General features: G+C 47.8%; 2 protein-coding genes and 1 long non-coding RNA gene across 4 annotated transcripts; 2 read left to right on the forward strand and 1 right to left on the reverse strand.

The window, feature by feature from the left end:
* The first annotated feature begins 7055 nt into the window (after window positions 1-7055).
* pgap6 (post-glycosylphosphatidylinositol attachment to proteins 6) lies at window positions 7056-44494 on the forward strand. Of its 2 annotated transcripts, none has more exons than XM_033041192.1 (13): window positions 7056-7233; window positions 14163-14340; window positions 15139-15346; window positions 20957-21090; window positions 21262-21530; window positions 23079-23401; window positions 26267-26363; window positions 28660-28783; window positions 33420-33562; window positions 34724-34902; window positions 37650-37796; window positions 40042-40158; window positions 41360-44494. In XM_033041192.1, exons 1-13 carry the CDS (start codon window positions 7149-7151, stop codon window positions 41654-41656), a joined length of 2301 nt encoding a protein of 766 aa, XP_032897083.1. In that variant the 5' UTR covers window positions 7056-7148; the 3' UTR covers window positions 41657-44494. The 2 variants fall into 2 exon arrangements, with proteins under 2 accessions (XP_032897083.1, XP_032897085.1); XM_033041194.1 differs by lacking the exon at window positions 7056-7233 and adding an exon at window positions 13555-13639.
* Window positions 44495-50380: 5886 nt separating this feature from the next.
* On the forward strand, window positions 50381-56149 carry LOC116986013. Its single transcript, XR_004415390.1, has 3 exons — window positions 50381-50594; window positions 53605-53669; window positions 56038-56149. It is a non-coding gene; the product is annotated as an uncharacterized LOC116986013 (long non-coding RNA).
* Window positions 56150-59869: 3720 nt separating this feature from the next.
* On the reverse strand, window positions 59870-110786 carry LOC116985455 (regulator of G-protein signaling 11-like). Its single transcript, XM_033040244.1, has 19 exons — window positions 110741-110786; window positions 107919-107969; window positions 96726-96832; window positions 93940-93991; window positions 92010-92068; window positions 90887-90963; window positions 85663-85744; window positions 81783-81848; window positions 79291-79295; window positions 75134-75161; window positions 73197-73258; window positions 72375-72488; window positions 71910-72025; window positions 71270-71357; window positions 68773-68911; window positions 67131-67213; window positions 66269-66365; window positions 63434-63606; window positions 59870-60342 (listed from the first exon to the last, which is right to left on the reverse strand). The coding sequence occupies exons 1-19, from the start codon at window positions 110784-110786 to the stop codon at window positions 60213-60215; spliced, it is 1575 nt and encodes a 524-aa protein (XP_032896135.1). The 3' UTR covers window positions 59870-60212.
* Window positions 110787-111483: the final 697 nt, after the last annotated feature.

The raw sequence follows: 111483 nt of genomic DNA on the forward strand, positions 1-111483 counted from the left end.
TGTCCCCCCCAGACCCCTCACCTGTCCATGTCCCCCCCCAGACCCCTCACCTGTCCATGTCCCCCCCAGACCCCTCACCTGTCCATGTCCCCCCCAGACCCCTCACCTGTCCATGTCCCCCCCCAGACCCCTCACCTGTCCATGTCCCCCCCCAGACCCCTCACCTGTCCATGTCTCCCCCAGACCCCTCACCTGTCCATGTCCCGCCCAGACCCCTCACCTGTCCATGTCCCCCCCCAGACCCCTCACCTGTCCATGTCCCCCCCCAGACCCCTCACCTGTCCATGTCCCCCCCAGACCCCTCACCTGTCCATGTCTCCCCCAGACCCCTCACCTGTCCATGTCTCCCCCAGACCCCTCACCTGTCCATGTCCCCCCCCAGACCCCTCACCTGTCCATGTCCCCCCCAGACCCCTCACCTGTCCATGTCTCCCCCAGACCCCTCACCTGTCCATGTCCCCCCCAGACCCCTCACCTGTCCATGTCTCCCCCAGACCCCTCACCTGTCCATGTCTCCCCCAGACCCCTCACCTGTCCATGTCCCCCCCAGACCCCTCACCTGCCCATGTCCTGCCCGCTGAGCTACTCCAGCAGGTTGTGTTTAGGCAGCAATGCCGCGGTGTTGGGGTGAGGGTTCGAGACGGCAGAGTGAGATATGACGAGACAAAGTGACAGGAGAGAGGATGAGAAGATCCACAAATAGTCGCCTCATTGGCCGGGGCATTGAGTGTAATGGTCAGGATATGATGTTGCTGCTTTACAGAGCTTGGGTCCGGCTGCGTTTGAAGTATTGCGTGCCGTTCTGGTCACTCATTACAGGAAGGATGTGGAGGTTTCAGAGAGGGTCCAGAGGAGGTTTACCAGAATGACGCTGGATTAGCTACAGGGGGAGGTGGGACAAATGTGGATTATTGTCTCTGGAGCTTTGGAAGCTGACAGATAGAAGTGTAGAGAGAGGCATTATTGCCCAGTGTACCGAGATAAAGTGAAAGCCTTTGCTCACATACTATCCAATCAAATCAGATAAAACTATAGGTAAATATATCCAGTACAAACTCCAGTCCAATAGGTTGAGCAAAGCAGAAGACACAGAATGCAGAATGTAGTTCTCATCATCGCAGAACTCCAGTCCCACACACAAAGGCCCAGCACAGGTGGACATTCGGACCAAAGATCAGCCATACACCAGTTCTATCCCACTCACTAGGGACAATTAACCTACAAACCTGTACTTCATTGCAGTGCGAGGGGAAACCGAAGCACACAGAGAAAAGCCTTGCGGTCACAGGGAGAACGTGCAAACTCCGTACAGACAGCACCCGCAGTCAGGATCAGATCCAGGTCACTGCGCTGTAAGGCAGCAACTCTACCGCTGCGCCACCGTGACGCCCTCCATTATTAGTCATAACAGAGTCCTATAGACATAGAAGACACAGAGTGCTGGAGTAACTCAGCGGGTCAGGCAGCATCTGTGGAGAACATGGATAGGTGACGTTTCACAGAGTGCTGGAGTAACTCAGCGGGTCAGGCAGCATCTGTGGAGCTAAGGAAATAGGCAACGTCTTGGGTCGAAACCCTTCCGGGTTTCGGCCCAAAACGTTGCCTATTTCCAGAAGGGTTTCAGCTCGAAACGTTGCCTATTTCCAGAAGGGTTTCAGCTCGAAACGTTGCCTATTTCCTTCACTCCATAGATGCTGCTGCACCATAACTCAGCGGGTCAGGCAGCATCTGTGGAGAACATGGAAAGGTGACGTTTCCGGTTAGAATCCTTCTTCAGAATAATTGGGGGGTAGCTGGAAGAGAGGAGGGGCAAGCTGAAGCCTGGCAGGTGATAGGCTGGCCCAGGTGAGGAGGGTAATTCAGTAGGAGATGACAACACAGATGGTGTGAGACAAAAGGATTGAAGAGTTGTTAACACAGACAGAGAGAAACAGGCCCTTCGGCCCACCTTGCCCATGCCGACCAAGTTGGTCTACTGGGCTGGTCCCATTGGCCAATTTCCTCTAAACCCCTCCTGTCCATAGATCTGTCTTGATGTACCCTGACGAGGGAAATAACCTTGACATTAATAAAAGTGACGGCTCTCAAAGTGCAAACATTTGAAGGAAAGTAAGTTCCAAGCTGCTTGGATTAATAGTCAGTGAATCACAACCACACGTATATCAACACACTGCAAGGCAGATGTTGCCATCTTGTGGACAAATTGAAGATTACAAAAATATTAAAAAATATATTTCATATTTTAAAAAACATGAAATGAGTATTGGTTAATTATTACCATGTTTATTACTGTCACATGATAGATTGGGCGCTATCCAGGTAAATCATATCGCATATGTGGACGTCACCTAGAGCAAAATATATAGATTGCAGAAGGTGGTGTTACAGCGAGAGGATTGGACACGCTAGAGGCAAGACACATGTTCCCCATGTTGGGGGAGTCCAGAACCAGGGGTCACGCAGTTTAAGAATAAGGGGTCGGCCATTTAGAACTGAGACGAGGAAAAACGTCTTCACCCAGAGAGTTGTGAATCTGTGGAATTCTCTGCCACAGAAGGCGGTGGGGGCCAAATCACTGAGAGAGTTCAATTAGGGGCTGACCCTAATCAGCCCATCCAAATGCCTGTATATCCTATCCCTCAGAATACTCTCTGGTAACTTTCCAACTACAGATGTTAAGCCTACCGGCCTATAGTTCCCAGCATTTCCCCTGCAGCCCTTCTTGAATAGAGGCGTAACATTTGCCACCCTCCACCCTCCACCCTCCATTTGGCCCATCACATTGATCCTGGCCATGAGAGGCTGCAGCAGAGACGTCCCCTTGATTTGCCACCTGCGACTGATTGAAGTCACCCAGCAGAATATTTGTTGCTCATGTAAGTAATTGCTCGGTCCGCTATAAGATCTTTGATTACAATGTAGTTCTTCAAGAGGAAGAGAAAATTAAATTGTGGATTTAGCATGAGTAATTACTTTGAAGACCTGCTCAACGAGTTCCAGCAGTCATGAATTATTTAATGAAACCATGGCTCCATCAAGTTGATTGTGTTTAGTATAGTGCCATGATTAAACATGAACAAAGGGTTGTGACGTGAATGAATCTTCCTGGGATTGCGTTCAGTCTTTGTTATTCAGTGCCCAGGAGTGAAGGAGAGTGGTGACCAAAGATCCTATAGCGGAGGAGTGCGGGGTCCAGGGCAGCGGGGAGAAGGAGTGCGGGGCAGCGGGCCGCTATAGGATCTTTGGTGGTGACCACTGCCCGGTCCATCATGGGTACTGACCCCCCCACCACTGATCTACAGGAGTCGCTGCCTCAATAAGGCAGCTAGCATCACCAGAGACCCACACCACCCTGACCCACACCACCCTGACCCACACCACCCTGGCCACGCTCTCATCTCGCTGCTACCACAGGGAAGAAGGTACAGGAGCCTGAAAACCGTGATCTCCAGGTTCAAGAACAGCTTCATCCCAACAACCGTCAGGCTGTTGAACACAGCACAACACTGACCCACTTGTGAGATTCAAAATCACAAATGCTCAGAGACAAAGTCAGAGAAACAAGTTTATCTCATTTATTACATTTCTGCGCAGAAAAGGGTGTCTCTCCTCTATCGCCCTCTAGAGACACACCGAGGATAGAGATGCTTCCTATTTTTATACATTTCATTTTACCATTGTCACACCCTCATCCCTCCCCTTTGGGCTTCTTCCAATCATAACATAAAGCTTACATTCCCACGAGAACGTCCTGAAACACCCCCCCAATGTCAAAGGTACCTCCTATGTCATGCATCGCATGTGCATTTAAATTAGGCATCTTGTCATAGTAGGTGTGTGTTCATATTCATGCAATCTCATTAGGCATGCGCATATGTGTTTCACCTTTTGCACTTTTCCACTCCGACTTACTTCCCTTAAAACTCCTGCTGAAGTCTTTCTATCTGCTACTTTTTATCTAGAATTTCTCTCTGTTCTGTATATCGTTACTTTCTATTCTACCAGCAGTCTGGCTTCTGCTGACACCTTATTTCTTTCTAAGTTAGATTTTTCAGAGTTCTAGTATAAATCAACCATCCCTATTAACCCTTTTCTCACACACTGAACTGTGATCTTCTACGGACCGTGTCTTTGGTTGCCCTACGAACTTGGGCTTTGCACTTATTATTTATTGTTTTATTGATTATTAATATTTATCTTACTATTGTGCAATTGAAGCTGTTGTGCTGCTGAATGAAAGAACCTCACGAGGTTGGGTGTGAGGAGGGTGGGTGGGTGGGCACAGTGGGTGAGGCATCCATCTATGACAACAGTAGGGGAGAACTACATTCACTAAAGAGGGCCAGGTGGGCTGAGGAATGGTTGATGGAATTGAATGCAGAAAAATGTGAGGTGTTACATTTTGGGACGTCTAACAAGGGCAGGACCTACACAGTGAATGGTCCGTCTCTGGGGAGTGTTGTAGAGCAGAGGGATCTACCACGCAGGTAGATTGGGTGGTCAAAAAGGCTTTTGTCACGTTGGCCTTCATCGGTCAGAGTATAGAGTGTAGAAGCTGGGAGGTGATGTTGCAGTTGTATAAGACGTTGGTAAGGCCGCATTTAGAGTATTATGTTCAGTTCTGGGCACCGTGTTATAGGAAAGATGTTGTCAAGCTGGAAAGGGTACAGATAGGATTTACGAGGATGTTGCCAGGACTAGAGGGTGTGAGCTATAGGGAGAGGTTGAGTAGGCTGGGACTTTACTCCTTGGAGCGCAGGAAGATGTGGGGCGATCTTATAGAGGTATATAAGATCATGAGCGGAATAGATCGGGTAGATGCCCAGAGTAGGTGAATTGAGGACCAGAAGACATAGGTTTAAGGTGAAGAGGAAAAGATTTAATAGGGATCTGAGGGGTAACTTTTTTTGCACAAAGGGTGGTGGGTGTATGGGACAACTACCTCCAGTTGAGGCTGGGACTATCCCAACATTTAAGAAACAGTTAGACATGTACTTGGATAGGACAGGTTTGGAGAGATATGGACCAAGCGCAGGCAGGTGTGACTAGTGTAGCTGGGGCATGTTGTCCATTGTGGGCAAGTTGGGCCGAAGAGTCTGTTTCCACACTGTATCATTCTATGACTATGACATCTCAGATGCTCATTCCGTGGACAAATGGGACTAGCTTCGATGGGGCATTTGGTCAGCATGGATTGGAAGGTTCACATGTTGTATGACTTTATGTTTCTCTCTGCTTATTTAAACGTAAGCTTTTGTGATCTTTGTTTATTGTGTTACATTCTTGTTGTTTACTGGTCAATATTAGTGCGTTATTGTAATAAAGCTACTCATTTTATTATTGTTTTAGTAATATGAGATTTTTGTGAGTTAATTTCACCCCACATTAATTATTATATTTGGGATTTATATGATGTTGTGCTAGAAGTCTGCTGGAGAACAGTGGAGACTGCACGCTGAGTTACCTGCTTCTGTGACTAAAGAAAAGTAAAGGAACAAAACTGGAGTAAATCAAAGGCTAAAATTAGGGTGACACATCCAGTTGAGTTTATTGTCACGTGTATCAAGGTACAGTGAAAAGCTCTTGTGTGCTAACCAGTCAGTGGAAAGACAATACTAGATTACAATCGAGTCGTCCACTGTGTGCAGATACAGGATAAAGGGAATAATGTTTACAGCAAGGTAAAGTCACAAGGTCATAAGTGATAGAAGAATTAGGCCATTCGGCCCATCAAGTCTACACCACCATTCAATCATGGCTGATCTATCTCTCCCTCCTAACCCCATTCTCCTGCCTTCTCCCCATAACCCCTGACACCCGTACTAATCAAGAATCTAAAAAAGACCAATTAAAGATAGTCATCCAATTACTGTCTTGAAGGTCTCCAATGAACGTAGACTGGACGATCGTTTCGCTGAACACCTTCGCTCAGTCCGCCTGAACCGACCGGATCTCCCGGTTGCCAAACACTTTAATTCTCCTTCCCATTCCCACTGACCTTTCTGTCATAGGTCTCCTCCATTGTCAGAGTGAGGAATTAAAAGCAAATTGAAGGAACAGCATCTCATATTTAGCTTGGGCAGCTTACTGCTCAGTGGTATGACTATTGATTTCTCTAACTTCAGGTAGACCCGGCGTTCCCTCTCTCTATCCCTCCCCCACCCAAGTCGTACGAGCTTCTTGTTTTCACCCAATGACCTGCTAAAAATAGCCTGTTTCCTTTGTCATCGTTACTTTTTGCATATCTTTCAATCATTTATCTCTCTACATCATCGTAGTTAGATTTAGCTCTTGGGGCTAGAGGAATCAAGGGATATGAGGAAAAAGCCGTAAACGGGTACTGATTTTGGATGATCAGCCATGATCATATTGAATAGAGATCCTGGCTCGAAGGGTCAAATGACCTACTCCTGCACCTATTTTCTATGTTTCTATGTCCATATCTCTCGTTTCCCTTCGTGAAGTAACTGTTGAAGTAACTCAGCGGGACTGGCGGCATCTTGGAGAGAAGGAATGGGTGACGTTTCGGTTCGACCCTTTTCTCGTTTCCCTTCTCCCCAACCAGTCTGAAGAAGGGTCTCGACCCGAAACGTCACCCATTCCTTCTCTCCAGAGATGCTGCCTGTCCCGCTGAGTTACTCCACCTTTTTAATGTCTACCTTCGGTTTAAACCAGCATCTGCAGTTCCTTCCTACACGGAGGTCAGGACTGCTCTCTAATCGGGGTAGGATGATTCAGTTGCCTGATAACAACTGGGAAGAACCTGTTCCTCCTTCCATTTCTCCTTGAGCCAGGGCTGAAGGGTTTGCATCAATGCTGTGGAGTATTTGAGCCTCAGCACTGTCCACCAAAGATCCTAGTGTCCACCTGGCTGCTGGAGGGGGGGGGCGACCACAGGTGAGGCCAGGATGTCCCTGCTCCACAGGTGAGGCACGCCTGTGCGTCAGGTGTGCGTCATGCGCCGGGCGGGCGGACGTTGACGTCACAGAGTGCTGACGTCAGGCGCCGGGCGGGTGGGCGGGCGTTGACGTCACAGAGCGCTGACGTCAGGCGCCGGGCGGGTGGGCGGGCGTTGACGTCACAGAGCGCTGACGTCAGGCGCCGGGCGGGCGGGCGGGCGGGGGAGGAAGCGGAGGCCCGGGCCCGCCATGGCAACGCACCGACCGCTCTGCCGCTTCCTCGCTCTCCTGGCGCTCGCGTTACAACTGCTCGGCGGCAGCGCCCGGCTGGCGGGTAAGTGTGGGGGCGGGGCGTAGCGGCGGCCGCTCGGCCCGGCCTGTGATCCGTGTCTCCCCCCCACCCCCCTGTACCTGCCCCCACCCCCACCGTCACCGTCAACCCCCCACCCCCCTGTACTTGTCCTCACCCTCACCCCCCCCCGTACCTGCCCTCCCCCCGTCCCCAACACCTGGCTCCACCCCCCCGTACCTGCCCTCACCCCCACCCCCACCCCTCACCGTCACCGTCACCCCCACACCCACCCTGTACCTGTCCTCGCCCCTCACCGTCACCCCCACCACCCCTGTACCTGTCCTCACCCCTCACCCCCCCCCCCCCCCCCCCCCCGTACCTGCCCGTCCCCAACACCTGGCTCCATCACCCTGTACCTGTCCTCACCCCCACACTCACCCCTCACCCCTCACCGTCACCCCCACACTCACCCTGTACCTGTCCTCACCCCTCACCCCCACCCCTGTACCTGTCCTCACCCCTGACCCCCCCCCGTACCTGCCCTCACCCCTCACCCCCCACCCCCCGTACCTGCCCTCCCCCCGTCCCCAACACCTGGCTCCACCCCCCTGTACCTGCCCTCACCCTCACCCCCACCCCCCACCCTCACCGTCACCGTCACCGTCAACCCCACACCCACCCTATACCTATCCTCCCCCCTCACCCCTCACCGTCACCCCTCACCGTCAACCCCCCACCACCCCTGTACCTGTCCTCACCCTCACCCCTCACCGTCACCCCCACCACCCCTGTACCTGTCCTCACCCCTCACCCCCCCCCCCCCCGTACCTGCCCTCCCCCCGTCCCCAACACCTGGCTCCATCACCCTGTACCTGCCCTCACCTGCACCCCTCACCCTCCACCTGTCCCCCTTCCTTCTTCAGACGTCTCGACCCGAAACGTCACCCATTCCTTCACTCCAGAGATGCTGCCTGTCCCGCTGAGTTACTCCAGCTTTCTGTGTCAACGATTTAAACCAGCACCTGCAGTTCCTTTCTACCCATCACCCTTGCCTCTCTCTGGTCCCCACCCTCATCAGCCTCACCCCCTTCTCGATCCTCACCACCTGCCCTGTGCCCCACGCCTGCCCCCGTCTCTGCTGCATCCCCCGCCCCATCCCCACCCCGTTACCATCCCCTGCCCTCCCCTGTCCCCATCCCCCTCACCCCGTCCCCACCCCCTAACATACCCCCCACACCTGCCCCCACTGTCACCAATCTCTGCTTCCATCCCCAGACCATCTCACCTCTACCCTCTATATTGTCTCCCTCCTCCCATACCTGTGCATTCCCTTCCCCCCCCCCCCCTGCACCCACCGCCCACACTTCACCCCATTCCCCCATCATCCCACTCCCTGTCCCCTATACCCCCACATCCCCTTCTTCCCATACCTGCACAACCCCTTCCTTATCCCCCCCCTTCTCTGCCCCATCCTCCCTGAGCCATCTCCTTGCTCTAACCCCCCCCCTCCCCATCCCTTTGAACCATCGCTCTACTCCCACCCGTACCCTGACCCACCCCCACACCCTGTTATACTGTTGACAGTGCACTGCCAGTCAGTGACTTACTCTGACCCCTGATGGGCCTCTGTACTTTATAACAATAGGTGATGTGATTTTATATCAGGAATATCAGGAAGGACATTATTGCCATAGAGTGCAGAGAAGGTTCACCAGACTGATTCCTGGGATGTCAGGACTGTCTTATGAAGAAAGACTGGATAGACTTGGTTTATACTCTCTAGAATTTAGGAGATTGAGAGGGGATCTTATAGAAACTTACAAAATTCTTAAGGGGTTGGACAGGCTAGATGCAGGAAGATTGCTCCCGATGTTGGGGAAGTCCAGGAGAAGGGGTCACAGCTTAAGGATAAGGGGAAATCCTTTAAAACCGAGATGAGAAGAACTTTTTTCACACAGAGAGTGGTGAATCTCTGGAACTCCCTGCCACAGAGGGTAGTCGAGGCCAGTTCATTGGCTATATTTAAGAGGGAGTTAGATGTGGCCCTTGTGGCTAAGGGGATCAGAGGGTATGGAGAGAAGGCAGGTACGGGATACTGAGTTGGATGATCAGCCATGATCATATTGAATGGCGGTGCAGGCTCGAAGGGCCGAATGGCCTACTCCTGCACCTAATTTCTATGTTTCTATGTTTCTATATGGGATGTGATTGCGGAGTTGGGTCTGCAGTACAGGTCGTTCACCTGTAAAGCATGCATCCATAACGTGACTTGAATGTTGCATTGGATGACTCATTGAACATTGTTTGGGCCCAAATCACTTATAACGTGATCTCGATCAGGAAGTAGAGAACCGCGTCAAGTTACTTTGGAAACTGACAAGCAGAAGAAAAGTTTTGTTAAATAAGAAAAACATGTCCTGGGGAAAAATGCTGTTTCCACGTAACTTCCCTGCAGTATTCAATCATCATCATCTCTAAAGATTCACGGAAGGGGGGTGGGAGGCATTGAAACCAACAGGCAGCCACTTCTATTGAAGATACACACAGAGTGCTGGAGTAACTCAGCGGGTCAGGCAGCATCTGTGGAGAACATGGATAGGTGACGTTTCACAGAGTGCTGGAGTAACTCAGCGGGTCAGGCAGAATTCTGTGGAGAACATGGATAGGTGACATTTTGGGGGAGGACCCTTCAGTGATTGTTGGGGCGGGAGGGGGTGGATCTGGAAGCAAGGGAAGAGCGGGACAAATCAGGGAATGGTAATAGATGTGCTCAGGCAGGGTGGTTCCATGATGGGCCAATAGTTGTCTCGGGGCGTTGTGATCCCAAGAAGGATTCATTGTTGGTATCCGTGGAACTGGTTAACCTTCTTTTCGTTGAGGAAGTGGGAGGGGAGGGGAGGGAATAACGGGAAGGGAGTGTATGAAGAAGTTACCTAACATTAGAGAATTCAACGCCCACTGTGTCACTTCTATCGACTTGTACCATAATACGCGACCAAACTGTCTTAAGTATTTTTAGCTTGCAGTAATAAAAATAAATATGGTTATTAAAAAGACATTTATTACCCAGTGGGAGAAAAAAAGATTGTTGTTGGTTTGAAACTCTAGCCTCTAACCTCTCTTTCCTTATTGACACAATTGTTTTTATAACGCAATGTTATATAATGTAAAAAAAACACAAAGTGCTGGAGCAACTCATCAGGTCAGCCAGCATCCGTGCAGGGAATGAACAGGTGATGCTTTGGCTCAGGACCCCCCCCCCCTCTCACTACAATCAGTCCCGTCATCTATGACGACTTGCCACTTGCCAGGCTTTGTCTTGCCCTCCTCTCTGCCAGCTCTTCCCTCCCAGAATCAGTCTGAGGAAGGGTATTGGTCCGATAACCTATCAATATTCTCCAGGAATGCTGCCTGACCCACTGAGTTACTCCAGCATGTTGGGTCTTTTTTTGTAAAGCGGCATCTGCTGTTCCTTGTTTTTCATTCTTCAGACTGATGGAGTAGGGAGACAACGCTGAAAAGGGGAGGTGGGGATGGGAGGCAAGTGATGGGTGGATGCAGGTGAGGGGAGGAGGTGGGCTGATGGGTGGAGTAAGTGCAAAGCCTGGAGGTGAAACGGAGACAAAAGGATGTTTTAGCAGATTCTCCTTTTGTTTTTCATGTATGGGGACTGCCAGATCCCCTTTGCATTGCAACATTTTGTGATCTCAGTGTTTAATTAATATTCCTTTTCCATTTCCTTCTCGAGTGGTTAACCTCATACTTCCTCATATTGTATTGCATCTGTAACTTGTTTCCAACTCACTCACCAGATCTGCAATGCATCTGAAAGCTTGGAGTGACACTCCTTGCTTGATATCTGTATCGGTAGCAAATTTGTCATCAGTTTACTTTTCCCCTTCGTCCATCATAGATTGTGAATAATTAAGGCCCCAACACTTTTGTCTCTTGGCACCCTGATTCCCAATCCAAAAATGACATTAATATTCTGACGGTAGACAAAAATGCTGGAGAAACTCAGCGGGTGAGGCAGCATCTAATTGAGCGAAGGAATAGGTGACGTCTCGGGTCGAGACCCTTCCGGAAAATCAGCGGGTGAGGCAGCATCTATGGAGCGAAGGAATAGGTGCCGTTTTCCAGCATCTGCAGTACTTTCCTTAATATTCTGACTCACCTGTATCCACCTATCACTAAGAACGGTCTCGACCCAAAATGCGACCCTGTCCTCTCCAGAGATGCTGCCTGTCCTGCTGAGTTACTCCAGCATTTTGTGTCCACCTATCACTTGCCAGGCTTTGTCCTGCCCTTCCTCTCCAACAGCTTTCTTCCCCCCAACCCAATCAGTCCGAGGCAGGATCCTGACTATATTACCCCCAAATTTACGTTCTATCATCCTGTTCAGTAACCTTTAATGTGGCTTCTTAATGAATGCCTTCTCTCTGAAGTGCAACAAAGTACAAAGAACACATTAGGAACCTTTTCCCCAAAAGAGGAATGTGTTTGGAGAGGTGTGTATGTTTGCACTTTGCTTTCTTATCTATTTCTCAACTTTGTTATCAATGAGCAAATATCAAACCTATGTCCATCTTTCCCACCAATCTAATCTGATTTCTGCCCCTTCCCTGACATTGGAACTTACTGCCTTAATGCAAGTCACAAGTAACATTTCTGTAGCCACGACCATTCCCAATTGTTCCTGCTCATTCCTGTATACTTTGACATTGTAGATCCAACCTTCCTCACCTGGTTCAACTCTTACCAGCATGGATTCTGCACCCCCTACTGCCTCTGATGTCAGAGTCCAGGGGCGATTGACCATGCCCTCAGCATGTCGACCTCAGGTCTGCCCTCTTGCTTCCTTACACCTCCATTGTATCGTTCACTCTTCCCCCAGTGGAACAGCATCTATACCTTTCATAGCTCCGTACTCAACAATCGCAATGATACCCCATCCCATCCCTCCCCTTCCATACCTCCTGCAGGCTCTAAAAGGTCGTGGCTTTTTTTGTTGCTCCTCAGTCTTCATGTGCCTTCAGAGATGCTTCTCTCCCCCTCGAGTTGTAAGGTGTTAAGGGTGAGGGTGTTAGTGGGGGTTAACTAGTTGAGTGTTCCAGGAGGAAGCAGAGGTCCCCAAGACCTTCCTGGATGGGGGGTAATACATAGAAACATAGAAAATAGGTGCAGGAGTAGGCCATTCGGCCCTTCGAGCCTGCACCGCCATTCAATATGATCATGGCTGATCATCCAACTCAGTATCCCATACCTGCCTTCTCTCCATACCCCCTGATCCTCTTAGCCACAAGGGCCACATCTAACTCCCTCTTAAATATAGCCAATGAACTGGCCTCAACTACCTTCTGTGGCAGAGAATTCCGGAGATTCACCACTCTCTGTGTGAAAAATGTGAAATACCTCAGCTTTCTATACTTCAAGCTGCAGGTTAGTGATGGGGGCCAGGGAATTGAAAGTTGTCAAAATGGTGGTGAGTACACGAGGCGTCCTTTATTGACCAAGATGAGCCAGGATAGAGTGAGGTTTGGTGGGCAGGTGACTCTCTGTAGCTAGCAGTCGCTGTTCTTCCTGCTCTCTCTGGACTTTATAAATAGACTTTGTTTTTGTTGAGTGGATAGATTTTGTTTACTGTACCATAAGCTGCTGAGAGGCACATGATCCACCTCCAGCCCACTGGCCAGCACAATACCTGCATTGTTGACAATCCATCCGTGTGTGTGAAGCATCGTATGCTGTGTGAAACAAAGCGCAGTTAAACTCGAGAGCCAGCGCCTCTTCTGTGGGCTCGACACTGTAGTTACACCTCCTCCAGACATACATACATTCAGGGCACTGCTGCACCAAACACTGCAGCCACTTGTGTCACCTTGTATCCTTTGGAGCCTCCCTCTGCCCACCCACAGTCTCCACCTCTCTCTGCAACTCACACCTTGCTTCATTTCCAATGAGAGGTGATCATAAGGTCATAAGTGATAGGAGTAGAGTTAGGCCATTCGGCCCCATCAAGTCTACTCCGTCATTCAATCATGGCTGATCTATCTCTCCCTCCTAACCCCATTCTCCTGCCTTCTCCCCATAACCTCTGACACCTGCACTAATCAGAATCTATCGAACTTTGCCTTAAATATATCCACAGACTTTGCCTCCAGTCTTCTTCTTACGTATGGCGTGCACAGCCTAAAGTTGTAGGACAACTTGTTCTTTTTGATCTTACTTGATTGTGCACACCGGGTTGATTGCATTCGTCGAAACGTGAAGGTTGCAATCTCCCACCCCTACAGCCTTCTGTGGCAAAGTATTCCACAGATGGTTGTGATGTTTGTCTGTTTGCCTCTCCACAGATGACGTGTGGCCTGTGTATCCCCAATGGTTTGGTCACCTGTGGGTGTTTTGGGGCTGATTATTTCTGCTTGGTGCAGCCCAGCTTCAGATGTGTGTTTGTGGTACCCAGTTAACACTGCGCTTTCTGTAAATGTAGAATGATCGCCTGCCAACCACAACCAGAGTTATATAGAATCTATGTCACAAGGTCAGAAGTGATAGGAGCAGAATTAGGCCATTCGGCCTATCGTCTACTCTTCCATTCAATCATGGCTGATCTATCTCTCCCTCCTAACCCCATTCTCCTGCCTTCTCCCCATAACCCCAGACACCCGTACTAACACGTACAAAATGTGTTTGCATGTTATTGTAATAATTAACTTGACAAAATCACAATAAATATGCAGAATATCATTTTCACAGTGTGAATATTTGCATGCTCTTTGTGATGAAAGACTGTAGTTTTAAATTGGGTTAGGAGGTTTCTTCACAACATCTGAAGCATTTTATCCCAATTTGATAGGAAACCATTAAAAAATGTCCTTTTCTGAAAGTCTTTGCTATTTTGTTTGCTATTGTGTAGATATTTTAAATTGTCCAGATCACATGCATATAAACTATTGTCCTTGTTCTGACAGGCCCTACCTATGTGTCTGAATATTACACCCAAGCTCCTCAGAAACTTTCTCTGTACCATTGGTATGGAAGTGCTCGTCTATTTGTCTTCCGCGTGCCGGAGAATACTGTGGTGATGAGATGGATTTTACAAACCTCCAAAGGAAAGGGAGCGCAATGCCAGAATATCAACATTACTGCGTACGTACGCTTTTGCACACTTGAGCGGAAAATAACGTTTCATAAGGTTGAAATTATTCAGTAACAACTAACTCTAACCAATAAATGTCCAAGGGCAAACAGGGAAATTCACAATATTAGCAATTAAAGTTGTATTTAAATGCAAGGTAATTCTTTCTCATTTTTTATCAATTCCTGCTTTATATATGTAGCTTCATAATTAGTCAAAATATATTGCCAAAATGTATCGACGGTAGACACAAAATGCTGGAGTAACTCAGCGGGACAGGCAGCATCTCTGGAGAGAAGGAATGGGTGACGTTTCGGGTCGAGACCCTTCTTCAGACGTCACCCATTCCTTCTCTCCAGAGATGCCGCCTGTCCCGCTGAGTTACTCCAGCTTTTTGTGTCTACGATTTAAACCAGCATCTACAGTTCTTTCCTACACATTTTGCCAAAATATATTCTGTGTTTAGGTTTAAGAAAGAACTGCAGATGCTGGAAAAATCGAAGGTAGACAAAAATGCTGGAGAAACTCAGTGGGTGAGGCAGCATCTATGGAGCGAAGGAATAGGCGACGTTTCGGGTCGAGACCCTTCTGGAAACTCAGTGGGTGAGGCAGCATCTATGGAGCGAAGGAATAGGCGACGTTTCAGGTCGAGACCCTTCTGGGTCTCGACCCGAAACGTCGCTTATTCCTTCGCTCCATAGATGCTGCTTCACCCGCTGAGTTTCTCCAGCATTTTTGTCTACCTTCTGTGGTTGGGTTGTTGCACAGTAGTTTTTGATCTAATTTACTTTGTTTTTTGTTTTAACCAGCCATTTCCGTGCAGGCGCCCCTCCAGTCATCAATCCTTTACACACCAAGTTTGGAACAAACACTGTTGCTCTCCCTTCATTTAACATCACCATACCCTTGCTGACCCGGGACCATACCAATGTTTTCTTAAACATCAGCAACCCTGTCCAGGGTGACTGGTTTGTGGCTGCACACCTCCCCGAAGATGACGGCAAGATTGAAGTCAAGGTAGACTTTGCCCTTCAGTTGCTCATAGAACTTGTTGCTCATAGAGTTTACCGTTCAGTTGATCTACTTATGACGCACATTAATAATCTTATAGTCTGAATTCTCTCTCAATGTTTACATGGAGCAGCGCCGCAGCTTGGCGCCAACCCGGAGCATGCGCCCTTTTTAGGGCGGGCACCTACGGATGTCGAACCGGATGGCATCACCTTGCTGCAGACTTCTGCTGACACAAACGCAAGCAGAGAAGAAGCTCATAGAACGATTCAGCATAAGCTACTCGTTGACAAATCTGTTCAAAGTATTCTCCACTCATCCTGTTTAAGAAGGAACTGCAGATGCTGGAAAATCGAAGGTAGACAAAAGTGCTGGAGAAACTCCACGGGTGTGGCCGCATCTATGGAGTGAAGGAAATAGGCAACGTTTCGGGACGAGACGGTCTGAAGAAGGGTTTCGGCCCCAAACGTTGACTATTTCCTTCGCTCCATAGATGCTGCCTCACCCGCTGAGTTTCTCCAGCACTTTTGTCTACCTCCACTCATGCTGTTGTGGCATTAACCTTGGTGAAACTGTTTATCGTTTCCACTTGTGGAGAGGAACTTTTTCTGCACAGTGACAAAGCAATGTTCTATTTAGTTTGATGATAATGATGGCTTTCCATGTTGAGTCACCAATTCAGACAGGCATGGTAGGGCATGTTCAGTAACCTGCCATTCTTTATTTCACTTTTGTGGCATTCGGCCTATTTTTGTGCTACTGCTTTTGTGTACTAACAGCGGACCTGGGGCACATTCCAAGCAGCAGAATGTAAGTTACAGTCTTCACCTGTCACAGGTGGGGAGGTGCAATTGAACACCACTCTTAGAAGTGAGACTAATATTCACTTAATTTTGGAATTCTTAGTACAGAATTTGAACAGCTTTTCCCAAATGTTATCCCATTCTCTCCACTCAACCTCCATTGCTGCTTCTCTCAGCTACTATCTTTATTCCTGATTGTCAGTGGTAGATTGTTGATCTTTTTCCAGAATCTTACACCCTCAGTAATGTTGTTGTAAGCAGACCTTACGGAAACCAAACATCTGGCAGCACGTTGGCGCAGCTGGTAGAGCCGATGTCTCACAGCACCAGAGACCCGGGTTTAAACTTGACATTGGTGCTATCTGTGTGGAGTTTGCATGATCCCTGCTCCGGTTTCCTCCCATATCCCAAAGTCTTTGGGGTTTGCAGGTTAATTGGCCTCTGTGAATTACCCCTTGTGTGTAGGGAGTGGGTGAAACAGAACTGGTGTGAACGGATGATCAAAGATCATTGTAGATTTGGTGGGTCGAAAGGCATGTTTCCGTGCTGTATCTTTCAATCAATCAATCTGTTTCTGCTGTGTGTGTCGTGGTCCAAATACTCTTAAACCGACAAAAACGCAAATAAAATATAATCTCTTTATTACGCCAGGCGGGTGTGGTAAAAACTATTTCTTCAGACCATACAGAGAAGTCCCACACAAAGTGACGTTGATTTCAGTACATGTATATATACCCCACAATTCGACGATTCAGCAATACGTTATCTATAAAGTTTAGTACAGGCTCTTGCTTCTTAAGATTGATAGATCCTTAAGATTGATAGCATCAGAAGATTGACAGGTTCTTCTGACAGAGGAAGGGGTAGCCATATATGGGTATACGAGTAGGTTATATTTCTGCAGACAAGCATTTTGTTTTTTTCTACTTAAGACGCACATTATAATCATATAGTCTGAATTCTCTCTCAATGTTTACATGGTGCTTGTTATCTTACTTATGTTATTAGAAAGGGAACATCAACAGTCTGCTAGTTTTGTTAATGTACTGAACGCCACTTTCCGGAAGTGGTGGCGCTGGTGAACGGCTGCGGCTCGCCTGCAGTCCGTTTGTCTTTACTTTTTTGGTTTTTAGGTTGTGTTTATGTGGGGGGGGGGGGGGGGGGGGGGGGGGGGGGGGGGGGTTTGAAACGGGGCTTGCTGTCTCTCCCTTCGGGGGAATGCGACTTTTTTGTCGTATCCCCCTTCTCTGCCTCCGTCTGCGCTGAGGCCTAATGGCGGAGCTGGCGACCTCGAGACTCCGGAGGCAGCCAGTCAGGACTCACCCTGGGCTCGCTCCAGTGAGGGCGGCCCAGCTCGGGGCTGGAACGGCGCTCCCGTGAGGGGCTGTGATGCTCCCGTGAGGGCGGCCTGGCGAGGGGCTGAGACTCTCCCGTGAGGGGCTGTGGCGCTCGCGGCCCAGCCCGAGGCGGAATGGCGCTCCCGTCGGAGTGGCGCAGCTCGAGGGAGGAACGGCACTCACGTGAGGGCGATCCGGCTCGGGGCTGGAACGGTGCTCCGGTGGCTGGGACGGCGTTCTGGCGGCGGTGACCTGAGTCCGGGGTTCAGCCGCGGGCCAGCGGCTGTGTCCGCTGGACTGGAGGGCGGCAGCATTGACCACCCCGGGCCGCGGTGTTTGAACCGGCCCGTTTGCGGGGTTCGGTGAGCCGCGGGACTGTTTGTGCCATCGCCCGGTGGGGAATCGCCTCAGCGCAGAGGAAGAAGAGGAGGGAAGAGACTGCAGCCTAAGATTTTTGCCTCCACCACAGTGAGGAGGTGCTTGGAGTATACACTGTGGTGGATGTTGATTTGTGTTTAGTGTTGTTTATTATTGTATGATTGTATGTATGACTGCAGGCACGAAATTTCGTTCAGACCGTAAGGTCTGAATGACAATAAAGGAATTCAATTCAATTCAATTCAATTCAATTCAATTCAATTCAATTCAAAGGTTAGTGCTTTTTTTGCTAGCTTTGCAATTTAATAGAAGACGGTGAAAGCCTGTCTTAGTTTCAGCAGAATCCATTTTGTATCTTTAAATCATTATTAACTTCCACATGTGTATTATTGTTACAACACTGTGTTACAACACATGTTACAACACTGTGATTGCAAGTGTTATTTTCTACGCTGTTGTCTGCTGGGGCAACAGCATTAGTGCAAAAAACAACAAGAAGCTGGTCAAACGAGCTAGCTCAGTGCTGGAGGGGAGAATAGACTCTGGGATGGATGTGCTTGAGAGGCGTATGAGGCACAAGGTGCAGGTCATCCTGAAAAACCCCGGGCATCCCCTCCATGTAATTCTGGAGAGTCAAAAGAGCACTCGGAACAACAACCGGCTCCTCTCCCTGCCCTGTAGAACGGAGTGGTTCAGGAGGTCCTTCACCCCTGCAGCCATTAGATTTTATAATTCGGACCGCTTGGCTGTAGGGGGATGCATTTTGCAATTTTTTATGTTTAATTGTTAATTATTGGTCTTTTTAAGTATTTATTGCTCTCAGGTAGTGTCCACATTGTATTCTATGTATTTTCTGTCTGCGTTCGTTTTGAATCTGTGGGTTTGTTGGTTGGGGGCTTCTGGACATCTGAATTTCCCTGAGGGGATCAATAAAGTATTTATTATTATTATTATTATTATTATTTTTATTATTATTATTGTCTTACACAACAAAGATCTGTTTCAACTGCGAATATTATTGCCCCCCTGTGATCCTGGAATAAAAAATACACCAACCCTCCCTCAGATAAGTTCAAACAATGCCTCCCTTATATTGTGGGTCTCAGACACAGGCCCTTGCTCCCCCCCCCCCCCCCCCCCCCCCCCCCCAGTCGCAACAGAGACAGAGTACCCCTGGTCCTTACCTTCCACCCCATTAGCCGTCGCATACAAACTCCTGGAAATTTCTGCCAATCTCCAACGGGATCCCACCACTAGCCACATTTTCCCATCTCCACCCCTTACCGAACTCTGCAGAGACCGTTCCCTGGTTCCCACCCAAACCACCTCCTCCCCGGGTACCTTCCCCTGCAACCGCAGAAGATGCAACACCTTTCGCTATTCCTCCTCCCTCGGCTCTGTCCAGGGACCCCGACAGTCCTTTCAGGTTAGGCCGAGGTTCACTTGCACCTTTTCCAACCTCATTTACTGTATCCGTTGTTCAAGATGTGGACTCTTATACATCAGCGAGACCAAACACAGATTGGGCGATCGTTTCACGGAACACCTTCATTCAGCCCGTGTGAACCAACCTGATCTCCCGGTTGCTGGACACTTTAATTCTCCTTCCCATTCCCACACAGACCTTTCTGTCCTCGGTCTCCTCCATTGTCAGTGAGGCTAAATGCAAATTGGAGGAACAGCATCTTATATTTCGCTTGGGCAGCTTACAGCCCAATGGTATCAATATTGATTTCTCTCACTTCAGGTAGCCCCGGCATTCCCTCTCTCTCTCTATTCTCCCCCCCACCCAAGTCGCACCAGCTTCTCATTTTCACTCTACAATCAGTTTACAATGGCCTGTTTCCTTTATCATCGTGACTTTTTTGCATATCTTCATTCATTCATGTGGAGAGATAAAGAGTTCTTTATCTCCACATTGCTGTCTATATCTCGTTTCCCCTATTCCTGACCAGTCTGAAGAAGGGTCTCGACCCGAAACGTCACCCATTCCTTCTCTCCACAGATGCTGCCTGACCCGCTGAGTTACTCCAGCACTCTGTGAAATGTCACCTATCCATGTTCTCCACAGATGCTGCCTGACCCGCTGAGTTACTCCAGCACTCTGTGAAACGTCACCTATCCATGTTCTCCACAGATGCTGCCTGACCCGCTGAGTTACTCCAGCACTCTGTGAAACGTCACCTATCCATGTTCTCCACAGATGCTGCCTGACCCGCTGAGTTACTCCAGCGTTTTGTGTCTATCCGCACTCTGTGCAGTCTGGCCCCACGGTCGCTGATTCTCCAGACTCCACATGTATCTACATTAGGATCCTCTTGGCACAACTCTGCTCTATTAATTTCTGTTTATAAATCTAATGTAAAGTTATTAAATATAATGAATGCAGCAATCTATCTGTCATGGGAGCTGTGATAAGATCCTGCAACATAACTAGGCGCATTACATCAAGATTCTCCTGCAGCCTCAAACCATTTTCTTAATATAGATTGTACTATAATGACAATGGTTGGAAAAGTATTGGTCCAATCTTTTTATAGGCAAGCTGACAGGGTAAATGTTATTACCTGACCTTGTTCTCAAAACTTATCTGGAAGACACACACAATTGCTGGGGAAACTCAGCGGGTGCAGCAGCATCTATGGAGCGAAGGAAATAGGCGACGTTTCGGGCCGAAACCCTTCTTCAGACTGATGGGGGGTGGGGAAAGAAAGAAGGAAAAGGGGAGGAGGAGGAGGGGCCCGAGGGCGGGCGGATGGGAGGGTGGGAGGAGACAGCTAGAGGGTTAAGGAAGGGGAGGAGTCAGCACGGGCTAGCCAAATCTGGAAGACTACTTTATAGTAATTTGTTTTGGCATCTCTGAAGGAAATGTTTGAAGTCAGTTTGCAATTATATTTTTACAGATTTTAATTTATCCAGAGTCTGATTTTTAAATTGCCGTTGTAGTTTGAACCAGTGTTCACGTCTTGCTAATCCCAGTTTTTGAATGAAGACTCTAGCATTTTAATCATGAAGCCCTCAAACCTGTAACAGTTTTGCATGATCAGTATTTGATTCCATCAGGTTGACAGGGTATTAACATTTGCTTCTCTCCACAGGGTTTCTCGGCCAAGTGCTCCTACATATTTCAGCCACAAATGTTTGTTCAGCGATTGCTCAACGTCCCTGTTCTTCAACCGAACACTTCACTTCGGATGAGTGTGTCTTTTATTTACCCTGTTACACACATGAGGTAAGCCACCATTAGCTTCTTTCAGCAGCAAGTTTTAAACCATCGTAACTAAACACAAATACATAGAAACATAGAAAATAGGTGCAGGAGGAGGCCATTCGGCCCTTCGAGCCAGCACCGCCATTCATTGTGATCACGGCTGATCACATTATCTGCTCTGATTCTTTTCAGAATTTTTATTCCTGAGAACACTGTACAACTTGCCATTCAGATAACAAACTGTGCTGTCAACAACCAGGTTGTGGAGGCTTGTCCTGTCACCCTGTTGATTGGATCAAACTCCTTGCCTAACTCTTACCTGAAGGTTGTAAATTGCAGTGAAAGTGTAAACTGCAAGAAAACGCTGGCCTCCCCACCGTGGATGAAATGGCTGCCGGTCACAGTGGAAAATAGCAACGCTGACTGGTCGGTTTCCTTCAACATTGCAGCTCAGTTGGCAGGTATGTTCAGCTTTGCCATCAGATTGTTTTGAGTTTAGAATCTTAAGGGCCTGTCGCACTTGGTGATTTTTTCGGCGCGTGCGGCAACATTGACTGACGTATCATTTCACCGAAAAATACGCGACGGGAGTTAGTTTGGGACAGTTGGCATTTACTTTATACTTTCTTCATAAAGACTTATAATGTCATATTGCTGCCTGTCCCGCTGAGTTACTCCAGCATTTTGTCTCAACCGGTGTAAACCAGCATCTGCAGTTATAATTGGTTTTGCCAAACGCCTGAAAGATTAGACAGGATGAGGTTATCAAACTGATGGGGCTTTTGGAGTTGAGGAATTGCAAATACAACAGAGAATGAGGAGGGAATGACAGAAGCCCAGTGCTGAATGGCAGTGTTATGCTGAGGGTGGAGATATGACAACATGAAGAACTCCAGCAGTGAGTGGGAGTGGCTGCAATATTGGTGAAGGTGGCAGAGATATAAGGAGCCAGTCGATGAATCGAAGCATGAGTTTGAGAGAGATACAACAAAGGCATTGGGCGTAAAGAACAATGTATAAATAAATGCCGGTTTAAACCCAAGATAGACACAAAATGCTGGAGTAACTCAGCGGGTCAGGCAGCATCTCTGGAGAGAAGGAATGGGTGACGTTTTGGGTCGAGACGCTTCTTCAGACTGAGAATATTCAAGTAGTTTGATATTCAAAGGTCTTTTATTGTCACAAGTACCAATTAAGATACAGTGTTATGCGAATTACCATACAGCCATCCGGAAAATAACAAGCAACAAGACACACAACTACATAGAAGTTAACATAAACATCCACCACAACGGATTCCTCACTGCGATGAAAGGCAAAAAAAGAGGCCAATCTTCTTCCTCTTTATTCTCCCGCGGTCGGTGTAGTTGAGCCATGCGTAGGTGCGGTCGAAGCTCCTGTGTCGGGGCGGTCGAAGCTCCCGTGTCGGTGCGGTCGAAGCTCCCGTGTCGGGGCGGTCGAAGCTCCCGTGTCGGGGCGGTCGAAGCTCCCGTGTCGGGGCGGTCGAAGCTCCCGTGTCGGGGCGGTCGAAGCTCCCGTGTCGGGGCGGTCGAAGCTCCTGTGTCGGGGCGGTCGAAGCTCCCGTGTCGGTGCGGTCGAAGCTCCCGTGTCGGGGCGGTCGAAGCTCCCGTGTCGGGTCGATCAAAACCCCCCCGTCAGCGATGTCGAAGCTTCTGTGGCTTGAAGTTCTCGAAGTCGGTCTCTGACCCGTGATATTAAGTCCACAAGCACCCACTGTTGGAGCTCCGAGGCCGATCCCTGGCAAAGGGATTGCGGGCTCTGTGATGTTAAAGTCCCGTAGGTTCCCCACGGTGGAGCTCTCATAGGTCGGTCTCCAGCAAAGGCCGCCAAATCCTCGATGTTAGGCCGCAGTGCTGACAGAGATACGATACGGTTCAATTGACAGCAATGGGAGGAGCAAGCAACTGGGTGAACTTTGACATATTTAATATTTGCATAACCTGTGTAATGTCCACAACTTGTCTAAATGTAAACTTTGTCTTTTGCAGTATGTACACCTACAGAGAGTGGATATCTTCCTATTCTATTTAAAAACTTAACTCTGTTTAGTAAAGATGTAACAATGAACAACGAGGAGATGTTTGCAGCCAGCATGAAGACAAATACTACTGAAGCAACAAATGTGCAGAGATCGTGTTTCCGTACTCAGCCTGTTCTGCGGGAAGCTTTGGATATTGCTTCTGTCAGGTTTTATGTTTTGAATGGACCGGAAGTGGCCGTCACGTCTGACTATCCCATCATTCTGTTACTGAACTTGAATACAGGACGAGACAGTGGTGGGACCATTATCTTAAATTTACGTTTAAATAAGGTATGGTTTTGATTTCTTCCCATAACGTTGCCACCAGCTGCTGCATCAGCCTATCTCAGAGTGCAAGTTTAATTTACACACTTCTGTAGTTGCAGGAGAGGTGTTTAATCATTTATCTCCACTTTGTTGTTCAATCTCCCCCTTTCCCCACCCTCACCTCGTTTTGTCAGAAAATGTCGGCAATATTCATTGGATTGACTGTGGTACAACGATGCCATTTATTCCTTTGAACTTCCACGTTGCTGAGCATAACTACCCACAGGGAGAGAGCAGGAACACCGTTCTATTGGAAGTTACTGGCACTTGCTTTAATTTATGTGCAAATGATACAGCAATTTCAGGTACTGTCAAAAGTGCATATAGACGCAGATGCTGGAATCTTCAGCCATCTCGCCTCTACTTCCTTCCACAGATGCTGCCTGACCCATTGAGTTACTCTAGCACTCTGTGAAACGTCACCTATCCATGTTCTCCACAGATGCTGCCTGACCCGCTGAGTTACTCCAGCACTCTGTGAAACGTCACCTATCCATGTTCTCCACAGATGCTGCCTGACCCGCTGAGTTGCCCCAGCAGTCTGTTCTTTAGGCCTGGACATTGTTGTTTGTTAGCCTCCCAGATATATCACCCTGCTGCCTGCCTCGCTCTTGAAGTACATTGAAATACAGTGGGTATAAACTAAATTTGCACAAGAAAGTTGAGTCCTATCCACTGCAGCAGCTGTAGCCTTTTTGCGATGTGATTGGAGTTAGTTTTGAGTCAGTCACCCTTTTTGTTACTACGATTTGATTCATATGTGGCATTTCATTCTTTAATCGTATCTGTCAATTTCAATAATTGTCAATGTTAATGTTATTATTAATTGTATCTGCCTGCTTTAAACTGAGCTTTTCCTTGGCTGTTTGTACATTCTGGGCCCAATTTGACATTCACTTCACATGTTCTAATTTGCATTTCCCTAAACTTGGAAACTCTCAAAGTGACCGATTTAGATGAAACAAATTGATTTCCCAGTTCACCAAGGTCTTCAGCTTTTCATCTCATTGCAACATTCAGTTGCCCTAATTAGTTCTTATAAACAGTTTACAGTTAAGTGGACCATTTATAGTCTAATGTTCAAAATGTTCTGATTTTGGCCCGCTGGCTTTGCAGTCTATGTGATGTCATGTGAGCTTGAAACATCCATTATTTAGCATTTCTCTGGTGATGTGATGGAACAAGGAACAGATCCTGACATATCTCTATTCCTGTTAAGGTTTACTTATTGTAACAATGGCAAATTAGATAAAGAGACAAAATATGTTGGGAACAGCCTAAAGAAGGGTCCCGACCCGAAACGTACCCATCCTTTTTCACCAGAGATGTTGCCTGACCACTGAGTTATTCTGGCATTTTGTTTCTATCTTTGGGAACAGTCAGCAGGTCGGCCAAGATCTCGGAGAAAACAGTGTTTCTGTTAAGTTGTGGACCTTTCACCAGAACATGTTGTATTTCTGCTTCAGATTACCAGCATGTGTGATTTTATGCTTCTTGCTGGTGAAAAAGACTGACTGTGGCAGAAGGGTTTCAATAGACAATAAGTGCAGGAGTAGGCCATTCGGCCCTTCGAGCCAGCACCTCCATTCAATGTGATCATGGCTGATCATCCCCAATCAGTACCCCGTTCCTGCCTTCTCCCCATATCCCCTGACTCCGTTATCTTCAACAGCCCTATCTAGCTCTCTCTTGAAAGTATCCAGAGAATTGGCCTCCACCGCCCTCTGAGGCAGAGAATTCCACAGACTTACAACTCTCTGGGTGAAATTTTTTTTCCTCATCTCTGTTCTAAATGGCCTATCCCTTATTCTTAAACTGTGGCCCCTGGTTCTGGACTCCCCAAACATCGGAAACATGTTTCCTGCCTCTAGAGTGTCCAATCCCTTAATAATCTTATGTTTCAATAAGATATCCTCTCATCCTTCTAAATTCCAGAGTATACAAGCCCAGCTGCTCCATTCTATCAACATATGACAGTCCCGACATCCCAGGAATTAACCTCGTGAACCTACGATGTACTCCCTCAATAGCAAGAATGTCCTTTCTCAAATTTGGAAACTAAAACTGCACGTAACACTCCAGGTGTGGTCTCACTAGGGCCCTGTACAACTGCAGAAGGACCTCTTTGCTCCTATACTCAACTCCTCTTGTTATGAAGGCCAACATGCCATTAGCTTTCTTTACTGCCTGCTGTATCTGCATGCTTATTTTCAGTGACTGATGAACAAGGACCCACAGATCTCATTGTACTTCCCCTTTCCCAACTTGACACCATTCAGATAATAATCTGCCTTCCTGTCATCTGATTAGTCTTGACAGAGACGGATAAAATGTTAATGATTTGATTCTATCAAAAGTATACATTTTAACCTTTCATAAGTCCCAGCATAAGTCCTTTCATAAAGTCCCAGCATAAGTTTGGAACTATGCATACAAAAGAAAAACCATGAAATGAAGGGAATGCAGAGTATTGAATTCACCGTATGAAAAAGGAAATGGGCTCAAAGTGCTTTTGGCCTCTTTGTATCTCCATCTTGCCAAGTACATTGGCTTCCACTAGCATGTAATCACAACGTGAATAGTTTCTATATTTCACCCTGTTTGCAAGAATAACTGCATTCACTTTTCTACACAGGTTTATCTTCTGTTTTCCTGTTACCTATTTAATTGCCTTTTCTACCAGCCGCACCGTTTATTGCCCATCTCCCTTCTAGACTTTTGTTCATCATTATGCTTCATCAGCTTGCTCTCAAACTGAAAAATCAAGAACACATTTCTAAACGGTTTATTATTAAGGGAAACGTAAGGAAATTGTTTTCAATCTTTTAGACGTCACTGTTGACTGAAAATGCAACGGTGTTTGCATGCCTGAGTCCCGGGTCTCCTGTGATAGCCATGGATGCCAACTCTATCAACTGTGGAGAAGGTATGTAACACTTCACAAATATCAATGTAGCTCCAATCATTTTGCTCCAATCATTTTGCTAGCCCTTGCTGTCTCCTCCCCTTCCTTAACCCTCTAGCTGTCTCCTCCCACCCTCCCATCCGCCCGCCCTCGGGATCCTCCTCCTCCTCCCCTTTTCCTTCTTTCTCCCCCCCCCCCACCCCCCATCAGTCTGAAGAAGGGTTTCGGCCCGAAACGTCGCCTATTTCCTTCGCTCCATAGATGCTGCTGCACCCGCTGAGTTTCCCCAGCAATTTTGTGTACCTAGCTCCAATCATTATCTCATTGATGCTTTCATTGAGCTTGAACTTGCTTTCTCGACATTATGGTGCATTTGACTCTGTTGAAAATCTATCTTGGTATTGAATACAGCTGTGTGGAGATTGTATCAATGGCAGGGTTTGTATGTGGCTTGAGGGATCTGCCGGTATTTGATTCCTTTGTGAATTTCACGGTTCTCTCTCCTTGGTGTGTGCTGCTCTGCTGACCTGGCATTTGCCTTGTCTTTTCAATTTCTTTATAATTTCCCTCGTGCTCTTTGTGCAGAAGACTAATCTGAAATATTTTTGTAAACAGAGCTTCCTTAGAGCTTATTATGCATTTATTCACTCAGAGGGTGGTGGGTGTATGGAACGCACTGCCAGAGGAGGTAGTTGAGGCTGGGACTGTAACAAATTGAAAAGACAATTGGACACATACATGGATAGGATGTGTTTAGAGATATGGGCCAAACACGGGCAACTGAGACTCCTTACATGGGGCGTCTAGGTGTGAATGGGGCGGGTGGAGCTGAAGTGCCTGTCTTCATGCTGGATGACTATGGCGGAAAAATGTGTAACTAAACAATGTGGGTAACATTGCATCTTCTGTTCTTCAAACTAATGTACAGAAACTTGTGGGAACATAGTTCATTGTTTCTGATGTCCATTCCCAGTGGGTAGAATCCTGCATTGGAAGAGTTCTAAACATTGGTCTTCAACTGCAGAAGATCTTTCTGAAAAACCGAATCCCTTTGATGGAACCAATCTCTCATTAGGAAGTGACATTGACCATAGAGTTTATCATTGGCTGAAGCAAATACCTTGGGGTTAGTAAAGAATTAGTCTAGCACCAGGACATAGAATACTATCTTTACATTCTGCAGGCTTCCATCACATGACATCTCTCCCAGGCTCTGGGATTGGAGTGCTCCCTGGGGGTGGAGTTGGATTCATGGGGGGTGGTCTTGGAGGGGAGGATGCTCCTCAAACTGCGGAGCATCCTGGACAACACAGCTCACACCCCCTCCGTGACACACTGGTCAACCTGAGGAGCACCTTCAGCAACAGACTGGTTCCACCAAGATGCAGCACAGAACGCCACAGGAGATCCTTCTTCCCTGTGGCTATCAAACTGTACAACTCCTCCCCCTTCTGTCGTGGGGTAGACTGAGACTGACTCCCCCCACCGCAATCTTTGCACCCCAAATCCTGGACTTTCCACTCGTCACTCTAATTTCATGTTTCATGCATCTTGTTGTGTTTTAATTTCCCTCCTGGGATAAATAAAGTTCTATCGTATCGTGTCATGGACCTTCCATATATCTGCTTTCATTGAAGCATTGCCTCTCTGGGGATCCCGAGTCTTTCTACCTTGGTGGAATTTTTGATGCGTTTATTTATTTCGTCAGGTTAAATGGAAGCTTCCAATTCTCTTGTTTGGAGTATGCAAGTCCACAAGTGAAGAGATGAGTTGAGGTTAGGAAGTAGCCTTAGCTTTATGAAATCTCTGCGCCAACAAAGCTCAGTCACATTCCTTTAAATCTGTTCTACATTCGACATGGTTGTTGCCAACTTTTTACAAGTTTCTACAATGATTCTATTGAAAACGTCGAGCCGAGCCCGTTCATGCTGTGACTACTTGTAATGGTTGGAATGATGTTACAAACGTTGATCCACATGGTGGCTGTGGGTGATCAGAGCTCATTGCTGCATTGTCTCAACTACTCTTGCATAAGGGTTTCGGCCCGAAACGTTGCCTATCTCCTTCGCTCCATAGATGCTGCTGCACCCGCTGAGTGTCTCCAGCATTTTTGTCTACCTTCGATTTTCCAGCATCTGCAGTTCCTTCTTAAATACTCTTGCATAACTCTGCATGTAGGGATCAAATCAAAGTGCTTCATGACACCATGGGTCTGCTCAGGACTTTGCATTGCTTAAGTATATGTTTAAGACAACATCGTTTCTGCTTTTGTTTTTATGCATTGTATGCATTATAATATATGTTTTTCTTTTCAAAGATTTATCTTTGGGATATCTACTTAAAATGAATACTTCGCTATTATCAACATACCTTCATGTTCCTTACCCAGAGACAGGCCGTTGGTATCTCACCTTGCAAATCCTGTGTCCCAATGATAAAGGGTGAGGCCACTGTTGATAATGAAATCGGTCATTCAAAATCAAATAGTCTTTCATTGACTTAGACTTAACTAGACCAACTCAGGTCATGGTATAATAACAATATAGTAACTGATTGGTTATTTCAATATGCTCAAATGTTCAAACGTAATTACAAAACATTTTAATCCTGCCAAGATCAAGCAGCATTACATTTCTGGAGCTGCTCCAATAAGCGAGTTCAGTATTCCAACTACTTCCGATTTAAGAATAAGGAGTAAGCCATTTAGAACGGAGACGAGGAAACACTTTTTCTCACAGAGAGTGGTGAGTCTGTGGAATTCTTTGCCTCGGAGGGCAGTGGAGGCAGGTTCTCTGGATGCTTTCAAGAGAGAGCTAGATAGGGCTCTTAAAAATAGCAGAGTCAGGGGATATGGGGAGAAGGCAGGAACGGGGTACTGATTGGGGATGATCAGCCATGATCACAATGAATGGCGGTGCTGGCTCGAAGGGCCAAATGGCCTACTCCTGCACCTATTGTCTATTGTCTATTGACTGCGCTTGCCCAGGCCTATGCAAAGCGCAGCAGCAGCAACAGCCTCCTCCTCACGCCGGCTCGACTAGTTCGGCCCGACACCTCCAGCCTCCCCCAGACAGGGACGAGATACCCGGGAGGGGTTGGGGATGGGGATGGGGACGGGGACGGGGACGGGGACGGGGACGGGGACGGGGAGGGGGAGGGGGACGGGACGGGGACGGGGAGGGGGAGGTGGAGGTGGAGGTGGATGGGGAGGGGGAGGGGGAGGTGGAGGGGGAGGGCCCAGCAGCAACTCAACAGGACCCGGGACCGACACCGACCATGGACGAGCACAATCGCGCTCACTCACCAAAGCATAATAAAGCAATAAAAACAACAAGATAATCTTAGCTTTTAACAAAGGAAAAATAAATACTACTATTCCGTAGTTTGAAAGCAGTATTTTCTTACCTAGAAGAATCAAAGCTGGGAAAAAACGGATGAAATAAAGGGCCACTGCTTCAGTGCTTTCCATCAATGTTTATGCATTGTGACCTTTGCCCTGGGCTTGCGCAGTCGGAATACCGAACTCGCTTACATCCTAAAGCATTTCACCATCACTAAATGCAAATATATGAAAGTGTGTCGGGTAATTTGTTCATGAAAGCAGTATTCCTCTGCTGATAACAACCGTGAGATAGACTTAAGAGAGATTCATCTGAGGAGTGAATGAATAATGCGATGTAAAGCGCCTTGAGTATTAGAAAGGCGCTATATAAATCCCATCCATTATTATTATTATTATTCATGACTTTTAACAACAGATCAATGACCAAACCAAACCATTCATAGTTCACATAAAGAAGGGTCTCGACCCGAAACGTCACCTACTTCTTCGCTACATAGATGCTGCCTCACCCGCTGAGTTTTTCCAGCATTTTTGTCTACTTAAAGTTCACATGAGATCTATTAAACTCACAGTAATGCAGTGAGTGCCACCCCAGATTATATTGCCATGTCTTCACATTGGCTTTTAATGTTTTTTTGTTTAGTTTAGAGATACAGGGTGGATACAGGCCCTTCGGCCCACCGAGTCCGTACTGACTAATGATCCCCCGCACACTAACACTCTCCTACACACACTAGGGATAATTTACATTTACACCAAGACAATTAATCTGCAATCCTCTATGCCTTTGGAGTGTGGGAGGAAACCGAAGCTACCAGAGAAAACCCACTTAGGTCACGGGGAGAACGTACAAACTCCGTACAGGCAGCACCCGTAGTCGGGATGGAAGCCGGGTCTGTGAGGCAGCGATGCTAGCGCTGCGCCACTGTGCTGCCCCCAGCTTGGTTAATCATGTACTGATGTGTTTGTGTGAACGGCCGCAATGAATCTAGGCTGACAGCCATCCAGGGTTTGTATGTAAGGAGTAAGGAATAAGGATAGAATTTGAATAAAGTTCATAAATAATGGGCCGAATGGACGTTGAAAGTTGAAAAACAAATGATTAGAATATTCTTCAAGCCTTATTTCTTTAGTGAAGTGCTTGCCAACTGATCAATCAAGTCTTGTTTATACATGAGCCCCTTGTATCATGACTGCAAAATATGCAATTCCAAGACGTTATGGCGGACAATAGAATTAGCTTCCGTGTCACTTAGTGTCCAGCGCAGCAATACTGTAGAAGGCTAGTTCATTTGTTCTAGAAACATAGAAACATAGAAAATAGGTGCAGGAGTAGGCCATTCGGCCCTTCGAGCCTGCACCGCCATTCAATATGATCATGGCTGATCACCCTAAATCAGTATCCTGTACCTGCCTTCTCTCCATACCCCCTGATCCCTTTAGCCACAAGGGCCATATCTAACTCCCTCTTAAATATAGCCAATGAACTGGCGTCAACTACCTTCTGTGGCAGAGAGTTCCAGAGATTCACCTGTGTGAATCTGTGTGAAAAATGTTTTTCTCATCTCGGTCCTAAAAGACTTCCCCCTTATCCTTAAACTGTGATCCCTTGTTCTGGAGATTGTTGTGAGAGAGGCTGATGATTCTTCAGGCTGGAAGGAATTAACTTCTGGATTCAGTTTAATTAATCTGAAGTAGCTGGGGCTTTGTGTTTACAAACCTTAACATAAGTGGAATGCATATCAATAATACTGAACACAAGTTGGGACAAGCCATAGCCCTGCCTATCACTGGAATTTAGAAGGATGAGAGGCTGTCTTATAGAAACATAAAATTATTAAGAGATTGGACTCGTTAGGTGCAGGAAATATGTTCCCGATGTTGGGGGAGTCCATAACCAGGGGTCACAGTCTAAGAATAAGGGGCAGACCATTTAGAACTGAGATGAGGAAAAACCTTTTCACCAGAGAGTTGTGAATCTGTGGAATTCTCTGCCTCAGAAGGCAGTAGAAGCTGATTTACTGGATGCATTCAAAAGAGAGTTAGATAGAGCTCTTCGGGCTAGCGGAATCAAGGAATATGGGGGGAAGGCAGGAACGGGGTACTGATTGTGGATGATCAGCCATGATCACATTGAAACGCGGTGCTGGCTCGAAGGGCCGAATGGCCTACTCCTGCATCTATTTTCTATGTATCTATAAGTAATCTCTTCAAATATAGTGTGCATTTGTCTGGCATAAGATTGGGAGAGAGGTAACGACCATATTTCTATGAACTAGTATCTCTGCATTATGGATATTTAGATTGATGTGTTATATACGTTATGGTGCAAGGCAGTATTTTTCATCTTGAATTAGTTGTATGTTTGGTTGTGCTGGAACGTAAGATTCAGCGGGAGGGGCCAGCTTTCCGGCACTCCCGTGCTGTTCACAACTAATATTTGGTGTATTGTGCAAGGAATTGTTGAAAGTCATCGTTGAGACTGGGTTACTCCAAAATGAGTGATGATGTGGTAAGGGCCGCACTGAAGCTTGGTGCAGGCACCCCACTGAGAGACCACAGTGTAGGTTTCATCTGCCACTCGACACTGACCCAACATTTCAAACCTACCACCAATTATAAGATTGTGAATTAAAAAACAAATGTAATTGAACACCGGGCCCAGTGAATGAAGACAAAGCAGTATCCTGCATGGTGTTGTGGTAATATTAGTGTGACCATGGGAGGCACACTGACCCTTCACAAGGTGGTGCTGACCCACAACTCCGCAATGGGGCTGTGCAGTCAAACCTAAACCAAAGGCTCTTTTTAATTTAATATATATCAGGTTCTAATCCATAAATAAGGAGGCTGAATAGTTGATTGCACAGCCATGTACGAGATATGGATCGGCCTCCAGGTGAAACATCATAAGCATGTGATAGGAGCAGAATTAGGCCATTCGGCCCATCAAGTCTACTCCGCCATTCAATCATGGCTGATCTATCTCTCATAACCCCATTCTCCTGCCTTCTCCCCATAACACCTGACCCATACTAATCAAGAATCTATCTAACTCTGCCTTAAATATATCCACTGACTTGGCCTCCACAGCCTTTCTGTAGCAAAGAATTCCACAGATTCACCACCCTCTGACTAAAGAAATTCCTCCTCATCTCCTTCCTAAAAGAACACCCTTTAATTCTGAGGCTGTGCCCTCTGGTCCTAGACTCTCCCTCTAGTGGAAACATCCTCTCCACATCCAGAGTTTAATTGTGGTAAAGCATCTTTCATGTGATACTTGAGGTAACATGCTGATATTTGATGCAATGTATCAGATGTGTACGCAGGTTGCAGTCAGCTATTTTACTGCTGCCCAAATGCATGAGTTCATATTTTGGAGGGTGATTTAACATTTCTTTTGGGATAATTGTGGAGGAGTTGTAGACTTCAGATTCTAAATTGAAGATACATTCTGAGACTTCAGCTTTTGTGTTGAAGATGCACATATTGTGTAGAAGGTCAACGGTACAGTTAATGGTTTGGGTGGGTTGAGATCAGCCTGGTGGAGTTGATGCTGTATAACTAGGACTACACGGTGTCACACATATCCCATCCTGCCTGATGCTCCTTCACCTCTGTGGAGGCCTTTGTACCGAAAACCAACTGTTCATTAATAAACATTCAGAGAGAGCACACACTGTCAATTATTGACGGATGTCATTGAGTATTAACGGGGGTTTTCTGTCTTTTAGTGGTGATGATTGTGGGAAGGAGACTGCTCGGGTTGGAGTATCGACCGTACTGAGTCCCTGTATTGGTGATTGTGGTGTGTACGGAGAATGCAGACTTCTTCGAGCTCATGGATATCTCTATGCTGCATGTGTTTGTAAAGCAGGTGGGTATAACGGTAGCTGATCGCCGATCCTCCCCGATCAATAATCACACCAGTCCATCCGAGGCTTGATTGACAAATTAACCAGTTAACTTCATTTCCAGGCAGTCAAAGCATTGCCCGTTTGTTTGCGATTTTACCAGCTAGCTCACTGGAATATCTAACATATATAAAAAACCTTCAAAGGCAAACTCTCTCTCTGTAGACACAAGGAACTGCAGACGCTCATTTAAAACAAACAGTGCTGGAGTAACCCTGCGGGTCAGGCTGCATCGCTGGATAACATGGATGGGGGAACATTGTGGGTCTGAAGCTATGAAGGGTCCCGACCTGTCACCTGTCCATGTCCACCATCGGTGTTGGCTGACATGCAGTGTTACCCCATCACTTAGTGTGTCTCTCGTTCTGTAGCCTGGATCATGTTCATCAAATTGTGCGTCTGGCTTATTAGTCAATAGGTGCAGGAGTAGGCCATTCGGCCCTTCGAGCCAGCACCGCCATTCAATGTGATCATGGCTGATCATCCCCAATCAATACCCAGTTCCTGCCTTCTCCCCATATCCCCAGACTCCGCTATTTTCAAGAGCCCTATCTAGCTCTCTCTTTAAAGCATCCAGTGAACCGGCCTCCACCGCCCTCTGAGGCAGAGAATTCCACAGACTCACAACTCACAAAAGTGTTTCCTCGTCTCCGTTCTAAATGTTTCCGTTCCTCCTTATTCTTAAACTGTGACCCCTGGTTCTGGACTCCCCCAACATCGGGAACATGTTTCCTGCCTCTAGTGTGTCCACACCCTTAATAATCATATGTTTCAATAAGATCTCCCCTCATCCTTCTAAACTCCAGAGTATACAAGCCCAGCCGCTCCATTCTATCAACATATGACATATTGCATTGGCATTATTAGTTTAATGTACCAAGGTACAAAAAGAATACAAAAAGCTGGGTTTCATGACTGATGGACAAAGGAACGTGTGTGAATTGTTCTAGATTTAATAGTGTTGAAGGATTATAGGATTTTTGAATATCAACCATAATGAAGTAACTTCAATAGAGGTGGTACTGTTGCATTTGACTATGCGAGTGTTGTTAGTGAACTCCCCATGCTTTGTGCTTGCTCCAAGTGGGAATATAACTGTGTCTCTTGTGTGTGTGATCCCTCAGGCTGGAGTGGATGGAGCTGTACAGATGACACCCACGCTCAGACATACCAAAAGCAATTGCTGGCAACTCTGCTGCTGACATTGAGTAATCTGGTCTTCATCCCCGCCATTGTGGTGGCTGTTCATCGCTATTACTTTGTGGAGGCTGCTGTGTATCTCTTCACTATGGTTTTCTCAACGGTAATCTTTACATCAGTAGACATACTTTTAACAATGTGTTCATTCCCATTTTGATCAAAATGATGATAAATCATTTTAAGGCTGTCCTTTTTACTGTGATAAACTGGGTCACACAGCATGGAAACAAGCCCTTCGGCCCAATTTTCCCATGTCAAACATGATGCCCCATCTACACTGGTCCCACCGACCCACATTTGGTCCATATCTCTCTCAACCTTTACAACCCATGTACCTGTCCAAATGTATTTTAAATGTTGTTGTACCTACAATTAGTTCTGGTATACGGTGCCCAGGAAAGTACATGGTCTGGTCCTTTATTGTACCGAGGTACAGTGATATTGATTTTTGTATACACGTCAGTACAAGTATCACTGTATATAAACGCTTAGATACATATTCGACCAGCATCTCAGATACAGCACACGTGTATAGCAGTCATACACCGAGACAGTTCAGTTTAGTTTATTGTCACGTGTACCGAGGTACAGTGAAAAGCTTTTGTTGCGTGCTATCCAGTCAGCAGAAAGACAATCATAGAAAGTAGGTGCGAGAGTAGACCACCAGGTCCGTCGAGCCCGCACCGCCATTCACTCATGGCTGAACACTAAACAGACACACTTACCCACAAACAGTAGACACAAGACACAGAACACAAGACACTACCCTCCCCTTTATACCGCTATCACCCCTCTCCACCCCAAGAACCGCGTGATCTCCTGGGGGAGGCAAAAAAACGGATAAAAACCCAGGTCCAATTCGGGAAAAAAATCCGGGAAATTCCTCTCCGACCCCAATCCAGGCGATCGACACTTGTCCAGGAGATCACTCAGGTCTACTATACTAACCATACCTAGGTCCATATCCCTGCCCTCTCCTCGTAGCCCCTTATCCCCTTGGCAGCTAAAAAACCATCTATTTTTGACTTAAACATATTTAACGTTTCTGCTTCCACTGCTCCCTGGGGCAGTGAATTCCACAAACTAACCACCCTCTGGGTGAAGAAGTTCTTCCTCATCTCAGTTTTAAAAGAGCCCCCCCTCACTCTGCAACTATGTCCCCTAGTTCTAGCCTCCCCGATCATTGGGAACATCCTCGGTGCATCCACCCGATCAAGGCCCCTCACGATCTTATACGTTTCAACGAGATCGCCTCTCATTCTTCTAAACTCCAAAGAGTAGAGTCCCAGCTTACTTAACCTTTCCTCATATGTCAATCCCCTCATTGCAGGAATTAATCTTGTAAACCTTCGCTGCACTGCCTCCAGGGCTAGTACATCCTTTCTTAAGTATGGACCCCAGAACTGTACACAGTATTCCAAATGTGGTCTCACTAATACCGTGTACAGCTGCAGCAAGACCTCCGTGTTTTTATACTCAATCCCCCTAGCAATAAAGGCCAAAACTCCATTGGCCTTCCTGATTGCTTGCTGCACCTGCATACTGACTTTTAGTGATTCATGTACTAATACCCCTAGATCCCTTTGCGTTGCATTACAACGCAGCTCCTCCTCATTTAGAAAATAACTTGCCCTATCATTTTTTTCCCCAAAGTGAATGACTTCACATTTATTAGTATTAAATTTCATCTGCCAAGTTGTTGCCCACTCACCTAGCTTATCTATATCCTTTTGCAGACTCTTCCTATCCTCCTCATCCCCTACTTTCCCTCCCATTTTCGTATCGTCCGCAAATTTTGATATATTACACTTGGTTCCCTCCTCCAAATCATTTATATAAATTGTGAACAACTGTGGTCCCAGCACCGACCCTTGCGGAACCCCGCTAGTTACCGGTTGCCATCCCGAGTATGAACCGTTTATCCCCACTCTCTGCTTCCTATTCGTTAGCCAATCCTCTACCCATGCTAATATATTACCCCCAATCCCACAATTTTTTATTTTTAGCAATAGTCTCTTATGTGGCACCTTGTCAAAAGCCTTTTGGAAGTCCAAGTATACCACATCCACCGGTTCCCCTTTATCCACTCGGCTTGTTACTTCCTCAAAGAATTCATGCTTACAATTGATCTATTTACAGTGTATAGGCACATGACATTTCTGCGAACCACATTTGCCCCCATTAGAAATTATACTCGGTTATAAGTACCTGGACCAAAATAATAACTAGGCCTTGTAATTTAAAAGATTATTTTCTGTGCCACCATTTCATTTTAGACTATCCTCTCCGTGCCCAGTTTAACGGGATTTAGGTCAAACTGGATTTGGCATGTGCTTTGATCTTATACACCTCTGTGATCACACCTCAGCCTCCTGCGCTCCAAAGAATAAAGTCCTAGCCTGCCCAACCTCTCCCTGTAGCTCTGGTCATCGACTCCTGGCGACTGCCACATGAATCTTCTCTGAACTCTTTACAGCTTTACGACATCCTCCCTTTAGCAGAGTGACCAGACACAATTCCCCAGTTGCTGCCACTACAAATGGTGCTGTAATACTCGGATTTAAGTTGGAGTAACTCGGTGGGTCAGACAGCATCTCTGGAGAAAAGGAACAGGTGACGTTTCGGGTCGACCTGAAATGCCACCTGTTCCTTTTCACCAGAGATGCTGCCTGTCCCGCTGAGTTACTCCGACTTGTGTGTGTGTGTGTGTGTGTGTGTGTGTGTGTATATATATATATTTACATATTGTGTGGTGCTGCAAATAAGAATGTCATTGTCCTATCTGGGACACTTGACAACAATAGCCTCTTGTCTATTGAAATGCCGATGTAACCAATGTACTCCTTGCAGTTTTACCACGCGTGTGACCAACCAGGGATTGCGGTTATGTGCATCATGGAGTACGACACACTGCAGTACTGTGACTTCCTGGGCTCAGTCCTGTCTGTCTGGGTCACTGTTCTCTGCATGGCCAGGTTGAAATCCCAGCTGAAGTATGTAAGTATCAACAACTATTCTTCAAGCGGTATTTGGGATTTTTTGATCATCTTTCCACTGGAATGTTTTGCATGTTGAGTTATAATATTTCAGTACTTATTGCGTTATTATTTCGGGAAAAAATGAACTGACCATCAGAGTATTTTCATCACTCATGGACTTTGATGCAATGGGCAATCTGTGAAGCAGGAAACAGGAGGCAATGGGAACTGCTTACGCTGGCTTACAAAAGTAGACACAAACTCAAACATAGTCCGAAGAAGGTTCTTGACCCAAAACGTCAACTATCCATGTTCTCCACAGATGCTGCCTGACCCGCTGAGTTACTCCAGCACTCTGAAACGTCACCTATCCATGTTCCCCACAGATGCTGCCTGACCCGCTGAGTTACTCCAGCACTCTGTGAAACGTCACCTATCCATGTTCTCCACAGATGCTGCCTGACCCGCTGAGTTACTCCAGCACTCTGTGAAACGTCACCTATCCATGTTCTCCACAGATGCTGCCTGACCCGCTGAGTTACTCCGGCACTCTGTGAAACGTCACCTATCCATGTTCTCCACAGATGCTGCCTGACCCGCTGAGTTACTCCAGCACTCTGTGAAACGTCACCTATCCATGTTCTCCACAGATGCTGCCTGACCCGCTGAGTTACTCCAGCACTTTTTTTTGCACACCAGCATCTGCAGTTCCCTTGGGTTTACATATCAGTTGCTGTCCGGTTGGTGGTTGGTTCTATGCACCTGGGTTTCCCTTTCTGGCTGTGAACAAATGAAAGAATTTGCCAAAGTAGTTGGATTGTAGATACAGGAAAGTTGTAAAAGCAGCGGAGTTTGTTGAGTGATGTGTTGAGGAGTTCCCTAATGCCCACACTGAACTAGAAGCAAGTTACTTAAGTCTAATGAATCGACCTAGTGGCTACAATGGATGTTGATGTGTCATCTCATTGCCCTGCTTTGAAGTTATTTCTGGATCACCTTGAATATGTGTGTTTGTCGTTGCTATTCACCATCACCACCCTCTGCTTCACCATCTGGCTGTGTCTTACGCCACAAGAATATTGCCGATATGGAAAGCAACTGGCATGAGTTTCCAATCCTGATCCCAAAGCAAACCTTTTCCATTGGATTTGGTTCCTGAGCCTCAGGGCTCTGAGCTAGCTGGCATAAAGTATAGCAGGTGGCCCCTTATAGAAATGGTTAATAGTGCAGAACTGGAGAATTATTTGTGGGGGTTACATTTGTACCTGCCAAGGTATTGAGATCCACGACAGGTCAATGGGCGTTGGATATTACTGGCTACATTCAACAAGGAAGAGCTTTGAGGGAGGACCTCATTGAAACGTACGGAATAGAGAAAGACTTGGATAAAGTGAATGTGGAGAGGATGTTTCCACTAGTCATAGAGTGATACACTGTGGAAACGCCCTGCGACCCAACTTGCCCACACCAGCCGACATGTCCCATCTACACTAGTCCCACCTGCCTGCGCTTGGTCCATATCCTTCCAAACTTATCCTATCCATGTACCTGTCTAACTGTTTCTTAAATGTTGGGATAGTCCCAGCCTCAACTACCTCCTCTTGCAGCTTGTTCCATACACCCACCACCCTCTGTGTGAAAAAGTTACCCCTATTAAATCTTTTCCCCTTCACCTTGAACCTATGTCCTCTGGTCCTCGATTCCCCTACTCTGGGCAAGAGATTCTGTGCATCTACCCAATCTATCCCTCTCATGATTTTATACACCTCTATAAGATCACCCCTCATCCTCCTGCGCTCCAAGGAATAGAGACCCAGCCTACTCAACCTCTCCCTGCAGCTCACACCCTCTAGTCCTGGCAACAGTCAAGGACTAGAGATCACAGCCTCAGAATTAAAAGATTCTTTTGGGAAAGAGACGAGGAGGAATTTCTTTAGTCAGAGGGCGGTGAATCAATAAAATACATTGCCACAGACGGTTGTGGAGGCCAAGTCAGTGGATATATTTAAGGCAGAGATAGATAGATTCTTGATTAGTACGGGTGTCAGAGGTTATGGGAGAAGGCAGGAGAATGGGGTTAGGAGGGAGAGATAGATCAGCCATGATCGAATGGCGGAGTAGACTTGATGGGCCGAATGGCCTAATTCTGCTCCTATCACTTATGGATCTTATGAGCAAAGGTCAATGCTTTAGATTAACATCTTAGTATCAATAACATTTGAAGAAAGTGATATATTTACACTGGACTGTTTTCTTTATTCAAGGTGCTTTTTATTCTGGGCTCCTTGTTGATTGCCATGTCAATGCAGTTAGATCGGCGTGGTCTCTGGAACCTACTGGGGCCCTGTCTCTTTGCCATCCTCGTCATGTTAGCTGCGTGGGTGAGTGGACACCCGCATTGTTAGTTGTAAAAATGTTTCAAACATGTTTGGGTTCACTTTAATTTTGATCAAAGTTGATGGATGGAAATAATATGAACTTTAAGGTGAGAAGGGAAGACTGAGAGGCAGATGTTTCACACAGATGGTGTATGGGGTATGTGTGAAAAACATCTTGGATTGACAACTGGTAAACTGCTTTGCTTTGGTGGTCTCCTCAACATCTGGGTTGTCTTGTTGTCTGAACTACTTGAAGAGTGTTTGACTACAACTTGCGATCCATATCGTTCACGCACCAGTGTTTGCGATTTAGCCTTGTGGGTGCTGGTGATAATTGTAGAAACATAGAACAATTGGTGCAGGAGGAGGCCATTCGGCCCTTTGAGCCAGCACCACCATTCAATATGATCATGGCTGATCATCCACAATCAGTACCCTGTTCCTGCCTACTCCCCATATCCCTTGATTCCGTTAGCCCTAAGAGCTAAATCTAACTCTCTCTTGAAAACATCCAGTGAATTGGCCTTTCACACAATTGTTTTTTCACACAGAGCTGTGAGTCTGTGGAATTCTCTGCCTCAGAGGGCAGTGGAGGCCAGTTCTCTGGATACTTTCAAGAGAGAGCTAGATAGGGCTCTTAAAGATAGGGGATAGGGGGAGAAGGCAGGATTAGGGTACTGATTGGGGATGATCAGCCATGATCACATTGAATGGCGGTGCTGGTTCGAAGGGCCGAATGGCCTCTACTCCTGCACCTATGTCTATTGTTTATTGGCCACTACTGCCTGCTGTGGCAGAGAATTCCACAGGTTCACAACTCTCTGGGTGAAGAAATGTTTCCTCATCTCAGTCCTAAATGGCCTAAACCTTATTCTTAAACTGTAACCCCTGGTTCTGGACTCCCCCAACATCGGGAACATTTTTCCTGCATCTAGCCTGTCCAATCCTTTAAGAATTGTATATGTTTCTATAAGATACCCTCTCATCCTTCTAAATTCCAGTGAATACAAGCCCAGTCGACCCACTAATGTATGTGGAGTCCATGATTGAGGTGAGTTTCATTCACTCACTGGTTCCAGTGTGACTGTGCTCGGATGAGACTTGTTCGTGAGGCAGATAGATAGATCCTTGCAGGTTTTTAATTGAAATGATATGTTGGTTACTAATAAGGCAGCAGGACTGATTTATTTTCATTGCCTTGCAGGTGTCACAGTGTGTGAGACGCCGCCATTGTTATCCTCCTACATGGAAGCGCTGGGTATTTTTCTTATTGCCAGGAATAGGTTCAGCAGTAATTGCCATCGCTGTGTATGGATTTCTGGAAACAAAGGAGAACTATTATTACACTCACAGCATTTGGCACATTCTTGTAGCTGGAAGTGTGGTATTTTTGTTACCGCCAGGTAAAAAACACCTCCACCTCTGGTTCTGGCCACGTAAGTTTACGTGCGGCTACCAGATTTGTTCTAATATAAAAGAAGACTTATACGTTGTTTGTTGAATAGACCAATTTAGATGCATTTGGTCAACCAGAGGAAACTGGTTATTTTTGTAACGGGACTGTCTGTATTCCTAAATTGTTTTCAGTTGTTCTGCCGTGGTGAAAGAAATAATGACCACAACATGTTTTAAACTTCTGTGAAAATGACAAGATCATTTCATTCACTTTTGACTTTTTTCTGCAATATGCCAGACATTTTTATACCTGAACATAAGAGGCATCTTTGAGCAGAGGGTAGTTGCATGGACTTGATTGGACTATAATAAGATTGGGCAGTACACTAGGTTACAAATTGATTCATTTCATTTTCTGTTTGAAACATAAAGTCTTCATTTTTAACTAACATCTGAGAATTGATCATATGTAATAAAGGAAAGATGCAGGTGAGTAGATCAGTAGCTGCTGGGTAATATTACTGTAGTCACTATTTTTCTTTAGACACTAAAGAACTGAAAGTTATGATTTTAAGCACATTTCTTAGCACTTTAAAAAAAAAACTTACGTGGTGATTTGTTATGTTGAATTTATCTATTAATTGGGGGTTGACATTGAAACTCATTTGCGTTTGCCCACCTCCCACTTTAATATTCGTCTGGCTAAATTGTGTATTTAGAATTGAAGTGTGTATTTCGAAGCTTCCTTAGTTTGGAGTATGTTGCATGAGTCGGTCCATGTTGCTCTGGCCTGTGTGTGAGCTCCCGGTAGCACGGTGTGTGTCACTGGGCTCTGCCTGCATCTTGGTCACTTGCTGGAGGGAGGGGCCTCTGCACCCATGCCAGTCTCAGAAGGTGCAAGCAAGCTGCAGGATGCACTGCTGTAGCCGTTACTCTATGCATGAAACGGTGCCATGTTGTGAACAAATCACTCAATGGTTCCCTGGGCAGGATTTCCATGCTATGGTTCAGTTTGCGAGTAAATGCAAGAACCACATAACCAATGATTCTAATATACAGAATCTTATTTCATTTTATCGACTGTAATGTGTGCTAAGTGTATAGATCATTCTGAGCTACACATGTTATACTACTGTAGGGTATGAGGCAGAAAGAGGGATGTTAGCAATTACATTTCATCTTCTCGCTGGGTGGACAGCAACCTTGCATTTTTAAGATTTTTCTTTGAATTCATGAATGGATGAGAGTGCCACTGACAAGGGAAGCGTTGGTGACTGGAGGGCAACCTGCCCCTGGGTTGCTGTGGACAAGGGTCGTGTCCGTGTGCTTGGGGCTGGGGACTCTCTGGATCCGTACGCTACGTTTGTGGTGAGGGCAGTTGGGACACGCTGCATCCAACATGGTGACAGCAGTCAATGTTTCATCTTACAGGAACTTCAACCAAACTTTTATCACCAAATATACTTGTGGCTTTTGCAAAAAGGCAGGCACCCAAGACAACTGCTGTGTAAATACGATATATATTTCCGACATTAATAAGTATACGGGACATTTTTCTTTTGGGCCTTTAGTATCTGATCTGATTTTGGGGGCAAATGTCATATTTCACCCATTGAAGGTTCTGTGCACTATCAGTATGGGAGTTGTTCTCCACTCTTGCAGCATTCTCATTATATTCAATTATCACCACATCCATATGGAATTTTATCACAATGCAAGTACTAAATCTTTACGTTAGAATATTATATTGTACAAACCAGAAGCTGTGAAGGAGGTTGCATCTAGTGCAAAGTAAACACAGTGTCAGATCTGTGGTTTGCACAGGCCATGATAGGTCTTTGGGAATGAAATACATGTGTCTGGAGTTGCAGAATTACAGAATCTATAATCACAACATTGCAATGCCTGTACAGCCACCTTTACTCACAAGGATATTGAACCATTGGTTTTGCCCGATTGCAATGACAACAGGTTCAGTCTTTCTCAACACTGAAGTCTTTCTCTGTGACCATGATGTAATTATTAGTGGATAAATACTTGACACTTCCTGAAAACAAAACTCAACATGGAAAGCACTTTACTCCGGTTACAATCTCCTTCTTGTGGTGTGCTGTTTGATTGGTAAAGATTCTAATTCCTGCACACATCTGTGACCAGTATAAATCTGCTGGCACATACTAATTATATCACAGTCTGGGTATTCATTTATGACCAACTGTGCTGTTTATATTTCATAAATATCCGGACAAGTTGCATTGACACACAACGTGTAGCAGTTGCAATTTGTAGCGATGCATTTTCTCTTTATTCTCCACAAACTATTGCCATCAGAGAATGTTTATCATGGTGCTCCTCATCTGCATGGTCTTGCTGTAGGGAATTGGATTTAGCAGCACCATCTACAAATGATACTTTACAAGACAACCTGAACATCAAATGCTGCTGTCAGTCGACTATGTGTTAGTTTTATCTGTGTCTGTAAATGTTTTAGTCATTACTGGTTAAATTAGACTACTTATATGCTGCATTCATTGTGAACCTGGACTGCAGAAGTGACTACTTTTTTTATAAAGATAATATTAAATGGAAGAGAACAGCTTTTATTCCAAAAAAACCTGAGCAGACTTGATACACTGTGTATGTTCTGCACGTTACTGATAGTTTCTTATATGTATATATGAGTAAAGATTCTATGTACTATAACTTGAAGGTGAGAAATAGAATTTTCCTATTAAACAGTTGCTTTTATTCTGATATAAACTATTTATTTTTATGTGACCATATTCATTCTGATGCATATTCTGCTGTGCACATTTAGATTGCCTTTAATGGGTATTTATATTTTGGGGAAATGTATTAAATCATAATGATGCAAGTGTTGTATCATGTCATTCATAATATGAAACACCAGCATACAATAAATTTTATTTTGAAACATTGCAAATCAATAACTGCCTGTAGTAAATGTTAAATCTGCTCTTGTTTTGAGGTGGATTAGGGGTAAAGGCAGCTCATGCGTCAGCATCCATGCAGAAAGCCCTATCCACACCGGGTAAGAACAAGTCAGGGTGGGAAGAGCCCTTCCTGGGAACTCTCTAGTCTTGTCAGAACAAAATATCCCTGAAGATCAGATGATTAAGATAAAGGTTGAGTATTGAAGATGTTAATGCTTTTAACTTTGCCCAATAGATTTGCAGTTATTAGAGAAGATTGGATTCAATTTGTCTAATGTCTTTCGTCTCCTTGGGCCTTTCCAAAGTGCTCCACAGGCGATGGTTTCACATCCACGCACTGTTCTGTCAATTGATGCACCAGGCTCCACAAACATGTGATTAGTTAGTGATGGGCGAGGGAATATTGCTGGCTACGTCAGCTGAAGGACAGCTCTCCACACATGCCATCAATTCACTGAAGCTGCCTGTTGGGACCTCTATACAACCAATTAATGTTGCTGATGAAGGAACTGCAGATGCTGGAAAATCAAAGGTAGACAAAAGTGCTGGAGAAACTCACCGGGTGCAGCAGCATCTATGGAGCGAAGGAAATAGGCAATGTTTGGGCTCGAAACCCTTCTGGAAATAGACAACGTTTCGGGCCGATACCCATTGAGGGTTACGTCCCGAAACGTTGCCTATTTCCTTCGCTCCATAGATGCTGCTGCACCCGCTGATTTTCTCCAGCACTTGTCTACCCTCTCATTCATGTTGCTACTGTGGTGTAATTGTGATGCAAGTGTAAGATGTGATGAAGACTCGCCGCTAATGTGTGTGTGAGGCCGCTTCAGTTGCCGGATCTCTGCTGGGAAGAAACTCCCTGAATGGTGCCTTTGTTTCCCAAATCCACCCGCTGTGAGTGGCTGCCTATGGGCCAGTGTGAATCATTTGGTGTGTGATCAGGATAGGCGGAGAGAGATTCACTGCTCTTGGGTTCCTAGATGGGAGTGAGTAAAGAACGTGCTGCATTTATCATTATTGTGCTTGGGTAATAATAATAATAATGGATGGGATTTATATAGCGCCTTTCTAATACTCAAGGCGCTTTACATCGCATTATTCATTCACTCCTCAGTCACACTCGGTGGTGGTAAGCTACTTCTGTAGCCACAGCTGCCCTGGGGCAGACTGACGGAAGCGTGGCTGCCATTCTGCGCCTACGGCCCCTCCGACCACCACCAATCACTCACATTCACACACAGGCAAAGGTGGGTGAAGTGTCTTGCCCAAGGTAGATGTCATACCGTGGAGAGCGTGGCCTTTTACTTTAGTACAAGGTCGAGTTGTGTACCAAAGTGAGCAGGTCAAGGGTCTACTTCTGTGGAATGAAGCAGTTCTTCTGCAGTTGTATAGGGCTCTGGTGAGACCACATCTGGAGTATTGTGTACAGTTTTGGGCTCCTAATTTGAGGAAGGACATCCTTGTGATTGAGGCAGTGCAGCGTAGGTTCACGAGATTGATCCCTGGGATGGCGGGACTGTCATATGAGGAAAGATTGAAAAGACTAGGCTTGTATTCACTGGAGTTTAGAAGGATGAGTGGGAATTCTTATAGAAACATAAAATTAATAAAAGGACTGGACAAGCTAGATGCAGGAAAAATGTTCCCAATGTTGGGCGAGTCCAGAACCAGGGACCACAGTCTTAGAATAAAGGGGAGGCCATTTAAGACTGAGGTGAGAAAAAACTTTTTCACCCAGAGAGTTGTGAATTTATGGAATTCACTGCCACAGAGAGCAGTGGAGGCCAAGTCACTGGATGGATTTAAGAGAGAGTTAGATAGAGCTCTAGGGACTAGTGGAATCAAGGGATATGGGGAGAAGGCAGGCACGGGTTATTGATAGGGGACGATCAGCCATGATCACAATGAATGGCGGTGCTGGCTCGAAGGGCCGAATGGCCTCCTCCTGCACCTATTTTCTATGTTTCTATGAAGCACCTGGTTACAACTGATAAGTTATGTGACTGGTTTTCCGTGTGAGGATTGGAATGCTGCCCATTGGAGCGGAGGTGAGAGGCATGAAGATCAGGGTCGGGCCATTACCAGGAGATCACCATGACCACCATTACAACCTCACGGCTCAGCTGTCCACGTGTGGGGCAGATTGAGATACATTGCTCGAGTACAAACACCCCTGGATCTCATGCAAGCTCTCAAACACACAGTGCATACGTTTAATTGGCCAATGCAGATATTCATTACATCAATAGAAGGAAGTATTGCCTGACAAATATTACACAAAGGCTGCATTCAGCCTCTTGTGTATGGCGTGCACAGCCTAAAGCTGTCGGTCAAATTGATGGATTGTATCAACTAGCTATTCAGCTCAGGACTTGCTGAAGTGTGTATAGTTCTATTAAGATTAGAGTTCTGATTCTAGCACGGTCTAGAATTCAGAAGATGGTGAGGAATTTATTACTAAATGTTTAAATGATGAAGTTCCTCGCTCCTGTCCCTTTGTTTGTTGTGATGTTGATGAATTAATCGTATCTCCTGCTGCCTTTCACCAACTCCGTGTCCCCAACAACTTTCCCATAAGCTCCTGCGCTGTTTATTCTGGGAAGTTGCCTGGTGAGTGTCCATAAGGTCATGTGATAGTAGAATTAGGCCATTCAGCCCATCAAGCCTACTCCGCCATTCAATCATGGATGATCTATCTCTCCCTCCTAACCCCATTCTCCCACCTTCACCCCATAACCTCTGACACTCGTACTAATCAATAAAATACTGTTCCTATCTTCCTTAAAAATATCCACTGACTTGGCCTCCACAGCCGTCTGTGGCAAAGAATTCCCCAGATTCACCACCCTCTGACTAAAGAAAATTCTCCTTCACTCCTTCCTAAAAAAAAGTCCTTTCATTTTGAGGCTGTGACCTAGACTCTCCCACTAGTGGAAACATCCTCTCCACATCCACTCTATCCAGGCCTTTCACTATTCTGTACGTTTCAATGAGGTCCCCCCCCCCCTCATTCTTCTAAACTCCAACGAGTACAGGCCCAGTGCCGACAAATGCTCATCAAAGGTTAATCCACTCATTCCTGGGATCATTCTTGTAAACCTCCTCTGGACCCTCTCCAGAGACGGCACATCCTCAGATATTGTGCCTAGAATTGCTCACAATATTCCAAATGCTGCCTTGCCAGTGCCTTGTCGAGCCTTAGCATTACATCCCTGTTTTTATATACAAGCCCTCTTGAAATAAATGCTAGCGTTGAGTTAGATTTCTTTACCACTGATAGTCACTTGACATTTTTTACTGTTCGGGTTGTGTGAGTCAGGGGTGAGGGTGGAGATGAGTGAAGCAGGCAGGCAGGCAGGCAGGAGGGCGGGCGGGCAGGCAGGAGGGCGGGCGGGCGGGCAGGCGGTACAAGCTCACAACCTCCGGGCTGTCATTTACAAATAATCACTGGATGGCAAACTCAACATAACTGTTCCGGCATTGCCCACGTACCACGTCTTTCACCTCAACTTCATGGTTTTTTTAATCTTTGTTTTTTTCTTGGTGATTTTTGTTAAAATATATTCTGGAGTTTCCACAAAATTAAGTTTACTTAAAAAATAACGAGTAATTCATCAGAGGTCTCTACTAGAATCGTATTATATCTAGTGTGATCACATTGAATGGCGGTGCTGGCTCGAAGGGCTGAATGGCCTACTCCTATTGTCTATTGTGCTGCTTAAGGTGCGACTTTAACTCAGTATTGGTTATTTATTGAATGTGTACGGAGATACAGTGAAAGTGTTTGCGTGCTGTGGGTTTGAATCATTCTGTACGTGAGTATACTCACACCTCACACAAGTACAACATGTGGTGCCAAGAGAAAGATAGCAGAGTGCAGAATACAGGGCTATAGTGGTGCAGCTGCAGAGGAAGTGCAGGTAAGTGCACAGAAAGAAAAGTACATGGGCCACAATGAGATAGGTTGGGAGATGGTGACAATACCCTTATCTTGTGAGGGGTGTGTCCAGTGGTCTACAGTAGTCTGATAGCACATCAGGGGCTCCATTTCCCAGGATGGAAGAAAAATCAAATACCAAAAGCTGTATCTTTTAAGGTGAGAGGGGCAAAGTTCAACAAAGATGTACAGGAGGTGGTGAGTACCTGGAACGTGCTGCTGGGGCTGTGGTGGAGGCAGGTACACCAGAGGCTGTCACAAGACTTGGACAGGCACATGGATGTGAAGGGATATTGGTTATGCACAGGCCGTTATGACTTGATCTTGGCATCATGTTCAGCATACACATTGTGGGTCGAATGGCCTGTTCTGTTCTATGTCGTGTGGCAGCAGGGAAGAAGCTGTTACTGAATCTGGTGGTACATGGTTTCAAGTTTTGGCATGTTATGCCTGATGGGAGAAGAGGAAATGACTGGGGTGAGTGGTCCTTGTTTATGTTGGCAACAAAGAGGAGGAGGACTGAACTCTGGTGCCTTCCCTCACAGTGGGGGACGTTGATTCCGCTGTGTGGGGATGTCCATGTTAAACTCTATCGTGTGTTGTGTTGTTCTTACATTGTGAATCAAATCTCACTGTACCGATTGGTGTATGTGACAATAAATGTAACTTGAACTTGAACGTGCTGTCCTAAGGCAGCGTGAAGTGTAGATGGAGTCGCTGGTTGGGTGGGGTGGGGGGCTAGTTTGTGTGATGGACTGGGCTACATCCACAACTCCCTGCGATGTATTGTGGTGCTGGGCAGAGTTGTTACCAAGCTAGGCTATTGTGCCTGCGTATGTGATGCTTTCTACGCTGCATCTGTGGAAATTGGTAAGATCCATTGTTGACATGACGAGTGTCCTGGGTCTTCTGGTGATGCCGGCGGCCTTTCTTGGTCGTAGCTCCAATCTATTGGACATTGCACTCTGTATCTTTCCCTTCACTCTGCCTGTTGTACAAACTTCATGGTGTTTATCTGATTGGCTGGTGTGCACACAATAGTTCTTCACAGTACCTCGGTACACGTGTCAATAATGGTGAGTCCCACCGCAAGTTGGAGGAGAGTTCGCTTGGGTAGTTTACACCCCAGCGGTATGAACATTGACTTCTCCAATTTCAGGTAGTCCTTGCTTTCTCCCTCCTTCCCCTCCCCTTCCCAGCTCTCCCACAGCCCACTGTCTCCGTCTCTTCCTTTCTTCTTCCCGCCCCCCCCCCCCCACCTCCACATCAGTCAGAAGAAGGGTCTCGACCCGAAATGTCACCTATTCCTTTGCTCCATAGATGCTGCCTCACCCGCTGAGTTTCTCCAGCAATTTTGTCTACCTTCAATAATAAACCAAATCAACAGCATTAACCACAAAGCAAGTCCCTGAACTCTTGCCTTTAATAGCAGGAGGGCCTATGACTCTCAGAGTGGTGGCCTTTGTACAACAGACACCAGGACTTCCACCAGTAACAGATGCTGAAGGGATGGCGGATGTTGAGTTGCACAAAGTCTAGAGTATCGCGGGGCTGAATCATTGGCAGATGTAGAAAGCAAACCCGGGGAATGATTGGCAGGATATCACGTCTGAGCTGGAAATATTTTCACACACACAGAGAAGGCACGGTGGTGCAGCGCTAGAGTTGCTGCCTCACGGCGCCAGAGACCCGGGTTCCATCCCGACTACAGGTGCTGTCTGTACGGAGTTTGTAGGTTCTCCCCGTGACCTGCGTGGGTTTTCTTCGAGATCTTGGGATTCTTCCCAGACTCTAAAGATGTGTAGGTTAATTGGCTTGGTGTAAGTATAAATTGTCCCTAGTGTGTGTAGGATAGTGTTAGTGTGCGGGGATCGCTGGTCAGTGTTGACTCGGTGAGCCGAAGGGCCTGTTTCCACCCTGTGTCTCTAAAACTCTGGTGATTAGAGTTGAGGCCAGTTATTGAGATGTAAGTACGATAAACTGCTTTAGGGATCAGTGCAAAATGATATATATTTATATTTAAAATTAAATATACATGTTATAGTGGGAGAGAAGAAAGAATTGTGTGCTAAATGTTGAATTCTTGTTTTAAGGACGGACTATGACAAAGTGGGTGACCACTGTAGCGGATAAGATGCTCCGAATCAAATTAAGTAAGTACCAACGTGAGACAGCAGGTGGAGCTGCTGCCTCCCAGTGCCAGAGACCCGGGTTCAATCCTGCCCACGCCACTGTCTGTAAGGAGTCCGCAAGTTCTCCGTCACAGCGAGTGGGTTGGTTAATTGTCCTCCGTAAATTGTCCCCAGAGTGTGCGGTAGATTCTGAGGGGAGTAGATGAGAATAAAATCTATTTTCAGAAAAGATTTACGAGGATGTTGCCAGGACTAGAGGGTGTGAGCTACAGGGAGAGGTTGTGTAGGCTGGGTCTCTATTCCATGGAGCGCAGGAGGATGAGGGGGAATCTTATAGATGTGTACAGAATCATGAGAGGAATAGATCGGGTAGACGCACACAGTCTTTTACCCAGAGTAGGGGAATCAAGGACCACAAGACATAGGTTCAAGGTGAAGGGGGAAAGTTAAAATTGTACAAGGCATTGGTGAGGCCAATTCTGGAGTATGGGGTACAATTTTGGTTGCCTAATTATAGGAAGGATGTCAACAAAATAGAGAGAGTACAGAGGAGATTTACTAGAATGTTGCCTGGGTTTCAGCAACTAAGTTACAGAGAAAGGTTGAACAAGTTAGGGCTTTATTCTTTGGAGTGCAGATGTTTAAGGGGGGACTTGATAGAGGTCTTTAAAATGATGAGAGGGATAGACAGAGTTGACGTGGATAAGCTTTTCCCACTGAGAGTAGGGAAGATTCAAACAAGGGGACATGACTTGTGAATTAAGGGACAGAAGTTTAGGGGTAACATGAGGGGGAACTTCTTTACTCAGAGAGTGGTGGCTGTGTGGAATGAGCTTCCAGTGAAGGTGGTGGAGGCAGGTTCGTTTTTATCATTTAAAAATAAATTGGATAGTTATATGGACGGGAAAGGAATGGAGGGTTATGGTCTGAGCGCAGGTATATGGGACTAGGGGAGAATACGTGTTCGGCACGGACTAGAAGGGTCGAGATGGCCTGTTTCCGTGCTGTAATTGTTATATGGTTATATGGTTATATAAGGGGGAAAGATTTAATAGGAATCCGAGAGGTAACTTCAGATAATGCTTCAAAATGTGTAGGAAGGAACTGCAGATTCCGGTTTACACCAAAGATAGACACTAAAAGCTGGAGTAACTCAGCGGGTCAGGCAGCATCTCTGGGCAAAAGGAAGAGATGACATTTCGGGTCGAGACCCTTCTTGTATGTTGGTTTAGTAATACTTCAGGCTTTTTCAAGGTGTTTGACCAACATGGCTCGATGGTTTATGGTGAGCAACTGCATTTGCCACTGAAGATAGACACAGAGTGCTGGAGTAACTCAGTGGGTCAGGCAGCATCTGTGGAGGACATGGATGGGTTTTATTTTGGATCGGGACCCTGGTTCACACAGTGTTGCAGCTGGTGTCCGGTCTCGGGCCGAGATACATAGAAAATAGGTGCAGGAGTAGGCCATTCGGCCCTTCGAGCCTGCACCGCCATTCAATATGATCATGGCTGATCATCCAACTCAGTATCCTGTACCTGCCTTCTCTTCATACCCCCTGATCCCTTTAGCCACAAGGGCCAAAATATAGCCAATGAACTGGCCTCAACTACCCTCTGTGGCAGAGAGTTCCAGAGATTCACCACTGAGCTCCTGGGTCAGAGCATGGCCATTCACCTGTACACCTGTCACTCAGGTGGAATGTCTGACTCTGGACTTGGAATGGAGAGTTGTGAGTCTGTGGAATTCTCTGCCTGTGGGCAGAGGAGGCCAGTTCTCTGAATTCTTTCAAGGGAGAGCTAGATAGGGCTCTTGGGGATATGGGGAGAAGGCAGGAACGGGGGTACTGATTGGGGATGATCAGCCATGATCACATTGAATGGCGGTGCTGGCTCGAAGGGTCGAATGGCCTACTCCTGCACCTGTTGTCTAATACTCCAGCAGGAGGAGGGCTCGTGAACCCCGCTCTCAATCCCTTCAGGAACATTCCCAAACGTAAACATAGGCACTGCTCACGGTTTTTAAATTCATTTAAAAAACAAAGTACTTGCTGAATAAACCACCTGAATTTTAACGTGAACTCAAACAAATCACCTTCTAAAGACATGAAGACATGTGGAACCAGGCCCTTCGGCCCAACTTGCCCACACCAACCAACATGTCCCATCTACACTAGTCCCACCTGCCTGCATTTGGTCCATATCCCTCTAAACCTGTCCCTGTGTCGGGGAGAAGGCAGGAGAATGGGGTTGAGAAGGGAAAAATAGATCAGCCATGATTGAATGGTGGAGCAGACTTGATGGGCCGAATGGCCTAATTCTGCTCCTATGTCTTTTGATCTAATGAACTCAACAGGTCAGGCAGCATCTGTGGATGCAATGGACAGACAATCCTTCTTCAGACTGGAGAAGGCTTCTGACCCAAAATGTTGTCCGTCCATTCCCTCCTCAGATGATGCCTAACCCGCTGAGTTCTTCCAGCTCAAGATTCCAGCATCTGCAGTTCCTTGTATCTCTCTTAAAAATACCAACACTTAATCCCTGTGGCCATTCGCTGACATTGAAATGGAGAAGTTTCAATGTATCCCCAACGTGAATGGTAGAGAATTGATTAAAGTTCAGCGAATGGTTGAGGAGTCACGATGACTATCTGTCATCAATGTTGGCTTCAGCATCAGAGGGCGGTGAATCTGTGGAACTCATTGCCACAGACGGCTGTGGAGGCCAAGTCAGTGGGTATTTTTAAGGCAGAGATAGATATAGTCTTGATGAGTACGGGTGTCAGGGGTTATGGGGAGAAGGATGGAGAATGGGGTTAGGAGGGAGAGACAGATCAGCCATGATTGAATGGCGGAGTAGACTTGATGGGCCGAATGGCCTAATTCTGCTCCTATCACGTATGACGTAATGAGATGCATGCATGGACCTCCCAGACTAGTGTTGGCGTTGTGTCCGTTTCACTGGTGTAATCTGCTCCATATTGTCCTGTCAATGTGATCCCTTTACAAATCTGCTGATTTATTTACAAACAGGAAAAATAGAACCTATCTGAAGAATTGTGTGGAAAACTGTGACAAATGAATTTCAAATTGGGAAAGTGAGTGTTTATTTACCTGAACCTTTAGGTGAATGGTTTTGAAGATTTACTGTGTTCTGAAATCTTTAATGAATGATCTACAAAATGCTGGAGTAACTCAGCGGGACAGGCAGCATCTCTGGAGAGAAGGAGTGGGTGATGTTTCGGGTCGAGACCCTTTTTCACCTCGGCAATCTTTTGTTCGTGAGGTGAAAAATAATTTAAAAATATATATTTTGTTCCATGGAACGAAAATAGGCATAATGTTTTAAAATACTTTGTTTAAGATTTATCTTTCCTTCATCAGTCTTTTCTATCTTGCTCGTTATTTCCTTTTATGGAGAGATTGTTTAAGAGTTTTATGGAGAGATTGTGACCATAAGGTCACAAGTGATGGGAGCAGAATGAGGCAATTTGGCCCATCAAGTCTATTCCGCCAATCAATCATGGCTGATCTATCTCTCCCTCCTAACCCCATTCTCCTGCCTTCTCCTCATAACCCCTGACACCCGCTCTGATCAAGAATCTATCTATCTCTGTCTTAAATATATCCACTGACTTGTGGCCTCCACAGCCGTCTGTGGCAAAGAATTCCACAGATTCACCGCACACAGACAAATAAATTACTCATCTCCTTCCTAAAAGAATGTCCTTTAATTCTGAGGCTGTGACCTCTGGTCCTAGACTCTCCCACTAGGGGAAACATCCTCTCCACATTCACTCTATCCAAGTCATTCACTATTCGGTACGTTTCAATGAGGTCCCCTCTCATTCTTCTAAACTCCAGCGAGTACAGGCCCAGTGCTGATAAACGCTCATCATAGGTTAACCAAGTTCATGTTATGTTTAAGAAAGAACTGCAGAAGCTGGAAAATAGAAGGTAAACAAAAATGCTGGAGAAACTCAGCGGGTGCAGCAGCATCTATGGTGCGAAGGAAATAGGCAACGTTTCGGTCCGAAACCCCTTGGGTTTCGGCCCGAAACGTTGCCTATTTCCCTTCAGGGTTTCGGCCTGAAACGTTGCCTATTTCCTTCGCTCCATAGATGCTGCTGCACCCAGCTGAGTTTCTCCAGCATGATTATCTACCTTCATGTTATGATGTTTCAGGTGCAGAGTTGACGCTGTGGAGAGGAGTGGTGAAGAGAGATCGGGAGATTAGTTAGCAGGGAGATAGTGGTGGATGGGTAAACATGTCTGATTGACAGCGTGACAAGTGCCGAGGTTTTCAAGGTTGTCCTGGTGATCTTCAGATCCTCATGAAATGTTTGACTTTAATGAAATTGACTGGAGATTAGATTCCCCCGCTCTCACCCACTTAAAACACTTGCAGACACTATCCAAAGACCAACAAAAGATTCACCTCACGTCATGAGCTCAATAGCCAGTCACCTCACTTTACATCAAGCAGCCAAAGCATTTCAATCGCTAACGTATCCATGTGGGGCTGGTCATAGACTCATGCAGCACGGAAACAGGCCCTTCGGCCCAACTTGCCTATGCTGACCAACATGCCCCATCGACATTAGTCCCACCAGCCCGTGTTTGGCCCACATCCCTCTACACCTGCCCTGTCCATGTACCAGTGGGTGGTCTTGGATAATGTATGCGACTGTTTTAATTGGGTGGGAGCAGCGTCAGCAAACGCAATGTGTAGGAAGGAAGTGCAGGTGCTGGTTTACACTGAAGATACTCCAGCATTTTGTGTCTACCATCAGCAAATCCAATCCTCAATCATTCCTGAGGGTCTGTGTACCTATAGAACAGCCAGCAATATGAGGCATGCTTAAGGGGCTGTCAAACTTGGGCGACCTAATCCACGCGTTCTGGCGAGTTTGGCCTCGACTCATACTCGCAGCACGGTCGACACGAGGTCCTAGGAGGTCTTCGTAACTCTCCTTCATGCTCGAGAGTGGTCCCCACGTACTCGAGGCCTCAGCTAGGTCGCGGCGTTTTTCTCAAGATGTTAAAAAATGCCCGCAAGTAAAAAAAAGTGGCCATGGAAAAAATTGATACTTTTTTTACTCGTAGGGTTAGTCGTAGTTGGTTGGCATGTTGGTAATCGAGGGTAGTCGAAGGTAGTCGTAGATAGTCTTCATCATAGTCGAAGGGAGGTCGAAGGAGGTCATCTTCACTCTCCACTATTTGGTGTCCAAATTTCCCAAAGTTAGTCGTAGCTAGTCTTCAACATAGTCGAAGGAGGGTGAAGGAGGTCTTCAACATGTCATTTTTTCAAACTCTTCTAAACTCGCCAATTAGGTCGCCCAAGTGGGACAGCCCCTTTAGCTGATCCACCCATTCATTGTTATATATTTGAGGAATGTACAATTGAAGTTTGAAACTAAGTTTTTAGATCTGATAGATGACGGTCGATGCATCTTGTGTTTCCAGATCTCCCTGTCCAAGTGAGGGACCAATCAAGTGTACCCACCCACCCATCCAAGGGGCAAGATCAATGAAAAATGATAGTTTATCTCAATGAATAGAAATAGTAACTGGATACATATATTAATCATTACAATAAATAATCAATATTTTTCCTTTTTTGTTCCAATTTGATAATCATGGCCTTGAGACTTATTTAATCTTTATTTTACTGGATCGACCCACACACACAATCAGGATTTGTTTTTCCGCATTTAATGTTGCTTTCCGTCCCATTCCGATCGGCAACAGTGAGGAAATCTGACAGGAAAATCCTTAACTATTCCAAGGAAAAGCTTCTAATTGTTTACCTATCCAAGTCCAGGTGGTGGAAAAGTTGCCATGGATTATTTTTAGATATACATATAATTATGTAATTAGGAATTACCATATTTTAAAATGTTATTTTTATTACACCAGGTATAACAGCAGTGGTCGGGGTCTTGCGTTTATCTGGTTTATAGTTAAAGCAGCAAAATTATTACATTTTTGAAAATAGATATTAACACAAATATTGCCAAAAATACCATCTTCCTGTGGCAGAGGAAGTTTCAGTAAATTATTGCTCGAATTGTCGGCTCTATTGAGTAACTGCTCTTTGCACAAACAGTGGATAAATATCTCTTGAATGTGTTGCAATTTCTATACAGTCATAGATCTGTCAGCACAGAAACAGGCCCTTCGGCCCACCTTGTCCATGCTGACATACTGGGCTAGTCCCATTTCCCTGCATTCTCTTCACCCTCTGCACGGAGCTGATCAAATGTCTTTTTAAAATTACGTCTGTTCTATGACATTACAGAACAGAATGACATCTGTTCTTACATCTGTCAGCATTTCTGTGCACAGAGGAATCTTAAAAAATGATTTTGAATTATACATTTGTATCTCCTACTCAGCAAAACAAACTTTGGGATCTTAAAGTTCGACTGTTTATTCTGCATGGATCTGAAACAGTCTCGGACTGAGTCATTTACAGGAATAAGTGTAAAGGGCGATGATTTTGCGCCTATTTATAATCAGCAGTCAGTGTACAGGGATGGGATACTGAGTTGGATGATCAGCCATGATCATATTGAATGGCGGTGCAGGCTCCAAGGGCCGAATGGCCTACTCCTGCACCTATTTTCTATGTTTCTATCCACTTGGGTGATTTGTCAACTTCCCACACATCAGTGTCACTGGGTTAAACATACATGTTCACATGTGGGTCAGGCAGCATCACTGGAGAGAAGGAATGGGTGACTTTTTCGATCGAGACCCTTCTTCAGACACGGAACGTCACCCATTCCTTTTCTCTAGAGATGCTGCCTGAGTTACTCCAGCATTTTGAGTCTTTGGTTTATGTCAGCATCTGCAGTTCCTTCCTACACAAGGTTAAATGACGACTAGTTAATGCTGGACATGTACTGCAGGCAAGATGCAGCTCACTTTACTGTGTTTGTCATGAGGCTCGCAGGTTGAAGCAAGTTCAAGTTCAAGTTCAAGTTTATTGTCATGTGTCCCTGATAGGACAATTAAATTCTTGCTTTGCTTCAGCACAACAGAACATAGTCGGCATTGACTACAAAACACATGAATAAATAAACTGATAAAGTGTAAATAACAGATAATGGGTTATTAATGTTCAGAGTTTTGTCCGAGCCAAGTTTAATAGCCTGATGGCTGTGGGGAAGTAGCTATTCCTGAACCTGGTTGTTGCAGTCTTCAGGCTCCTGTACCTTCTACCTGAAGGTAGCAGGGAGATGAGTGTGTGGTGGCCAGGATGGTGTGGGTCTTTGATGATACTGCCAGCCTTTTTGAGGCAGCGACTGCGATAAATCCCCTCGATGGAAGGAAGGTCAAAGCCGATGATGGACTGGACAGTGTTTACTACTTTTTGTAGTCTCTTCCTCTCCAGGGCGCTCAAGTTCCCGAACCAAGCCACGATGCAACCGGTCAGCATGCTCTCTACTGTGCACCTGTAGAAGTTAGAGAGAGTCCTCCTTGACAAACCGGCTCTCCGTAATCTTCTCAGGAAGTAGAGCCGCTGATGAGCTTTCTTGATAATTGCATCAGTGTTCTCGGACCAGGAAAGATCTTCAGAGATGTGCACCAGGAATTTGAAGCTCTTGACCCTTTCAACCATTGACCCGTTGATATAAACGGGACTGTGGGTCCCCATCCTACTCCTTATTATCTACAGTTTGTTTGTATATTTTCACCATGATTTCACTTGTTTATTGCAAATATCTCTGTGGCCACCGGACAGAGGTCACGCTGCATTACCCTTTAGAATTCATTCAATTGGTCAAAGAGTTTCCCTCAAGTTACAGCCATTTGTAAAAAGGAAATAGTTTTATCTGAAATATTTGACAGCAGCTTCACTTTGGGGGAAGTTTGTTCCACATTTACAGTGCCCTCCATAATGTTTGGGACAAAGACCCATCATTTATTTATTTGACACAATTTGAGATTTGTAATATTAAAAAATCCCATGTGGTTAAAGTGCACATTGTCAGATTTTAATAAAGGCCATTTTTATACATTTTGGTTTCACCGTGTAGAAATTACATCAGTGATTATACATAGTTCCCCCATATGTCCAGTAGTTGTAATATTGTATATGTAAGAGCGATGGTATGTATAAAGATATTGGTAACAAAATGTGTTCACTCATAATCATACTTTATTAGCCAAGTATATTTTGCAACATACGAGGAATTTCATTCGCCAAGTCAGTCATACAAATAAAAAGCAACGGAACACAAAACACATTTTAACATGAACATCCACCACAGTGACTCCTCCACATTCCTCACTGTGATGATGGAAGGTGGAAAAAAGTTCAATCTCTTCCCTTCTTTGCTCTCGTGCAGTCGGGGGCATCGAGCCCTCTGTTGACGGGACGATCTTGGCTCCCGTAGCCGGCAGCGTTTGGGCGCTCCGCGTCGAGGCGATCTGCTCCCGCATCAGGGGGATGTCAGCTCCCCCGCGCTGGCGATCAGACCCCGTGTCGGGGCTGGTCGAACCTTCCGCTACGTTGCAGCTCCCGACATCCACGGCCTCTCCTGAGACGGCGAGCTCCTGATGTAAAGTCCGCAGGGTTGGAGCGATCCCAAGCAAGGGATCGACTCCGATGCAAGTCCACGCCCTGCGGTGGTGCCCAAGGTCAGTCCAAGGAGGCCTCCAGCTCCATCGATGGTTGGCCGCAGAGTGACCGGAGATACGGCCCAGAAAACAATCGCAGCTCCGACAAGGTAAGAAACCCTCTCCCCCTCCCCCCACATATAACAAACCGGAGAACATTTACACAAACTTAATTTAATTTAACACACACTAAAAATAAAAAATAGACAAACAAACAGACTGTTGGCGGGGCTGCCAATCGTGCGGCGCCCCCTGGTGGTATAATTGAGTCGTACCACAGTGCTAGACAAAAGGAAGTTTATTGTCTGTTGTACAATCATTCCAATGTAGAATATCGTGATCTACGAGCAAAGGCTAAACATTACATTCCTGACATTGAACTGTGTGGGGATCAGTGACTGATCGCTGCACACAAGTGGAAGACTAATTGGAGCATTGTGTTTGCAGGTTAGCTACACCAAGGATATCTCCCCTCTCCCTACAACCCCCCCTCTCCCTACAACCCCTCCCTCTCCCTACAACCCCTCCTGGCCGTGCCAGCACCCCTCTCCCCACAACCCCTCCCTCTCCCCACAACCCCCTCTCCCTACAACCCCTCCCTCACCATACAACCCCCCCTCTCCCCACAACCCCCTCTCTCCCCACAACCCCCCCCCTCTCCACCCTCCACAGTACATTTTAACCAACATCGGACATTGGAGATGGATTTGAATGGACCCGTTGACATCTGGGGCAGTAAAAGGGAAGAGTTACAAGTGTAGTATATTTCAGTTTGACAATATACTTACACAAACCTCTTTCACAAATTAAATAACTTTAGAATGGTGGACCATGATGGTAATTAAGTGAATGTTCATCTAATATTTGTTATAAAAATTACTAAGATGAATTAAGGAAAATATTGCTGCCGTTTGAAATATACTCTAGAATAAAACTATAAAGTGCATCTTTTTATATAAATGAAGGCACTTTAGGTAAACCAGCCACTGTTTCTTGCAGTTGCGGGCATTTTGCTAAAACCTGGTATTCCATCCACACTCATCGAGCTGTGTGGTCGTCCCCCTGCTCTCCGCAGCGCTCACATCTTCCACCTGCACGAACCGCGGAGATTCCACACCGACCTCAGTCTCATTCACAGTCCCACTGGGAAAAGCAACAAAACACCGTTAGTTAGTATCTGGTGCATTCATTCAGAAAGATATTTCTATTTAATGCCCAAATCATTGTCTTGAACAAACTTTAATTCTCTATCCCTTTCTAGTAACGATTCTAAAATGGATAGCAGGTGGTGCAGAGATACCTCACCCCATCCTGACTACGGGTGCTGTCTGTGTGGAGTTTGTACGTTCTCCCCGTGACCAGCATGGAATCTCCTTCCACATTCCAAAGCTGTGCAGGTTTGTAGATCAATATGCTCCTGTAAATTATCCCTGAGTGTGTAGGATAGAACTAGTGTACAGCACAGACTCAGTGGGCCGAAGGGCCTGTTTCCACACCATATCTCTAAACTAAACTTGTGTGTACCAAGTTACAATCTTAAAAAAATCAATGGACCATGTCAAGTAGGATATGGGCCAAACTTGGGCAGATGGGACTAGTGTAGATGGGGTATCTTGGTCAGCAGGGGCAAGTTGGGCTGAAGGGCCTGTTTCCATGCTGTATCACTGTATAAGTGTTCTCGTGTTACACAGTTGCATTTGTGAATAACTTAAAGAATCCAGTAACAAAGGTATATAACCGTGTCTCCCGACTGAGGAGATGTGGCAGATAGCACAGGTCTAATTCAGTTGCTACCTACTCTCAGCTGAATATTCTACACCATCTTTCAGCTTCACAGTAACGAGTTAGGGAGGATTTTGATTCAACAAACATTTCTGCAATGCTTATTATTAACTTTATAGCTAAAGATAAACAGCTTCCACACGGCACCAGAATGAGTCGAATTGGTTTTATAATCAAGAGAGAGACGTTATACACTGCCTGACCTCTATGATTAGAGTTGATAATCAAGTATTGTATTTGGTCAAGATTAATATTTAGTTAATGTCACCCCACTGTGCAAAGAGCAGTTTAATATTTAAATATATATCCAAAATTATCATTGTGCCATCCACTGGAATAGTTTGTGGTTACAATGGTAATGTCACGTTGGTTCACAAAGTAATGTATGAGAATGACACAACTGCTCTGATATCTAAAATACTGCATCTTACACCCAGACTCATATACCTCTCATGATTTTACACACCTCTATAAGATCACCCCTCATCCTCCTGCACTCCAAGGAATATCGTCCCAGCCTACTCAACATCTCCCTGCAGCTCACACCCTCGAGCCCTGGCAACATCCTCGTAAATCTTCTCTGTTCCCTTTCCAGTTTCCTAATTGGACATTTATCCAACCTTCATTGGTGGATGTTGTGGTCATTTTTTTTCGTAGCTTCTTCAGCTGGAAGTTAATTCCATAAAACTATCGTCGTCACCAGGTTTGTTTAAGAAAGAACTGCAGATGCTGGGAAAATCGTAAGTAGACAACAATGCTGGAGGAACTCAGCGGGAGGTGAGGCAGCATCTATGGAGAGAAGGAATAGGTGACGTTTCGGGTCGAGACCCTTCTTCAGACTGATGTCCTTGCTTTCTCCCTCCTTCCGAGCTCTCCCACAAGCCTACTGTCTCTGCCTCTTCCTTTCTTTTTCCCGCCCCCTTTGACATTAGTCTGAAGAAGGGTCGCGACCCGAAACGTCACCTATTCTTCTCTCCTTAGATGCTGCCTCACAATACACAATAGGTGCAGGAGTAGAGGCCATTCAGCCCTTCAAGCCAGCATCACCATTCAATGTGATCATGGCTGATCATCCACAATCAGTACCCCGTTCCTGCCTTCTCCCCATATCCCCTGAGCACTATTTTTAAGAGCCCTGTCTAGCTCTTTCTTGAAAGCATCCAGAGAACCGGCCTCCACCGCTCTCTGAGGCAGATAATTCCACAGACTCACCACTTTCTGTGAGAAAAAGTGTTTCCTCGTCTCTGTTCTAAATGGCTTACTCCTTATTCTTAAACTCTGGCCCCTGGTTCTGGACTCCCCCAACATCTGGAACATGTTTCCTGCCACTAGTGTGTCCAAGCCCTTAACACATCTAATTTTGCAGCTGAAATTCCTCATTCCAGGAAGCAGTCTCTTAATTTTTGCTGAGTTTCTCCAGCATTTTGGTCTCATGTGACCAGACTTAGTCAGTTACTCATAGAAGGCACGTTGCAGTTGCTCTGTAGGGAGTGACAGTAAGTAACAGATTAAAGAATAAAACACTCACCTTTATCACACGATCCCATTCCCTGCAAGAATTGGTGATTAATCATTTCCGGGGCGTGATCGGATGATGCATGAGCTTCACTGATCAACATGTCATCGCTAAACTTCAGTCAATATTACAATCAGCCTGGATTCCCACAAATAAAAGCCACCTGCCAGTTTCAAAGTGTAAATATCCCACATCTTATAGGGGAAAAGAAAGTGCACTAACTTTGTCTGAATATTCCATGGAATCTGTGCTTTGCAGAAGTCACCTTATTCCTGACATTTAATTCTCAGTTAAAGATTCAACTCTTGGATTTCTAGATAACTCCAGCAATAGTGTTGTCTCACTCCCTCTCTGCTCACCATTAGTCTACGTACAGGCTTGAAGGGCCGAATAGACACATAGACAATAGGTGCAGGAGTAGGCCATTCGGCCCTTCGAGCCAGCACCGCCGTTCAATATGACCATGGCTGAGCATCTAAAATCAGTACCCCGTTCCTGCCTTCTCCCCATATCCCTTGATTCCTTTAGCCTAAAGAGCTAAATCTAACTCTCTCTTGAAAACATCCAGTGAATCGGCCTCCACTGCCTTCTGTGGCAGAGAATTCCACAGATTCACAACTCTCTGGGTGAAAACGTTTTTTCTCTCATTTCGGTCCTAAATGGCCGACCCCTTATTCTTAAACTGTGACCCCTGGTTCTGGACTCCCCCAACATGGGGAACATTTCTCCCGTATCTAGCCTACTAGCCTGAACGGCCCACTCCTGCACATATTTTATATGTTTACAGTATCTGCAACGGGGGAACCTTCAAGGGATCTTGGGAATGGCACGGTGCTAATCTTGCGTTAACTAGTGAAAGATGTTTGAGTTGAATAGAAGCACAACACAATATAATAATACTCTTATCACATGCTGAGACAGACAAAGAAACACAACCTCTGGGGGTCGACGGAACAGCAGGAGGGGGAGGAGGTTGCAGTCGGGAAGATTCCAGGATAAAAGGTGGGAAGACTGGACTGGGACCAGGAAGGTTCATCCTTGGAGAAATCTGGGATATTTGTTCCGGTGAACACTCCGAGATTGGCCAAAGGGTGGGAAAAGCGACACAGCTGTGGGGATAAAAGAAAGGAGAGGCGATGAGGTGCAGCAATGTCATAAGGAATTATTATACAGGTTGAAACTACGTCACAGTACAACAAAGCAGCCCACAACTACTGTCCTTTACCTGGTTCAAGCCCGCCCTGTGAGTAATAAGATATGATTTTGGGAAAAAAATATATGAGTTGAGTCTGATTTGCTCCACAGTTTTAAATGTTGCACAGAGAAAAAAAATTATTTTTACACAGACATCATTGTTTACAAATGAGAAGAACACTGAGCTGTGAGAAAGAACATTTATTTGAAGCAGCGTTTTATCTGCAGATTAACACAGATCACAAATGGGTGTTGTTAACAACAAGGGGAGTTTGCACATTGATACCTTCCCTGCTTCAGATGAGGATCAGATGTCAACAGATAGTATTGGGCCTAGACGTGGGGACACTGGTCATTAATAACGCGGTCACTGAGGATGTTAGATCACTCAGGGCATCTCCGCACCTTCCTCGAGATTTGAAACACACATTTATGGTTCTTATGCTTTTTTCCGTTTACGAGTGTCCGTTCACGGGGCTGAATCCAAAGTGGAAATCGTTACTCTAATGTGTAGGAAGGAACGGCAAATGCAGGTTTCATCCAAAGATAGACACAATATGCTGGAGTAACTCAGCGGGACAGGCAGCCTCTGGAGAGAAGGAATGGGTGACATTTTGGGTCAAGACCCTTCTTCAGGCCGGTTCCTTCTTTCCAGAGACGCTGCCTGTCCCGCTGAGTTACTCCAGCTTTTTGTGTCTACCTGTAGTTCCTTCCTAAACTAAGAACAAGGTTGCCATTTACACGTACACACACTGCCGTGAGCAGCTCAGTGATGACCACTACACAGTCACACTGGGGGCAGGAACATTAACTAGAGCTAGATCATCTGTCGTTAATGTACTGGAATCAAACATATCTCACAGCAAAGGTTGGTGAAAGGCAGTTTTTGCGGGCCAGTGTAATACACATTTCCACAATACCTGTTGGAGCGTCCACATGGCAAATGAGAGTTTACAACAGCCTTTGACAACCTGTCAATGCTGGACATTAGCAACAAGACAGAATATGCAGGAAACACTCAGCTGGTCAGGCAGCATCTGTGGAAAGTGAAACAATTAACCAGAACCCTGTTCTGAAACGTTAACCGTTTCTCTGCTGCCTCATGGCGCCATAGACCCGGGTGCTGTCTGTGTGGAGTTTGCATGTTCTCCCTGTGACCACATGGGTTTCCTCCGGGTGCTCCGGTTTCCTCCCACATATTAAAGACGTGCGGGTTTGTAGGTTAATCGGCCCTCTGTAAATTGTCCCTAGTGTGTAGGGAGTGGGTGGGAAAGTGGGAAACATAGACATTTGCTAGTGTTACTGTTAATCAATATACATTAATGATTGAGATGATGGGTTTAGAAGTAACACTAGCAAATTTGCAGATGACACAAAGCTGAGTGTGAACTGCGAAGAGGATGCTAGGAGATTGCAGGGTGACTTGGACAGGTTGAGTGAGTGGGCAGATGCACGGCAGATGCAGTATAATGTAGATAAATGTGAGGTTATCCACTTTGGTGGCAAAAACAAGAGGGCAGATTATTATCTCAATGGTGTCAGATTAGGAAATAGGGAAGTGCAACGAGACCTGGGTATCCTTGTACACCGGTCACTGAAAGTAAACATGCAGGTACAGAAGCAGTGAAGAAACCTAATGGCATGTTGGCCTTCATAACAAGAGGATTTAAGTATAAGAGTAAAGAGGTCCTTCTGCAGTTGTACAGGGCCCTGGCGAGACCACATTTGGAGTATTGCATGCAGTTTTGGTCTCCTAATTTGAGGAAGGACATCCTTGCTATTGAGGGAGTGCAGTGTAGGTTCACGAGGTTAATTCCTGGGATGGCGGGACTATCATATGATGAAAGATTAGAAAGACTGGGCTTTTGATCACTGAAATTTAGAGGGATGAGTGGGGATTTTATAGAAACATATAAAATTATAAAAGGACTGGAAAAGCTTGATGCAGGAAAAATGTTCCCAATGTTGGACGAGTCCAGAACCAGGGGCCACAGTCTAAGAATAAATGGGAGGCCATTTAAAACTGAGATGAGACAAAACTTTTTCACCCAGAGAGTTGTGAATTTGTGGCATTCCCTGCCACAGAGGGCAGTGGAGGCTAATTCACTGGATGAATTTAAAAGAGAGTTAGATAGAGCTCTAGGGGCTAGTGGAATCAAGGGATATGGGGAGAAGGCAGGCATGGGTTACTGATTGTAGACGATGATCACAATGAATGGCGGTGCTGGCACGAAGGGCCGAATGGCCTCCTCCTGCACCTATTGTCTATGTTTCTCTGCTTGTAGAACCGGTGTGAATGGGTGATCGATGGTCGGTGTGGACTTGGGCTTGTTACACTCACTGAATCGAGATGCTGCCTGACCCTCGAGGCATTTCCAGCATATTTTGTTTATAAGCGTTGCTTTTCAACAAATTGTTTATTCGCTGGAGTGAAGTTTGAGCTGCCGACACTGTGGTACAAAGTCGAGGTTGGCCAAGTACAGCGCGGTGCAAGATGTGGGAAACAATGAGTAACGAAGCCTGCGCTAGTGAGTGGCCACAGGCCCAGTGCTGACAATGACGCCGTTAGTTTTGAACCTGAGACACAGTAGAGGTCGCAGCCTTGTCCCTTCGGTCCAGTGTTGGGTGCCGGGACGTCAGGCCACTGGGGATCTGGCTGGTCAGTCGATGCCACCTGGTAAACGGAAACACACCATTCAGAACATAGACGAGGAGACACTTCTTCACACAGTGAGCTGTGAGTCTAGGAATTCTCTGCCGGTTCTGGAACGAGCTGCCAGAGGAAGCTGCAGATATGATAATGACTTTTAAACGATGTTGGGACAGATATATGGATAGGAAGGGTTTAGAGGGGATGGGCCAAATGGGACTTGGCCAGAATGATGCTTCTTCTTGCGTGTGGCGTGCACGGCCTAAAGTTGTTGGACAGCTTGTTCTATTTGATCTTATTTGATTGTGCACGCCAGGTTGATTGCATTCATCGAAACGGGGCGGATCATGTGAAGGTTGCAATCTCCCAACCCACCAGAGATGCTAATTGGGTTGATATGGACAAGATGGGCTGAATGTGTAAGAAGGAACTGCAGGTGCTGGTTTAAACCAAAGATAGACACAAGATGCTGGAGTAACTCAGCGGGACAGGCAGCATCTCTGGAGAGAAGGAATGGGTGACTTTTCGGGTCGAGACCCTTCTTCAGACTCAACCCGAAACGTCACCCATTCCTTCTCTCCAGAGATGCTGCCTGTCCTGCTGAGTACCTCCAGTATTTTGTTTCTATCTTAGATGGGCCGAATGGCCTGTTTCTGTACTGTACACCTCTATGATATTAATATTTATTGTAATAGATCTCTGAAGTACACCAGCATGGATTACCATGGACAGCTGTTAACAGCTCACCCCTCCCCCAGTTACTTGTGGTGACGGTGGATAACAACATACCTTTTCTTGCTTTCCTGAGCAACAGTGGCTGATGCCAGGAGATTCTTGTACATCTGCGATTTTAAATACCGTGGATAAGAATCCTGCAGGAGCAAGATCAACATTCAACCTGAGGAGCACCTTCAGCAACAGACTGGTTCCACCAAGATGCAGCACAGAACGCCACAGGAGATCCTTCTTCCCTGTGGCTATCAAACTGTACAACTCCCCCCCCTTCTGTCGTGGGGTAGACTGAGACCCCCCCCCCCCCCCCACTCTCCACCCCCCCCCAATCTTGCACATGTTTTCCAATCTTCACTTTAATTTCATGTTTCATGTATTCTGTTGTGTTTTATGAATTTGAGGAAGGACATTCTTGCTATTGAGGGAGTGCAGCGTAGGTTCACCAGGTTAATTGCCGGGATGGCGGGACTGTCATATGCTGAGAGAATGGAGCAGCTGGGCTTGTACACTCTGGAGTTTAGAAAGATGAGAGGGCATCTTATTGAAACATATAAGATTATTAAGAGTTTGGACACGCTAGAGGCAGGAAACATGTTCCCGATGTTGGGGGAGTCCAGAACCAGGGGCCACAGTTTAAGAATAAGGAGTAAGCCATTTAGAACGGAGATGAGGAAATATTTTTTTCACACAGAGTTGTGAGTCTGTGGAATTCTCTGCCTCAGAGGGCGGTGGAGGCAGGTTCTCTGGATACTTTCAAGAGAGAACTAGATAGGGCTTTTAAAGATAGCGGAGTCAGGGGATATGGGGAGAAGGCAGGAACGGGGTACTGATTGTGGATGATCAGCCATGATCACATTGAATGGCGGTGCTGGCTCGAAGGGCCGAATGGCCTCTACTCCTGCACATATTGTCTATTGTCTACTGGCAGATCGATTTCCCTCCTGGGATAAATAAACTTCTATCCTAAGGTAAAGGATGGTAACTTCACGCAGTAACACTCTGTACCCCACCCTCACCTTTAACCTGTTCACTGCCACCTCCGAGTGTTCTCAGGTCATGGCCAATAGTGACAATTAATTTGGCCGTGAACAGGTTAAATCAGAAAGCAAATAAAATAACTATTCACTGCACAAAATTGAACAAAGAATTAAAAAAGGTTAACAACATGTAGTTACTAGCACACGATGATTTAAATCACAAACTGTAATCTGCGATTCTAGGGGTGGGAGTAACCCGATTGAAGCTTCACCAACAGTTCTTTCTGTGTAGGAGTTTCAATTAGAAGATTTTATTTAAAGACAATTTTCCATGCCATTTACTAAGGTGAAGAAGCTGTTTATTCAGAATATAAATAGATCTATTAGATATGTGGGACATTGGAGTCGATTTGTGTGAGTTTCCCTCAGACTGGATGGGGTTAGTTTTCCCTAAGCATGGGTGCAGTGTGCAGCTGTTGACCATTGCATGGGTGCAGTGTGCAGCTACGGACCTGTGCATGGGTGCAGCTACGGACCTGTGCATGGGTGCAGTGTGCAGCTACGGACCTGTGCATGGGTGCAGTGTGCAGCTACGGACCTGTGCATGGGTGCAATATGCAGCTACGGACCTGTGCATGGGTGCAGTGTGCAGCTACGGACCTGTGCATGGGTGCAGTGTGCAGCTACGGACCTGTGCATGGGTGCAGTGTGCAGCTTCTGACCTTTTTCATCAGAGTGTAAACGTGCATCTGAGCATCTTCAAGGACAAAGCGATGAGGTGCATGTAAACCATCCAGTGTTTTCTCCATTGTTTTACTGTCCACATTCACCCACCTGCTGGCCCCGGCCGCAAGGAACTGCCTGTAAATGAAAGCTGGTGTCAATGATGCAAGCCGTCGCAAACACCCTGCCCAGGATTGAAGCTCATTGATGTTTTAACAAGTAAGCATGACACTCAGGGCGACCACGGTGGCCCAGCGGTAGAGTTGCTGCCGTACAGCGCTTACAGTGCCAGAGACCCAGGCTCCATCCCGACTACGGCTGCTGTCTGTACGGAGTTTGTACGTTCTCCCTGTGAGTTTTCTCCAATATAGAGTCACAGAGTGAAACAGCATGGAAACAGGCCCTTCGACCCAACTTGCCCACCCCGACCAACATGCCCCATCTACACTAGTCCCACCACGACCAACATGCCCCATCTACACTAGTCCCACCCCGACCAACATGCCCCATCTACACTAATCCCACCCCGACCAACATGCCCCACCTACACTAGTCCCACCCCGACCAACATGCCCCATCTACACTAGTCCCACCCCGACCAACATGCCCCATCTACACTAGTCCCACCCCGACCAACATGCCCCATCTACACTAGTCCCACCCCGACCAACATGCCCCATCTACACTAGTCCCACCCCGACCAACATGCCCCATCTACACTAGTCCCACCCCGACCAACATGCCCCATCCACACTAGTCCCACCCCGACCAACATGCCCCATCCACACTAGTCCCACCCCGACCGACATGCCCCATCTACACTAGTCCCACCCCTCGATATGCCCCATCTACACTAGTCCCACCCCGACCAACATGCCCCATGTACACTAGTCCCACCCCGACCAACATGCCCCATGTACACTAGTCCCACCCCGACCAACATGCCCCATGTACACTAGTCCCACCCCGACCAACATGCCCCATCTACACTAGTCCCACCCCGACCAACATGCCCCATCTACACTAGTCCCACCCCGACCAACATGCCCCATCTACACTAGTCCCACCCCGACCAACATGCCCCATCTACACTAGTCCTACCCCGACCAACATGCCCCATCTACACTAGTCCCACCCCGACCAACATGCCCCATCTACACTAGTCCCACCCCGACCGACATGCCCCATGTACACTAGTCCCACCCTGACCGACATGCCCCATGTACACAGTCCCACCCCGACCAACATGCCCCATGTACACTAGTCCCACCCCGACCAACATGCCCCATCTACACTAGTCCCACCCCGACCAACATGCCCCATCTACACTAGTCCCACCCCGACCAACATGCCCCATCTACACTAGTCCCACCCCGACCAACATGCCCCATGTACACTAGTCCCACCCCGACCAACATGCCCCATCTACACTAGTCCCATCCCGACCAACATGCCCCATGTACACTAGTCCCACCCCGACCAACATGCCCCATCTACACTAGTCCCACCCCGACCAACATGCCCCATCTACACTAGTCCCACCCCGACCAACATGCCCCATGTACACTAGTCCCACCCCGACCAACATGCCCCATCTACACTAGTCCCACCCCGACCAACATGCCCCATCTACACTAGTCCCACCCCGACCAACATGCCCCATCTACACTAGTCCCACCCCGACCAACATGCCCCATCTACACTAGTCCCACCCCGACCAACATGCCCCATGTACAGTCGTCCAACCCCGAACAACATGCCCCATCTACACTAGTCCCACCCCGACCAACATGCCTCATCTACACTAGTCCCACCCCGACCAACATGCCCCATGTACACTAGTCCCACCCCGACCAACATGCCCCATCTACACTAGTCCCACCCCGACCAACATGCCCCATGTACACTAGTCCCACCCCGACCAACATGCCCCATCTACACTAGTCCCACCCCGACCAACATGCCCCATCTACACTAGTCCCACCTCGACCAACATGCCCCATCTACACTAGTCCCACCCCGACCAACATGCCCCATGTACACTGGTCCCACCCCGACCAACATGCCCCATCTACACTAGTCCCACCCCGACCGACATGCCCCATGTACACTAGTCCCACCCCGACCAACATGCCCCATCTACACTAGTCCCACCCCGACCAACATGCCCCATCTACACTAGTCCCACCCCGACCAACATGCCCCATCTACACTAGTCCCACCCCGACCAACATGCCCCATGTACACTAGTCCCACCCCGACCAACATGCCCCATCTACACTAGTCCCACCCCGACCGACATGCCCCATGTACACTAGTCCCACCCCGACCAACATGCCCCATCTACACTAGTCCCACCCCGACCAACATGCCCCATCTACACTAGTCCCACCCCGACCAACATGCCCCATCTACACTAGTCCCACCTCTCCTTCAGATATCCCATCACTATTACGTTACTTACTGTGGCGTTCATTAATAAAGAAATAAACTTACTCGAAGATGCCCTCTACTTTTTCCTCGATCTTCGACTGCTCTCCATGGCAAACATCTTCACAGGCCTCATAGAAAATGAGGTTCTCAGCTAGAGGGGGAAATACAGAACGTCACTGCTGTATTAGCATTGCAATACAACAACACACACACTGTGGACAATCTCCAGAGACTGATCCGTGTCTGTGGGGCCCAACACTTGTTCAGGATTACACAATTCTCTTGTGTTTTCTGGTGACCACCAGACTCAGGAACAGCTTCTTCCCCTCTGTTATCCGGCTCCATAAGCTGAGGTACTGTCCGATTCACCTCCACCCCATTGCCGTTTCCTCCCACATCCCAAAGACGTGCGGGTTTATAGGTTACTCAGCCCTCTAGTGTGTAGGGAGTGGACGAGAAACTGGGATAACATGGAACTAGAGTGGACTCGATGGGCCGAAGGGCCTGAATCCACGCTGTATCTCTAAACTAAACAAACGAAACATTTCCAGCATCTAATGAACCTCGCCCCTCATCATTGGATGAAGGAAGCAACAAGCCAATGAAACAGTGCCTGTGGCCTGGAGCTGTGAAGCAGCAGCACTAACCGCTGCAGGTCAACCATTCACTAAACCACTGTGACTGGATCCTTGTGCTTACTTACCACTGATCTCCTTCTCCAGGAAGCGACGGAATTCTTGCCGACCCAGTGGATCCTGGAGCAACTCCGGGAAACTCAAAGCCCAGCGTTCCGCACGTAGCCTGGTGGGAACGGTCACCCTGTCCATGGGGAGAGGCCGTCAATGTCCACTCTGCCCCATCACTGACCACATCACTGACCGCATCACACACGCACACACACACACACGCACGCGCGCACACACACACACACGCGCGCACACACACAGGCACGCGCGCACACACACACACACACACACGCGCGCACACACACACGCGCGCACACACACACACGCGCGCACACACACACACGCACGCGCGCACACACACACGCGCGCACACACACACACACACACACACACATGCGCGCACACACACACACGCGCGCACACACACACACACACACGCACACGCACACGCAGACGCGCACACACACACACTGGTGACTTACAGGTCAGCGTTCATGGTCCAGTAGATGGTGCCGCTGCTGATCCAGGGGTTGCTGGGCAGGCAGCTGTTCATGATGGGGTCGTGGAGAAGGTACTGGTCACAGTGTTTGACGAAGCTGCAGTGGAATGACACGGGGTGTGAGGGTGACTGTCACGGACATGTGGAACCCCCCCACACCACGCCATACCCCCCCCTCCCCCCCCACACACGCCACACCCCGTACCCAGCCCCCACACCACGCCGTACCCCCCCCCCCCCCCCCACACACCATGCTATACCCAGCCCCCCCCACGCACCACACCGTACCCAGCCCCCCCCACACACCACGCCGTAGCCCCCCCCCCCACACACACCACCCCCCTGTGAGCTGCCAGTGCTACACCGCTAGTCCCTGCCGCTTGGCCACACGTAACAAGGGCTTTACACTGTACCTCGCTACACGTGACAAAAAACTCAAGTCCTTCTCACAGATGTTACTGTGTTCACATAATACAGTCTCAGGGGCGGCACGGTGGTGCAGCGGTAGAGTTGCTGCCTCACGGCGCCAGAGATCCGAGTTCGACCCTGACTACGGCTGCTGCCTGTACGGAGTTTGCACGTTCTCCCTGTGACCCGCGTGGGTTTTCTCCTGGTGCTCCGGTTTCCTCCCACACTCCAAAGACGTGCGGGTTTGTAGGTTAATTGGCTTCTGTTAACTGTCCCTGGTGTGTGTAGGATAGTGCTAGTGTACGGGGATCGCTGGTCGGCACGGGCAAGGTGGGACGAAGGGCCTGTTTCCGCGCTGTATCTCTAAACCAAACAAAGTCAATGAGAAGTTTCTTACCCTTCCAAAGAAATAGATGATTTGACTCTTGATCTGGTTAACGCATTGTTGTAATATTCAATCTGAAGGTCAAACGGATAAATGCAATGAAAATAAATAACCTGAATAGGGTTTTAATATTGTGTAGGAAGGAACTGCAGATGCTGGTTTAAATCGAAGGTAGACACAAAATGCCGGAGTAACTCAGCGGGACAGGCAGCATCTCTGGAGAGAAGGAATGGGCGACGTTTCGGGTCGAGACCCTTCTGGTTCAGCCACGCGCTAATGTGCTGGTGGCTACTGGGAGCAGAATGTGGCTAGTACTTGGTGCTGAGCTCAGTAGCCGGTCAGGGGCAGTTCTGGCCACTGAGTCCATGTGGAGAGACAACACAATCTGACCACAGGGGTCCAGGCCAGAGCTACAGGCCTGATGCACTGGAACATAGAACAGTACAGCACAGGCCCTTCGGCCCACAATGTCTGTGTCTGCACATGATCCATATCCCTGCATATCCATGTGCTATTCTTAAACACCACTATCGTATCTGCCTCCACCACCACCACCCCTGGCAGCCCGTTACACTTCCCCACCACCCACTGCCCTGCACCTGTCCTTTGAACTTGGCCCCTCTCATCTCATAGCTAATAATTCTGTTCAAGAATTATTACCTACGCAAAGAGTAGGAGTAAACGGGTCCTTTTCAGAATGGCAGGCAGTGACTAGTGGGGTACCGCAAGGCTCAGTGCTGGGACCCCAGCTATTTACAATATATATTAATGATCTGGATGAGGGAATTGAATGCAACATCGCCAAGTTTGCGGATGACATGAAGTTGTGGGGCAGTGTTAGCTGTGAGGAGGATGCTAAGAGGCTGCAAGGTGACTTGGATAGGCTGGGTGAGTGGGCAAATGCATGGCAGATGCAGTATAATGTGGATAAATGTGAGGTTATCCACTTTGGTGGCAAAAACAGGAAAGTAGACTATTATCTGAATGGTGGCCGATTAGGAAAAGGGGAGATGCAACGAGACCTGGGTGTCATGGTACACCAGTCAGTGAAAGTAGGCATGCAGGTGCAGCAGGCAGTGAAGAAAGCGAATGGTATGTTAGCATTCATAGCAAAAGGATTTGAGTATAGGAGCAGGGAGGTTCTACTGCAGTTGTACAGGGTCTTGGTGAGACCACACCTGGAGTATTGCGTACAGTTTTGGTCTCCTAATCTGAGGAAAGACATTCTTGCCATAGAGGGAGTACAGAGAAGGTTCACCAGACTGATTCCTGGGATGTCAGGACTTTCATATGAAGAAAGACTGGATAGACCCGGCTTGTACTCGCTAGAATTTAGAAGATTGAGGAGGGATCTTATAGAAACTTACAAAATTCTTAAGGGGTTGGACAGGCTAGATGCAGGAAGATTGTTCCCGATGTTGGGGAAGTCCAGAACATGAGGTCACAGTTTAAGGATAAGGGGGAAGAAGTCTTTTAGGACCGAGATGAGAAAAACATTTTTTTTCACACACAGAGAGTGGTGAATCTGTGGAATTCTCTGCCACAGAAGGTAGTTGAGGCCACAGTTCATTGGCTATATTTAAGAGGGAGTTAGATGTGGCCCTTGTGGCTAAAGGGATCAGGGGGTATGGGGAGAAGGCAGGTACGGGATACTGATTGTGGAAGATCAGCCATGATCATATTGAATGGCGGTGCAGGCTCGAAGGGCCGAATGGCCTACTCCTGCACCTATTGTCTATGTTTCTATGTTTCTAAGAACGTACCAATGACTAGGAAACAATTACATTTTGTATAATTACATTCTGAATGTGGGGGGGGGGGGAGAAGAATCCACATTCAGCAGTGGCATAATTACATTGATTACACATCACTCTAGTGACGAACAACAGTCCCTGAAACAGACTGCTGGACAATGCTGGCCGGCAGCCCCCCCCCCCCAGTGGTCTCACCTCTTTCTTGTAGTACGCACTATTCTTCCTGTTGACGAATACACAGCAAGTTAGTCTCTGTATCATCACCACTCTAAACAAAGTCCACTCGACACCCATTGTGTCCGGTCTCTGTGGAAGCAACAACGCACCATCCACCCTCATCAGCCACAAATTTGGCCCAAATCAAACTTCACACAGAGTGTGGTGAGTCTGTGGAATTCTCTGCCTCAGAGGGTGGTGGAGGCCAGTTCACTGGATACCTCAAGGGTCAAGTCAAGAGAGTTTATTGTCATGTGGTCCCAGATAGGACAATGCCATTCTTGCTTGCGGCAGCACAAAACAATATGTAAACATAGTACAGAACGGGAGGTAAAGTCCAGTGTTTCAAGAGAGCCGTCAAGAGAGAGCTAGGCAGAGCTAGACTTAAAGATAGCGGAGTCAGGGGATATGGGGAGAAGGCAGGAACGGGGTACTGATTGGGGATGATCAGCCATGATCACATTGAATGGTGGTGCTGGCTCGAAGGGCCTACTCCTGGATCTATTGTCTATTAATCACTGTCTGGTGATGATCTGTTCTCGAGTCCCCAGACCTGCATGTTTTCACCCAGTGAGGGGCTGGAGAGGGGAGGTGGGACCTGGCAGCCCACCACATAGTCGACTTGTGATGCTAAAACACAAACCATGACTTTACATAAGATCAAGATGATCACATTTTTAAAGAGAATGAACTCTCCAACCAACACTTATAGGAACATCTTTCAAGTTGATTAGGGATGTGACGGGTGGTGGATTTAGTTTGCCAGAGAGACAGTTTAGCGAAACCTCTGGAGTATGTGTGGAGGTTCCGTTACTATTATGGGTCATTTGTGCAACTTACGACTTACGATGCGATATGATATTTATTTACTTTATTTATCCCGGGAGGGAACTTGGGATAATTTAACCAAACTAAGACAAAACTAACTGTGGGACATCAGTGTAAACGGAAGCTGCCCGCAACTCAGGAAAAGCCTGGACAGAAAACCAGCAGTTCTTTCACAAATAAGATAACCATATAACCATATAACAATTACAGCACGGAAACAGGCCATCTCGGCCCTACAAGTCCGTGCCGAACAACTTTTTTCCCTTAGTCCCACCTGCCTGCACTCATACCATAACCCTCCATTCCCTTCTCTTCCATATGCCTATCCAATTGATTTTTAAATGATACCAACGAACCTGCCTCCACCACTTCCACTGGAAGCTCATTCCACACCTGCTACCACTCTCTGAGTAAAGAAGTTCCCCCTCATGTTACCCCTAAACTTCTGTCCCTTAATTCTGAAGTCATGTCCTCTTGTTTGAATCTTCCCTATTCTCAAAGGGAAAAGCTGATCCACATCAACTCTGTCTATCCCTCTCATCATTTTAAAGACCTCTATCAAGTCCCCCCTTAACCTTCTGCGCTCCAGAGAATAAAGACCTAACTTATTCAACCTTTCTCTGTAACTTAGTTGTTGAAACCCAGGCAACATTCTAGTAAATGTAAAGATGAAGCAAACATTCACCAAATAACCCAGCCCTCCGCTCTACTCCCTGCTATTATACTGTACATTTACCCATGGTATGAAGCGCTGTGAGAGAGGGTGATACTACATTAACTCAGTGGATTGTCACCTTGTCGTGGTGGAGAAGCTTGTGTGGTCCTGAGATCCTGAGAGCGATGCCGTCTGGAGCTAAGCTCCTGGTAGGGCCACCCATGGCGGTAAGGTCGAGGGGGAGGTCTCTGACAAAGATCAATCCAACCAAGACCTCAACGGTGGAACAGGCGGAGGACGATGGCTGACCTTAGTAGAGCGTCACAACGGCTGGGAAGGCGGATGAAGGCTGCGGCAGAAAAGGGTCTCTGGTCGTCTTGGGCTCCATGCCACTGGATCCTGACCCAGATCTGTCAAGGACCCCACGTGGGGTGGCTGTCTGTGCACCAGTCTCCCCACGTTAAACAAAGTCACGCACAGGCGACCTCCATGAGAGGACAGTCATACTCGTTTCGTGAGACCGTCGATGATGAGGATGACTATCTAAGTAACATGAACATTATTCCCTTTATCTTGTATCTGTACACTGTGGACGGCTCGATTGTACTCACGTATTGCTGACTGGTTAGCACGCAACAAAAAGCTTTTCACTCGGTACACGTGACACGTGATAATAAACTAAACTAATAAACTAAACTAATTAACATTGAGTTGTTACTTACTTGACAGGAAACGGTGCAGAGAATAAAAATCAGACATTAATTACAACCAGTACAGTTTACATTGACTAATCTATGCCAAACCGTTTGACTTGCCACAATGTTTACACTTGATTAGTCTAATCAATAAGAAAACAATGCAATCTAGAATTATTTATCAATTTGCTCCAGAAACGGCAAGAATGTCATGGAGGGTCCAGTACACGTGGCGATCAAACACTCGTGAACGGTCCTTCACTGGGGGAAGTAGACATGTGTTATATGTAGGGTCGCCAACTGTCCCGTATTAGCCGGGACATCCCGTATATTGGGCTAAATTGGTTTGTCCATATGTGACCACCCTTGTCCCGTATTTGACCGCTACTACTCGGGTCGAGGGGACTGTCGGGTCGGAGCGCCACGTCCGGCCCTGCCTCACCCGTCCCGACGTAGTGCAGCCCATGGAGTGCAGCAGCAGCAGCAGCAGCAGCAGCAGCAGCAGCAACGCCTCGCCCGTGGCCCCGTCGGTCGGTCGGCAGCCCGGCCAGCTGTCTGACCTTCAGACCTTCGCTGACCACCGACATCACCACCCCCCCTCCTTCTCACGGCCGATCATCGGTTCATGAGTTGGACGGGGCGCCGGACTTTGCCCGGGCCAAAACTACTCAGCTGGCCCGCCGGCTGGGCTTTGTGTACAGTCCAGCACCCGGGCCAACTCATCGTTCACCCAGCCAGCCACGGCCGAGTCGGTCAACGAATTGCCGTCGGGAATGTGTCCCTTATTTTGACCCTTTATCCCTTATTTGGGAGTGAGAACGTTGGCGACCTTCATTATATGGCATCTCTGAATTTGGCAAACATTCAGACTTATTACGGGGAAGGCAGGAGAATGGGGTTAGGAGGGGGAGATAGATCAGCTGTGATTCAATGGCAGGGTAGACTTGATGGGCCGAATGGCCTAATTCTGCTCCTATCACTTATGACCTTATAACCTTTGTTAAAGTGGCGTTTTTTGTAAACAGCATTTGTGGTTCCTTCTTTCTACCAATAAGAACTATTGTTAAGTAAACAATGTGCAGAAAACATACTCAGTGGGAAGTCTTGTAGCTGACCCTCGACTCTGAACTGTTCACTGCAGTTGGAGGGCGGTTCTCTGGATACTTTCAAGAGAGAGATAGACAGGGCTCTTAAAGATAGCGGAGTCAGGGGATATGGGGAGAAGGCAGGAACGGGGTACTGATTGGGGATGATCAGCCATGACCACATTGAATGGCGGTGCTGGTTCGAAGGGCCGAATGGCCTCCTCCTGCACCTATTGTCTATTATCTATTGTTGTCAGTCAGTGAACAGCGAGGCAGCTGGAACTGATGCTGCTTGGAGCTGCACTTCCTTTCAATGCAGCACAACAGATGGCATCTCTGGTCGACAAAAGTGCTGGAGAAACTCAGCGGGTGCAGCAGCATCTATGGAGCGAAGGAAATAGGCAATAGGAAATAGGCAACGTTTGGGGCCGAAACCCAAGGGTTTCGGCCCGAAACGTTGCCTATTTCCTTTGCTCCATAGATGTTGCTGCACCCGCTGAGTTTCTCCAGCACTTTTGTCTACCTTCGATTTTCCAGCATCTGCAGTTCCTTCTTAAACATATGGCATCTCTGGCTCAGAGCACCGGCTAACATCCAGCCTGCTGGGCGCAGTGTACCACAGTGACTGATCAGCATCTAGTATTCCCAATCTTCCCACGGTATTCCAGTTCAGGAGAGTAGGAAGAGGAGCTGGGTGTTTGGAGGGTCAGTGGGGGCTGGACTGGACCAGAGAGGATCATGAGGGGTCCCGCATGAGACTGTGGAGAATGTTAATGTCTCCTGGTGTGGTGGAGACATGGTGGATGACTTCATGGGGCATGGACATGGAGCATGATGTCTCCTACCATGGTGAATGTCTCCTGTGTGGTGGACATCTTCTGTGGAGACCTGGTGGGTGGTGGCCAGGGTGGGTGGTCCCCAGGGTGGGTGGTCTCCAGAGTGGGTGGTCCCCAGGGTGGGTGGTCCCCAGGGTGGGTGGTCTCCAGGGTGGGTGGTCTCCAGAGTGGGTGGTCCCCAGGGTGGGTGGTCCCCAGGGTGGGTGGTCTCCAGGGTGGGTGGTCCCCAGGGTGGGTGGTCTCCAGAGTGGGTGGTCCCCAGGGTGGGTGGTCCCCAGGGTGGGTGGTCTCCAGGGTGGGTGGTCTCCAGGGTGGGTGGTCCCCAGTGTGGGTGGTCTCCAGAATGGGTGGTCCCCAGGGTGGGTGGTCCCCAGGGTGGGTGGTCTCCAGGGTGGGTGGTCCCCAGGGTGGGTGGTCCCCAGGGTGGGTGGTCCCCAGGGTGGGTGGTCTCCAGGGTGGGTGGTCCCCAGGGTGGGTGGTCTCCAGGGTGGGTGGTCTCCAGGGTGGGTGGTCTCCAGGGTGGGTGGTCCCCAGGGTGGGTGGTCCCCAGGGTGGGTGGTGACACCTGCCATGAGAGAAACTAAACAAAGGGGCTCCATCTAAATGGGGTCACCCATTAGAGAAAGAGATGAGGCAACGTTTTTCTAATCTTTCCTCTTGAACTATCATCTGTAAAGGAAGTGGGGTCCCTTAACATTTGCAAGGTGGAGACCCCAGACGTCAGTGGTGCTGCCCAGTCAGAGCCAACTAGCTCCATCAGAGGGAACAAACAAAAACAAACCAATGTTTAAGAAGGAACTGCAGATGCTGGTAAAATCACAGGGAGATAAAAACGCTGGAGAAACTCAGCGGGTGAGGCAGCATCTATGGAGCGAAGGAATAGGTGACGTTTCGGGTCGAGTCCCTTCTTCAGACTTAATACTAAATCTCTGTACCTCAGTACACGTGACAATAACTAAACTAAACTACATTTGCAGCAAAACTATGAACGTTTTAGCAACATCCATCGGGACACAGAAGGTGCAGGAAAAGTAATAAAATCGACACTAATCTTTTCAATTTCAATTTTATTTCTACCATATTGTGGTTGTTGCCAAACGGAGCATTTGGATGGATTAAAGATATAAATAATCTGGTTTCAAAAGGTGACCTATAAATCATTAGGAGTAATGGAGGGATTTAAAAGTATTTAATTGTGGTTTAAATTATGAACTTGCCGTTTTAATAGCTGGAAAAGCAGGAAAAGCCGTGAAAAAGCAGGACTCACAGTCTTACAGCACGGAAACAGGCCCTTCAGCCCGACTCATCCATGCTGACCAAGATGCCCCATCTAAGCTAGTCCCATTTGCCCACGTTTGGTCCATATCCCTGGAAACCTTCCCTATGCCATTGTTAGCTTATTGTACTCGGGGTCAAGATGGAAGAGAGGTGTGGAGGGAGATGGGGAGAGGCAGGAACAGGGAGCTGAGGTCAGATTGAACGATGAAGCGGTCAATGTTGTCATGACCATGGGGCCGGAGTGGAGACCGATCTTTGTCCAGGAGCAGTGAGTGAAGGAGCCCAGTCTCTGATTTGGGAAAGGCATTTAATCCGGTACTTTCCAGAGATATAACTGGGTCCAAAGGGAATTTCTGGATTTGTCCATCTGCTCCTGGACTTGGCTCAGGAGCGACACCTTAAATTACAGAGATTCAGAGTGTGATTGGAGTAACACCGGTCCTCAAACACACTCGAGGCATCATCAAGGGTGAAGAGTTGCCACGTGTACGGACAAGACGACAATGACATTCTGCGGAACAGGTCTGTACACACACGACACGTACACAATAGGACACGATAACTGCACAATCAACACAAATTAGCTCTTCCTTTTCCATGTTTTGTCCAGGAGGGAATGGGAACACAGCAGACAATGTCATGGGTGACAGTGTCTGTTGTTAGGTGTCATTGTACACTGTGAGTGAGGCGTGATTCTACACTGTGTGTGAGGTGTGATTCTACACTGAGTGTGAGGTGTGATTCCACACTGTGAGTGACACATGATTCTACACTGAGTGTGAGGTGTGATTCTACACTGTGTGTGTGAGGTGTGATTCTACACTGTGTAAGTGACACATGATTCTACACTGTGTGTGAGGTGTGATTCTACACTGTGTGTGTGAGGTGTGATTCTACACTGTGTGTGAGCTGTGATTCTACACTGTGTGAATGAGCTGTGATTCTACACTGTGTGTGTGAGGTGTGATTCTACACTGTGTGTGTGAGGTGTGATTCTACACTGTGTGTGTGAGGTGTGATTCTACACTGTGTGTGTGAGGTGTGATTCTACACTGTGTGTGAGCTGTGATTCTACACTGAGTGAGTGAGCTGTGATTCTACACTGAGTGAGTGACACATGATTCTACACAGTGTGTGTGAGCTGTGATTCTACACTGTGTGAGTGTGAGGTGTGATTCTACACATTGCGTGTGAGCTGTGATTCTACACTGTGTGAGTGAGGTGGGCAGTTACAGATAATGAAAGACCTACCAGTTTGATCCGTGCCTGAATGTTGTTTCTGCGTGGTCCAGAGTCCATGATGTTCAACGCCCCTGGCTGGAATTCACACAAAGCACCGTTAGCAAGCGACGGTAAATACAACACTGCATCGTATGTCATACTTACAGCACACAGTGCAGGAACCAGAGGTGTAGATCGCACAGATGTTCTACAATAGGATCTTTACACTCAAGCCCAGTTGACAAAGTCTGGAGTCAGAACGTGAGCTCAGCGCTGGTTCTGGTGAATAGTCACTAATCTCCAGCTGTGATGCCAAGCTAATCCTTCTTTACCCCCCGCAGTTCCAGATCAGCTCTTGATCTCATGAAGATAAAGCTTCACTGATGATCTACTGCAGATGTTCCAGACGTGGCCTCCTGTACATTGGGCGAGACCGAGCGTAGACTCGGCGAATGCGGTGTTGAGGAACTTGCGCTGGGACTGACAATGCCTCCACCATCTCCTGGCTGCCAAACACCCTCACTCCTCTTCCCATTCCCACACTGAAGAAGGATCTCGACCTGAAACATCATCCATTCCTTCTCTCCAGAGATGCTGCCTGTCCCACCGAGTTACTCCAGCTTTCTGTGTCTGTCCCACACTGACCTTTCTGTCCTGCATCTTCTCCATTGCCAGGGTGAGCATTTCATTCCCATGTTTAAACTATAATGTTTTATTATTAATGTTTTATGTGCCATTCTTCATTGCTACTGTATGTCGTGTTGTTACTGGCGAGCGGAGCACCAAGGCAAATTCCTTGTATGTGAACACACTTGCCCAATAAACTTATTCATTCACGCAGACTGCAGGGACAGCACCTCATGCCCCACTTGGGCAGCTTACACCCTGTGGGGTGAACATTCACTTCTCCAATCTGTAATCATGGGAGAGTTGAATTACTTCCCTCCCACCCCCCCCCCCCCCCCCTCTGTTGTTCCCCTGCCCCCACGCCAGTGTGAACCTCACCCCTCCCCTCCCACCATCCCCTCCACCCGGCCCTATTCACCCTCAAGTGGGACAAGTGTGCTGGCTGCACCCCTCCTGGGAATGCCGAGGGTACAGGGAGAGAGGGTGCAGGGAGAGGGTGTAGAGGGTGCAGAGAGAGGGTGCAGAGAGAGGGTGTAGGGAGAGGGTGTAGAGAGAGGGTGCAGGGAGAGAGGGTGCAGAGAGAGGGTGCAGGGAGAGAGGGTGCAGAGAGAGGGTGCAGGGAGAGAGGGTGCAGGGAGAGAGGGTGCAGAGAGAGGGTGTAGGGAGAGGGTGCAGAGAGAGGGTGTAGGGAGAGGGTGTAGAGAGAGGGTGCAGGGAGAGGGTGCAGAGAGAGGGTGTAGAGAGAGGGTGTAGGGAGAGGGTGCAGAGAGAGGGTGTAGGGAGAGGGTGTAGAGAGAGGGTGTAGGGAGAGGGTGTAGGGAGAGGGTGCAGAGAGAGGGTGCAGGGAGAGGGTGTAGAGAGAGGGTGTAGAGAGAGGGTGCAGGGAGAGGGTGTAGGGAGAGGGTGTAGAGAGAGGGTGCAGGGAGAGGGTGCAGAGAGAGGGTGTAGGGAGAGGGTGTAGAGAGAGGGTGCAGGGAGAGGGTGCAGAGAGAGGGTGTAGGGAGAGGGTGTAGAGAGAGGGTGTAGGGAGAGGGTGCAGAGAGAGGGTGCAGAGAGAGGGTGCAGGGAGAGGGTGTAGAGAGAGGGTGTAGGGAGAGGGTGTAGAGAGAGGGTGTAGAGAGAGGGTGTAGGGAGAGGGTGCAGAGAGAGGGTGCAGGGAGAGGGTGTAGAGAGAGAGGGTGTAGAGAGAGAGGGTGTAGGGAGAGGGTGCAGGGAGAGGGTGTAGAGAGAGGGTGTAGGAGATGTGGTTGTAGAGAGAGGAGAGTTTTGTTAGAGAGAGAGGGTTGCTAGGAGAGGGTGCCGGGCAGTGAGGGTGTTGTAGATGAGAGGGTGTAGAGAGAGGGGTGTAGGAGAGGGTGCAGAGAGAGGTGCAGGGAGAGGTGTAGCAGGGAGAGGGTGTAGAGAGAGAGGGTGTAGGAGAGGGTGCAGGGAGAGGGTGGAGAGAGCGGGTGTAGGGGAGGGGTGTAGAGAGAGGGGTGTAGAGAGGGGTGTAGAGAGAGGGTGTAGAGAGAGGGTTGTAGGGAGAGTGTGCAGGGAGAGAGGGTGTAGGGAGAGGGTGCAGGAGAGAGGTGCAGGGAGAGAGGGTGAGAGAGAGGGTGTGTAGAGAGAGGGGTAGGGAGAGGTGTAGAGAGAGGTGTAGGAGAGGGTGCAGAGAGAGGGTGCAGAGGAGAGGGTGCGGGAGGGAGAGGGGTAGAGAGAGGGTGTAGGGAGAGGGTGTAGAGAGAGGGTTGTAGAGGAGGAGTTGTAGGGAGAGGGTGCTAGGTGAGAGGGGCAGGGAGAGAGGGTGTGCAGGGAGAGGGTGCGGAGAGGGTGTGGAGAGGGGTTGTAGAGAGAGAGGGTGTAGGGAGGAGGTGCAGAGAGAGGGCAGAGAGAGGGTGCAGGGAGGGCAGGGGAGTGTGTGTAGAGAGAGGGTGTAGGGAGAGGGTGTAGAGAGAGGGTGTAGAGAGAGGGTGTAGGGAGAGGGTGCAGAGAGAGGGTGCAGGGAGAGGGTGTAGAGAGAGAGGGTGTAGAGAGAGAGGGTGCAGGGAGAGAGGGTGTAGAGAGAGGGTGTAGGGAGAGGGTGCAGGGAGAGGGTGTAGAGAGAGGGTGCAGGGAGAGAGGGTGTAGGGAGAGAGGGTGCAGGGAGAGAGGGTGTAGAGAGAGGGTGTAGGGAGAGGGTGCAGGGAGAGAGGGTGCAGGGAGAGAGGGTGCAGGGAGAGAGGGTGTAGAGAGAGGGTGCAGGGAGAGGGTGCAGGGAGAGGGAGCAGGGAGAGGGTGCAGGGGAACAGTAGCTCCCAGAGCACTCTCACCCCGAGTACATGGATAGGAAACATTTATTAGATGGTTATGGGCCAGGCGAGGGTCAATGGGACTAGTGTAGATGGGGCATGTTGGTCGGGGTGGGACTAGTGTAGATGGGGCATTCTGGTCGGCATGGACGGGTGGGGCCGAAGGGCCAGTGAGATTCTGAAAATAATCTGCACATTGTCGCTCTGAACCTTGAGAGACGTTGGAGGTACTGATTGTGGATCAGCCATGTTCACATTGAATGGCGGTGCTGGCTCGAATGGCCAAATGGCCTCTACTCCTGCACGTATTGTCTATTGACGTTTCAGAGACGAGGAAGTTGCAAGATGGCGCTGGAACGTGGCGACTCTCTGCGTGCTGCTCCACAAGTGGACCTATTGTCCTCCTGCACTGTGGGCTTGGACTGGACATCCCGCACAACCAGCTGCTCACTGTATCTCTGTACACACGACAATTAAACAACAGGACCTCCGCACCCTGATGCCCCGCCTGTTCCCACACCGACTCTGGTTTTCCGATGTTATTGTCACTGGAGGTTGAAGGGACTGGGTTTAATGGCGGCAGTTTACGTGGAACAACAGGGGCAGCATCTGCCTGGTCTCCTGCCCGCATTGTTGCAGACACTGTTGATGGCGAGGGCAGCACGCCCACACCTGGGCTCGGCTGCGTACCTGGGGCCAGGTGGGAACGCTGGGGTCGGCTGCGTACCTGGGGCCAGGTGGGAACACTAGGGTCAGCTGCGTACCTGGGGCCAGGTGGGAACACTGGGCTCGGCTGCGTACCTGGGGCCAGGTGGGAACACTGGGCTCGGCTGCGTACCTGGGGCCAGGTGGGAACACTGGGGTCAGCTGCGTACCTGGGGCCAGGTGGGAACACTGCGCACTGTGACACAGGTCGACACTCTGCCCCTCCCCACGGCATCGTCCCACAAGGTGACAGGTGAGGGGGTAACACCTCCTACCGTTACCCCCTACAGCGGCCACGAGTACACACTTACGGGGGGGCGGTTGACCAGCCAATAGGCTTGCTCCTGGCAATCCAACACAATGCGGTCTGACCTCTTCCTCTGCTTCGCAGCCCTGTTGGTGAACGCAGAGAGGGGCATCAGCGAGAGGGGGGGGGGGTCACAGAGAGAGGGAGGGGCATCAGTGGGGGGGGGTCACAGAGAGAGGGAGGGGGGCATCAGTGCGGGGGGGGGGGTAACAGAGAGAGGGAGGGGCATCAGATCTGTAAGGTGAGGGGGGGTAACATATAATATATATTATCTATCTATATATGTTACTAAAGCTCTCATCTTGTTTGTTTCTATATCTGTCTGTCTGGATGATCCTGAAATTACACCAAAACGGTACATGACGGCGCTACAATTAATGGCCCACCTTAAGCACCATTGTCCTGGCGTGTGGTGTACCAAGTTTCATTCAGATTGATGGTGTATTTTACAAGTTATTCACATTTTAAACTTTACAAAATCAAGTTTGACAAAAATCACTTGAACTTGCACTGGCAGTTAGCAGCGTATGATGTCACAATGGGATCTCATTTACATAAACTGCCCAACAGTGTTCCACCCCACAATGACCTCACAATGGGATATAATTTACATAAAAGTTTTTAAAAATCAGTTTTCAAAAACACAGCAGTGCTCCATTCAGACCCAAGAACCAAGATGTTATATTTGACGTTATTCACATTTTAAACTTAAAAAAAGTTTCACTTTTGAAATGGCCCTGCCCGTTACTATGTTAACAAGTGACAGGACACCCAGTGCAATGAGAGATTTGTTACATTGCTGTAAGGAGAGGGAGGGAATGGGGGAGGGGAGGAGGAGAAATGTTATTTAAACATTGTGCTTAGTGGGGGAATGCTTCAATCTAACTCTCTCTATCAGAGGCACGGACAGGGTAGACAATCTGTCGCAGCTCACAGCCCAGTGGTATGAATATTGGATTTCTCCAACTTCAAGTAACCCCAACATTCCCTCTCTCTCTATCCTTCCCCCACCCAAGTCGCACCAACTTCTCGTTCTCACCCAACAAACGGCTAACAATGGCCTGTTTGCTTTATCATAGTTAATTTTTGCATATCTTTCATTCATTTGTTCTGTATCTCTCCACACCACCGTCTATATCTCTCGTTTCCCTCTCCCCTGACTCTCAGTCTGAATGGGGGTCTCGACCCGAAATGTCACCCATTCCTTCTCTCCAGAGATGCTGCCTGTCCCGCTGAATTACTCCAGCATTTTGTGTCTACCTTTGGACAATCTGAACCTTTTCACCCAGGGTGGAACTGTGAACCACCCAGAGGAGCTGCAGTCCCACAGTGCAACAGAGACCCGGGTTCAATCCTGACCAAACCGACACCAAATCTAAACCTATTAGGAGCAGACGAGGGCATTCGATCCAATTTGAGATACCAGCTACCAAGACAGATGTGTACAGCAATTAATTCTTGCCCTGCACAATTAACGCATGGAATAGTCTTCACCCGACCATAGTTACCCCACCAGACGCAACTAACTTTAACGTAGCTCTTCTTCTCCAAGAACCCTTTTTTTGCTTAAGTCCACCCTCCGCTACCTCCAGTTTAAATTCCATTTGGAGGACCAAGAACTGACTATGGGAGCTGTCTGTACGGAGTTTGCATGTTCTCCCGGTGACTGCGTAGGTTTTCGCCGGGTGTTCCTAGTTTGCAAGTTCAGGTTTGCAAGTTAATTGGCTCCAGTAAAAAAAACTGTAAATTGTCCGTATCGTGTAGTATAGTGCGAGTGTACGAGGATCGCTGGTCCGCGTGGACTCGATGGGCCGAAGGGCCTGTTTCCGTGCTGTATCTCTAAACTAAATTAAAAGAGATAGGCACATGGATGTGCAGGGAATGCAGGGAACAGACAACAGGAGTAGGTCATTCGGCCCTTCAAGCCAGCACCGCCATTCAATATAATCATGGCTGATCATCTAAAATCAGTACCCTGTTCCTGCTTTTTCCCCCATACCCCTTGATTCCGTTAACCCTAAGAGCTAAATCTAACTCTCTCTTGAAAACATCCAGTGAATTGGCCTCCACTGCCAATTGAACCGTCTGGGCTTGTACACTCTGGAGTTTAGACGGATAAGAGGGGATCTTATTGAAACATATAATATTATTAAGGGTTTGGACACGCTGGAGGCAGGAAACATGTTCCCGATGTTGGGGGAGTCCAGAACCAGGGGGCCACAGTTTAAGAATGGGGTAAGCCATTTAGGACTGAGATGAGGAAAACCTTTTTCAGCCAGAGTCTGTGGAATTCTCTGCCTCAGATGGCATTGGAGGTCGATTCACTGGATGCTTTCAAGAGAGAGCTAGATAGGGCTCTTAAAGAGAGCAGAGTCAATGGATATGGGGAGAAGGCAGGAACGGGGTACTGGTTGTGGATGATCAGCCATGATCACATTGAATGGCGGTGCTGGCTCGAAGGAGCGGATGGCCTACTCCTGTACCTATTGTCTATTGCCTTCTGTGGCAGAGAATTGCACAGATTCACAACTCTGGGTGAAAAGGTTTTTCCTCATCTCAGTCCTAAATGACCGACCCCTTATTCTTATAAACACAATATGCATCTTCTGTCCATTACCTTGGAGTGAATCTTGTAACCGGCAATAGACACAAAATGCTGGAGTAACTCAGCGGGACAGGCAGGCAGCATCCCTGGAGAGAAGGAATGGGTGACGTTTCGGGTCGAGACCCTTCTTCAGACCTGATACATCTTACATGTAACTGGTGCATTTTACAAAATATAAATGAAACACTGATTGACTTTGAAACCCTTGAGTTGATTGCCAGGGTTTGCCGGCTGGGCCTGCCATCTGGTGCTCTCTGCAACACACACACACACAGCAATGACAGCAACGGCAGCACTGTGTGTGTGTGTGTGTGTGTGTGTGTGTGTGTGTGTAAGTTTGGGGGGGGGAGGGGGGCGGGGTGGGATGTGGGGGACTTGATGCGACGAGGGGGGGGGGTGGGGGAAGGTGGCGTGGTGATGAAGACGGGAGGGGTGGTGGAGTTGTGAGAGCTGTCTCTGTTTGCGTGTGCGTGTGCATGTGTGTGTGCTTGCGTGCGTGCGTGCGTGTGTGCAACGTCAAGAACTATCCACCAAAGCTAGATGTTTCCACTAGTGGGAGAGTCTAGGATTAGAGGGCACAGCCTCAGAATTAAAGAACGTTCTTTTAGGAAGATGAGGGTGGTGAATCTGTGGAATTCTTTGCCACAGACGGCTGTGGAGGCCAAGGTCAGTGGATATTTTTAAGGCAGAGATAGATAGATTCTTGATTTGTACGGATGTCAGAGGTTCTGGGGAGAAGGCAGGAGATCGGGGTTAGGAGGGAGAGATAGATCATCCATGATCGAATGGCGGAGTGGACTCGATGGGCCGAATGGCCTAATTCTACTCCCATCACATGATCTATGATCTTGGCAATGAACTTGTCCATCTGGTGCACGGTGAGTATTGGCCACAAACTCCTCACCACAAAATACAAGGCAGATCTCGGACACAAGTTGTATTCCTACAACTGGCTCTATCCAAGGTGCTGAAAATCTCAGCAGTTCTTCACCTGACACCAATTAATGAAAGCGTAATGTCCCCTCAGACCTGGGACAGCCAGACAACATCCCGAGTTGGGAACCAGCGCGCCCGCCATTTGTTTTTGGCAAGGTAGCGGCTCGCTGATTCTAATTCACTGCCCAGCCTTGGCTCACATGGTGCATGTACAATGTACACAAAGTGTAAACATGTTAGTGGGGACGAGACAGTTATCAACGTCTTCACTGGATTAACATTAAATATCTTACAGTTCCTGAAGAATAGACACAGATATGTTTCCAAGCAGAGTGTTCATAACTTGACTGTGTTTGTTTACAACAAGGGCTCTGTTGCAGAGTAACGTTGTGTAGCCCAGTGTCCCAGTAATAAACCCTGTGGCCAGCTCTCCTCTTAGTCCAGGCTACAGCCCAGCTTCTCCCCAAGTCCCTGCCCCCCCTAGTCCCTGCCCCCCCCCCCAGTCCCTGCCCCCCCCCGAGTCCCTGACCCATCCCCGACCCATCCCCAGTCCCTGCCCCACCCCCCGTCTCTACCTCCCCCCACAGTCCCTCCCCCCCCAGATCCTGCCCCACCCAAGTCCCTTTGCCCCCACCACCCCCCCCCCCCCCCCGTCCCTTGCCCCCCCCAGATCCTGCCCCCCCCCCCGTCCTCTGCCCCCCCCCCAGTCCCTGCCCCCCCCCCCCGTCTTCCCTGCCCCCCCCCCCAGCCCCTGCCCCCCCCCCCCCAGTCCCTGCCCCCCCCTCCCCCCACACCTGGAGCAGGTAAAGCCTGCCTGTGGCCACTGGCTACACCTCTGCACAGGAGTGAAGACTGCGACAACAATCACTTCTGAATTCCTTCACTAAAGCAAGAAGGAACTTTGATCCCAACCAGAAATCCATTCATTCCCAATTAGTGATAGAAACATAGAAACATGGACAACAGGTGCAGGAGTAGGCCATTCGGCCCTTCATGCCAGCACCGCCATTCAATGTGATCATGGCTGATCATCCACAATCAGTACCCCGTTCCTGCCTTCTCCCCATATCCCTTCATTCCGTTAGCCCTAAGAGCTAAATCTAACTCTCTTTTGAATGCATCCAGTGAATCGACCTCCACTGCCTTCTGAGGCAGAGAATTCCACAAATTCACAACACAGATACAACAATTATTAAAAATTAAAGATGTTCCTGTTAATTTTAAATATTAGAAATATAATCTAGTCCAATACATAAAGCAGCAATGAATCTAATAATCAAAGCTGACTCTGGACTTTATCTTCCACAAACTATCAAGATTCATAAAGTGAAGCAAATCAAATAAAAGCAGTTAATATACAGCAAGGCAGCGATGGTTTCAGCTTTTTATTGCTCCAGTTATTGTGCTAACAATACCATACATTGCTTAATAATTCATAGATGTTTTAAATCTTCATTCTATAAACATGCGTCCATGGAGCTACTAAAACAAAGTATTAAAAGCCCGACTGTTAGTAAGCATCGATCATTCACTTCCACACTGGGAAAATACAATCGATACAATGCCCTGATCATATTTCCCACAGGTTTAGCTACAGCAGGAGACCAGAGATGAAACCTAACTGAATATTTAACGGGGAATTAACTGCATGTTGCAGGGAGCAGGGAGAGAGGAAAGATGCACTAACCTGAGCTGCTCGTTTGCTTGCATCACCACAAAATCCCAGGCATGATTGATCCGTGTATGCAGCAGGCTGTAGCAGGTCTGCAGGAATTAAACATGTTGAAAGGGATTTAAATCACAGCGTGGCAGCAGGAGGGATGCGGGCGTGTGTGTGGCCATGCTGCTCGCACAGTCCCTGCACTATCTGTCCACGCCGCGTGTACCATTACAGCATCAAACACGGACTCTAAACCGACACACGACCTTCCCCATGGAGCAGGGAGGAGAATGTGGTGAGGTGGCGTTTACAGAAGGCACTGTCCCTGGAGCTGATGGAACTAAAGCTCCAGGTAAAGGTGAATGGTCTGTGTTAACTGTCTTGGTCAAACTCAACCTGGAGATGATGCTTAGAATCACCCGGCCCAGGAATAAACGTCACAGATTCACCGCAAATGGACAATGCCATTTAGACACAAAAAGCTGAGTAACTCAGCGGGTCAGGTCAGGCAGCATCTGTGGGGAACATGGATAGGTGACGTTTCACACAGAGTGCTGGAGTAACTCAGCGGGTCAGGCAGCATCTGTGGAGAACATGGATAGGTGACGTTTCACAGAGTGCTGGAGTAACTCAGCGGGTGCAGCAGCATCTATGGAGCTAAGGAAATAGGCAACGTTTCGGGCCGAAACCCTTCCGGGTTTCAGCCCGAAACGTTGCCTATTTCCAGAAGGGTTTCGGCCCGAAACGTTGCCTATTTCCTTAGCTCCACAGATGCTGATGCACCATAACTCAGCGGGTCAGGCAGCATCTGTGGGGAACATGGACAGGTGACGTGTTGGGTCAGGATACGTCTCTTTGACGGTCAATCAGTAAAAGTGACATTTCTGTAGGAGACATGGGCATATCAACAACACGCGTGCACCGTTATATGGACACACGTGACCAACACCCGTGCACCGTACATGGACACAGCGAGCAACACGCGTGCACGTTACATGGACACACACGAAGAACATACGTGCACGCTACATGGACACACGTGGACAACACGCGTGCACCTTACATGGACACACGTGACCAACACACGTGCACGTTACATGGACACGTGACCAACACGCGTGCACGTTACATGGAGGAAACGTTTCCTTACCTTCTCATAGTCGGCCAAGTTTCCCTGCTTCTTGATGTTCCTCTTCGCCAGGTAAATGGCTAAATGAGAAAGGATTTGTGGAGATTAGACGCAGCAGCTCAGGGGCGTTAGCAGTTACGTTTCATGGTTTAAAATAAATCTGTAAAGCTTCAAAACATCCGGTAATGGGCTTATGTTTCCACCACAATCCACTGATTGTTATTTCCAAAACTTTGAGAGCGCGTGAACAGGGGGAGAGTGGAAGGGGAGAGATTGACGAGGGACCTCAGGGGCATCAGTTTCCACTCAGAGAGGAGTCTGTATCTGGAATCCAACAATTCATTACTGAATACAAACAGGTGAGCTATGAATACAGTGGAGGAACTCAGCGGGTCAGGCAGCATCTGTGGGGGAAATGGACAGACACCATTTCTGCCTGACCTGCTGAGTTCCTCCGGCACTCATTGCCAAAGGTCGCTGCATCTGCAGTTCCTTGTGGCTCCAGCAGGTGAGCCAGGTGATTGGGCAAGTTGGGCCGAAGGGCCTGTTTCCACACTGTACGATTCTACTTACGATACAATATGATGTAACTTTATTTATCCCAGGAGGGAAGTTAATCTGCCAACTGTCACAAAACACAAAATACACGAAACATGAAATTAGAGTGGCGAGTGGAAAGACCAGGATTAGGTGTGCAAAGATTCGGTGGCAGAAGGGGGGATCCAACTCCAACTCCACCCCCAGGACAGAGCCGGCCTTCCCGATGTGTGTCGGTGGGAGCCGGGTGCAAGTATTCCACGCAGACAAAGCCCATCTTTCAATAAACATATATCAACATTAAAACGCTTTGATTGCAACAACCCTTGATTATAACTAAATGTAATGGACGAGCTATTCTTAGGATATACAGTGGAATATTGAGACACTTAACGCAGTGCTGGAAGCAATGGCATCGATTGGCTCTGAAGTTGACTCTCTCTAGGTCAAGGATCTAGTCACACAGTGTGGAAACAGGCCCTTCAGCCCACTTGTCCATGCTGACCCACATGCCCCATCTACACTAGTCCCACCCCGACCAACATGCCCCATCAACACTAGTCCCACCCCGACCAACATGCCCCATCTACACTAGTCCCACCCCGACCAACATGCCCCATCTACACTAGTCCCACCCCGACCAACATGCCCCATCTACACTAGTCCCACCTGCCTGTGTTTGGCCCTCTGCACCTGTCCTATCCCTGTACCTGTCAAGCTGTGTTTTAAATGTAGCGTATAGTCCCTACCTCAACCACCTCCTCCATACACCCACCACCATCTGAGTAAAGAAGTCACCCCTCAGGTTCAAATTCAATCTTTCCTGCCTCACCTTAAACCTACATCCTCTGGATTGGATCACTGCCCTGAGCATCTACCCGATCTATTCCCCTCATGATTTTATACACCTCTATAAGATCATCCCTCATCCTCCTGCGCTCCACGGAATAGGGTCCTAGACTGCCCCAACCTTGCCCTGAGGTTCAGGCCCTTCGAGTCCTGGCAACATCCCGGTAAATCTTCTCTGCCCCCTTTGCAGTTTGCCCGAGAAACTGCCGGTAATTCTTCACCCTTCATCCCGGCAAAGGCATCAGGCACATACATTTAACGGGTGGGGAACAGTGAGAGTACAAACTAACATTTAAATCGTCACTGCCACCGTGGCTGAGTTGGCAAGGTGACATTTTGTTGAGACTGATGCAATGGCAGCAATGGCAGCAATGGCAACAAGCCGGGGTTCGGCAACAAGCCGGGGTTCGGCAACAAGCCGGGGTTCGGCAACAAGCCGGGGTTCGGCAACAAGCCGGGGTTCGGCAACAAGCCGGGGTTCGGCAACAAGCCGGGGTTCGGCAACAAGCCGGGGTTCGGCAACAAGCCGGGGTTCGGCAACAAGCCGGGGTTCGGCAACACTCACCGTAATCTAGATCTGTTGCCGGCCATTTGCGAGAGGTCCAGAAATACGGGGTCTGTGAAGATGGCGAAGGAGACGTTAGTTAGAATATCCCCGCTGAAATGTTTAAGTTGCTGGTGTTGTGCCGTGTAACCCTTCCTCCCCCGACAGGTTCTGTCCATAGACCCAGCACCCATGACCCAGCACCCATAGACCCAGCACCCATGACCCAGCACCCATGACCCAGCACCCATAGACCCAGCACCCATGACCCAGCACCCATAGACCCAGCACCCATGACCCAGCACCCATAGACCCAGCACCCATGACCTAGCACCCATAGACCCAGCACCCATGACCCAGCACCCATGACCCAGCACCCATAGACCCAGCACCCATAGACCCAGCACCCATGACCCAGCACCCATAGACCCAGCACCCATGACCTAGCACCCATAGACCCAGCACCCATGACCCAGCACCCATGACCCAGCACCCATAGACCCAGCACCCATAGACCCAGCACCCATGACCCAGCACCCATAGACCCAGCACCCATGACCCAGCACCCATAGACCCAGCACCCATGTCCCAGCACCCATAGACCCAGCACCCATAGACCCAGCACCCATGTCCCAGCACCCATGACCCAGCACCCATAGACCCAGCACCCATAGACCCAGCACCCATAGACCCAGCACCCATGACCCAGCACCCATAGACCCAGCACCCATAGACCCAGCACCCATGACCCAGCACCCATGACCCAGCACCCATAGACCCAGCACCCATGACCCAGCACCCATAGACCCAGCACCCATAGACCCAGCACCCATGTCCCAGCACCCATGACCCAGCACCCATAGACCCAGCACCCATAGACCCAGCACCCATAGACCCAGCACCCATGACCCAGCACCCATAGACCCAGCACCCATGACCCAGCACCCATAGACCCAGCACCCATGTCCCAGCACCCATAGACCCAGCACCCATAGACCCAGCACCCATGTCCCAGCACCCATGACCCAGCACCCATAGACCCAGCACCCATAGACCCAGCACCCATAGACCCAGCACCCATGACCCAGCACCCATAGACCCAGCACCCATAGACCCAGCACCCATGACCCAGCACCCATGACCCAGCACCCATAGACCCAGCACCCATGACCCAGCACCCATAGACCCAGCACCCATAGACCCAGCACCCATGACCCAGCACCCATAGACCCAGCACCCATAGACCCAGCACCCATAGACCCAGCACCCATGACCCAGCACCCATGACCCAGCACCCATAGACCCAGCATCCATTGACCCAGCACCCATAGACCCAGCACCCAGCACCCATAGACCCAGCACCCATAGACCCAGCACCCATAGACCCAGCACCCATGGGAACACTTTCACTAAGGGTCCCCACCACAAACACGTCTGTCCATTCTCTCCACAGTCGCCACTGAGTTCCTCCAGTAATTTGTTTTTTGCATTTTAATTATTTTGGCAGATAGAAATAAATCCAATTTCAAACACTCAAATTTTACGACATTATCTTTGTAATAAACGTGCCCATAAAAAGATAATATTAGGAACATCAGTGTTCAGTTTCTCGTTTCTCCTCATTACAGTCACACACGTTATGGGGAAGCCTCCAGCAGAAGTATCTTTAGTTGCCAAGGTCACAGTTTTGATGCAAACACAAAACGCTCCCGACCCAAGAAAAAGGGGGTTTAAATTCTCCAGACACGTTGAATCCATGGATTTTCCACTGGTCAACTTCTGTAGTGAATGGAATTGTAATATGGTGACCTATATATGGGCTGCTCTTTGCCCGGTTGGACAAGATGAATTTTCAACCAAAGTCTTGTGGAAATAATAACACTGACAGGCCTGGACAGAGTGGATGTGGAGAGGATGTTTCCACTCAACCACCCACTCACCCACCCCCACCCACCCAACACTCAACCACCCACCCACCCACTGACCCACCCACCCACCACACCCACCTACCCCACACCCCTGCTGCTCCAGACCCTTCAAGAGCCGCACCAGTCACGCTCCTCCACCCACCCCACCCACGGCTGTGCTGCCCCTCACATGACCTGCAGGTCCCACTTCACCACGTTGGCCCACATCCCCCTTAGAGTCACCGAGTGATACAGCGTGGAAACAGGCCCTTCGGCCCAACTTGCCCATACTGGCCAACAATGTCCCAGCTACACTAGTCCCACCTGCCCACGTTTGGTCCATATCCCTCCAAACCTGTCCTATCCATGTACCTGTCTAAATGTTTCTTAAACGTTGGGATAGTCCCAGCCTCAACTACCTCCTCCAGCAGCTCGTTCCATACACCCATCTCCCTTTGTGTGAAAAAGTTACCCCTCGGATTCCTATTAAATATTTTCCCCTTCACCTTGAACCCGTGTCCTCTGGTCCTCGATTCACCTTCTCTGGGCAAGAGACTCTGTGCATCTACCCCATCTATTCTTCTTGTGATTTTACACACACAACCCTTCCTATCCATTTACCTGTCCAAATGTTGTCATTTTTAAAAATATTAAACGCTAATTTTCAACTGGAGAATAATTACTGCCCAACAAAGACATTTCTATCCAAGAACAGCAGGTTTCTCCCGCATGTTAGCTTAGCCACCAGGCCACAGTTAAAGATAATGGCAGAATCATAAAAGGTCTCGACCCGAAACATCACCCATTCCATCTCTCCAGAGATGCTGCCTGCCTGTCCTGCTGAGTTACTCCAGCTTTGTGTGTCTATCTTGATCACTTTGCCAGTTCCCCAGGTCTTACCTGAAACCGGTAAGGAGAATCATCTGTCCGCAAAACTAAACTCTTCGGATCCTTCAGTGGATAAATGTAACCGTACTTAATGATTAAGTCGCCCAGATGAAAGGACTCTGGAAAAAGATAAGCGTTCATTAATGACACTTTGTCATTGACTTCAACACTAGGCCCAGACAATGCTCACTACAATACAACCATAGGCTGGGTGGCACGGTGGCGCAGCGGTAGAGTTGCTGCCTTACCCGGGTTCGATCCCGACTACGGGCGCTGTCTGTACGGGGTTTGCACGTTCTCCCCGTGACCTGCGTGGGTTTGCTCCGAGATCTTCAATTTACTCCCACACTCCAAATACGTACAGGTTTGTAGATTAATTGGCTTGGTGTAAATGTTTTAAAAAGTTCCTAGTGTGTGTAGGGTAGTGTTCATATGTGGGGATCGCTGGTCGGCGCGGACGGACCCGGTGGGCTGAAGGGCCTGTTTCCGTGCTGTATCTCTAAACTAAACTAAAAATAATGTACAACACAAATCTGAATCTCAGACTATAAGCACCATTAACAGTTTGCCCAACATAGGAGCCAAGTTTTTAATGAAATAACATTTCAAATCCTGCTGTTGTCAGATGACTGAACGTTCCTCCCACAAGCTCAGGTACAGTCCCGATCTTCCAACCTACCTCAATGTGGACACTGCACTTGTTGTCTGTAATCGTAATTGTATAGATCAGGTCGGGGGGAGTTCCCCCCCGCCACGGGTACCATGTCACCCCGTGCTACCTGCTCCATGGTCTGGTAGTCGGCGACTAAACCGTCTCCCCCACCTGGTTTGCCAGGTGAGGAGGGGGCTGTGGACCCCCAGCAGGACCAAAAACAAGACCCGTCAAAGGGTGGATGAGGTCCTACCGAGCCAACGGCCATACACACTTCAGTAGAAGTTACGATCACTGTCGTACACGGCATTGTAAGGCACCGTGCCCGTTGATGGTTTCAACATGATGATGATGATGATGATGATGATGATGATGATGGTGATGAAACGCTACAACATGTAACTACATTCTGCATACTGGTATTTTTCTCTTTGCACTACCTGTTGGATGTGTGTGTGTGTGTGTGGTCTGAGTGTACTCGTGTACAGTGTAAAAGCAACTGCTGTTTACAAGATACTGGATGTTGGAATCTTGAACAGAACACAGAGTGCTGGAGGAACTCAGCGGGTCAGGCAGCACCTATCCATGTTCTCCACAGATGCTGCCTGACCCGCTGAGTTATGGTGCAGCAGCATCTATGGAGTGAAGGAAATAGGCAACGTTTCGAGCTGAAACCCTTCTGGAAATAGGCAACGTTTCGGGCCGAAACCCGGAAGGGTTTCGACCCGAAACGTTGCCTATTTCCTTAGCTCCATAGATGCTGCCTGACCCGCTGAGTTACTCCAGCACTCTGTGAAACGTCACCTTTCCATGTTCTCCACAGATGCTGCCTGACCCGCTGAGTTACTCCAGCACTCTGTGAAACGTCACCTATCCATGTTCTCCACAGATGCTGCCTGACCCGCTGAGTTACTCCAGCATTTTATGTCTGTCCACGGCTTATGTACAAAGTGCAACAGACACAGGAGTCAGACAATTCATATAAATAATAAATATAATTTAAATGAAGCAGTGTGTACAGGAAGGAACTGCAGACGCTGGTTTAAATTGAAGATAGACACAAAATTCTGGAGTAACTCAGCGGGACAGGCAGCATCTCTGGGGAGAGGGAATGGGCGACGTTTCGAATCGAGATCCTTGGAAGCTGGAAGAGAGGAGGGGTGGTGCCATGGTATGTGGGTTTCTCCTGGGGTGGCTGCAAATGTCCCCGTGCATTAGCAATGTCCACGTTTCACAATGCGTGAATCACAGGTCAGACAGACCATAACCAGCGTACCTGCAGCAGCCAATGAACGGTACTGAAAGATCAAACAAGACCGACCGCTGACATCAAACATCTTTTAATTAAGCCAAGAATTCCCAGTCGATCGGAATGTCAAAACAAGTCTCAATTCTAGTTCAGTAACTTCCATTCTCTTGGGTTGTAAAGTTAAATATAGATACTTTATCTGTTCTAGTATACTGTGACAAAACACCCATTGGAAGTGATATATTGAGTGGGATTTAATCTAATCACGCACTCACCTTGATCTGAGACACAGTGTATGGATAGAAACCACATCTATCATTTTGCCACGGATTATAAAGCACAGTTCAGTTTATAGTCACATGTACTGATGTCCAGTGAAAAGCTTCTGTGGCCATTTGACTGGTTGACTGGGGCTTTAATCTTGTTGCATATTTACACGTGCAGGGCAGAGTTTCCAAGGTGGGGTTTGCCCCCATTCTCCGTCTATTGGAGCAGTTCCCCACCCAGGTGAGCCTGGATTGTGATTCTTGATCACAACTGTGAAAGGTGCCAGGAAATAGAAAGTTAAACCTCAGCTGCCATTTACTTCCCACATCACAATTATCCATACGGCTATTGGTTCGTACAACTGATGTCAATAACCAACGCGTAAAGGAGATTTAGACATTATTTTAATTAAACATTATGTTAATGCTGAGGTAGAAAAGGATGAAATGTGTAGAAGGAACTGCAGATGCTGGTTTAAACTGAGGAAAGACACAACATAGAGAACTGGCTGGCAGACAGGATGGATAGAGAACTGGCTGGCAGACAGGAAGCAAAGAGTAGGAGTAAACGGGTCCTTTTCACAATGGCAGGCAGTGACTAGTGGGGTACCGCAAGGCTCAGTGCTGGGACCCCAGCTATTTACAATATATATTAATGATCTGGATGAGGGAATTGAATGCAACATCTCCAAGTTTGCGGATGACACGAAGCTGGGGGGCAGTGCTAGCTGTGAGGAGGGTGCTAGGAGGCTGCAAGGTGACTTGGATAGGCTGGGTGAGTGGGCAAATGCATGGCAGATGCAGTATAATGTGGATAAATGTGAGGTTATCCACTTTGGTGGCAAAAACAGGAAAGTAGACTATTATCTGAATGGTGGTCGATTAGGAAAAGGGGAGATGCAATGAGATCTGGGTGTCATGGTACACCAGTCATTGAAAGTAGGAATGCAGGTGCAGCAGGCAGTGAAGAAAGCGAATGGTATGTTAGCATTCATAGCAAAAGGATTTGAGTATAGGAGCAGGGAGGTTCTACTGCAGTTGTACAGGGTCTTGGTGAGACCACACCTGGAGTATTGCGTACAGTTTTGGTCTCCTAATCTGAGGAAAGACATTCTTGCAGTACAGAGAAGGAGTACAGAGAAGGTTCACCAGACTGATTCCTGGGATGGCAGGACTTTCATATGAAGAAAGACTGGATAGACTCAGCTTGTACACGCTAGAATTTAGAAGATTGAGGGGGGATCTTATAGAAACGTACCAAATTCTTAAGGGGTTGGACAGGCTAGATGCAGGAAGATTATTCCCGATGTTGGGGAAGTCCAGAACTAGGGGTCACAGTTTAAGGATAAGAGGGAAGTCTTTTAGGACCGAGATGAGAAAATCATTTTTTACACAGAGAGTGGTGAATCTGTGGAATTCTCTGCCACAGAAGGTAGTTGAGGTGGAACGTGTTTCCAGCTTCAGGCTCCTGGGGGTCAACATCTCCGATGACCTCTCTTGGACCCACAATACCTCAACACTGGTCAAGAAGGCTCACCAGCGTCTCTTCTTCCTGAGGAGACTGAAGAAGGTCCATCTGTCTCCTCAGATCCTGGTGAACTTCTACCGCTGCACCATCGAGAGCATCCTTACCAACTGCATCACAGTATGGTACGGCAACTGCTCTGTCTCCGACCGGAAGGCATTGCAGAGGGTGGTGAAAACTGCCCAACGCATCACCGGTTCCTCGCTCCCCTCCATTGAGTCTGTCCAAAGCAAGCGTTGTCTGCGGAGGGCGCTCAGCATCGCCAAGGACTGCTCTCACCCCAACCATGGACTGTTTACCCTCCTACCATCCGGGAGGTGCTACAGGTCTCTCCGTTGCCGGACCAGCAGGTCCAGGAACAGCTTCTTCCCGGCGGCTGTCACTCTACTCAACAATGTACCTCGGTGACTGGCAATCACCCCCCCCCCCCCCCCAGACACTCCTCCCACAGGAAAAACACTATGACTGTATGCATGTAAATAGATTTATTTATTGAAATCATATTCTATGTCGCTCTTCCAGGGAGATGCTAACTGCATTTCGTTATCTCTGTACTGTACACGGACAATGACAATTAAAGTTGAATCTGAATCTGAATCTTGAGGCCACAGTTCATTGGCTATATTTAAGAGGGAGTTAGATGTGGCCCTTGTGGCTAAAGGGATCAGGGGGTATGGAGAGAAGGCAGGGATAGGATACTGAGTTGGATGATCAGCCATGATCATATTGAATGGCGGTGCAGGCTCGACGGGCTGAATGGCCTACTCCTGCACCTATTTTCTATGTTTCTATGTTTCTAACATGCTGGAGTAACTCAGCGGGACAGGCAGCATCTCTGGAGAGAAGGAATGGGTGATGTTTCGGGTCGAGAGCTTTTATTTTTCTGCCACTATCTTTATCCATGGCCTGGTGACTGAGCTAATATGCAGGAGAAACCTGCTGTTCTTGGATAGAAATGTCGTTGTTGGGCAGTAATCATTCTCCAGTTGAAAATTAGCATTTAATATGAAAAAAAATGACAACATTTGGACGGGTAAATAGATAGGAAAAGTCAAGTGTGTAAAATCATAAGAAGAATAGATCGGGTAGATGCACAGAGTCCAGACCCTTCTTCAGGGGATAGGGAAACGAGAGATATAGATGATGATGTAGAAAGATAAAGAACAATGAATGCAGATAAGTATGTGTGTGTGTGTGTGTGTGCGCGTGCGTGCGTGCGTGTGCGTGTGTGTGCGCGCGTGCGTGTGTGTGTGGGCGTGCGTGTGTGTGTGTGCGCGTGCGTGTGTGTGTGCGTGCGTGCGTGCGTGCGTGTGTGTGTGTGCGCGTGTGTGTGCGTGTGTGCGTGCGTGTGTGTGCGTGTGTGCGTGTGTGTGTGGCGATGTTACTCTGGGCAGCTGCACTGATCTGATGGCTTGCTATGTCGAGAAAAGAATAGATAGTAATAAGTACTGGTGTGTTATCGTCATGTGTACAAATTGAAGAGCTGTTGTTAGCGCGCTATCCAGCCCAACCAAGTAATACTTCACGAACATAATCAGACCACACTAATTGAGGGTAAGTTGGATGACGAGGGGTCAGGGGTTATTGGGGGGCTCATGTTGCTGACCTCCCCGTGGTGACCTCAGTCAGGTGAACGACAACAAAGAGAGACGGCAGCAGCAGCGCCGCAGCTTGGCGCCAAGTTGGAGCGTGCGCCCGTTTTAGGGCGGGCACCAACGGATGTCGAACCGGATGGCATCACCCTGCTGCAGACTTCTGCTGCCTCAAACACAACAAGAAGAGGTTATGGGGAGGAGGCAGGGAGAGATAGAACGGCCACGAATGAATGGCAGAGTAGACTTGATGGGCCGAATGGCCGACTCCTGCACCTATTGTCTATTGTCCATGAAGCCCAACTCTACTGCAGCGGTACATTTCTGTTCCTCACCACCAAGCCCCACTCAGTAGCACGAGGAGCTGATTAATTGCTGGCAGAATGTGTGTGTTATTAATTAAACGAGTGCTCTGTGTTGATTATTGCAGCTCAGGGGATGACAGTTGCTCTAAAACACAGGCCAAGGTTCAGCAGACTTCAGCAGGAATTATTTTGGAATGACTCATCTTTTCCTTCGCATCACTGAGGGAGTTATATCAGCGACAGAAACACTTCCTACCTTATTCTCAGCTTAAGATAGACACGAAATGCCGGAGTAACTCAGCGGGACAGGCAGCATCTATGGAGAGAAGGGATGGGCGACGTTTCGGGTTGAGGCCCTTTTTCAGGCTGAGAGTCGAGGAGAGGGAGACACAGAGATAAGGAAGTGTAAGGTGTGAGAATGAGATCAAAGGGGATGGAGATCAAGAATAGAATAGATCGGTGTTCGCTGGGAGAAAGTAACATCAAAGCAAACAGAGATAAAATGTAATCGGGGACAGTTAGACTGGTGGGAGAACTGGGGTGGGGGGGGGGGAGGGGATGGAGAGAGAGGGAAAGCAAGGGCTACTTGAAGTTAGAGAAGTCAATGTTCATACCGCTGGGGTGTAAACTACCCAAGTGAATTATGAGGTGCTGTTCCTCCAATTTGCACTGGGCATCACTCTGACAATAGAGTCCCAGGACAGAAACATCAGATTGGGAATGGGAGGGGGAGTTGAAGTGCTGAGCCACCGGGAGATCAGCTAGGTTAAGACGGACTGAGCGGAGGTGTTCAGCAAAACGATCTTGGTCTCGCCAATGTACACACGTCCACACCTGGATCAGCGGATACAGTAGATGAGGTTGGAGGAAGTACAAATGAACCTCTGCCTCACCTGGAAAGACTGTCGGGGTCCTTGGATGGAGTCGAGGGGGGAGGTAAAGGGACAGGTGTTGCATCTTCTGCGGTTGCAAGGGAAAGTACCTGGGGAGGGGGTGGTTTGTTTGGGAAGGGACGAGTTGACCAGGGAGTTGCGGAGGGAGCGGTCTCTGCGGAAAGCAGAGAGGGGTGGAGAAGGGAAGATGTGGCCAGTGGTGGGATCACGTTGGGAGGTGGCAGAAATGTTGGAGGATTATGTGCTGTATGCGACAGCTGGTGAGGTGGAAGGTGAGGATTAGGGGGACTCTGTCCTTGTTACATCTGGGGCTCTCTAGGCATTCTGCTCCCAAACTGTATGGGGCCAGGGGGCAAGGAAATGGTGGCTGGACTGCCTCTTCATTCAATGAATGAATGATGAATAAGTTTATTGGCCAAGTATTCACATACAAGGAATTTGCCTTGGTGCTCCGCCCACAAGTAACATGACATGTCTCTGGAGACCACTCAAAGTGCAGTTTTCCATAGTTTTAAGTGCTTAAAGTTAGGAATGACACATAAAACATTAAACATTAATAATAAAACATTATCAATTAAACATGTGAATTAAATAAAATACCAGAACAAAGGAGGCTACAGATGGCTGTTGAGTAGAGCAACTACTCGTGGATATAAGCTGTTTTTATGTCTGGCTGTGGCAGCTTTGACAATCCGGAGTCGCCTTCCAGAGGGAAGTGGTTCAAAGAGTTTGTGGCCAGGGTGAGAGGGGTCAGGGATGATCTTACCCGCTCGCTTCCTGGCCCTTGCAGTGTACAGTTCATCAATGGAGTGAAGGTTGCAGCCAATAACCTTCAACTCTTCCAACCCACAAACTAGGGATGAATTGCCAATCTTCTAATCTAGCTCCCTGCAGCCCTTGGACTTTATTTTATCTCCAGTTTCTCTGCAGCTGTAACATTACATCCTGTACAGTGTTTATATTCTCTTTTGCCTGATCTTTTGCCTGATGTACACATGGACAGTATGATCTGATTGGAGACCACTCAAAGTGCAGTTTTCCATAGTTTTAAGTGCTTAAAGTTTTCCAAACACTTTTCCAAGTTGTGTACACACGGCACCAACCATCCCCCCTTACATCAAACAAGTTAGTGGAACATGATTTGATGTTAATTTAATTCTGACTTGAATCCTTTAGCCCACCACTCTGTGTCGAAGCCATGGTGTTTTCTGTTGTAGTTGACATCGAACGCATTCCCATCACCAACATTACACCGTAAATGTTCAACCTCGACCCATATTAATGTCTCCCTGGGACGAGCAATATGCCTAATGGTGGATTTGAGTTGATTCCAGTCTCATCCCTGATCCAATCAAAGTAAATTCGATAAACCACCAACATTCACTCCCTGAGCATCTGTTCCTCGATACATCTTTACTGCTCACAACTGTAAATGGCGATCGGCTAGAAATCCGATTATCTCCTCTTTACCATCGGGAGCAGAAGTAGGTCAAACACTGATGCAGTAATGTCCTAGATAGAGCGTAGAGTCGGATAGTCAACGTCCCAGATGCAGTTTAGTTTAAGAAGGAACTGCAGATGCTGGAAAATCGAAGGTAGACAAAATTGCTGGAGAAACTCAGCGGGTGCAGCAGCCTCTATGGAGCGAAGGAAATAGGCAACGTTCCAGGTTGAAACCCCGAAGGGAAATAGGTAATGTTTCGGGCCGAAACCCCAAAGGGGTTTCGGCCCGAAACGTTGCCTATTTCCTTCGCTCCATAGATGCTGCTGCACCCGCTGAGTTTCTCCAGCTTTTTTGTGTACCTACAGTTTAGTTTAGAGATACAGCATGGAAACAGACCCTTCGGCCCACCGGGTCCGCGCCGACCAGCGATCCCCGCACACTAACACTATCCTACACCCACTAGGAACAATTTTTACATTTGGCAAACCGATTAACCTACAAACCTGCACGTCTTTGGAGTGTGGGAGGAAACCGACGATCTCGGAGAAAACCCACGCAGGTCACGGGGAGAACGTGCAAACTCCGTACGGACAGCGCCCGTAGTCGGGATCGAACCCGGGACTCCGGCGCTGCATTCGCTGTACGGCAGCGACTCTAACGCTGCGCCACCGTGACTGCCCTAAGGTTCGGGTGCAGTGGGATAGAGTGGGATAAATCTCTCTGGTCATGGCTCGTGATGCTGGTTTACTGTGGCGACACCATCAATTATTCAACCGATGCCGGCTTGATTTAGTTGAGTCATTGCTTGTGCAGAGAGAGGCATCAATGCTTGCTCCAACATTGGTCTTCTCGCACGGTTTAAATCAAGAGGGAGATTTAGGCAAGATTCCCACAATGGTACAAGGCCAAGAAAACTCCTGAGAAAATAATGTCTCAAACATTGTGTAGAAATGTGAGAATGTTGGAAACATGCATTGGCATTGGTTGCTGAGGAGTTTCTTGGTTCATAAGGTCACAAGTGATAGGAGCAGAATTAGGCCATTCGGCCCATCAAGTCTACTCTGCCATTCAATCATGGCTGATCTATTTCTCCCTCCTAACCCCTATCTCCTGCCTTCTCCCCATAACTTCTGACACCCGTACTAATCAAGAATCTATCTATCTCTGCCGTAAAAATATCCACTGACTTGTGGCCTCCACAGCCGTCTGTGGCAAAGAATCCCACAGATTCACCGCCCTCTATTTGACCTTGGTCATTAGTGCAGGTTATTCTGTAGCTTGTCTTTTAGACAGCGAGGATATGGTACAACGAATCATAGAAACATAGACAATAGGTGCAGGAGTACGCCATTCGGCCCTTCGAGCCTGCACCGCCATTCGATATGATCATGTCTGATCATCCAACTCAATATCCCATCCCTGCCTTCTCTCCATTCCCCCGGATCCCTTTAGCCACAAGGGCCACATCTAACTCCCTCTTAAATATAGCCAATGAACTGGCCTCAACTACCTTCTGTGGCAGAGAATTCCACAGATTCACCTCTCTGTGTAAAAAATGATTTTCTCATCTCGGTCCTAAAAGACTTCCCTCTTATCCTTAAACTGTGACCCCTAGTTCTGGTCTTCCCCAACATCGGGAATAATCTTCCTGCATCTAGCCTGTCCAACCCCTTAAGAATTTTGTAAGTTTCTATAAGATCCCCCCTCAATCTTCTGAATTTTAGCGTGTACAAGCCGAGTCTATCCAGTCTTTCTTCATATGAAAGTCCTGCCATCCCAGGAATCAGTCTGGTGAACCTTCTCTGTACTCCCTCTACGGCAAGAATGCCTTTACTCAGATTAGGAGACCAAAACTGTACGCAATACTCCAGGTGTGGTCTCACCAAGACCCTGTACAACTGCAGTAGAATCTCCCTGCTCTTATACTCAAATCCTTTTGCTATGAATGCTAACATACCATTTGCTTTCTTCACTGCCTGCTGCACCTGCATTCCTACTTTCAATGACTGGTGTACCATGACACCCAGATCTCATTGCATCTCCCCTTTTCCTAATCGGCCACCATTCAGATAATAGTCTACTTTCCTGTTTTTGCCACCAAAGTGGATAACCTCACATTTATCCACATTATACTGCATCTGCCATGCATTTGCCCACTCACCCAACCTATCCAAGTCACCTTGCAGCCTCCTAGCATCCTCCTCACAGCTAACACTGCCCCCCAGCTTCGTGTCATCCGCAAACTTGGAGATGTTGCATTCAATTCCCTCATCCAGATCATTAATATATATTGTAAATAGCTGGGGTCCCAGCACTGAGCCTTGCGGTACCCCACTAGTCACTGCCTGCCATTCTGAAAAGGACCCGTTTACTCCTACTCTTTGCTTCCTGTTTGCCAGCCAGTTCTCTATCCACATCAATACTGAACCCCCAATACCGTGTGCTTTAAGTTTGTATACTAATCTCTTATGTGGGACCTTGTCGAAAGCCTTCTGAAAGTCCAGATATAACACATCCACTGGTTCTCCCTTATCCACTCTACTAGTTACATCCTCGAAAAATTCTATAAGATTCGTCAGACATGATTTACCCTTCATAAATCCATGCTGACTTTGTCCAATTATTTCACCACTTTCCAAATGTGCTGCTATCCCATCTTTAATAACTGATTCTAGCAGTTTCCCCACTACCGACGTTAGACTAACTGGTCTGTAATTCCCCGTTTTCTCTCTCCCTCCCTTTTTAAAAAGTGGGGTTACGTTTGCTACCCTCCAATCCTCAGGAACTACTCCAGAATCTAAAGAGTTTTGAAAAATTATCACTAATGCATCCATTATTTCTGGGGCTACTTCCTTAAGTACTCTAGGATGCAACTTATCTGGCCCTGGGGATTTATCGGCCTTTAATCCATTCAAAGACAACTGCATTGTCTTGACTCTTAACTAAGGGGAAGAGTAGGTCACATAAGGGTCAGTGGCTCATCTGACAATACCTCATCCACCACCTATTGTGCAGTAGACACAAGGAACTGCAGATGTTGGTTTACTGAAAAAAAGACAGTGCTGGAGTAACTCAGCGGGTCAGGCAGCATCTCTGGAGAACATGTTTGAAGTGGTGTCTCCACCCGAGTACGTCACCCATTCCTTCTCTCCAGAGATGCTGCCTGCCCCGCTGAGTTACTCCAGCATTTTGAGTCCACCTTCGATTTAAACCAGCATCTGCAGTTCCTTCCTTCACAGTGTTCGAACAACGGGTTTCCCGACAGTAATGATGAATTACCTGCTTCCAATGTGTCCAGGTTTTGAAGAAGCCATTCGTAAATATCATTCCCTGGAGAAAACAGTAAAATAAAACGTTTTCAGAATGAACAGATTATTAAAGATGATTGGTTTTAAATTAGTTTAATTCAACCATTGACTTAAAATAAGATTGGATACATACTCGATCTGTTAAAGTTCAACGCAGTTGTCTTTGAAACATTTAACTTATTTATCGGCAGTAACATGTCAGAATTAACCACACACTTTACAAGATCTGTAAAACTGCGTAAATATACCCAAACCCCATCGATATTTGTATAGCCTTTAGTATTTTTAGCCTGCAGTAATAAAAATAAACTTACTGCTATTAAAAAGATCTTTATTTATGAACATTGAGCAGGAAATAACATTGTTATTGTGGGTTGGAAAGTCTCTTGCCCCCAATTCCCCGTCTCTCATTAGAGCGACTGTCCCTGCAGCACAATTTCCCACAACATCCAGGTTTCTCAGCAACACCAGCGGTGTATTCGAGCACAGCGGCCCCAACCCTGGACTAATGGCTTCAATCTGCACCACCTGCTGCAGCCTGTGACGACACGGAGCTCCGTGTGGGCAACGGGGAGGATGCACGGAGACTAGAGGGGGGGGGGGGGGGTAGGGGCAGGGGGGTGCAGGGGCAAGGTCACGGGAGGGTCAGGGGGGCTAGGGACAGGGGGTGAAGGGGCAAGGTAACGGGAGGGTCAGGGGGGATAGGGACAGGGGGTGAAGGGGCAAGGTCACGGGAGGGTCAGGGGGGGATAGGGACAGGGGGTGAAGGGGAAAGGTCACGGGGAGGGTCAGGGGGGGATAGGGGCAGGGGGGGATAGGGACAGGGGGTGAAGGGGAAAGGTCACGGGGAGGGTCAGGGGGGATAGGGACAGGGGGTGAAGGGGAAAGGTCAGGGGAGGGTTAGAAGGCGATAGATACAGAGGAGGTGAAGGGGAAAGGTCACGGGGAGGGTCAGGGGGGGATAGGGACAGGGGGGGGTAGGGGCAAGGTCAGGGGAGGGACAGGGGGGGGATAGGGACGGGGTGAGTGGGCAAGGTCAGGGGAGGGTCAGGGGGGATAGGGACGGGGTGAGAGGGCAAGGTCAGGGGGGGATAGGGGCGGGGTGAGTGGGCAAGGTCAGGGGAGGGTCAGGGGGGGATAGGGACAGGGGGGTGAAGGGGAAAGGTCACGGGGAGGGTCAGGGGGGATAGGGACGGGGTGAGTGGGCAAGGTCTCGGCAAGTGGAACCTCAGGTGGGACGACACTGACAGCCACAAAGAGGGAAGTGGAATGTGTCATTGGTGAGGGACTGTGGTGCAGCGGGCTGAGGCACCTGGGATCACGACCAGGTCGACATCAAGGTGCAACAGCAACTGGGAAAGTAAACAGAACACTGGCATCTCCAGGGAGGGGAAGAGCAAGGAGGAGACCGCACCTGTGGTGAGGTGTACGACACACCTGCACAGGTGAGCAATGGACACAATGCACACATGGCTCAGCAGGTAAATCTCACCGACCTTGGATGTGTTCCACAGCAGAGATTAACCCGACTTGATCCATGCTCAGAAACCTCATTGAAACACGCAAGATTGTCAGAGGAATTAACAGGCTAATTGCAAGGCTGCTGGCTCACCTGCACAGGTGTATATATTACCTGCGTGTAATGATATATTTATATGTGTGTTATTGCATCAGGCTCTTGAATACTGTACAACACTAACCTCAGCAACTGTGATCTTCTATGGAGTGTTTTTGGTCTATAGACTTCTATATTGCACGATGGTTATGGTTACCGGGTATTACAAGTTATTTAGACTTTAGAGATACAGATAAAGGCCCTTCGGCCCACTGAGTCCGTGCCGACCAGCGATCACCCCGCACACTAACACTATCCTTCACATTAGGGACAACTTGCAATTTACAGAAGCCAATTAACCTACAAACCTGCATGTCTTATGTGTGGGAGGAAACCAGAGCACCTGGAGAAAACCCACCTGGTCACAGGGCAAATGTACAAACTCCGTACAGACAGCACAATCAGGTCTCTGGCGCTGTAAGGCAGCAACTCTACCGCTGCACCACCGTGCCTCACCAATTAATTTATTGTTTCATTGTTTATTAGATATTAGCTGCGTGCGAGTGTGTTCATGGGCCTGTAAAGCTGCAGCCAGTAAGAATGACTCCGTCCCATCGCCAGTACATGTGACAAGTATACACTCTCACCTCTACAACTAGCCATTAGCAACCTGTCCTATATCCATCGCCAAGTGTCATCTCAGGGGGTGATGGGGGGAGTTACGAGGCGCGCACAAATGGGCAGCTCTCGGACACGATGGGCCAAACGGCCTCATGTGGAGCTGCAAGAAACAAAAGCTTTTCCCTGTACCTCGGCACACGTGACAATAAACAAAACTGGCAGCCGAACCTTATCAGGCAACTGAACCATCCTACCACAACCAGAGAGCAGTGCTGAAAAACTATCTACCTCATTGGTGAGCCTTGGACTATCCTTGATCGGACTTTGCTGGCTTTACCTTGCACTAAACGTTATTCCCTTATCATGTATCTGTACACTGTGAATGGCTCAATTGTATTTCCGCTGACTGGTTAGTTCGCAACAAAAGCTTTTGACTGTACCTCGGTACTCGTGACAATGAACTAAACTGAAGTGAAGTGGAGATCGCAGCAGGATGTAACGAAGCTGTGAAGATGTATGATTGGCACCAGTGAATGGTGGGGTGATTATGTCCACAGAGGCAAGGGCCATCATTAGAGCTGCCACCTGGGTGTGGGGTCTCATCATTAGTAGCTCACCCCCACAGAGATCGACGCTGGAATCATTAGCGTACTCAATCACCATCACTGGTTTGGATCAAAGCACCGGCCTACAGACCGCACACAGCACCAGGGGACGTGTGCACAAATTAGGACAGTTGGGGTTCAATGACCTTCCTCACTCACAAGGTCAGCGGTTTGAAGGTCGACACAAGGAACTGCAGATGCTAGTTTACACCAAAAAAAGAACAAAGTGCTGGAGTAACTCGGCAGGCCAGACAGCATGTGTAGGAAGGAACTGCAGATACTGATTCAAACCCAAGATAGACACAAAAAGCTGGAGTAACTCAGCGGGACAGGCAGCATCTCTGGAGAAAAGGAATGGGCGACGTTTTGGGTCGAGACCCTTCTTCAGACTTTCGGGTCTCGACCCAAAACGTCAGCCATTCCTTCTGTCCAGAGATACTGCCTGTCCCGCTGAGTTACTCCAGCTGTTTGTGTCTGTCTATCGGCCAGACAGCATCTCTGGAGAACATGGAAAGGTGATGTTTTGGGTAGGGACCTTTAGAGTTAGAAAGGGGATCCCAACCGGAAACGACACTGATCTGTGTTCTCCAGTGATGCTGCCCGACCCACTGAGTAGTTTGTGGGTAGTGGGTGGAGGAGTGATGCTCACTCATCAGGGTCTGTCACTTGTACAGGGCAGGGTAAAGTCAAGGGTTTAATATTGCCACAGGCACCCCCACAGCATCATTGATGTTCACATGTGGAGCGCAGGGGAG

This window comes from Amblyraja radiata, chromosome 22 (assembly GCF_010909765.2).
Source record: "Amblyraja radiata isolate CabotCenter1 chromosome 22, sAmbRad1.1.pri, whole genome shotgun sequence".
Taxonomy (NCBI): Eukaryota; Metazoa; Chordata; class Chondrichthyes; order Rajiformes; family Rajidae; genus Amblyraja; species Amblyraja radiata.

Excerpts from the sequence above, each read along its gene's own strand:
- pgap6 (XM_033041192.1), top strand. The coding sequence starts at position 7,149 with ATGGCAACGCACCGACCGCTCTGCCGCTTCCTCGCTCTCCTGGCGCTC. Across the intron at positions 21,091-21,261 it reads TACCCTGTTACACACATGAG|AATTTTTATTCCTGAGAACA; the intron begins GTAAGCCACCAT and ends GATTCTTTTCAG. Across the intron at positions 34,903-37,649 it reads TCACTATGGTTTTCTCAACG|TTTTACCACGCGTGTGACCA; the intron begins GTAATCTTTACA and ends TACTCCTTGCAG.
- LOC116985455 (XM_033040244.1), bottom strand. The coding sequence starts at position 110,786 with ATGGTGATTGAGTACGCTAATGATTCCAGCGTCGATCTCTGTGGGG. Across the intron at positions 90,964-92,009 it reads ACTTGGCCGACTATGAGAAG|ACCTGCTACAGCCTGCTGCA; the intron begins GTAAGGAAACGT and ends TAATTCCTGCAG. Across the intron at positions 72,026-72,374 it reads TGGACCATGAACGCTGACCT|GGTGACCGTTCCCACCAGGC; the intron begins GTAAGTCACCAG and ends CCCCATGGACAG.